At 34.4% G+C, this 144,179-nt stretch overlaps 8 protein-coding genes across 22 annotated transcripts; 2 read left to right on the top strand and 6 right to left on the bottom strand.

Annotated features, from left to right (window-relative positions):
* The first annotated feature begins 4,374 nt into the window (after window positions 1–4,374).
* On the top strand, window positions 4,375–9,697 carry LOC117343966. The gene is made up of 7 exons (XM_033906536.1): window positions 4,375–4,647; window positions 5,077–5,170; window positions 5,909–6,030; window positions 6,351–6,438; window positions 7,539–7,639; window positions 8,618–8,744; window positions 8,947–9,697. Exons 1-7 carry the CDS (start codon window positions 4,466–4,468, stop codon window positions 8,995–8,997), a joined length of 765 nt encoding a protein of 254 aa, XP_033762427.1. The 5' UTR covers window positions 4,375–4,465; the 3' UTR covers window positions 8,998–9,697.
* A 1,742-nt stretch (window positions 9,698–11,439) lies between these two features.
* On the bottom strand, window positions 11,440–16,269 carry LOC117343965. The gene is made up of 6 exons (XM_033906535.1): window positions 16,004–16,269; window positions 15,353–15,467; window positions 14,642–14,763; window positions 13,755–13,839; window positions 13,129–13,328; window positions 11,440–11,637 (listed from the first exon to the last, which is right to left on the bottom strand). Exons 1-6 carry the CDS (start codon window positions 16,156–16,158, stop codon window positions 11,487–11,489), a joined length of 828 nt encoding a protein of 275 aa, XP_033762426.1. The 5' UTR covers window positions 16,159–16,269; the 3' UTR covers window positions 11,440–11,486.
* Window positions 16,270–18,232: 1,963 nt separating this feature from the next.
* Window positions 18,233–23,586, bottom strand: LOC117343143. Its single transcript, XM_033905462.1, has 6 exons — window positions 23,314–23,586; window positions 21,825–21,930; window positions 20,699–20,826; window positions 20,227–20,311; window positions 19,629–19,828; window positions 18,233–18,854 (listed from the first exon to the last, which is right to left on the bottom strand). The coding sequence occupies exons 1-6, from the start codon at window positions 23,481–23,483 to the stop codon at window positions 18,650–18,652; spliced, it is 894 nt and encodes a 297-aa protein (XP_033761353.1). The 5' UTR covers window positions 23,484–23,586; the 3' UTR covers window positions 18,233–18,649.
* A 2,445-nt stretch (window positions 23,587–26,031) lies between these two features.
* On the bottom strand, window positions 26,032–75,629 carry LOC117343975. 12 transcript variants are annotated; one of them, XM_033906555.1, is made up of 14 exons: window positions 66,621–66,971; window positions 55,643–55,777; window positions 55,455–55,563; window positions 50,830–50,917; window positions 41,042–41,068; window positions 37,343–37,617; window positions 35,855–35,982; window positions 35,341–35,522; window positions 34,978–35,088; window positions 33,081–34,635; window positions 31,992–32,015; window positions 30,546–30,689; window positions 29,589–29,639; window positions 26,032–26,858 (listed from the first exon to the last, which is right to left on the bottom strand). In XM_033906555.1, the coding sequence occupies exons 2-14, from the start codon at window positions 55,661–55,663 to the stop codon at window positions 26,856–26,858; spliced, it is 2,718 nt and encodes a 905-aa protein (XP_033762446.1). In that variant the 5' UTR covers window positions 55,664–55,777; window positions 66,621–66,971; the 3' UTR covers window positions 26,032–26,855. The 12 variants fall into 12 exon arrangements, with proteins under 12 accessions (XP_033762446.1, XP_033762443.1, XP_033762444.1 ...); XM_033906552.1 differs by lacking the exon at window positions 66,621–66,971 and adding an exon at window positions 75,299–75,629 and having other exon boundaries at window positions 26,032–29,639; XM_033906553.1 differs by lacking the exon at window positions 66,621–66,971 and adding an exon at window positions 75,299–75,629 and having other exon boundaries at window positions 26,032–29,639; window positions 55,643–55,774.
* Window positions 75,630–82,967: 7,338 nt separating this feature from the next.
* On the bottom strand, window positions 82,968–87,942 carry LOC117343974. Its single transcript, XM_033906549.1, has 5 exons — window positions 87,648–87,942; window positions 87,250–87,355; window positions 86,365–86,484; window positions 85,318–85,396; window positions 82,968–84,499 (listed from the first exon to the last, which is right to left on the bottom strand). The coding sequence occupies exons 1-5, from the start codon at window positions 87,869–87,871 to the stop codon at window positions 84,408–84,410; spliced, it is 621 nt and encodes a 206-aa protein (XP_033762440.1). The 5' UTR covers window positions 87,872–87,942; the 3' UTR covers window positions 82,968–84,407.
* On the top strand, window positions 87,941–115,455 carry LOC117343973. Of its 2 annotated transcripts, none has more exons than XM_033906548.1 (24): window positions 87,941–88,063; window positions 88,786–88,892; window positions 95,487–95,553; window positions 96,716–96,973; window positions 97,534–97,722; window positions 98,153–98,275; window positions 102,633–102,759; window positions 102,919–103,266; window positions 104,067–104,186; window positions 104,561–104,701; window positions 105,176–105,440; window positions 106,180–106,245; window positions 106,687–106,763; window positions 107,032–107,106; window positions 107,398–107,547; window positions 108,489–108,529; window positions 109,408–109,582; window positions 110,154–110,225; window positions 111,219–111,300; window positions 111,574–111,635; window positions 112,200–112,271; window positions 112,506–112,545; window positions 112,800–112,891; window positions 113,716–115,455. In XM_033906548.1, exons 1-24 carry the CDS (start codon window positions 88,052–88,054, stop codon window positions 113,874–113,876), a joined length of 2,922 nt encoding a protein of 973 aa, XP_033762439.1. In that variant the 5' UTR covers window positions 87,941–88,051; the 3' UTR covers window positions 113,877–115,455. The 2 variants fall into 2 exon arrangements, with proteins under 2 accessions (XP_033762439.1, XP_033762438.1); XM_033906547.1 differs by having other exon boundaries at window positions 104,064–104,186.
* Window positions 115,456–116,293: 838 nt separating this feature from the next.
* On the bottom strand, window positions 116,294–125,320 carry LOC117343495 (transformer-2 protein homolog alpha-like). Of its 3 annotated transcripts, none has more exons than XM_033905865.1 (11): window positions 125,212–125,320; window positions 123,111–123,367; window positions 122,775–122,840; window positions 122,479–122,496; window positions 122,097–122,175; window positions 121,787–121,831; window positions 120,807–120,935; window positions 120,451–120,510; window positions 119,858–119,973; window positions 119,282–119,445; window positions 116,294–118,598 (listed from the first exon to the last, which is right to left on the bottom strand). In XM_033905865.1, the coding sequence occupies exons 1-11, from the start codon at window positions 125,227–125,229 to the stop codon at window positions 118,585–118,587; spliced, it is 966 nt and encodes a 321-aa protein (XP_033761756.1). In that variant the 5' UTR covers window positions 125,230–125,320; the 3' UTR covers window positions 116,294–118,584. The 3 variants fall into 3 exon arrangements, with proteins under 3 accessions (XP_033761756.1, XP_033761757.1, XP_033761758.1); XM_033905866.1 differs by having other exon boundaries at window positions 116,294–117,191; XM_033905867.1 differs by having other exon boundaries at window positions 123,111–123,355.
* Window positions 125,321–140,832: 15,512 nt separating this feature from the next.
* LOC117343265 (sodium-dependent glucose transporter 1-like) lies at window positions 140,833–144,152 on the bottom strand. The gene is made up of 3 exons (XM_033905609.1): window positions 143,034–144,152; window positions 142,382–142,667; window positions 140,833–141,848 (listed from the first exon to the last, which is right to left on the bottom strand). Exons 1-3 carry the CDS (start codon window positions 143,226–143,228, stop codon window positions 140,833–140,835), a joined length of 1,497 nt encoding a protein of 498 aa, XP_033761500.1. The 5' UTR covers window positions 143,229–144,152.
* Window positions 144,153–144,179: the final 27 nt, after the last annotated feature.

Below are 144,179 nucleotides of genomic sequence, written 5' to 3'. Positions count from 1 at the left end.
AGTATAGAATATACAATATTTACAATATATAAAAGAATAATACTATAACATTAATCAAGGCACATGAGATATAAAAAATACAAAAAGTACAACCACAGCAGGAGTAAAGATAACTCTATAAAAATTCTTTGCCGCACAAGTTATTTATTTTTGTTATTTTTTTTGTGGAAGTCTTTCAAATAAACTAGACATTCTTCGGTCAAAGGAATTATATGAAACAAAGGAAATATATCAAATATATTAAAACTTTTCCAAACTATTTTTACCTTTTTATTTCGATGAGTGGTGATGAAAATAAAGTTTAGATTAATTTCATACCTAAATTTGTGCATTAAGTAAAATAAAGACAAGTCTATCAACTAAGATGTTAACATTTTGTTTGATTGCGGCAGTCATGCTCTTTATGTTAACGTGTTTCATATCCATTCGCCATCAGTATGCAGACCCTTAAAGATATATATGTATATATTGTTATCTTCAGCGTATAACTCAGTCAGCAGATCTAAATATTCACTCATGTGCAACAGACCGATAAATGAAGTCTCTCAGATTGTATCGGTATTCCTTTCCAAAACGCTTTAATCATTTTTCATTTTTTTTTCATGAATTTTACAGTCGTCTCATCGTTAGATTCATCGTGGCTCACCTTAAAATATCTGTTCACACTTTATTCAACTTCCGTTCCTGACAGAATAGGTAAAACTTCTCCGAAAATAACATGACAAACATCATGTGTAGAAAAACACAAGCCTTTGACCACCTGTGTTCATATCGTCAAAATAGTTCAAGTGTTTTAAGGTAATCCCACACACGAAACAAGTCGCACAGTCCTCCATGTTAGTATATAAGAAATAGGTTACTTACAAGTTGATACGGGAAATGATAATGGTATCTAGGGCAATTTGTAAACTCATCAATCGGTTTGCAACATTTAAGTAATGATAGATGCCGAGGATTGATGGATAAACTGCTAACAATACAGCTGTCTGTTTCGTTGTCCATGCTGTTTTCTACAAATGCACAGATACACCACAAACTATCTTATCTTTTCTCTTCTTTCTTAACAACTTTGTTCTTCCTAATGTCTCCCTTGACAATGCCTCACTTTTGGCATTTTTTTGAGCGTTCGCCCATGTGAGGAAGGCTTTGGGTTCAGTCCCCTGGCCGAGACATACCAGAGTCTTTAAAAATGGTAGTCGTTCTCCTGCTTAGCGCTCAGCATATAAGGAGTGGGACGATTGAGATGATGTCATCTATGGCCAAAGGATGTTCGGCAGTCTTATTATCTCACTACTCAAGGCCATTTTAATGTTTTAACAAAGTTAAAATCCTTACTCATGAATATGGGACAAGGCCATATTAACCTTGCAGATTTTGTGTGTATTCATACCAGGATCCTACTAGCCTAATATCACAAGCTTATGTCTTTTGGTTAATTAGCAGAAAAAAACACTTGTTTCACGTTCAGAAAGTGTTTTATATATCTGACTTTAGATACATATAGCCCCAGTCATCATCTGGCGTCATCCCAGAAATAACATATCAAGATTTTAGAACTTCCTGAAGAAAACGGTTGAAGGAAGAAGTCATTTGAGTTTTTTTTTTAACAAATTTAATCCTTCTCTCCTTGAATATGTAATTTTCCGTCATCCGTTTAAGGAATTATTCCATTAGCATACCGCTTAAATATCGTAATTCCAGAGCTGTTTGTGTTCCAGAAGTAGTCGTTTGAGTTGGACAAATTTGAATCTTGTTACTGAATAGGGCTGAAGGTAATAAGTTTTTCGCAAGCCTTTTCGGGCATCATCACAAGAGCCTACCTGTCAGATATCATGATTCTAAACATTTGGTTAATAAGAAGAATGCCATTAATAAGACACAAGAGTCTAAAAAAAACTCCCCCTAGGTCCCATCACTGTGCTGTAAGGGAAACCAGACCAGGTCTAATCTGTCCTTACTACCAAAGTTAAAGCTCGATGTTTAGCAAGGGCTTAAGGTCCAGTTGTGTAAACTTTGATTAATCTTCATGGTCAGGGGTAAGGAGTTTTAAACACCTGAACTGAGACCAACAGCGAGATATTGCCATTTAACGATTAAATCTTCCAAGCTTGCTAATGGTTTTCATTTAGGCGTGCACATGTTATGCCCCAGTTCATATCGTACACTTCTGTTGATAATAGATATATATAGTGTATATTTCGTACACCACTATCTCAGCAGCTTAATTTCATGGGATCAAGAATTATGTGTAAATTTTACCCGATGCCTCGCATTCAAGCCTGTTAATTAGTTTCGCAATGCAATGCTTTATTTTCGCACTTTAACGCGTTAGTTTCGTACGAAATATTCTACAGGAGACAAGTTCGGTGTATATTTAGATGTATCCTTGACATATACACAGCTGCAAAGGCTGTTCACTATCAACAGGAGTGCAGTAACGCCTTACTATTGTCGGCAAATGTGCAGTGGAGCATAACGCCACACATCACGAGCTGTTGCGTAAATGTTAAACTGAAGAATACGGTATGCATTAAGTGACATACATTTATCCATTACCACTTGAAACATCTCTGTTGATGTATCAGCGCCCGCCCAGGAGATGTCGGTTTAAATGTCTTTGTTCTCGACCAAGTTCAATGTACAATTTGTTATAACCCATTGTCAGTATGTGATGTGGTTGGGTGCTATGCTATCATATCAATGACTGTCATTTCAGTGTGATGACACTATAATAGTGTCAGTCAGTGGTATCAGCATATGGAAACAGTCTTTATATGACCTTAGCAATGACAAGTACGTAAACCCCAAAACAAGCCGTCTGTATACTAGTAGTCAATAGTTAGCTTGAGGTGCGTTAAAAACTTCACTCTATAGTCGTGATAGAAGTTGACATTACGTGTATATTCCGTATTCAGTTTGTACATCGAGTTTACCTGATATTGGTTGAATCGCACACTGTTCCCTTGTAGCGTATACATACATGTAAAAAGTCTCACCTTAGTTGCTGCCTGTTTAACATTCAATAAGTGACGGATGTTAATAACATCGGATCTACAATACTTGATAGCTATATAATGTGTATTGAAAAACAGAACGAATCTTTCTTTACCTAGAATATTACAAGAGAAATGTGTATGGTAGAAATCCGTATTATCGGTATGAAACAATTTATGATGACAGTGAAAACAGACAATGTAAGGTATTTTTAAAAATATATCTTATCCCCATTGGGAGTCGTTTTCCATGAAAACTGGACACATATTTTTCACGTGAATATTGAAGATCCTGTGACTCTAATAGTAGTTGGTGGAGATTATGTGGACCAAACTTTAGAGATTATGTGGACCAAACTTTAGAGATAGTATGAACCAAACTTTCAAGATTATATGGACCAAATGATAGAGGATGTAACTTCCAAACTTTAGAGATTGTATGAATCAAACTTTAGAGATTGTGTGGATCAAACTTCAGAGATTGTATGAACCAAACTGTAGTGATTGTATGGGCCAAAAGAGCCAAACTTTGGGGATTGTATTGACCAAACGTAAGAATTGACCAAACTTTACAGTGTGTATGAACCAAACTGTGTTTGGAGAGATAAATAAAGATGACATCAAATTCAAAAATTGCACCTACGATCTTTTGTTAAAATAATCTGAACGCTAAATATATAAATTCCCTTTGCTGGCTATCAAAAATTGGCCACTTATCTTGTCTTAGACAGGGAAAACATTTAATGAAGCAACATTATTGAATATCATTAATGAAAATAAGACCAAAAACTCTACGCGGTCAGTGTATTAATAATGAATTACAATCACTGTAATACTGGAAAACTCTAAAATAAGATTACCGCTAAAATATGTGTTATCGCAGCATTACTCAACTTATACATTAATGAGCGATCTTGCTAATAAAAAAAGGATTTACAGCTAATAACGAAATCAGTACTGGTGTAGGTTTGGATTTTCTTTCTGATTAATTAAAGTCACAAATGTTCTCTTTATGTGTGATTTAGAATTACATGTAATTGATGACTATGAACGGATTGCCGGAGCTAGATTACATTGCAGACATACATAAGTATATAGATGTTAGCATACTTGTTTACTATAGCAAGGCATACTGTATGGTTATCAAATTCTACGGGGTTAATATCTCGATGATAAGATGTCGCAAAAATTATTTCATTCACAGTATAATTATGTATGTGTGATTTATAAAGTGCATTATCACCTTTTAACGTGACCTAAATTAAACAGTTAAATAGGGAGAATGCAATATACATATATATTATACCTATATGTACCTCGTTATCTTATCTACCCCGATGTAGACCGTCACATGAACGACACCTCGTCCGGGGTCAGAGTTCACCACTTCCGGTCTGTAGGTTGAAATGTCCTAGCGGTGTGACTCTCTAAAACGGTGTCTTTGGATTGTTAATAGTCTATCAAACGAAAGTATGTCTGTATTTAAAAACAGCGTGTTGACTGGGCATTGTTTTACAATGTTAATTGTTTTCTTTGCGATGTTCGTTTTCGTTGACGGAAAAGAATGCTTGAAACGTAGTTCTTGCTCATGTGTTCAGGATGATGGTGGTATAGTCGACCTTTCGCCCCTTGCTAAAACGGATGGATCGGCTTGGTAAGTTAATTGCAAGACTATATTAGAAAGTATTTCTTTCAGGATCTACAAATTATAAAAGATGACCATCAATCTATCGATCAGAGAATAAAATATAACGGCTGACAGGCTGTGTTATTGACACATTTTAACTTTCAACTATTACATATATTATATATATATATTGTATCATATGAATAATAACAGTATCATGGACCTTTCATAAATCTGAAAAAACATCAAATTAAATTGAAGAGGATACAGTTCACGTGAACATTAAATAAATAGTAAATACAATCTTCATCCTTGATTGTTGATTAAAAATAATTCTCCAAAATAAACAATCAGGTCCATATTGAAATGAAAATGAAAATGGATGTAAAAATTACCGTTGATGTTCATAATGATAAATCAAAAATATGTAAATTGTGTTTCTGTTCAATTAACCAGGTTTGCTTCAATTAAAGACAATTTCACCATTAGTAACCGGTTTTTCTGGAACCCTTGCAACAATTTCACTGAAGGCTCGTGTGTCGATGTGGCGGTAAGTAACTGTCTGACAGTCAGTTTGTATCAACTAATAAAACGCTCTTGAAGTGTTTCAGTAGGCTTGACAACTCTTTCGCTAATATCGATTGCCTTTTCAAGTTTAATGCATTTTGGTTCTACTGTATTCAACTCTTTATTTGTTTTGAAAGGTGCTAATCTCGTATATTTCCTATGTATAATCCTTTCAAGAGAGAAAAATTCTGAAACACATGTCAATATCATGAAATACATATTCGGCACCACGTTGAACTATGTAATGGCATCATAAATGGTAATACTTTGAATCACTCATTCAGATTATGTCACCTTACGATAGTTCTTTCAGTGCATAGAAAACAACGGAAAATGTTACATTTGGTAAAAATAAAATAGACCCAGTGTTATATAAAAAAATCTCCGAAACATTTAACAATTGTCTATATAATAATCGTGAGCGTAATCTGGATGACAGATAAATAACATTTGATTTGTTGCCCATTTTTATTTTTATCATGCTGATAAACAACATTGCAATGACTGAATAAATAATGATAAGTAATTTGCTGTCGTATTTGATATTTTTATCAAACAAATCATGATATCGATATGTGACTGTAACAGTGTAAATGCAGAGAAAGTACATATCCTCAAATATTTTACAGAATATCGTAGATACATGATTTATTGATGTTAATACAGGCCATCCATTCAATATACATATATATATATATATTCTATTGTGTTTATTTCTCAGGTATGCAGAGAAGCATCCAATATACCCAATTCAACGTATTACAACGTGGGAACACAGGATTCTGCCTTTTTTATATACAAAGAGGATACAGATTTAGTTCTAGGATACCAAGGTGACGACAGGTGAGTGGTAGTTTTTAATGTGATGTATGCAAATTACTAGGATGGTTGGTGGCACAGTGTTATCAGACATGCCTTTCATCTAGGGTGCTGGGGTTTCCTTCCGCAGTAAGACGAATGTCTACGTAATCATCCAAGCTCCTTTAAAGCATTTTTATTAAAATATTTTCTACGAATGTTGTAATTTTTTTAACAACAAAGATTCAATAAAGGTTCTACATATACAAGTTTTATGAAGTATAAGTATTCAGATGAATTTATTGCAGTAATAGGAACACTTACGTATTTTATATCATAATGAATAATTACTTATATTTTGGCAGTACAACTGTTATTACCCTGTACTGCACAGCCAACGCAATAGACGACATCACGGTCATTGGAGAGAGACTCAATGGCTCAAAGATTTATGTAAGTCCAATTCGAAAATATTAATGAATATAAGATACTTACTACAGTACTGCATTCTAAGTTATGTATGTACTATGTTTGCAGTAACATAACTATGAACTGTAGAGATGCGTACCTTAAATTACATCATGCTGTCAAAACTCTATTTTTTGTAATTTTGTAAACGGTTTTTTTCCGCGGGGGTTCACATTCGCGATTTCAACAGGTAGATTATTCGCATTGGGGGTTATTTCCACGATTTTTTCTTTTTTTTTTTTAAATCTTTCATGAATGCCAAATACATCACACAATAATATGCATGGGAGATTTTTTACAGCTGAATATCCTTCGTAAATTTCGCACTCGCAGTAAATTCCCATTTTGGCAGTATCTCAACCCTCCATTTCCCATCCCTAACACACCTTGAACCCTTTTACAATGCCTAAATACATTTTCAAGTGATATCAGAAATAGTTTTTATTACATTTTTACCAGTGAAATATCAAAAATTATTCATTCTATAAAAGTGATATATATTTTTCACTAGTGAAAAATATCACTTTTGCTGATTTGACCAATCAAATTAATGATTAGAAAATACCAAAATAATTGACCAATCAGAAAGCCCGATATATATGTCAGCACCTGGATAGGGGGAACTACTCTAAACGTATGCAAACATTCGCTGTAGACCTAGTTAGCATACGGGGTAGGTTTTTCGTTGATAAAAAATGTAATAAACAGAATATCTAACAGTGTCTTCAGTAATACCAAATATATTTCACTCGTGTGGCTAATATTTTGATATTTTTCACTCGTGCTGCGCACTCGTGAAAAATATCAAAATATTAGCCCCACTCGTGAAATATATTTGGTATTACTGAAGACACTGTTAGATATCCTCTATGTATCTTAATAACACTGTCATAATAAGAAATGTTTTGTTTTACATCTATAATAACAAAGACAATTTATTATCTCCTTGGTGTGGAACTCTTCAACAGATGGAATTGATATCCAATAAGGTGTCGTTTACAATTCCTCGAATGTTGCATTATATTTTCCTCGATATAGTGCGTACGTTTTTTCACATGCGGTAACTGCCTTTCTTGTTTCGGTAGGAAATGGAACTGCGAAGTGTCCACGCATGCGCGATGTATCCTATTTCCCCACCTAATGGTGACAGCGGTGGTTTGTCGGCCGGATGGGTGGTATTTATAGTGTGAGTAACATGTTAGTTATTTTAATCCAATTCTCACCAACAAAAATAAAATGTTAATGCTCAGTCAAACCTGCCTTAATCTGGATTGAGAAAACAACTGTGTAACTCTTTTCATAGCTCCCTTGGATGGTCAAATATGACAGGTTTGACTGTAATTCTTGTCAAAAACAGACATTTTTTTTCATTTTATATGTCAAATATATTTGATGAATTTAATCGAACAGACGCGGTTTACAATATGCACATGTATTGATGTTCGTGTGAAATTAGAAATTGAAAATATGCTGAACTGTTTTAAAAATTATGATATTTGTTGAAAGTTATGAAATTTTTTGAAAATTATGAAGTTTCTTTAATTATTGGGTTACTGTATTTGCCAATCCAGATTTTGACACTTCAATTGATCTATATTAGGGATAGCTCTTCAGGCCCTTAGCGTCACTGACAAATCCTAGGGACGAAACAGTTGTATGATGCATTTTAATTTATTTTGGCTCGGCTGTATATTATTTCAACATGTCGGGGTGTATAATTTTCATCTGGTGCATATAATGTTTGAGTTTGCTACAACTAAAAGCGCTACACACTAATGATTTAGATTATCAATATAGAGTATGAAAAATGGTAAAAGCTTTTCATAAAGCGCAAGACACACAGAACAATCATTTTAAAGATCTTGTGAAAATGGTCTGCAAAAATTAAAAAAAAAAAGAAAAACTATTTTTTACGCATTTTGAAAAATAGGAATGATTTACCAAACTTGGTTAAATATCAAAAAAAAAAAAAAAAAAAGAAGAAAGAAAAAAAAACCTACTCAGATCAACTTTTGATGGTAATAGCCATATAAAGATTTTTAGTACAAATTTAAACACGAAATGGCGGGACTGTATACAAATGCACTACTAAGTGGTAAGATGACTTTTATGTCTTATTTTTAATATACTGCACCTGATGTGTCCTTACATACTTTACCTACAGGTTGTTGGTGTTGGTGTGTGGCTATTTCCTGATAGGCACTGTCTACAACGTCGTACACAACAAAGCGGAGGGTGCTGACGCCATACCTCACATCGGTCTGATGATGGCCGGCTGTTCCTACGTTAAGGTGGGTTAAACATTTAAGTATATAAAAATTATATTTCTCACATTTACAAACTATTTCTCAATCTAAAATCATCACATGAATACAGTTGGTTCGTGATCTTTATTAGATTTTATCGATGTTCTTTGGCAAATTTTATTTGTCTAGAAAATACAAAATCTGTAAGGTAGTGTTTTTTTCTATCCAAGCGTTACTACTTTTTCAGGGTTGCTGTTCCAGCCAAGACAAGAGTCGTTCCCAGTATTCGAGTGTATGATGGACGGAAGAGAGTAGAGAGAAGTCACGAATGAACTTACTATTTTTATTGAACCATGAGGTCATTGACAAACGTATTGAACAACAATACAGCAGACATTTTGTATATGGCATTAGAGCGTACTTGTAAGATATATGTCATATACTGTAAACATGGAAATTTACGCGAGTGAGAAATTCATGCTAATTACGCGAAGGCCATTCAGTCGCGAAAATAAATTCCTCACGCATCATTTTATGATTGGAACAAATGAAAAAGACAAATATCTCGTAAATACCCCCTGCGTTTAGATTACCTATCGCAATCGCGAGAATTTTACAGTATGCCAGGCATATTTATGAATGCAATGTTCACCTCAAATGCTCAGACGAACCATTGCTTGTTCGAATTTTGTAATTATGTCATGACATCCGAAAGTATTTATGTCATCAAAAAATAATTATAAATCCAAAAGTAATCATGTTATCCAAAAATAATTTTGTAATCTTCCTAAAAAACAAACATGGCCCTTATTTTGAATATCAATTTAGAATGATTAAACAAAATGTAAGATTTAATGAATTAGTAATAATTATGTTTTTCTTTGGCAGATTATACAATTTCTGTATTTTCAGAATTTAATTTTATTTACAGTTATTTGTTAAGTTTGTCATTTCCTGTACAGGAAATAGTTTGAAATATTAAAGGATGTATCATGTTATATCATCACACCATATTTTAATTTATGTAAAATGTAACACAACCTCGCGGTCTTTCCTTATGTATTTACATAATTGTTGTAACATTGAACCTCGCTTTGTTTACCATATTTGTGAGTACATGTAAAAGGCACATACTTATTGCTACAAGTTTTTACTTCGTCTTTCATATGTTTTTGTGGGTTTCAGCTTATGTGTTAAGCTAGGGCAAATAAAGTAGAAACCACCGAAAATGTGGAGATTTATTAACAGGGAGATGGAAATACAGTTGATAGTCCGTAGTTATTTACATAATATAGTTTGTATAACATTGGTATCCAATCAGTTTTCGCTGTCCTCTGTCGAATGTAATACTGTATAAGACCATTTCGAGTAAAAACGGATATCTATTATGTTAGAACAGATAATCGTCGCCATGTTACCCAGCAATACAAGCGTTTCTCCGGTCCTGATTTGAATGCTTTGCATGCATAGCTAAGGAATCGATTAATTTTGGTCAGATAACATTGGTTTAGTCCTGGGATATTTTGACAGTGAATTGAAAATATATCGTTTTATTTTACAGGTATGTAATGAACTCATCCATGTCTTTTTACTTTATACTTTGAAGTCATCAGAGTAAGGGGAAATTACTCTTACTTGACTAAAATTCACTATCAAATCGTATGGTATACTTAGATTAGACATGGTCGAAAACAACTCGTAATAAAGTATGTTACATTGCCTTGTTGACTGTGTTTACAATATGACGTTTAAAATCATGTCTATAAATTGATATTCAATAAAATATTATATATTTTAATGCTGATGGGTCAATTTTTTTCACACTCTTGGCTGCTTGCACCACTGGCGAATCCAGGAAGAACGGAACAGTTGTGATATTCAGTTTTTTTTTATTCATTTTGCCTCATATCATGTATTTAACACTTAATTTATATTCAATTAACATTTAATTAATATTCAAAGTGCAATTCACTTTTTGTCTTCTGTATATTATATCTTTTTACCCTAAAGTGTCCTGTTCTTTCCATTTTGTTTCACACATTTTTTCGTATAACACGTAGTAAGTCTATTCTTATGTTTGCTAGATTTCAATGTCATTATCGGTTAAGTAGGTGAACATATTAGTTTTGTGAGAGGTTGGAGAAATTCAATTAGGAAAGGAAGTCAGGAAAATAGCATTATACCTGGTGTCCATAATACATAATCCATAAAGTAGCGACATTATTTTGAACATTTTGCTTTGCTCATTCCTAACCTCATAGTTACTAAAGCATCCCTTTACACTATCTTACATTTGATATTTAAGTTGGACATCCGCCATGAGGAATGCCATGAGGTTTACCCAAGGTCCTTGACTTTATGCATAACTCATTTAAATGTACTTCATGCTGTCTGTTTGACTATTAAAAAAGAAGAAATCTTAAATACCAATGCTAGTATAATGGAAATATTATTAGGTTTGCCTGCGACATGACATTGCAGTGGGATCGCACTACAAATCGGGCATGTGACTGTTGGTCCAATTGATCTAGGCACCGTCCTCTAAAAACATGTTCATACAACCATTTACCATCCTAAAAAGACTTTCATCTTTTGATAAATCGTGTAACAACCAAAAATGTCATTCTTTAAAAAACTGTATCCGTTACAAAATAGACCATGTAACAACCAGCTAATTTGGAGCAATTAATCTTCATTTTATAAAATTGGGTAATAAATATATATTACGAGTATGCATTGCTGTTGAGTTTATATCATTTTATTATTTAGGCTTAAAATTACAACTCTCTACAAAATAATGCCGAAGTTTTTGTCGTAATATGCCTGTGGTTCCGTTGGTACGGGTTGGTACATAACGGTATCTCTGAACAGTCTCTTCTTTGCACTACGAATAAGAGTTGATCCCACCAGGACGGCTAATATCAAGGTTACACACACTCTGATAACGAAAAATAACGTTACATAAGTTACTGAACTGTACACCATTAACATTTGACATAATTAATTAAGAAATATTTCAATTAGCAACCGTTATTGTTTACGGCAAAACGGAGTGGACTCTACATGTTAAGCGGTAAGATAAGTTGAGGTAAGAGTTTAAATTTAAAGTCAGTCGGTATAAAAATATCAAAATTGTTTTGATTATAAGAGTGCACGCCGGATTAAAATACATTCAACTTAAGTCGTATGATTTAATCTACTTCTGTACATAATCACTGTAAAAACCTACTTTTATTGATGGACTCTTTTTCAATTAGAAATCATTACACCGCTGTATCGGACAACCAAAACGATTTAACAATCAGCGACGTCATTTTTTAAAAACTCTGTTTTATGCCAATGAAAATGCTTGTTTCATGCAAGATTAATATGTTTCCATATATAGATTGAATAGATTTTTTTATCGGTAGCGCGCCTCGGAGGATATGTAGCTAGCTACTGGTATTCATAGCCGCAATGGAAATTAAAAAAAATCTATTCAATTCATATATTTACATAACCTTGATTTAAAAAATTTATATCGAGAAAACGAGAAATTTTCTTAAAAAGAAAAAATTGTCATGTATACGACGAAACGCAAAATTATTAGAACAGCCGGGAGATCCCGCCTATGCACCACGCCATTGTTTTAATGTCGTTCCGCATTTTCCGGTCTTTTTTGTTAATTTTGTATAAAACAAAAAGAAAGAAGTATTAAAGTAAAAATAATATTAAATACAATAATTCAATTTATTTTCGTACCAACGTTACCGATCCAAGGGAAGCTACTCTTCCTGTCTTACTGTCGATGGCGTATTAATATGACCCGATTAATCAGGTGATTTGCACGAGAGACAATGTTTTCATACGGTTTTCATATTGTGTATTCATGGTCATATGTTTGTTGTTTTCACTTGGTATGTTCATATCAGCAAACCACATTAGGAATGTAAATATATACTTGTAGCAATCCTGTCGTTAGCGAGAAAACACAGATGGATAGGGTTTTATCTTCAATTTGCATTTGTCATTATATTTTAAATGATCATTACACTTATAGTATTGATAAAATACCTTGACAGCTGAAAGCTATCAACGTAAAAGCTTTATTAGAGGGCGCTGTTTCTCAAAATTGTTTTAACAGAGTTTTACCATTTGAACGCTATAGAAATATGACAGAATCTACGTAATGCTAAAGCATTTGTGCAATGTAGAAAAAAAAATCGTGTGAAGCTTGCTAGGTCGTTTTAACATTACCGTATTTCATAGTAGATTGCTTATAGATATGTTTTGTGTTGAAATGCATTTTTTATTATTTAAGGGTCTGTCAGGTCCAGGAAGTAAAGAGATAGGAAGTGAAAATAATACCGATGATGGGGATTATTTGATAGATTCTGTTTTTAAACCATTAATGATAAAATCTCAAGACATTAAATGTAAATCAGCTTACAGGATGGCAAGGAGTAGGAGTACGATGAGGCTGACAGTCGCAGGAGAAGGTTCTGGACGGGTAGTCATGGTTACCACGTGGGGAATCGCAGGTGTAGAGAAAACTGGTTCTGTTGCTTCGATTATCGTATCATCAAACTCGAAATCTTCAATATCGCTCTCATTCCGCGGACATGCGTATTTTGTCCACAACTGCAACCACTGATGGGAGGAGAAAAATAATTATCGAAAACTTTGCGTTTTAAGGGTTTAAATATGCTTCAATTTTTGATAAAACTACGAAAATTCGAACCAACACCAGCGCAAAAAAAAAAAAGTTAAAAGATGCATCAGTCGAGTTAGAGGTAAAGTAATACGAAGAAGCAGCACCACTCAGAGAGACCAGGGTTGCGTTTTTTACTTTTGCTGTTGTCTGGACATTCAAATTTGTTTGTATTTCTAGATCCAATATGTATTTTGAAGTAATAGACGTTCCCTCAAGAATTCCACGGCGCTTGGAATCCATATGCATTCATCCAGACAATGTTCGAAATGAGAGTTTATATTCATCCAAAACATATTATATATATCATTTTATGCGTGAAAAATTTAAATGGCTGCAGTTTAGATTTCAGTTATCTCACTTACAGTAAAATTGTTTCCCATATCTCCTTGTACGTAAAACACTCGTTCTCCGACTTCTTCTGCACAGTACAAAGTGAGTATTGTGTGGCTACGGCAAACAATGGTAGAAAATGTACATGGTTAGACATTCATAATCAACCTACATTGTCTTATATCTAACCCATAACCATGGACAGGGGAGGTAATTGTCTATATGCTTGGCTCTAGGTACACCTTTGAAATGTTTGATGTAGATAAAGTCTACAATATACGAACAGAATTATTCAAAATCCATAAAGGTTGAAAAGTTGCATAAAATATAATTTTTCAAGTAAATATCTATTTTTTTTTTATATATATATAAAGATATTTATCAACAAAAATAGATGGTGCTTTTGGAGTAAATATCGTATATCTAAAGCCTCTTAAACAAGAATTAGCCTCTTTTAGTGAATAACATCTCCAGAAGCTTTGTGACTTTGAGCCTCTACGCAAACTTTCTTAGGTAAATATGTTACTAATTTTTATCTTTGGTAAATATCTTACTAATTTCTATCTTAAGTAAATATCTTACTAATTTCTATCTTAGGTAAATATCTTACTAATTTTTATCTTAGGTAAATATCTTACTAATTTTAATCTTAGGTAAATATCTTACTTATTTTAATCTTAGGTAAATATCTTACTAATTTCTATCTTAAGTAAATATCTTACTAATTTTTATCTTAGGTAAATATCTTACTAATTTCTATCTTAAGTAAATATCTTACTAATTTCTATCTTAGGTAAATATCTTACTAATTTATATCTTAGGTAAATCTCTTACTAATTTTTATCTTAAGTAAATATCTTACTGATATTTATCTTAAGTAAATATCTTACAATTTTTTTATCTTAGGTAAATATCTTACAAGTTTTTATCCTTTGAAGTATATAAAATGGATAAATTTCCGTTGTCAAAATGGGTGAATCTGGCTGACTTTTGATTTCCTAGGTCAAGGAAATTAGAGGTTCCGTTGGTGCTCTTGCACACCTGTAAGTATGATAAACAAAAATATAACGTAAAACTATTTGTTCATCACCCTTCCATATCTTATCAGGAATTCATTTAAGGCGACACACATTATACGCTAGAAATGACAAAGTTCTAATGAAATAATGGTGTTTAGCATAATGGATATATATTCACTACAGTTCAAATAAAAATTAATATGCATTTCTTTCATAGCATTTTCAATTAAAGAAATATTAAAAATGGACTGGTATAATTACATAAAGCATACATAGTTATAAATTGTTTGATAATTTGATAAAAAGGGGTACTTTTCATTTTGATTATATATCTGTAACATGATATTGATAACTGGAATATAATTTATCAGAAACTATTCTATAAACGGCTGATATTTTGTACAACTCTTAAAAGGTAAACCAACATTTGATTCGTTGTTTAGATTGAAAAATTCAAACCAACATTTGCTTTGTTGTTTAGATTGAAAAATTCAAACACAACGTATATTTTCACTTACGTTTAAATGACTAGATATATAATTACTGATGACCGTTGATTAATGAGTAGTGTTATTAGTAAGACAATTTAATCCTGTTCTCCCTATACTTACGGCCACATTTTTACAGGTACTGTTAGTAGGTCCCTCGTTAAACCCATAACAGGGATTGTATGAGTAGACAGTCTTTGATGCCTCAAGCCCGTCCGTGAGGGGTACGTCATGGTATCTTATCAGAGATTAAAATCAAACACGCTGAGATAAGACAAATACAGGAATATATTTACATATTTTAATAATTCGAAATGTACAGATCATCAAACGTTTCTTATTATGATAAATGATATTTCAATAACTATTTCGCTTCGTGACATTTTATCTTTCAAATTTCCAAAATTAAATTGTATATATATAAATTAATAAAAATAAAAATAAGAATAATATATTTTTTTTTTTTATAAAAATAACAAAATATGAATTATTTTATACTATATCATAGTTGTTAACGAATTAGAGTCCTCGCAAACATAAAACCGATATACATAAAATAAGTACATATGGAGTGAGCGCTGTTGCTAGTTTCGTGTAATAGTTGATATAAGAAGTACTTCGTTATTCGTGTTCTAGTTTCAGTAATAAAGAATCATAGTATGATGGAGTAAATGTTTTATTGCCTAAATTGCAGAAGACTTCTTCTGATACAAGTGCCAAAATGATGAGCTATTGTATTTCATTATCATCAAATTTATGTAAAACAGTTGCTACCTGGGAGTTCCATCGAGCCGTGCCAGTGGTCTCAGATCTACAAACCGTCCGTTTTCATCCTTACAGATGCATGGCGATATCTTTTTACATGTGGTTGGGATCTGTGCCAAGGAGATTCCAATGCATCCCAGCATCAGTACCAGTGTCGGTGTCATGGCTGATGATCTATTATACTCTAGGCGGTTAGGTTACGAACATGAAATACCACACATAAAACATTGGCGATATACGTGATACACATAAATACGTCAAATAATAATCTGATAAATACATTCAGGGTAACGTGATGTTTACATGTTGATAGATAAAAGTTTGCCGATGACATTGTATGCAAGGTCGTTTAAACTGGGATGTGATAATGTATAGAGGTATCATCAAAATACCTGTTAGTCTAACGTTTAGTCTTTGCCATGATGCAATTTTCTGATTTATTATAAAATATATTGAAATACGGGTCACATCCAGATTTTGGCATATTCTTCGGCCTGTTTCGCTTTTCTGGGAGCCTCCCTTAGCACCACTGAAGAGTCCTAGAAGGATATACAGTTGTATGGAGCAGTTAAATTCAGTTTGTAACTGTATGTTATTCTCTGCTTGTTTCTGCAAGGTGCTAATACCATTGTGTCTTATGTACAATCCCTTGAGATTGCAGGTGGTAGAAACTGCTGGTGAAATCGTTAAAATGCTTGAATTTTTTATCGATAATACCTCTGCTTAGTTTAACGGGTATATCTTCCAAACGAAGGAAGATATCATACCTACGTGAACAAACTATACCCTTCTGTTGGCCGACTTGTTTTTGTTTTCTTATGAGGCTGATAACATTAAAGAGCTTATCAGAACAGGTAACGGACCTTCCATTTCACCTATATTTTGACGATGTGCTATCATTCCACAACCAAATTTTGGACCATGTCGATTGTAGTTCTTGAAATCGATAAAGACTATTCAACATCAACCGAATACCTCGATATCTATTTACAACATAAACATCAGGGACAGCTTCACAAAAAGCTTAATGATTAGTGATGATTTCAATTTCCCGACTGTTAGTTTTCCATTTCTTCATAGTAACGTTCCTGCTTCTTCTACCTAGTGTTTGTATGCCCCAGTTGATTCGATAATCAAAAACTTGTTCCCTTCGTCATAATTTCCGCGATAGATGCCGACTGCCGGCGAAAAAATGAGCAATACAACGTTTCAAGAGATGCAGATTGATGAAAACTCGCATGGGAACATTTTATACTCGACATAAAGACCTCATTTGGAAATATTATATTTCATCATTCGATATGAAGTCAAACGTGTTATATGCTTGTTGATATACCTAGTGGATCCGTTGCCACTAGTATAGATCTCATTTAAAGCGTGTGACTGGATGCTACATTTAGATTTGTATGGCGGGTGTCATCGATGAAGCTGGAGACGCTTGCCTTTCTAGAACGCCTGGTCCTATTCCCAATGTCTGGGTACTGTTTTCCAGGTGCATATCTATATCTTTGTTCGTATTTGCCTTTGTTTTATAGACTTTGTATGTAATAAAGGTTTCGTTAATATTATAGTAATTCGGGTTCTCTGTTGCTATGCGATACTATTGGATGGCGTGCATTACGTATGATTGAAACAGATTATAGTGTTGATAATAAAACGTAACTTGAAATTCATTAACTGCTTCCGCAAGGGTCATAATGGTTAACATTACGGACTGAAAAACTCGTTTTTATTTACAAGTGTTGAACCTATTCGTTACAATTGACTCTAATGAAATTTCTAAAAGTGATTTAGAAACATTGAGTTGACACAATCCTGATTTTCCATTCAGACCTCATTTGGCATTCTCTTCTTGAGAGGTGCTATTATATTGTCTTGAACTCCGGCCATTACCGTAGTTGACAGGAAAATGTCGATATGTAATTTACAAAGCAGCGCATTTACGACTATAATTAAGCATTGAACTGTTTTTGTATGGTATTTATGATCTATTTGAATGCCAGAGCTTTGCAAGCAAACAACATAATGTGCCTTACAAAAACAGTTCAACGCTTATATTTACATTCCTTTTACTTTTTTATTTTCTAAATGCTATAATTCATATCTAAAATTCATAATTCCCGCCTTACCGACAGTAAGTAGATTTTTTGTCAGTCGTTGGAACAGCCGGAACATGGTCGCGTGCTTTTTGGCAAACAAAATAGTACATGGAAAATTAAAATAAAAACTCAATTTTGTTAATCATTTTATTATCAACGAAATGCGCAAATGGCATATTTTTTATAACAAATAATGTAGACAAAATAATTAGTCGTTAAACTTAATTATCCTGGATATTGTAGTTCCGGTTTGTGTTGTATTAATACGCTGATAAGTGTAGCGCGGGATGGATGGCATTTAAACGTACATCAATGCCAGAGCTCTCAAACAGACTATATAGTGACAATGCCAGGCAAATGTAAATTTTACCAGATGGGTTATAATATCTTGTTTATTGATATTGTGTGAACAACGATGGAACATAAATATGATATATGATGCACAATAAATTATTAAAGGTGCATAAATGTATATGAAAATATTTAAGATGAAAGTTCAGTGCAATCTTCACAAAATAGACGAATCATCGAATACACATATTTTGCCGATTGTCATCTATGGCGACATCAGTCTGTATACGTCATTCCCAAACACGTCTCCTTTCTCTTCTCCAGTACATTGTTTGTCGAAGTGGACAACATTGTCCTCGTCATCGTTAGTCACGGGTTGATAATATACGTTTCTACCGAACATTGGGTGTCTGGCCCGGTAGTACATTACAGCTGCAGCCAGGGCCGCCAGTATCAGGATAGCGACTATTCTGTAATGTATTAACATAACCTTAACTAGGTTAGAACGTATCCACTTAATTTCTTAACTAGGTTTAATTTATATCTTAACTAGGTTTAATTTTTTAGATATAAAATCATCTTATTTGTTTATGAAGGTGCATTATCTCTTAACTAGGTTTAAATATTTCTCTGTAATTTAATCTTACAAGGTTAGGAGGTATTCACATCATATCTTAACTAGGTTTACTTTTTTAGATATAGAATTACCTTATTTGGTTTAAGAAGGTGCATTATCTCTTAAATAGGTTTAAATATTTCTCTGTAAATTAACCTTACAAGGTTAGGAGGTATTCAAATCATATCTTAACTAGGTTTAATTGTACCGACTTAACTCTTCTTCTAACTTGGTTAAACAGTACCACGTAAAATGCTCTAAGTAAGATATCAGGGTAATATGTTGAGCTAGGTTAGAACAGTTATTATAATAATATCTAAATAACTAGATTACAACAGTGTATAGTTAACTTTGCTTTGAATTGAGGCGTCATTTTAACCTGTTTAACCTGTTAAAATGAGTAAAGTTCTGAAATGTATCTTCATCATGCACCAGGAATAAATTTAATCATTACTAGCGTACATCTTATATAATACTTAATCGATAATTGTTGATAGGTTTCATTCATATCGGGTATCAAAATATTGCTTTTAATCTGTAAATCATTCTTTTCTTCAGAAAAACCCATAGCCTGAATATATAATTTCCGTTATAAGAATAACAAATATTTTGATGTGAATGGCCTTACAATATGCAGAAAAGGATGACAACGATGACGTCGATGGAGTCTGGTGTGTCCGGTGCGGTGGTCATCGTAACAGCATGATTTGATGACGTCGGAGGCACAGTGATCTCCGTCCCTGAATGACTGACTCCTAAAAGCTCGTCTAAATCCTCAATTTCGTGTTCATCCTTAGGACAGCAATGCTTGCTCCTCAGTTGGAGCCACTGCACAAAGCAATAAAGAATAAACATTTTAGATTTCATAAAAATACTGTAAAAGTCCGTACTTTGACGCACCCAAATCCATTTGAAACAGATATGCGGAATGATGAATTAGTGATTGTCATAAAAACCTCTGTAGATATGCTACAATAAACTTAATCATAATTTCGCGAAATCCTTCTTGTGCGAAAAACTCTAAAATAAGATTACCGCAAAAATATGTACATATACGGTATAAGATAATGTGTTGATTTGTTTACACTGTTTTTTTTTAAACACTGACTTTGATTTTAAAATATTGTAGGCTGATGTTTTCTAAGCATTCCATAACTGATAAACTACTACCTGATATTTTTTTTAATATATTATTTAAAAAAGATACTTTATATTCGTGAACTTACGTAATTATGATTTCCAATGTCTCCTATTACCCTGAAATAACCGTCCTCTACATCTTCTGCACAGTAAAGAATTACAGATGTCGTACTGAAACAAACGGTGTGTCATATGATATTGTAGTACATGTGTTACTATTTATATATATATGATATATACTAACAATGTAAGTATAACAGACATTGGTTTTTCACACGTGTTATCAAATTGATATTTTACATTTACAACCACGTAAACATATTCATTGCACGTTTGTTACTAAGATATGAAAAAAACTTAAACACATAATTGTCTAAAATATATCATGTTCCATTTCAGTACCTTTTAATTCAGTTCATTCCGAATTGTGTACATGTTGTTGTTGATCTCTCATTAAAGTATATAAACAACATATGTTACCTCTTCACGTGTCTTTGTATTAAAGACAACACAAGACAATGGTGTACTGAATAGTAAAGAAACCATAATTTATATTACATTTTGTATTTGTTTAGAGATGATCCAAAAACCAATGAGAGATTTCCATTGTCTCCGTGGCTGAATTGGGCGGTGTCTTGAACACCTATTCCTATAAATTGTGTTCTGTCTTTGTCAGCTTGGCACACCTGTGATACACACACACAAAAAAAGCTTAATTTTGATGTAATAATTTCATCTTAAAATATTACATAGAAATATGTGTCAGTTCGAGAAAGATTGTGGAATACGCAATGTTTTATACCGCAAAACATAAGCTAAACATATTTGCAGCATTATGTTCTATACTATAGTACGGCGGAATAGTTTGAATAAAACAGATTATCAGGTTAATAAATAGTAAGATTGTATCACTCATAGCACAGTTAGATACAGACTCTCATTAGTTAACCCTGCCGTGGCGTCATTGTCTTAGTAACGTGACGTCATTATATTAATCATGTGACTTCATTGAATTAGTGACGTGACGTCACTTTATTCATAGCGTGACGCCATTATATTAATCATGTTGACTTCATTTAATTAGTGACGTAACGCCATTTTATTCATAGCGTGCCGTCATTGTATTAGTGACGTGACGTCACTTTATTCATGGCGTGACGTCATTGTATTTTGGTTACACGTGCTATATGTCATACTCATGGACTTAACAGAGAAATCACACCTTAGGGGATGACAGAAAAAATCTATAACAGGTAGAACGGGAGAATTTATGAATGATGTGAGAATGTAGTATCATCTTATACCACTACAGGACAGACTCTTACAAGCTAATCCTACATATGTGTAAGTAAAATTAATATGCGAGTAGTCGTACAACTTTGTATACATAATTAAATGATTATTCTTTATATATAAAATCTGGTTATCGTCATACATAATGTCGCTATATACAAGGTACACCAGCCTCTGTATTCCATGGCTTAGACCATTTCTTTCAAACTTTATTTCATTTCTCTTCATAAAATTAGATGTACAGAGAAAAACATATTTACAAACAAAGCAAATTTTATGGATCATGAGACATTTTGAAACATAATTTTTATAAATCTACATAAATTTCTTAACTTTTTGACATTTTTTGTGTTCATTATTTCTTAAAATTTAATAATAACATTTGGCGTACCGATACGTTCTGACACGAGCTGTTCTTCTTGCCTTCGTTGAAGCCATAACAAGGGTTGAATGAGTAGAGATTGCTATCGCCCCCAGCCGTCGGGTGATCCAGAAATCTATCAACCAAACGAATTCTACGTTAATAAGCGTTAAATAATGTTCATTTGACATTTATAATTGAATTCTCACTTCCTCGGCATCCTGGTGACCGTAATATCATTTAGTTATGTGACCACCAATGGGACATCTTATCATTGTGCCAACACTACCGTAGATGCGCTGGTCAGGAAAACTAAACTTATCTCAGGATAATAAAATAGTTATATATATATTAAATAGTATAACCCTTCCTCTGCGGTCTCCAATCCGGCCGTCGTTCCTGTGCCATCTGTCCGTATGCATACCGTCCTTGTTATTGCTATTTCTTGAGAGGCACTGGAATGACTTTTTTAAATTTGCATAGGTTCCTCTTGGTCCCTAGATACTCATTCAATTTTGAGTCTGATCAGGAATACAAAATGGCGGACAGGTGGCCATCTTGAATTTTGACATTTGAAGTTTGTTGTCCCTATTTCTCGGGAACTACTAAAAGGATATTTCTCAAAATTCTTATGTATGATGTAGGTCTCCCTCGGTTCTTACTGGTGCCAACTCAATTTTGCGTCTAACCGGGAAATCAAAATGGCCGACATACAGCCATCTTGGGTTTTATCAGTTTTTTTTTTTTTATATATATTTGTTACCGGTTTTTCTAAGAGGAGTTGATCTTAAATCCTTCTTAGGCGGGATGTGATTAACAGTCGAATAGTTGAAAGTTGTGTAAAGTGGATTAGTGCATCACTTGTGCTGTCTTGCCGGAAAAGATTTACCACTTGATCAGACATACAACGAATAATGATGATATATATGTGTGTGATTGAGTTTAGATATATGTGAATACAAGTGTATTATATATGCATGTGTATGGTAGTATTTGTACGACTAAATCATGTACGTCTTGTGATTAATATTGAATCCATTTAATACCATGATCCCTCCTGCCTTCACTCTCCTTCTTTCCGCTTTTCTCATCCAATAATATTGTACATACCATTAATTTATATAGCCATCTTATGATGTATACATACGTGTAATACTATTATAAGGGACGGGCGTTCATAATGATCTTGTAACTTATGCCCAATCTTTTTGCTGTTATTGGCAATAAAATATGTTTAAACCTTAAACCTTAAATCGTTCTTAGATTTCATACGTAATTTCCCCTCCTTCCTTATCAGATGATTAAGAGAAAAAGAAGAGAAAGAGGAAATAAAAAATCAGTCTTATAAATAATGAATAAAGATTATTCAATTGTGGGCGCCAAGATCCTTGTGGGATTTCCTGTTTAAATTTGGTAGCAAGGCCTATTTCTTTCAAACATCTTTACTTAAATATAACGATCGATGTCATTAGTTATTTACTATACATGTCATTTAAATAGATAAATAATCTAAACTCACTTTGGCGTTCCATCTTTCCTAGCGAGTGGCCGGAGGTCGACGTATTTACCAGTTTCATCTTTACAGACACATGGCGATATCTTCTGACACATTACGGGTATATGTGGCCTTTTACATGATGCTAGCAACACTACACAATGAATGATATATATCGAAACAATATATTTCATTATGGCGTCGAATTTAGAGCAAAATTTGAATCGTTAAAACTGTTTATAGAGAGAACGTTATCATTGTTATGCGGTGTTCGATATTTTACCTGTTGCGGTAGTCTGTTGTGTTATCTTGGTATTGTTTCACCTGATATTACAGGTGAGGAGATAAAATATAGATAAAATCTACTGATAATCATCTCTGAGTCGGGTAGAATCAGGCTCTGTCCTACATGCTGATAGCACACACCAATCAAAGGGAAGTAACTTTTGAGGCATAAAATACAGACACAGCTTTGCATGTTTAAACGAGTTACTTCCCTTGCATTGAAACCTAATTGCATGTCGGTGACTGTCTTCCCTGATAAGAGAATGAATGGCCAAAACATATTTCACAGAAGATATTGTCTTGAAATTAAGGTGGATAGTACTATGATGAGTGGATTAAATAAATACACAGATCTCAATAGCTTGAATTGCTAGTTTTTCAAAATCATGTTCTATGTTATAGAAATATAATATCTAACCATTTGCTATTAAGTAAATATTCCGCTACCACAAGAAACTTATATTTGCCAAAAATACACCTCAAGAAACTTTCCCTCTAAAATTACTCAGTATCTGTATTTGTCACCGAGTTGTTTCTACATAAAATACATATATATGGTGTTAACTTCTGCAATTGAACATCATTGTCCTGAAAGAGTCGCATCTGAAGTAGACAGTTATACCATATTTGGTAAATACAGGCTCAGTCCTTCAATTTGTCGATAGAACGTCATCATATTATTTACCGAAGAGGTAATTGGTAGATTTTGTAACGAATGAAGATTTACAGAAGAGGTAATTTGGTTAGATTTCGTGTTTACCAATGATACCATCGTAAATAAAACACAAATAAGGAAATGTCTTATTGAAATTGGTGATTCAAGTGTTCCTGTAGCTCGGACCTTATCTGCTGAGCAGAAATATATAAATCAAAGCTTATTTGCAGTCATACGGTGTGTGCGACTTAGTCAGTGTGAATCTCATTGTTACGGAAATGGAAATATTTTGCAAAACATACGTATTCCCTTACTTTTGCTTCGATTGAACTGAACTAGATATAGACAAGTTAATTAATTAATATACGTTAATGTTCCGGAAAGATAGGTCTTGTTATTTACACTTGTATCTTTCATATATTGATTCAGTACACAGGAAGGTAAGCTTTCGCATTTCCCCATGGGTTAAAGATACAACTTAGAGTCAGTAAAGCTAACCATTCTATATGGGGAAAATCATTTAAAGAGGAAATTCATAATGTTTGGATAAATTGATACTTAAATTTCTCCATTGAAGATTTCTTGTAGTTCAGTTTCGTAATGTGTAATTCATCTTTACACGCAGTGGCCTATTTACCTTCTGAATGTGACTAGCATGACGTCATTTATTCGATGTCGTTGGAGCGCTCAATTGTTTAGTTTATATCACAAGTATAAGAAACAAATTGCATTGAAATGCAAAGAGCTGATGACGGGAATAGTTCTTTTTAGTTTGTTGATGTCTAACATGGTCGCAGCTAAGTAAGTATAGATGTACTTCACGTTCAAATACGTTTTCTGAATCAATCATGATGCTAACATTATAATGATAGAATTATAAGTAGATTAATTTGACTGCCTGATTGAAGTAAACGTATCAATAAATTGTTCATATTATAAATCATGATATACATATTATAGATATATATATGACATTATCTAAACTTACTACATGTAGTGGTATCATACTTTCGTGCGTGAAATATTTTTTGTATATTGTGTCGTACATGTTTGCTTTCGTATCGTATTATGTTTTATTTACCGGTATCTGTATCGTGATGCGTACTTTAAATGAGTAGCTTGTCGACGTCTCGTTCGCTGTCATTACACTTTATATGGGCAGTATTCCCTGGGAATAACATATAAACAGAATAAATAAACAAATGACAGCAGGTACAATGTTGGCAACACTTTTTTCTATCTACACTGTCGACATCAGTATTTGATGAAAACATTTCCACATTCGTTAAATCACAACTAGGAACTGTTTTCAGTTTGTGTAATACTATTCTGAACTACAAGTAATAGATACTTATCATATTGACCATGAATGCCAACTGAAAGCATATGAGATATAAACAGTTTTAGCGGTAAAGAAACATAAAAAACATGACTTAATTGTCATTGAATATCCCGAAACTTGGCAATTACATGTACCCATTTCTTTTACATATTTAACAAACTCATAAACAAACGACATCATGAACTATTCCAAATGAATGTTTTCCAATTAGAATTCCAATAGCATCAAGATATATTCCACGTGAATGTTTTCCAATCTGAACTCAAACATTTTCCAATCGGAAATGGTTCGTGTCATTTCGTCACAGAATAATCAGGAGATCTTCACGTAATGTCAAAATCGTGTTCATTCCCGATTGTGATTTTTTGGTTGGAGGAATCTGGTAACTTTAGAATTAATCTTTGAACATTTGTTATAATATGAACATAAAAAAAAATCCCCAAAAAACAACAAGACAATGTAATTGATTAGTTTTTGTTTATTGTGTTAAACAATATATTAAAGACTAGTCACATAAATTGACACTTTAGTTTGTTTATCTTAACAAATGTATATAACATTCTTCATAAGTGTTCAACAATATCAAAAATTATACAAAATACTACATACATGCATTATACATTGATTATTTTCTAATATCACAGACTGTTTTTACATTTATCACAGAACTTGGAACAGTTTACTAGTAAATGTATTTTACACATTAAAGCATATTCGATGAAAACATAAAAATGAAAAATGCATATATCACAGAATAAACTGGAGAGAAGGTATTCTCCAATATTAATGGAAAGGTTATGTTTCTAAGGCATTTTGATAATTCTACTAATATATATAGTCCTACAAAACATCAAAACCTCACCGTCAGTTTCAAACATTCAATGAAGCAATGATTTCATTTATAAATTAGATATGGTAATTTTTATTAAATTCGGTATGAGGTGAGTAATGTTTTTTTTACATAAAGTTCATAAATTGCAAAGGTAGGGTTATCTCCCTTCGACGGAAGTCTGGATTAATCTTCATTAAGCTGTTGGGAATTATCCTGATAATACTTTAATGTTTTCTCGTAAATGATTCAATTTCGTAAAAAAAATTACTTGCAATGACAAAACACGTTTGGAAGATTTAATTGTTAAATGCGATGATAATCATTTTTACATTATAAAACGGAAACATATCTGTTGATATTGGCTGAGTTTTTTTGCTGCCTATTGAGGTGAAGAGATATTATGCATTTGATTTATGGCTGGGTTCAAAGTTTATCCAGATCTTAAGTCTGCATCACTGCAAAACAAAAAGTAGTTACAAAGTCTGAGTGAAATATATTTCATATAGAATATGAATACTTAGTTATCAATCATGCACTGTTCATGTTTTCCATTAAAGTATGATTATAATGTATAGAAATCTTTTATAGTAGTTATTCAGAAATGTATGTAAGTACTACGCAAGTTATATATACTTGTGTAACTGTTAATATACCAGTAGGGAATTGTTTGCTGAATTGAAATTGAATTGAATTGATTACAATGAACTTTATCTAAACAAAATATTAAGATTTTTCATGTAGAATAAATTATGTATTAACAAGTAAATTAGTAACAAGGAGGGTTTTATCAACAGATTGTAGAACAAATCAGATGTGCAAAAATTAGAGTATGATTTTTAAATTAATGGAGTTTCATTTTATTTATTTATTATTATATTGAGGGATGGGGTAGATACAACAAATACTTGAATCATTTTAAGTAATGGTGACGATGTACAGCTGAGATATCAATATCAATAATATACAATTGACGAGATATCAATAATATACAATTGACGAGATATCAATGATATACAATTGACGAGATATCAATGATATACAATTGACGGGTTATCAATGATATACAATTGACGAGATATCAATGATATACAATTGACGAGATATCAATGATATACAATTGACGGGTTATCAATGATATACAATTGACGAGATATCAATGATATACAATTGACGAGATATCAATAATATACAATTGACGAGATATCAATAATATACAATTGACAAGATATCAATGATATACAATTGACGAGATATCAATAATATACAATTGACGAGATATCAATAATATACAATTGACGGGATATCAATAATATACAATTGACGAGATATCAATAATATACAATTGACGAGATATCAATAATATACAATTGACGAGATATCAATGATATACAATTGACGGGTTATCAATGATATACAATTGACGAGATATCAATGATATACAATTGACGGGTTATCAATGATATACAATTGACAAGATATCAATGTTATACAATTGACGGGATATCAATAATATACAATTGACGAGATATCAATGATATACAATTGACGGGATATCAATAATATACAATTGACGAGATATCAATGCTGTACAATTGACGGGTTATCAATGCTATACAATTGACAAGATATCAATGTTATACAATTGACGAGATATCAATGTTATACAATTGACGAGATATCAATGTTATACAATTGACGAGATATCAATGATGTGCATTTGACATTGACGAGACATCAACGATATACAATTGACGAGACATCAACGATATACAATGACGAGATATCAATGTCATACAATTGACAAGTTATCAATGATGTTTAATTAACGAGATATAATTTGCCATGGACATTTTCAAGATAAGTGGCTTTCAAAGTCATTTTCCAATATATCTTTCGTCACTTTGAAACTGGTAACAATTTTAAGATTTGAAATACTTGCGAATAAAATGCATTTATCTGACTTACGATACAGAATGCATATTCGGTATAATATTCACGTATGCAAAGCACTGCATATAACCTATATCAATTATTTTACGTATACATTGTATTGAAAATCGAAATCAAGTTAGTGAATTAAAACCAATTATACAAATACCCTGTAAATTGTCTTTCCACCACCTTTTCTTGGAAAATACAGTTTCAATGAAGATATGAATGATAAATTCCGAAAGAATTTTCTTCAGCAGATGTTTTTTGAAAACTATTTAATATTCAAGGAAAATCAATTCATGCGTTCTTTATGTCACAACTTTGATGATGAATATTTAATTTGGTACGATAATTTTGTACAAGAATGACAAACAATGTCATATGTTTCATGTAAAATATATTAACTTTTTATATATCTTTTTAATATTAACTGGCCTTTTGATTTTTCTTTAGTAATGATGTATTGAAATATGTACCTGTCAACTATTGAACCAATCGTTACAAACTACTTATTACGTCTTCATTATAGTACAATACGAAATAATTGTATTTCGTAACAAAAGCACAGGAGTATCAAACCAAATGAACTAACATTATATCAACATTATATATTATTAAATGGTTAATTTTTCGTTAATAAATTTAATTCATAAAAACGGGTAAAACAAAAATATTTACTGTATACATAATATTTTTGTTTTAGTATTCTATTTTCTATGGCTTAAACTACAGTAATAGCCACCTACATGTCTACGATTTCTATCTAGCTCTAGTTCACAACAGTTCGTCATATGGAATTCAAATATATTCTCTATCATGTAAAGTCTCTTAAAATCTCTTTGATATCTGTGGTCAATCGACCGTGATTCAATAATTTCAATATATCGAGTTTGATTTAAAATCCATTACACATGTTAATGATTCGATTTAAATTTCAAATCTCATTTCGAACATGAAATTGATGATGATATCACACAATACTTACAAATTAGTTCAAAATGAAAATCAGATTCGTATGGAAAATTTGTTATGCATTTAATGAATAGAAGTAAAGTAGTTTTAGTAATAGTTTCACATGCTCAAGAAATAGATATATAGCCGAGTACTGAATATATAACGTGTGTGAACATGAGAGTGTTCTCAATGACTCACACGACACATGACCTTTGGATCCACGTGAAAAGTGTTGTGACATTCGAAGTATCAGAGGGAGAGGGTGGAGGTACCAAAACCAAGCAAAATCACGTTTTTACCTGCGAGAATAGACTATAACTATCATACTCATCCTCAGATTTTTGAGTCACCTGAAATATTGCATAATTATTAGAATTGTATACATCACACACTTTCATTCTCATGATTTACAATACCATATTACATTAGAATAACAATTAATATATACAAATGTCGATACGTTTGATGTGTCTCTTTGATAGCGAAAATGGTAGTAGTGGTGTGCCCAGACTGATGAATTTACACATACCATTGAATTTACATATCTATTAAACTCAAGCATGCCGCAACTGTTATGCATATCTGAACTCTAAAACTTTGAAAAAAGTTACGACAGAGTTAATACCATGTAGATAACATTGTAAGCTAGTATCATTTGACTGTTACATGATTTTTAATGCTGAATGCCATAATTGTATACCAGATAGAAGTAAACGCAAGATAAAAAAAATGTCAAACTAAAGTATTTTCCTGGCTGTGTTACAGGAACATGACCATCACAAGGGCTTATCACTGGTTTATATCTTAAAAGACAAGGAAACTTAGGATATATATATAAAGAGCTGGCATGTAGGCTTCATAGACACACTTTAAATCTACGGAACGTGCGGGAAACGCGATCATGCAATTACTTGTGTTATCGATTTATTCGTGTCAATTATATTACTTTTTATCTCTATAAATGATTATGTTTTGTTTTTCGTTTTTGATTATGATGTAACCAAACCTGAATAGAAGCCACTGTTGATATCAACTTTGTATATGAACATTAATTAAATTAGCATATCCGTCATGAATTTGTGTTATTGTGTGTGTAATGGTAATTTTCATATAATGATCTGACTGTACACGGATTTGAGATGGGGACTTAATGGATCATTAAACTAACTGTATTCGTTGCCATGGATATCACTAACTTAGTGCTAATGTTTAGACGCGGGCATAAGTAGCCGCACCACATCTTTTGCTTTGCCAACCTGATCAAACTGAGGAAGGTCGTTAACAATGTAGTGCCGCACGTGCTGATGATCCTTGACCTGCACTTTGTTGTCAGCAAACCTGCACATCCGCTTCCGGATCCAAACCTTCCCACCTGGCTTTGGCGTATTTAACTCATCTTCCTACAAATAGCAATAGACATACTATCATTTCAACGAATTTTATTGACAATATTGATTTAAGTTAACCGGATCGTAAAAAGGGACAAAACCAATATGAACTATTTCAAAATGTAGCTGAAGTATTGGAATATGTAATGTTATATATCAGATTAGAATTATAGATATAGTTAAAGGGAATAATTCATTCTTAATTAAGAAATCTGAAATAAAATACTCTTACAACTAGCAATAGCTGTGAAAGCGCTAGAAAGTTTGTCGTAAAGTTTTGTTTGTTTGTTTGTTTGATATATCCAACACTGCATGGACAAGAACTTTTTTCTCGATATATTATGAATATATGAAACACATGCTACAGGATGTATTTATTTATATATATTTTATATACGTATATACATACATGCTAAATTGTGCACATGCAATACCATAAACTTATATCAAAATGTGTATCTAAACCGTCCCCTGTGCAACCTTGTACAAAGTTATCAATTACTCTAGTTAATGATATGCAGATTATAAATAAATGCTCTAGTTAAATCACGTGTGACTAGCCTACCTTTATAATTCACACCACCCAAATCATGTTAAAACTAAGGCTTTTATTGACGGATCTATACATAAAATGCTTGCACAAATAGTCCTTATAATTCTCAAAGTGAAGTTCGTGCTACGTCATAGTGAAAATTCACAAGCACTGATATCTATCTTACATGAAAATTGGCCAGGATATGCGTATTCCAATCTAAAAAAAAACCGCTCATTGAGAATACTTTGTAAATGTACCACCTTCAAAGCAAACACGAGACGTTAGCATAAGTCCTTCTTGTTCGACGATAAAATATATTTGCGATATTGAACAGGAAATTGCCTGCAGGTAATGTGGCTTGAATATTCTATGCTACATAAAACCAGATCGGAAAACCACTCCGGCCTTATGGTAATATCTCTGTTTGATTGTACTCTCGAGGCATTTTCCGAAGATTTGACGGAAAGGCTCGAGTGGTTTTCCGATTGCAGAAAACCCTGTAAGACAGAAGGAAAAGAAGGGGGATAACTCTTAGGAATGTGTATGTATAATAACTGTCGCGGAAAGAATATATTTTGAATACTACGCAACTTAAAACTAGCATATACACTGCATATGAAATGCATAAAATAGCTACATAAGATTCAAATGGACATTGGGCGAAAGACACAGATGAAAAAAATCATGTATAATATGCATGAAGAAGAAATACTAAATATTTGAAAATGATATAGGATAACAGTACTACTAGGGAAAGCATGGGAAATAATGATTGATACCTGTCGTCGTCGATACTGCCGCGTCTACAGAAAAATCATATTGCAAGTATGGCCATTTATATAGAAACATCTATTTCATTTTATGTATTCATGGAAATAAATTAAAACAAGAAAATTGAATAATTGATATCAATTAGGTATAATAAGTTATTTGATGAATGCTATGAGTTATTTCGCGTATTTTAATCAGTAATAATGAATACTTTATTAATCGAAGCAGATGGAATTGTCAGTAGATTGAAGTAATGGTTGGTAAGCTACATGAAATATGAAAACTATTATCAGGTAGCGCAATTATTCCTATATTAAAACATTTTGGTTCGAGGATCTCTAAACTTAATCACAATGCACAAAACAGGAAACATAGTAATACTTCATGATATTTGACAGACTTGCAATTAATCATTCACTACAAAGCAACGGTTTCTGTACCATTCACATGTACTTGCAACACAATACACAATGTGTTGAGTTTAATTTGCGGAAAGAAAGAACATCTTTCATCATGATATATATTTTGGCGGATTTGAAACAATTCAGCATGGTATTTCATATTGTCTCACGAAAAATGTTAATGTCAGCGACATATCTTTCAATTAAGCTCCTCTGTTCTGAATAAGTGTAGGATCTGATCTTTTTTAGTACTAGTTTATAATTACGGTCCTGTATTTCCTCATTTTAAAACCGATACTTTCTACAGAACATTTGAGAACATTTGGCTCAATAACATATTCTCATTTGGAAATATTTTCTCTGCTATATGAAGCAAGACAAGTTGGATGTTTGTTGATAGAACAAGTGGTTCCGTTGTAACCACCCTAAATGACGCGAATATGACCTAGATCTTCATCTACGCCGACGAGACAGAAGACGCTTACTTTTCCGGAGCACATGGGCGTATTCTACTTGTACCTTTGCAGAAGTCTCCATGCAAGTCTGTTTTTATTTTTTTATTTTCTCTCGTTTAATCAATTTTGAGTCTCAATTATGGTTTTGTTATTATTCCGATACTCTTTATTTTTTTATGAACGTACAAAAACTTGTGTTCTTAATATCTAGGCTAATGAAAATATGATGAAGGATACTTACATCGACATTGTATCGTGCTAGTTTCGGTAGACCCTTTGACGGTCCACCATGTTGAACGTTGAAAGATTCGATCTTGCTTTCAAGCATGACCATAGCTTTGTTGTGGAAATCACTGTCAACTTCCTGTTGATAAATACCATTTTCCACTTTATTAGCTATACGTTCCTGTATTTCTTCGTTTATAAATTTCATTGCGCTTCCCCATTTCCCCTTTTGAACAGGAGGACCTGAATCCTCTGTTCCATCAATGGGAGGTAGAACAACGCGCTCGCCTGTCACATTGTTTGGGAAAACTATTGCATCAGAATTCGCACTTTGTTGTTGTTTCTGTTGTTTCACGCGTGACTGATTTCGGTCAGTCGATGATACTTTTATGGCTGGTAAAGCCAATCTACCATCTAAAGTATCTCCGTCTTTAGTATAGATTCCTGAAATTCTCTTCTGAAGGACGATTTCCTCTTGTGTTCGTTCCTCAGTTATCATCGGTAAATCTGCGTCACGTTTAGGGTTGGTAGTTTCCGTTATAAGCACTGGTTTTTGTTTCCTTGGGGACACTTTCTTCTGTTCTTGTGAACTACCGTTTCCTTGCACTGACCCATGGTCACGTGGAGTAATATCCACTTCTCTGACAGGATTTTCTTTTTCCTGGGATTTAGAACTCAGCATTGTCATAAAGCTCTTAGAATTGTCAATTTTCGGTTTAGAATCCGTCATGGGTACTATTGGAGGAAACATTTGCTGCGAATGGTTAGAAGGAGCTAAAGAAACAGTTGACCCATACTTTGACCCAAGTTTTTTCCGGGCCGACTTATTGTCCACTTGGATGACATCGGCTTCCATCATTTGTCGTAGCGATTCCCGAATTGCCATCAAACTTCGCGGTTGCCGTTTTGGTTTGTTGCGTTTGTTCGCCCGTAGTGTAGACGTAACCGAAGCAGCCGTCTTACCTTCCGCCTTGCGTTGCAGTTCTCTAGACTTTGCTTTTTCTTTCATTAGATCCTTGTAGTATAAAGTTCCTGGAACTATAGGCTCAACAAGTGGGGCTTTCCCAGATTTGAATGCCTGTAGTAAGAACAGTTTTTGTACTTCTTTATCGGGTAGCACTTTTGTAGTTTTCAGTTTCGGTAGTTCTCGCGGTGGTGGCAAACTCTGCTCGTTCATTTTGAAATGTAAGAATTTCAAAAGAGGCACTAAATGTCCATGCTTTGAATCCACACGTGTCTGGAGTTTTTCTACCACTTTCGCACGCATAACATCTATCGTTGTTAAGTTTCGTTTGCCTACAAGTCTTTCAAAGTTCTTTGCATCAAGAATGTACACTTCCGTGTTGGCAGTGCACTTCACCGTTTGCATATAGGTGGTGAAGTTCATGAGTGTTTCTATGTCACCTAGTACCTCTCCCGACTGTACACTACACAGTTCTATGTGTTTTTCCTTCATCCACTTCTCCACCGCTGCATACCCCTGTTCTCGTCTGATAATCGTATCCTCCGTCTTGGTCTCCCAAACTGATGGATCGTCATACTTGCGGAGGATAGCAGCTCGCCTTGCTTCCCTGTACATATGAATAATCAAATGCTTAACCACTCAAAATGAAAATTGTTGTATCATTGATACTGCAAAAATATATTTTGCAGAACGAAATATTAAAACAATGTTGATAGAAAAATAGTAAATACAGAGACTGTAGTTAAAAGGAAATAAAGATAATATATTAAATATATATAAGATATTGAAATTTCAATATTGATATTCACTTAGAAGAGAAAATATTAGTAGGTTATCAACTATGTAGACTATTGAAAAATAGTTATTATAATTATACATCGTAACATATACTGCGACTTGTTGCAAACAAACGAAATTGACGAAATAGTGTAACTCTTATAATATTTACCTCAGGTGGGCGAATTCCACAGAGATGATGTCGATACCAGCCTCGAAAGGCCATAGATGAGGATACTGCTTCGGATGTCTATGTGGTTCTGCAATGATTTTTGCTTGTCCCCTAAAGGTAAGAGACGCCATATATTCTTTAATTAAGTACACTCGATATTGTTTATTCGTAATCAGTCTCTCGCAGTTATATAAAATCACCATATTGCGAACATGTTACGCATTAAACAACTTTCGTTCTGAGAAGACGTTTAATATCACCAAACTAATAGAAAGAGAAATGATTTTTCAAATCAATATTATAAAACATTTGCATTTATAAAAACATATTTGATGGGCTATCTATAACGTCATTATGACTTACTTGATTAGGAAATGGAGTCCTATCACCGGTTCGCCCTGCTTTATAATGACAGTATCGAATGTGTACGTTTCCTTCCGCAAACTCATTTCCAGTAACTTTTTGAATTTGCTGGACATGCTCGAAAAGAATGGATGGGAATCGATGAAAGCCGTAATTTGGGCAAACTCTTTTTCTTGGTCAGCCTAAAAAGAAGATTCGTTCTAATGAAACGAAGTAGAGTATGCTGTGATAATCATATATTAATTCTTCGATGAAACTAAAAATATAGAGAATAGAGAAAGATGTTTTACGTTCTTACCAGTATAGAGAAAGGTGTTTGATGTTACATGTATAGAGAAAGGTGATTAACGTTTACCATTATGGCGAAAGATGTTTTATATTTACATGTATAGAGAAGGATGTTTGATGTTACATGTATAGAGAAAGGTGTTTATGTTTACCTGTATAGAGAAGTGTGTTTTATATTTTCATGTAATGCCTCATGAATATCATATAACACAAAACACGAACTCACTTTCAGAGACCGTTCGTAGAGATCCTGACCGATCACCATAAGGTCACAGGGCTCGTCAGCAATAATGGAAGCATTTCGCAGGGCATCGCGTTTAACGAGAGCGACTTCACCAAATGCCTTCCCAGGTTCTGAAGTAACAATAATGAATTATTAAATAATCATCAAACACTTATATTTATTATGAGCACCAATTTAGTAAGACATAGCATAGCGGTTGCGACTGTGTTTGTGTTGCCTTGTTTCAATGACATTCACAGCATCACGGACTTCCAGTATGTGGAATCATGACAGGGTCATAACGCTGGATATTCAGTTTACATGTCAACATTACGAAACGGCATCTCTGAGGTATTCATAAAATCAATAATATAGATCTAAACGATGTCAATATCCATGACTCAACATTTTATTATACACACTCATAATTATAGTTATAAACGCTTAATGGACAAATTAATATTTAATGTGATTTCCGTTCTATGGTAGCGGCTTTAGTTCATTCGAAATATACCGTATACATATGAATTTTGGTAACTCATATTTTCGCGCATTTCCAAACTATAACAAATTAACACAATAAAATATAAGCGCATTCTCACATTCTTTTTAGAAAAAGCACAAAGAAAATGTTATTTGCGCAAATATAATCAAGCACAATGCTTAAATAGCAATAAGCACTAAAATACGATTTCCACTAAAATATGTACGTTTACAGTGATATGTATATATCCGGGGTACCACATATACAGATATCTAGGTCATGTTGCCAGAACAAACAATATTCTCACGAAATTAGCTTAGTTATAAAAAATTCAGTTACATCATGGTCAGTATGAACAAGGTATGTACGAAATAAAAAAACCCAATAATTGTCCTTACAAGCATTCAAGGGAATAAGATGTAAAAAAAAAAAGGTAGTTCGGAAGCTCTTTAGATTTTAGTATGTCTTGAAAGGTACATGTACGTCTTATTCATACGATGATTAACTTATGCTTAGATTTGCCTTAAAGGTTTGGGTTAGGAATTGGCTTTCATTGACCAACTTTGGTGGGGTTTTTTTTAATGCAGATCTTCTGTTTAATGTCCCCTATTTCAGAGGTTTTTAAGAATCCTGACTTAATCAGCTGGGTTCGCACTACTCAGGATCCCTGCCATTCTCAACCTGTACCGAGTGGCGTTTGTTTTTGGAAATGGATTCGTAGTAAAAAAGAATAAGCTGTTTCGCACTCACTAAAATTTAAAAAAAAAAGAAAACTAAAAAAATGTATCAGCGACAAACTCAACAAATTAACCAGTTTACCACACGCCATGGTGAGCTTATGCGACAGACCGAACAAATTAGCCATCTTACCATACATCTGATAGTTTCTGTGACATACCCAATTAGCCAACTTACCATACATCTGATGAGTTTCTGTGACATACCCAATTAGCCAACTTACCATACATCTGATGAGTTTCTGTGACATACCCAATTAGCCAACTTACCATACGTCATGATGAACTTTCCAAACTTGTTTCTGTCAAGTTTCGTAAGCTTCTTTTCTTGCTCCTGTTGTTCCTGCAATTTTCTTTCCTTTTCCTCCTCATCCTCGTCGTTGTTTTCTTCCTCCTGTTCACCTTCCTCTTCTCCGTTCTCTGATTTGGGTTTTTCAACAACCTTCGGAGGTGGAGTCTTCTCCCTAACCATCACTCCTTCGTCTTCCCCCGTCATCCTCGGGTCAATGTAGACGGAAGCACTTCCGCTCAGGATCACATAGAAACTGTAATGTTATCAATAAATAATGTAACACACCTACGAAAAATCTCCATTATCATTGATAGTGGAATTGCCGTTGTATATACAGCTATATTCTATTGAACTCACCAGCATTTGTCTGGGTAGTGTAGGTATATAGGTAATATGCACATAAACTTGGAAATGGAGAACATTGATAATTGCTCTCTCAATACCACATATTGGATACAAAGAATGTAGATAACAACTGTTGCGACAATTCACGGTCAAAATCATTTATTTTTGTACACTGTTATAATACAAAATATACCGAAAAATTAAAAATAACATTTCAAAAAAAAAAAAAAAAACAATACCCAACACTATGTTATAAGTATATAAACTATTCAGTAGGCCGTCTTAATACCGATCTATTTACACAGAAACAATTTTATCAAATAAAAATATTTTAGAACATTAATGCATACTTTCTTGAAACTCAGGTAACTAAATGAACCACTATTCGAGTAGTTTGTGTTCCAAAGACTGATAATTTTTATTATCATTTCCATTTGGTATTTGGGAAATAAATTTGCGATCAAATCTTTCTTGACATAGAATTAAAGACCAGCACGTATATAAACCGTAAGATATTCCTAAATATCCATACATATAAAACTGGAAGAAACAAAGACATATATAAATGTGTATATGCCGTATATTGACAGCGTAACATTAAAACTTCACAAAGAACTACCGTATACGAAAAAAAAAAAAAAAAAAAAAACGTTTGCCGCAGTGTTCCGTTTCGCCCTTGTCTGAAAATATGGGCTTAAGTTTGAAATACATGAGCATATACGAAGGTTGTGGACAGCAGAAATTAAAAGCAGACGAGAAAAACAAAAAAATAAAAGTTTTATACAAAAGGAAAAAAAAAAATACAGGGCGAACGTTCTGCATATAATTCCTAACTAACATATCAGCTTAAACTGGTAACAAAATACAAAATATATAAAAAATAATCTCGATGCTCGCAAGAGAAGGGCGACAAATTTTGGTCAAAAAGATAATGATATGTTAAAATCAAAATTGCTTCGTCTATAATTCATGAGATATAATGGGTATGGTAATCAAATGATCAATTTAGACAATGGAATATATATCTATTACAGTTCACAAATGTAAATATTCTAATTTATGTAATATAAACTAAAATCAGTATTGTAATCAATTGAGATCTCCAATGAGGCCATTTAAACTAAACTGCTTTACCTTAACAAATATACACACTATCAAGATGAATAACATAAACGTCTTGGTAAAGGTAAGAATGACCTCGTTAAATAACAATCATTTCAAAACACAATTAACTCATTTCCCACAACAAAACTCGATATAAATGGGTTAGTCCTTCAATAACAACACATCGTGGTCTAAGTTAAAAGTTTCGGTGTAACGACTGCATGAAACAAGCTCGTTACTTAGATTAAGTCGGACAGATAATGATCACATGGTGTATCCTAGTTCAGAATCGAAGGTCTCTGACGTTGTTTGCGTGTTTTTTTTAATCCTGATCATTTCATACTTATGGTTTACTTTTCCGACAGGGAATTTTGTCCTCTTATGAAAAAATAATTAACTTTTCAAGCAGTGATAAACAATAGGTTGATAAGAGCGCTGAAAGCTACAGCAACATTTTAAAACACATTTATACAATGTATGTAATAATGTCTAAGACATATGTTGTACTTGTTGTAAGAATCATGTTGTAAAGATTTACAATTATGTTTTTTTCACGTTGACATAACCTTAGACTTTCATAACATACATTATAGTTTTCAAAACACTATATTGCCAATTACCATATCATAAATCTATCGTCATTTAAAGCAATCTTTGATTTTTAGTGTGGCACTAAATATGTGCCATTAAAAACATAACTGATTATCAACAAAGTGGCACTGGACGTTCAAAGATTCGCCCTAGTGCCAGGTTGTCTGGTTTAGCGCCTCCCTGGATGGAAATGTTGATACATTTGTACTTTAAAAGTTGTATATGGATGGTTTTAGTTTTTTTTGGAAATTAAATTTCAAAACTGGCTATCGTAGCATAAAATATTCAACAAAACGTTATAGTTATCGACGGAAAATCCGTGTATCACTAATGAGCGTGTTAACACGAAAAATAGGTAACTATAAATTCAGTTTTGACATTAACGTTTTACTTTATATAAAACTTTACCGTAAACGCTGTACTATCATCATTTCCCTTTCCGAAATACCATGTAAAGAATAAAGTATTACTTTCGTCAAGTTTTCTTGGGTTATGTGAAATTACAAATAACACCAATATAACCCCTATATATACATTTCGCGCAGGTTTTATGATAAGCGTTACGCAATCTCCATATGAGGTGCAGACAAGAGGAAGCATATCGCCGTTTCCATCTCAAGGTTCGTGGAGGGTCATGTTGGATTTAGGATTGTGTGAAGACGATAAGATGTGAAGTATCCAGCTATTGATTACCACCTACTACTCCGTATTAGCATAGGGATCACGTGGACGTTAGTATGATCGGAAGTGACCTTTCCTGTCACCGTACTACAGCCAAGACTTTATCAATACTACGATAACACCGTCATGGTATTAAGTGTTGCTCTGTGTGTTACCCGACCTCCCACAAAACCCATACCAACTATTTGTGTATATCATTGATTAAGTTCACGAGATCAAACGTGAACTATCATATCGCCTATATAAACGTCTACCAACATTATTTGGTTTGTAGGTACGGTTTTTGTTCCAATATTGCCAAAGATTAGATGTGTTATGGTAAACATAGCATTTATGTATAATATTGTAATAAAATTCTATATAAAATAAGGAAGTGATTGGTCACTCACAGAGCATTTTCCATTCGTATGACCACATAGTCATAATCATATCAATTGCGGGTCGCGGGGATATGCCCAAATGAAATGTCTTTATTTCATTAGAGCATATTAAAATATAAAAACTGAAAGTCATACTAGTATCCTACTGCTGTATCATATTTACGCAAATCAATTTAGTGTTTCATATACAACGCGTCATAGGCAAAGTGAAAAATGTTGATCATATATACACCATGCAATTCAGAACAAAACAAAACATAATAATGACATACAGTTAAAACGCGAAAACGAACAAGCTTATGCTGGTGTTCATGGCAACACGTGAAGACATCCATAGCGTATTGGTGTGTGAGAGGAACAAAAATACAGGCACAAACAAATTTAGCCTTAAACCTGCTCTCAAATTCAGTTGAATAACTAAACCGGCCCAAAAGCTTCAAAACAAATAAAAAAAGTGACACACCATTAGTTTCAGAACAACACAAAAATGTAACATTGACATACCATTGAATTAAATACAAACAAAAGTGCAATGCTTGAAAACCATTGAAACCATTCAACTCATCCCATACATACCTTGGTTCCACATCGGCTGTTGACTCCCTATACGACGAATTCAGACATTGATAGTTCACGTGTATTGTTTAACATTATACATATATAAATACATAATCCAAGCCTTCACAGTTGTTGTGTGTTGCATACGTTTTGGCAGATCAGGTGAAATTCACTCTCTCTCTCTATACTGAGAATGACATACAGCAGGAATGATGCATGTAGTTTAATGTCTTCAGAATACGTTCTTACTCTTATACAGCCCTACCACATGGAGTGCTAAACATATACTTAATCTACAGGTAAATATTTGCTGCACGAGGTTTAACTCCGGTTCAACAGCCAAATACCTAACCCTATCGTTCCGTGTAGTGCATTCCGATATCCCTATCGTTTGATTCTATTTATCAATAGGCTACCCAAGAGCAGCGTTCGTGATGTTTTTGATACCCCTTCAAAAAACACTTTCAAAATCACTAATTCACTTAAAAACGCATACATATAAAAAAAACTCACTGATATTGTAATAACATTTAATAACGGCTAATTGTCAAAAGATTTTTCTACGTTTTTTCGATAGCACAAACTTTAAAAAATCACATAGGCCTGTCCTAGATATCAAATAAAATTCGTGTCGCCGCTTGTGAAAAAACATATCGTGAACTGATTAGCATATTTATCTTTTTTTTAAGTCCCTATCCCATTCACAAAATAGAAATCAGAACAAGCGATGTTATTGAAAACTAACGTAGACGTTTTACTTGTAATAATAAAAAAAAATCTATCAGCTAGGTACATACCCGATTCCAGTAGCTCATCTGGTGAATAACCTATCGCCCATGACGGCAACAAGACGCCTTACACACTTACCTACACTTGGGTATACACCACTCGCTATAATTAACCTGCCACATGAGACCCTTCAACGGAATCAGTGATACTAACTCTACCCATACCGGACAAATCTCAACTGTACAAATGATTGAAAAAGTAACGGTTGTTTTCTGCTAAGAGCAATCAACTGTGTCAATAACAGTCGTTGATGTATGCACGGGTAAAGAAGTAATAGGATATCTCTATAATGACACTGGTGTGTCTTTTCATAGGTTTAAGGTCTTTAAAGGGGAAACTGTTTTTCATACGAGGCTCGACCATGTTAATACCGACAGCTAGTGTTCACCTTGCTTTGGTTCCTTTAATTATAAGAAACCTCAAGCATTTTTTAAAAATAAAATAATTATTTGTTTTGACATATTATTATACAGAGCCAACAGATTGTAGAGCTAATAATATTGTTAGTAACATCACTACCACGTGGTCAAAATTTTATTCCTCATAACTGATTTAATGAAATGACTGTTTTGTAAATGGCAGAAAATAAGGAATGTGTGAAGTAAATTTTACTTCATTACCACTCAATATTTTGCGTTAGTTTATGTGTAATTGTTGGCAGACTTAGATCCGTAGTATCTGGATTATTGAATTGATAATCTCTATAACCTTTGTTTTTAATTTACTTTCATGTTTTCCAGAGCATAAGATTCTTTAAAAGTGCACCGTATATTATATAACAGGCTTTAAGAAACGTCTTTGATGATCTACATGAACATTTCTCGTAGATTACTCAGAAAAAATGGAAATGCTTGTGATTGAGAGTACTTTTATTTATCACAAGATAAAATCCACCTTTATGTGTTGCACGACCAGGTAAATACAGGCCTACATCAAAGGATTAAGGTACATTACAACCATTCATACACAGATAAGCATGTTGATATTCTTTAAAGTTATGGAGATAATTGCAGTTTGGTGTAGGTCATGATATTATATAAAGAAAATCTAAAGTTTGAATTTGTTTACTTTTCCATGCTTTGATACTCTATGACAAAGTCATGGTGAGACTGGTAGGCCACTTAGATTACCGGATGATCTCGATAAATCACTTTGGAATATTGATGTGTGAAATAGAAAAGAATCACGCTCTGAAACGAAATTTAAATGTCAAGTATGAAATATATTAACCCTGAAAGCAATTTTTAAGTAAGTACATCATAAATCTAAATTTCATAATTGCCAGACTGTGTTCAAAAAAGGATATACGTGAACCGAATATGTGAGTATAAGATTCCTACTTAATAATGTCGTAACGCTGTCGACTGGCAAACAAAAACACGACGTGTCACCCCAGGGTTATGTCTTTGAATAGGAGAGATCGTATGTTTTCTTTTTGAAAGAACATACACAAGTGCATAATGAGTTTCGTCGTTTGTACTTGTATTGGGAATATCTGTTCATGTAGACTATTACAAACTAGGTTAGATTTATATACTTTGTCTGCCATGAAACGTGAGTTTCCCTACATTTAAAGTCCAATACGAAACTTTGAATACATAATACAGTATTTCCAGTCTTTTCGGTATCATATTTATTCCGAAAGTAGGACATTAGTAATATGTAATAATGAAGTATAACTTCTGTGTTTTTCATATAACTTACAGCTTACTTCATACGCAAGATACATAAACGTCCAACTTATATATTTAGAATTGTGTTGTTTGTGTGGGTATGGCTTCAAGGCAATGAATTTAACAAGAAACAGCATGGAAAATGTAAACATATATTTGTTTTCGTTGGTGACGTGTAAGAGTTCCTTAGAGTTATTCATAAGACGCGTATAAATTGAGTATATAAAATGCAATGAAATAATCACATCTGTCCGCCTATCAAATATATTTGTACGAAAATACATTTTAGTATAATACTAAGACATATATCTCATTATGTAAGTATGCATATTTAAACGATTACATCAAACGCACACAAATATGAAACAAAATTTTACAATTCCACACAATCATAAACATGAGTATAGATGATAAAATATTCAAGCATTACAGGTGCTTCATATGGGATAAGAGTTCATATGACGTAAAAAAAAGGAAAAGAATGTTATATATTTTTGTACAATGGCAAATGTCATTTTAGATATTCTTGTACAATACCAAATGTTAAATACTTTACAATATTAAATGTCATTTATTTTGGTACAATATAAAATGTTATATATTTTTGTACAATACCAAATGTTATATATGTTTGTATAATATCAAATGTTATGTATTTCTGTACAATACCAAATGTTATATGTTTGTACAATATTAAATGTTATATATTTCTGTACAATAAAATGTTATATATGTTTGTATAATATCAAATGTTATATGTTTGTACAATATTAAATGTTATATATTTTTGTACAATACCAAATGTTAAATACTTCACGCAATAACCACTCACCAACAATTTGACCTTATTTTATTTCCATTTTAAATTTAAAGTGATTAAGTTGTTAATTGCATCAAAAAGAAATCCTTTCATATTCCCGGCTCTAATTAGCGACCATTTTTCTTCTTCATTGGTTGGTGTTGATTAGTAATATTTATATACTGTGGGTGTCATGTAAGGCATTTCTTGACAAAAAAAAACAACAAAAAACCCCAAAAAACCCCATAAAAACGAAAAACTATAGGAATAAGATTAATTTGTAAAACATTGAAATTAATGATAGTAGAAATAGCAAATATGATTTGATTTAACGTAGCGGAGAAAATTCATCAAATATAGCGAACGAGTATGAATATAATTGAAATAAAAAAGAGCAAATATTGTTTCATTACTTCAAAAAAAACTTTCAAATAACTCCAAATTTGAGTACATATCTACAAAAGAAAACATTTCGACCGTTATTGAATATAAAAACATGAAAAACTATTAAGGATGACTGTAGCTATTTCGAGTCAGATTCAGTAGAGCATTTGATTGGAAGCTTAAAACAGGTTAGCAGTCTAGAAAACCTTCGTTATATTATTGAATTTGATAAAGAAGCCAACTTTCATCTATTCGCCCAACTGAAAGAAAATTCGTATTAGCTTTTAATGTCCCATACCCATCTATTCAAAGTGTTAGAGCATGTTCATGTTCAGAGCGACATCAATCTAATAAAGCGTAAAAAAATTCAAAGCATTATTTTCGCTTCACACATACATAGTTATAGATACATACCAATCTTCCTCGACATCGCAACTAGGTAACAAAGCAGAAATCAACATACATACATATCTGTCTTAAGTATTGTTTGAAACATGGCAAAAGTCCCTTTCAATGACTATCTTCATGCTTAATTCAACTTTGATTACTTTAGGAATGTCGGCAACAAAATAGAATTTGAGTTACTAGGTACGTTTCTTCACAAAGGCAGTCAACACGAACAAAGCTACAAATGAAGTCAATCCATAATACTTTCAAATAAGGCAACGAAAAATACAACCAGTTCCGTCGACGTTACTTGCATTTTATCACGACAAGCTATGCTGAGATCGAAGAATATTATCTTAAATTAGTAAAAAATGCCTCAGAGTTTTTTTTAATTTTGATTTAAACATATTTGATTACAATGCAATGGGATTAGGCACAATTTCCCCGACTTATATGAAGCTCTTTCCCAAATCTAAGAGATGGTTTTAGATATGCGTAACATTCGGACGCCTTTATTAGACAAAAATTATTTATTCTAAAATCAAAAGTCACTGTTTTGTTTGATATAACGAATGCTTACTTGTTTATATTATTGTTGATATTTCAATTTATGATCAATTTTTCGTTGCAGTTAACATTACGTGCAAAGTATGTAATAAACAATATATAATAAAAAGCATGAAAATCGGAGTCGTGGAATTTACCTGCCCTTTATGTAAGAGGTGGATCTCATCTTGATACCAAATCTTCCCTTCTTATTATTTCCCCTTCTCTATCTTTTAGTATTTCTATTTGAGTTGTTTAAATTTCAGTCAATGTTAGTCAACTAAGGTGTCCTAATTCTCTTTTTTAATCCTGATTTGACCAGGTCAACAGCTGCGGCCAACTTCTGTATATGTATGCAGTACAATCTTAATCTGTATGCACACAGAGTTTATATACCTATATCTTGAAATCTTCTTTGGCTTAAACGTGCAGTTATTATGATACATATACCTAGGTTTTTCAATTAGGTTATGAAAAGGTTGTCTGATACACAAATCCTGGTGAACTAACCGTTATACTCCATTCATATATACTTTTTTATATAAATATTTGCCCTATATTAATAAATGTTACATAAACAGGAATAACTGGGCATTTGTTTATTGATTGACGTTACATTAGATTTGAAGCTCGTTTAATGTAAAGGACCTATACGAATTACGTGATGACTTGCTGACAGCTGTCAATGCAGTTCATAGTAAAATACATTTCAGTCCTTTCGGATAATAGCATAGATTCTATGTCGGACAGTATAATTGAAATTTGTTTGATAATGCATTCGTATCACATTGACATTCTGCAATGGATTACGGTTTAAAAGCATGAATTAGTTAGAAACTATCTTATATATATAGATATCTTCTAGATATATCTAGTAATACATTTTCCCTTACCTTTATGCCATTATTATAAACCAAGTCCTTCTACAAATGTCCTATAGGTGTTGTGTACACCGTAGTTCGGAACAAAATGAATGTCACTTACACACGACAGAGGACTACCCATAAACGTTTTTCAAATCAAGTTCTTACAATATAACTCATATATGTTACCTATAGACCGATCGTGTCCCCACTTTCAATACATCGCCACTGGAGCGCGTGGCTTATAATAAAATCTGAGAATAAATTTACTGACTAATGTTTCTACAGTGTAAGTTGGAGCTGTATTCATCGAGAACGCATTTACGATATTGGGTTTAAATGTTTTCGGAATTGATAAAAGTATTCTCAGAAAAGCTTACCATTGTCATTTTTTTTCAAATTATTGTCAGCTTATGTTTTCAATTGAAGCAAACTAGAATAAAGTACGCGAAGATATTCTGACGTATATGCGTTTTCCAAGATGAATGCATTTTACAATTGTGAATGATGTTGGTACAATTATTTTATTAAGATATGATATTGACGTTCCTGATAAGTTTACTCGCTGTATACAATAAACCTACGTCATTCGATTATTCAGTTCAGATGTATGCTAAATAGGTCAACTCAGGTTATCAATCTATATAGGCGCGCACCCAACATTAAACACTTCATATATGCAGCGAGTTAAAATATTAATTAGGCGAGAGAGAAACTGCGTAAGATCAATTACAGAATTTATCTAATTATTCGAATTATTTCTTTTATTGTTCTGGAGTCTGGTCTCCGATTTAAAATAAATGTATCATTTGCAATGGTTTGGTTTACGTCGTAGGTACCGATAATGACATGAAACGACAGGAAAATGATTTTATTGGGGTTTTGAATAAGCGACAACTTTTCACAATTTTAATTTATCGCCCTCAAGGTGTGTATGTATGATGACAATGCTGGCGACAATAACACCAAACTTGGATATATTTTACACTGTCAGGTTAATTATCCAGGTCAACGTCTTCGATGACATTTTTCGTGTCAGCAGTCACTCAATAGTTAAAATACATAGGTGTTTAACTGTAATTGCTCTATATATTTAATAGCAGTGAGAAATACACAACCATTGGTGTCAAAATATATAACATTTTTCCCTCGGAGAATTAGAAGTTGATTTTAAGACTCTGGTCAAATTTGTTACAACAAATTTAATCTCGACTATATTTATTTTCCTACACAGTATTTTAATTATAAGTGTTTACTCATTTTGTTGTTTGGATTTCCGAATACAAAGCGTTGTCTCCTGGGTAAAGAGCGTGACCTTTATCCGTACAGACCTGCTAATGGCGGGCACGCTGATGTAGGCCGATGCTTTATAAATCATTAAATCCTGAGGTGTTTGTATAGGAATGTAATCAAAAGGAAATTAACCAGGAGTGTTGTCGACAATAAATACGATATGTAGTCGTTATTTAGCATGTCAGCCGTTAAAAGTCTTAAAGGGAGAAATCTGAATGAATTCCATCTTGCTAATATAATTCGATTTATACAGAATTAATTCCTTTTTCTGGTCGGCATATACGAATTTGTCTACCCCGATCGACAACAAATCTAAAGAAAATGAGGCAAAGAATGATTAATGAAGGAATGTTGACTTTTCAAACAGAATACATTAAGTTTGGTTAAGAGAATCCTTACAAATACCTGAACATTTAAATACGTCTTCAAATTAATGTCGTGTAGTGGCAATAGGTCACATACCAATCGTCTATACTGAAAGAGCTGTCTTAGATGATCGTTTGAATTTTAACAGCTTCACTAGAAGAAGAAGAAGAAGAAGAAGAAGAAGAAGAAATTCGGGGAAGTGTTGTCATTTCTGTTCTCTGTCAATTAATTTTCGTGGTGTCATTTTTCTCGCGATTCTCTTCTAACCTCAAACGTAGAGAATAAAAGCACTCACTAAAAATAAGAACCTAGCAGTATAAAAAACTATGTGTAAACTTCAATACAAAAGTTTACTCGTTTAGACAATATCCACTCTTACAAACGATTTTTTTTCGAGACATAAACCAGATTCCAGATTCCCATATATCTCTCACCTAGTGAACTTCTTTAACTAATATCGCCCGCGTTATTTTTCTTACCATTGTATAACAGTAATTATTCTTTTGTTGTAACACACAATTCCGATAATTAAACAAATGTCATCTCATTTCACTTTACATTGAGTCGTATAATCCGAGCCTCCTTTCAGGAACTGCTTGTATAGCTTTTGTGATCTGAAAGGCAATCAGCTGTATAAATTTGTTTTGATATCTGAATAGTTTGTCTACATTAGGTGAACTTTTGTAAGTGTGTTTTTCTTAACTTTATGATGTTTAATTTAACACTGACGTGTGTATTACGGCAAGGTCATATACAGGTATATGTTTCTTCATGGTTTCGGACATATCCTGATGTATGCGAGATCAATTTCTGCCTATGCAGACTCACACCCACTTGATATTCAAACTTGATTATCAAATTCATAACACATACACTTCATTCACTAAGATTTAATGTTGTGTTAACTTTAAATGTCATTGATAATCATTATTCCTCCATGCGCTTGCACACGTTTACTTCACCGCTGATAATACATTTAAAATAAGTTCAGTAAGATTAATTCTCTATCCGACCGTATCACATTTTTTTTACGTCACATAATTACATGTATATTAACTTCATAGAACATAATGCTGCATATTCTTGATTCGGTGGATTCGGTAATAATTTGAGAATAACTGAGATGTAAGCTAACGATGATTATGTAATATATATTAAGTATACATATTTAAAGTCGAAACAGCAGTAGAGGTAGGCTCCGGGATACATAGATAACAATGAAAACGATAACGTAGAAATGTGATAGATACAATAAAATGTGGTGCAAGGGGTAATACTGCATTTTCTCATCTACGGTCTATATAAAAAAACTGACTTTACCGACCCCGTGTGTGTCACTGTGTCGGATACAACAGGTGTCGGTTAAGTAACCGTATGAGTCAATGTGTTGGTAAAATCAGTGTATGACTCAACGTGTCGGTAAAGTCAATGTATGACTCAATGTGTCGGTAAAGTCAATGTATGACTCAATGTGTCGGTAAAGTCAATGTATGACTCAATGTGTCGGTAAAGTCAATGTATGACTCAATGTGTCGGTAAAGTCAGTGTATGACTCAATGTGTCGGATACGACAGGTGTCGGTAATGTCAATGCGTGACTCAACGTGTCGGATACGATAGTGTGTCGGTAAAGTCAGTGTATGAGTCAATGCGTCGGATACGACAGGTGTCGGTAATGGCAATGCGTGACTCAACGTGTCGGATACGACAGGTGTCGGTAAAGTAACTGTATGAGTCAACGTGTCGGATACGACAGGTGTCGGTAATGTCAATGCGTGACTTAACGTGTCGGATACGATAGTGTGTCGGTAAAGTCAGTGTATGAGTCAATGTGTCGGATACGACAGGTGTCGGTAAAATCAATGTATGAGTCAGTGTGTCGGTAAAGTCAGTGTATGAGTCAGTGTGTCGGATACACAGTGTGTCGGTAAAGTACGTGTACACGTCACCGTTCTGGTAGATATGGTCGGATGTTACAAGATGCCGTTTAAGTCAAGGGTCGGTGAAGTCAGGTTTCACTGTATATGCAAAGTAACTCGAAAGAAAGTGCTGTTTATACTGATATCCTGCGTAAATATAAATTTCAAAGAAAGTACATTGCAACTTGTCCAAACTGAACCCCTTGTAAAACAGTCACATTACGAAAAATGTTAGGTATGTGATTTCGTTCCTTCTTGGTGTATATTTCTTTGTAAACAAATTTTATATTGATACATCGAATTCAGTTAAGACAAATTTCACTCCGCATGATTACATAGAACATAAACACACCTCACGACTTATTTCTAAATTAACACATATTACTGTTACGAGTATACAAACAAAGGTTTCTGGATATATGTATATATACATATATTATAAAAGTCTAAATATGTTGTCTATGTGTTGGAATATATAAAGTATCACAGGGACTTGAGAATTTGTTACAGTCTACATGTATTTGAAACTTCCCTAGTGTGCATAGCACATTTGAGACGCTTTGGGGGCTAGATTAAATTTCGTATGAACACCGGAGTGTCATTTTTACGGAAACTTTAATCTAGCCCCTCAAAACGTCTGAAAATGTGTTATACACACTTGGGAATTTCCAAATACATGTAGACTGTAACAAATTCTCAAGTCCCTGTGTAAGGTGTTGCATACACCAGAAAAAATCTACATAAGAAATATCCTTGTTAATGCTACTAGCAAGCTTTCACTAACTCACCTGTCACCTTTCTCTCCCTGTTTGATAATGATTTCGTCTCTGTCGCATGCCTGATAGGTACAGTTTTTCATAATGTCTTGTAATACACCTACAAAAAGCACATGAAAATATTTAAACTAACGATTAGGAACATGGTTTATTGACTGACATACCTCTAGCTACTATCCGAATAATAGATGTATCACGACATTTAACTTTATTGACTTTCTCAGGTATTTAAATCCTGTCGACGTAATCCCTAAAGTGATATGCTGTTATTGTTTACAACCACAGCGCTTAGCGTTCAACTCACAGTTGATACGACACGAGTTATCTCCCTTTAGTAATCATAACCAAACAATCGAATTTAAAACTGATAGCTCCTGTATTTACCGTTATGCTGTAGTGACGATTTGACGTGCGACTTTCAATAAAACAACGTCAAGTAGCGTGGTTCGAACAAAAGAGGGAGGATGAAATCCACCATTAATTGTCGAGCTATTTACTTGTTCAAACAGTAGCTACCATCGTAAATAGTATGTATTTTATTAGAACAATGCGACCTCGCCAGGACCAACCAGTACAACAATTAATAATGAGTGGAATAATAAAAAAAATCTCATATATTCAATAATTTGGAGTACTCGCTTGATACAAAAATTGATTCATTTTAGATTAAAACGGTACAATACTGTATTTCTATAAAAAGCCATTAATAATATTGTTTGCTGAGGGAAATTAAACGTTTTTTGTTCATTCATAAAACTGAAGTTGAGATCTGAATTCAAATCAATTCATTTTGTTGTGAATAGGCCTAATATAAACGTGTTAAAACGAACCATTTGTCTAATTGAGATGCGTTCAATACGTGGGCGCAAGTAATGACGCTGGTTGTCAGAAATTACAATAGAAATCAAATAGGGAAAAACTTTCATTAAAATCATGAGCCTGATGCTTAAAACACACCCTGGAAAATGTTAACCATTTGTGATGTAGGAAAAGTTTAACAACATCCAAAATAATGTGTTCTTGCATTAAAAAAATGTTTGCTTATTATTTAGTTTTGGTATACATGTAACCCTTTGGTGAATTGTTTTTTCTAGAAACAGGAGTGCTGAATGTATGAAAAGAAAACCCACAAAAAACAACAACAACAACAACAAAACAAAACACACACACACACACATAGCCAGTATGTAACAAAAACACCTTAATTGCTCTAGTTGAATACACAAAATTACATAACAATAGCAATACAGTTTTGAATTATTTAAAAAACAATTTTTTTACATTAAGTATCATTGTCAGGCGATTTTTAGATTATTTTTTTTTTCAAAAGCACGCCCGCCCATCCAATACAGTGATGTTAACTCTGCAGTGCCAATCTAGAGAATTAATCTCAAGTGTAGATAATAAAATTACGGACATTGTGTGTGACTGGATTTGCTCGTAAAATAACATTGATTCAATCTTAATGATTTTGTCTCAGTTTTAAGACAGAAATGAAATAAGAATGCAGAAACCACTAGATACCGATTCAAATAAAATATGAGTTCAAGCATAACATATTTGCCATAAGCGTTCCAATCGAATTTATTATGACATTTGAATGAAAGCTATAGTTTAAATGTAAAAAAAAGATATTCGATCTATGAGATGAATAAAACATTTATTGTCTTGAATTAAAATTTATTTTGGCAAAAAATCTATGGGACAGGCGATAATCCACGATCCAATGACATTTTCGTTCAATAACATTTTGTTAGATCAAGTTAGGAGCCTACGAAGGGAGACAACCAAGATATGCGTAGACTGAATATCGCGCACCAATCAAGATTTATTTCCCTTTACGTTTCGTCTTGGTGAAAGTTCAATATCGACATTACCTTTAAGCATTCTCAATATTAGACAACCACTTGATTATTTTTCTCTTTTTCAGTTGATCAAATAAAAAAACAAATGGATAACGTGTGTATGCAAGTCTATCAATTGTGAATAAACAGCCCATGATCTCTAAATTATTACATTGGCATATATATAGCCTTCTATGACCAGAGGAATACTACCGACAGGTCAATAACTTTAATTGAATTTAAAGTTTATAAGCTGTTCCAGATCGTAGCACCCACTTATGCAACCCACACAACACTATATGAAGTTGACATGTGCCACAATTTCCTACACGTGTTATAACATTATAATATAAATGATTTTCGAATATATTTCACACAATAATATCGTTTCCATTCGTGATAAGTTTTAACATATCAAGTCGATATTGTATACATTTCCCGTTTCAATCACCGTCTTACTTTCAATCCATATCAAACAACTTTCGATTGAATTACTAGGACATGGACCGTGGACTTTACCCGAATTCCCTGCGATATTAAAAAAAAAAGAAAAAAAGAAGAAAAAATCAATATTGCTCCCTTTGTTAAAAAAGTGTATTCAATACATGGATATCATCTCATTTCACTTGTTTAATGAAAATACGAACCATTTTTTGGTGATAATGATCGAATGCTTGTCTGTAATCTTACACTATTAGATTGACTTCTTTTTGACTTACGTACATGCTGACGTCTATCAATTGTGTTTTACATTGCTAATTTTGTATCTATACATAAAAGGGTAGAAAATAACTACCAGTATATAATCTATTAGTCTTTAACGATGCCCATAAATACATTGCACTATCATGTAACATTTAAATTGATTGAAATAGACTTTTTATTCACTCCTAGGGGTAGCTCATACATCACGTGCTCAAGGTATCGTGCTATTGTACTGTATAATTACGCAACAGGTAAAATCTTGCAGACTAGAATAGGCTCGTGTTACTTTAAGACGATATATTAGCTTAATGAAATATGTACATCGTCCGTCTTATTTTTCAACAATCAGATTTCGGGAGCCAGTTTAAATTAAGTCGGGCATTTTTTATATAATATCTATTATCAAATATGAACGGATGTCGAAATATTTGGCTCTTATCCTTTGGAAAGATATATATTTCAAACATTGATTCTTAAGGTCACCCCCTTGGTAAGTTTTCAACATGTCACTGAATTTTAAATGATTGTCTTCTTTTTCAGCAATAGCATTTGAAGAATACATTTTGAAAAGAAGGTATTTTTGTAAAGAACAATAGGTTCCTATTGTTAACTGAGGACGAGAACCGTTGCATTTGGCTGCTATCTGTGGGAAAATGTGTATTCGCAATAACAATTCTTTAAAGGTCGGATGTCACGTCAGTTTTAGACACGTCGTTGAAAATTTTAATTTAATGAAATTCAATAAATCCAATTGAACTGTATCAAGTCCGGGTGAATGCATTCTGCGACACCTCGAATACATACATAGCGAGATCTCATAACGCTGACACATAAACCACGTATTTACAACACGCGAGTATTATATTCACCACACAATGAAGTCATAGGCGTGGCTAATTTATTTAAACACCGTACTTATTCTAATAACTGATTATCTTATTTTTAACAATTAATTTAGGGTCATTAGTCAAATTAAAGAAATAATTTATTCTATGAACAATGGGTATTGACTTCAGACATTTGTGAAATATATGTGTTTATCATATTAATAACGTAAAGTACATCAGCGTGCTTCAATAATGTCGGAAATTCTAATCGATCGGGTGGGCGATTTGGGTGTATACGGTAACTGTTGCATATCGGTGAATCTCTTACTTATGGTAATCATCCGAACTTCTATTTAACAGACTATAACTACCCTGCTTATCGCGAATGGAAGGACTTTATCTTCCGAAGTACAGTGTAAAAACACAATGTAGCTATCTCCTGACATCTTCGGTTGTCTTAGACGGTGATTAATGGACTACGGCCCGAAGGCTGTATAACTTATGTCCAATAGTAAAGTGTTACGTTGGACTATATTTTGAACAACATGTCTTCTATGACGTTTGCACACAACGATCGAAAGAAACATTAAAGTTACTGGAATCACTGGTTAACATCAAATTAAGTCGTAATGACTTCCGTGATGTATTTAGCGTTTTGCGATTAACTTGTTTCGCTTTTTAAACCTGATTATTCCTGATGTACGCCATTAATGGCCTTTTTTAACTTATTTATTTTTCTAATTCCAACAAAAATAAAATGATATGCATGCATTTGCTGTAGCTTCCCCCAAAATTAAAAAAAAAAAAAAAAAAAAAGAGTGGGCAATCCTAGCCCGAATTTCCTCTGGCCCTGACACCATATCTGGTGTCTAATCTAATGACCCATATCTGGTGTCAGGGCCAGAGGAAACTCGGGCTAGGGCAATCCATGCTTATAACATTCTGCATGAAAATAAACAACTGCCCCTACCTCAGTGTATAATGTGGTATCAGTCGCGATGTTTACACGTGATTTTCCTGACACCTTTAAATGTATTTGTAAACAATATCTTACGACTATAGTTGATACATGCTGTTTCACGAACAAGGCTTCGACCAGCGAACAAAGGGCAGGGCACGAGGAACGATTTTAATATCCAACACCCAATCATTTAAAGAAGCACGTCAAATATGTTTTATGAGAAAGGTTATATATGATAGCCTGTGTACGAATTGACTGACAGACACAGACGGGCAGAGAATCAGAAACTTAAATACAAACCTCTGTCGAGATTTTGAAGCAGCAGACTGCGTTTCCGCAGCCATGGCAGGATGGCTTCAATTTCGACCTCATTCCTTTTATACATCGGCTTTGTGATGATTCCGATCACCTGATCTACGATGGCCGCCATCTTGAATCCTGTTGTCTTGGACTCACTTAAGGAATATATTACTTATGATTCCGATCACCTGATCTACGATGGCCGCCATCTTGAATCCTGTTGTCTTGGACTCACTTAAGGAATATATTACTTCCTTATAGTGTCGTTCTCATATCTACAGCGGGACACGATGGTCTATCCATGTCAGCGGTCACCAATACTGCTGAAACATAAGTAAAAAATTCACTTTAAGCTAGGATATCGCAATATTATGACTACAATGAAAATCATATCTTGAACGTTGACACCTGCGACTGAAACCTTGACGCATACGACAAAATTATTTACACATATGATGATGAAACGTTGACAACAACGAATGAAAACTTGACACCAACGAAAGAAAACGTTAACACCTAAGGCTGAAATATTGACCAACGACTGAAATATTGTCACCAACGACTGAAATATTGTCACCAACAATGAAATATTGTCACCAACGACTGAAATATTGGCACCAACGACTGAAAACTTAACACGAATGAGGCATTGACACTTACGACTGAAACGTTGACACATACGACGGACACATTGACACTTACGACTGAAATATTGTCACCAACGACTGAAAACTTAACACGAATGAGGCATTGACACTTACGACTGAAACGTTGACACTTACGACTGAAACGTTGACACATGCGACTGAAACGGAATTTTATGAACTATTCCATGAACTACACTACAGATCAGCAGGTTAAAATCCGACCAACGATTTGTGTTTCCCCAGTTAGATGTACATCTGACAGATTACCAATAAAATTTTATTATTTTCGAATTACATAAAAAATATCTTTTTCTTGTTTTTTGTCATTTGAAAACTTCAAATGGCACATGTCGGTTATAATCGCATAACCTATAACTTTATTACTATACTCATTGTCGACTTGATTCGTAATATAAAAAATCTATAATCTGCTAAAACATATCTTTGGGATATGAACATCAGCATTGATCGAGCATGCATGGTATATGGCGTCATTATCGTCGATGTATGTATATCCAACAGATAAAACAGCATCGTCGGGGATACAGTAGTATACAATAAGGTATATCACAGGATAATTTCACAAAGCTTCAAGTATCAAAAGGACGAGATACCGCAGACATCCTAGACTAAGAGCAAGACAATAGAACCGAGAAATTTACATAACAATAGACGGATGACAGTATCTTTACATGACAATACAGATTCTAGATCGGGTCGATATAGAGTATATGGAAATGCGTGTATAAATCGATGTTCGGTTTCATATCACAAATATATCTAATAGTTTAAGACAGAATAATAAATGTACATGAGCTGCGATTGCTCCACACAAAAATATCGTCTGTTTTAATTGATATGACTATATAATGTGTGAAGAAAAGTCGTGTGAGAGTACTATGTTTTACGTCTAACATAACGTGAGAAATGTCTTCTTTTTTATGTTGAAAATCGTTAGGTCAGTATTGAGTTTGGAAACTATTGAGATATTGAGGTATAATAAGTTTGCGGAAAACGACCCTAAATATCGACTTAATAACGATTATGACAGTGAAAACAATACAATGTAAGGTATTTTTCAAATTCATGAATTTACTCTAAGAGTCGGTCCCGTGAAATCTAGACATACCTGTATATGTTTCACGTGAGGGGCGTAGATCCTGTTTTAAAAACCTGATATATCGGTTACATTGTATTTAGGAACTATATGTATAACATTATTTTCTATGTTTTTACATGGAACTTGACCAACATATAAATTGTACTAATAATCAAAATCATAAAACTGTAATACGTAATCTGTATAATATTTCCCAACTTCAACCTTACACCGTTATAAATCTATCCTATATTCCCGATAGTGGCACGAGGCGCCCTGAATTAGTAACCAGAAACCATTTCAATAGCTCCCCACCCTTCTTATTGTGTATTGATAAAACCTTTATGATATAGATACATTTGTATACATTTATATAACATACATTACCAATCAGAGAGATAAAGTCCATAATCTGAGCCTGTTTGTTAATCTTGAATCGAACTATGCGATGTCGTCTTCACATATTTGGAGTCAATGCCTTAACTTAATTTCCATATAATTATAATATTAACTTAAACAACCACATATGTAGTAGTCTATAAAGGTTCCTGGACTGTTGACTGGAACTCTTATAGTTTAATGTACATAGTATACTACACTCCTGGTACTTGAAGTCAATACAAGGTTCAGGGCGTTGATTTGTATGGAAGCACATCATCTCAAGTGTTCTTGTGGTGTCGTCGAGGTGTGTCAATATTAGATTGAACTAGTGTTAAGGAAAGGCAACACTTAAAGGGATATGTTCGTTTCTGTGCTATACAGGAACAAAAATGTACCCATGGACAAAAAATAAATATATTCCAATTTCCTTTCTGTACCCTTGCATAATATGTAGACGACAAAAATAAATAAATGGAAAAAATTAAAATGAATGACATGCAACAAAATGCTTCTAATACGTTCTACGACGGGAATAAATCACAGCATACACAAAAGCTACCAGCAACCTGTCATATTACATGTTTACTGTCTATTAAATTGTATTTTCAGTATGATGCAGTATTTATATAAGCTTTGGCAAACCGGAAGTTTACATGCCTCGATTTTCGTTTCCATGCGTACCTCCACACAGTAGTTTTTTTTATAACCCGGAACAGAGCTATCTATTAAACTGTCATAGTTTTCCCCTAACTTAAGGAATTCTTTATCTCAAAATTTTCCACAGGGAAAGCATTGTTGGATTAAAGGAAAATAATCGTAGATGTGTATATTGTCTAATTAGTGAAATATTCCCTTTATGATGTCAAACTTTCCATATATACTTTTTATTATAAAACCAGCCCAAAGGATTACGTTTTGTTTGTTCTAATTATAGTAATTACATATTTGGCATTTATACCAAATTATACAGCGTTAGTAATCCATAATACATTCACCTGGTGTTAACTTATAACCAACAAGTTGTACCCAGCTGAAGGAACGTGTTCCTTTAATATGAAGACGTATATATGCTAATGTGTTCGTAAAAGGTATACACTTCTATTTACATTTTGTTTTTAGATATTCGATTACGTTAGAAATCGACATCTTATCTTCATTTTTAGAATATTTAAGGAGCCCCTTCAAAACAACCTTGGGTCATGATATAGCGTTATGGCCACAAGTCCTACATAAACGTGTTTGGTTTATTGCTTAACGTCCTATTGACAGCCAGGGCCAATTAAGGACGTGCCAGGTTTTGGTGGTGGAGGAAAAGCTCGAGTACCCGGAGAAAAACCACCGGCCTACGGTCAGTACCTGGCAACTGCCCCACGTAGGTTTCGAACTCGCAACCCAGAGGTGTCGGGACACATTAACCACTCGGCCACCGCGGCCCCTAAACATGTATTACAAATGAATCATGCATATGTTTAGTTATATAGCTTGACATTGTAAATCTAACAGAAATCACTTACATACTTTGGTTGATTATTAAGTAAACAAAAGATCCAAAATTACAAAATGAAGTTCACATTACAAGATATAAAAGGTAATCTTTAACAAGCTTCTTATCATTTATATTTAACGAGAAGTTTGATTTATTTTGTTTACTTTTTTTGCATCAAATATGCTATTACACTTGTACATTATATCATATTTCGTTTTGCTAACAGTGTCTTCTTTTTATTTATCGCAGTCACGATCTCTCTTCAGGTTTAGAAAGATGACCTGAATCTCGTGGTATCTCGTAAGAAGTGATTATAATGTTTTCAACTCAGACATTTAATAGGGGATATTGAAGAACTCAGATAAAAATAAGTATTATCAAGATATGTTATCTGCAGTTTAAATAAGGGATGTAAATGTTCTATAAACAAAACAGTAAAGGTATATAAACTGTACCAATAGTATCACTATACAAACCGTATTGATAGACGGACTACCCATAACATCACGAACTACCCATAACATCACGGACTACCCATAACATCACGGACTACTCGTAACATCACGGACTACCCATAACATCATGGACTACCCAAAACATCACGGACTACCCATAACATCATGGACTACCTATTGTGTCACGGACTACCCATAACATCATGGACTACCCATAACATCACGGACTACCCATAACATCACGGACTACCCATAACATCACGGACTACCCATAACATCACGGACTACTAATAACATCATGGACTACCCATAACATCATGGACTACCCATAACATCACGGACTACCCATAACATCACGGACTACCCATAACATCACGGACTACCCATAACATCACGGACTACCCATAACATCACGGACTACTCGTAACATCACGGACTACCCATAACGTCACGGACTACCCATAACGTCATGGACTACCAATAACATCACCGACTACTCGTAACATCACGGACTACCCATAACATCACCGACTACTCGTAACATCACGGACTACCCATAACATCATGGACTACCCATAGCGTCACGACTACCCATAACGACATGGACTATCACTTGCGTCACGAACTACCCATAACGACATGGACTACCCATAGCATCACGAACTACCCATAACGTCATGGACTACCCATAACGTCACGACTACCCATAACGACATGGACTACACATAGCGTCACGAACTACCCATAACGTCATGGACTACCCATAACGTCACGAACTACCCATAACGACATGGACTACACATAGCGTCACGAACTACCCATAACGTCATGGACTACCCATAACGTCACGACTACCCATAACGACATGGACTACCCATAGCATCACGAACTACCCATAACGTCATGGACTACCCATAACGACATGGACTACACATAGCGTCACGAACTACCCATAACGCCATGGACTACCCATAGCATCACGAACTACCCATAACGTCACGAACTACCCATAACGACATGGACTACACATAGCGTCACGAACTACCCATAACGACATGGACTACACATAGCATCACGACTACCCATAGCGCCATAGACTACCCATAGCGTCATGGACTACCTATAACGACATGGACTACATAGCATCAAGACTACCCATAACGTCACGAACTACCCATAACGTCATGGACTACCCATAGCATCACGACTACCCATAACGACATGGACTACCCATAGCGTCATGGACTACCCATAACGTCATGGACTACCCATAACGTCATGGACTACATAGCATCACGACTACCCATAACGTCACGAACTACCCATAACGACATGGACTACCCATAGCATCACGACTACCCATAGCGCCATAGACTACCCATAGCGTCATGGACTACCCATAGCGTCATGGACTACCCATAACGTCATGGACTACACATAGCGTCACGACTACCCATAACGACATGGACTACACATAGCATCACGACTACCCATAGCGTCATAGACTACCCATAGCGTCATGGACTACCCATAACGTCATGGACTACACATAGCGTCATGGACTACCCATAGCGTCATGGACTACCCATAGCATCACGACTACACATAGCATCACGACTACCCATAGCGTCATGGACTACACATAGCGTCATGGACTACCTATTGCGTCACGGACTACCCAGAACGTCACAGACTACCCATAACGTCATGGACTACCTATTGCGTCACGGACTACCAACAGCGTCAGGACTACCCATAGTGTCATGGACTACCTATTGCACTATGGAGTCGCAAAAATAGTCTAAGACTCAGATGTTGTGAGAAACATGTATAGAAACCTTAGTATGTGGTAAAGAGGACCTTATACTTTCTATGAGGCACTATGAGACTTTTGAGACTCCTCGCTTTTATCGCAGATTGCCAGATTCCGACTTGATGAAGATGTCTTATAGTGGACTTCTCTTAACACATATAATCGTACTAACGTTAATCCAAAATTATGACAGTTTTAAGGATGATCGTTTTACCAACACTCTGGTAATGACGAAAATGCATATGTAATTACATATGTATAGCGATATGAACAGCACGAAGAAAATTGATTAAGCAGTTTTAATACCTACAGGAAAGACGATACGTATAATCACTTACTAGATAGCTTTCATTGGTGACAGTTTTACGTCAGAGCTGGTGTACCTACCCTGTGTTATCCGACACAATACCTTCAAACATAACGTAAGTCACCGTTACAGGAATATACTCAATTGTGGTCTTTTATGTATACATTTTAATTATCTATGAATTATTCCATTACAATGTATAGAGAATACAAAATGTGCTGTGAATGGATTGAGAGTTAGCTACATCAGAGCCAAAATGAACTAAACTGCATCAAACAGCTGTTTGGCCTTCTAGGACCTTTCAGTGATGTTAAGGACATCATACAGCTGTTTCAGCCTTCTTGAACTCGTCAGCAATGGTAGGGACTTCAAACAGCTGTTTTGTCCTTCTAGGACTTGTCAGTGTATGAAGGACATCATACAGCTATTTCGCCCTTCTATGACTCGCCAGTGATGTTTAGGACACCATACAGCTGTTTCGTCCTTCTATGACTCGCCAGTGATGTTAGGGACATCATACAGCTGTCTCATCCCTCTAGGACTCTTCAGTGATGTTAAATGACTAAAGTGTTGAAACCTTGGGGGCGGCGTAAATGGGGCGAAAGAAATGTCAAATGTTGACGGGACGATACAATAGCCCCATAATTCGATATTTTTTACATGAAAATGAACAGTCATTAAGTACATATAAACTATAGCACCGTTTGCCCATCAATAAAACGAGGAGTGAAAATGTTACAACCGAGACAATGAAAGTCCACGATGTTGATAGTAAAGGCCGCCATGTCTGCCAAACAATTTAGCAGTACACTAATACTTTTTGTCGTGCCGTATATACAATGTCATGATTGGAACCTGTAAAGGGAAGGGTTTGTCGTATATAATGATGGTTGTCGGATAAATGAATGCCAAATAGGTTTTTTTCATCACTTTTTTTAGGTTAAAATATCATTCAATTATCTGAAAATGAAACTAAAAATTGAAAAAGATGTAAAACGTTTTTTCTTTAAACATTTATAGTAGACATTTAAAATGTTGATACTGATTAGGCAGTACATGTACAACAACAACAACAGAAAAACAAACAAACAAAAAACAAAAACAAAAGAAATGCATCATCCCATATAACAAAATGATTATGAATCAATTTCTAAGTAAAACATTGAAATTATTAACAATATCATAGATAAGAGACGAGCAATACAAGGTTATAAAGACAATATAAAATATGTAACAGTTTACGGACAAATCATCTTACCTAATTTTTTTTTTTTTATCAAAATCCGTTCTATAAAACTGTAATATAGAAGGATTCGCGGTCGGGATCTGTAGTGGTTTTTTATATTGAACGTTGATCACCAGTTTAATGGAAATAGAGACATGCTCCTCAATATTTGTCCTTGTTTGTTATGTTTACTTCCTCATTTCTGTCCCATCTCACGAGGACGGACATTATTTACCTGTGTTATGATTAGGTTACTGGACAGCGTACGACCACAGATTCACATTATCTTCTGAGAAACTATCTATATAGCTTCTCACTCAAGGTTATCTTGGACATATTTCATCCAGGTAGCTTTATAGTCACAAATCAACGACAGTCTTAATCCAAGATCAATATCCTTGCTTACTCTTTCCAGAAAGATCACGTTTATCCCTGGACCAATATTAAACCCACCTTAACCTTAAGGATGATTCAGAAAGAGTTATCACAATACGAGCGTTTTCCTATCCGTCCTCAAGTTACGATACTCTTGCCCGCTGAAATTAACATATATCCATTTATGAAGAGATAATTTGAGCATATGTCGCACCCAGGAATAAATCCTCAACTCCAATCACTGGATATTATGATATTAGTTTACTTCACAGAATTCCTCACGATCATTGCATTGTTTATATCGATCATTGTTTTGTACTGCATGTAGTCTGGATGATTTACGCTGCTGTTTCCATGGCGTAGTGGTATAGGTTCGGACGCGAGTTAAGTGTGCTGTAGCTACCCAGGGTGTAGAGTATAGTCTAATAACTATTAAGTGTACAATTTACGGCTACATAAAACAAGATAGACGGGTTTAATATCCAGAGGCTATAAACGTCCAATTGGTCTTTTTAAAAGTTATTGAGTACAATTTAATGTTAAACTGACAAACATTTGATACCATTTTAAACATCACCCCTAACCCGGGCCATTGAGTAATCATTCTAACCGAGTTAAGTATTTAATTCCCTCGAACTCTGGTCAAACATATCTCTATACGTAACACGCTAATCATAAGATGTGTATCAAGTTTCTCGTTATTCTCGGCTCGCATTTCTTATAATAAAAAAATATAACTCCTTATTATTCATTACAAGTCTTTGGTCTGCTAATCACAAGGTAAGTCGATATATTGGTAGTAGATGTAATATCGTAACCTATTTTTTTCCGTCATGCCATTATGAACGTCAAATTCTACTAAGGCTTTAAATAAGCGACTTAAGAAAACGTATAGAAGTCAGTCTACCGTGAAATACTAAATATACTATAATCTACCCAGCACCATCATCTCATTATTTGTAGATATTATTTCTTTGCATATGATTATTTTTCCATTAATATTCTTACATATCAATATTTGTATAATTTATTGTATTGTATACATGTAGATGTTATATGTACTGATGAGCTGTAAAGCTTAGAGTCAATAAAATGAATTGAATTGAATAATGTAAAAGTGTTGTCAAGACATCAAAGGTTTTATGAAGGAAACACAATGAACAGAACTTTTTAAAATGTTGATTTAAGTTATAAAAACAATAAGATGCTACATATTACAGCTAGGTCGTCCTTCTAACACTCGTCTGTTCCGTCCTTCTAGAACTCGTAATGTTAGGGACACCATTCTGAGGTTTCGTCCTTCTAGCAATCGTCATCAATGTTAGTACTACATGTTGTATCGAATCACAAATAAAATAGAATTTAAACTAATGTTAGAGACATCATACAGCTGTTTTGTCATTCTAGGACTCGTCAGGGATGCTAGGAACATCAGACAACTTCCCTGTCTTCTAGGACTCGTAAGTAATACTAGGGACATCATACAGCTGTTTCGTCTCGTCCTTATAGGACTCGTCAGTCATAGTAGGGACATCATACAGCTGTTTCGTCTCGTCCTTATAGGACTCGTCAGTCATAGTAGGGACATCATACAGCTGTTTCGTCCTTCTAGGACTCGTCAGTCATAGTAGGGACATCATACAGCTGTTTCGTCCTTCTAGGACTCGACAGAGAACAGCTGTTCCGTCCTTTTAACAATCGCCCCTGATATTAGGGACATACTACAGCTGTGTCGTTCTTCTAGCACTCATCTTTGACGCTAGGGACATAATACAGCTGTTTTGTACTTCTAGGACTTATCAGTGAAGTTAGGTACATCATTCAGTTTTTTCGTCCTTCTAGCACTCGTCAATAGTTAGGTACATGATAAATGTTTTTCGTTCTTCTAGCACTCGTCAATGATGCTAGAGAATCACACAGCTAGTGTCTACTTCTATCGATCGTCAGTGATGCTAGGGAATGGGTGAAACTTATCAACGTATGTTTATTTCTCTTGGCGGTCCTGATTGAAACGCACAAGCGGTTTTTCTGAGACATATAAGTAAATGATATTGATGTATATGTACTTGATTTCAAGTTTCTATCGACATGGTCAATAAAGGTTTTGTTATATTAAAAGATACACATCGTCAGTATACTTATTGGTGAAATTGAAGGACTGTTCAATGTCTGTGTTACCTGTTCTGATAAACTCTTCAATAAAATCAGCTCCGTGTGAAAATAAAACGAACCGGCCAAGAGAGGAGTACATATTGTTCCCAGGGAAATGTTGGAAGATCTGGTCACAAAACTCAATAAACATGTTACCGACCAAACATTCATTTCATCTTTGGGCCCTATAGTCGTATGTTCACATCACGTGTAACGACGCTTGCCTCTCTTGGAAAAGAAAAGCACTCGTTGGCAGGCGTTCCTTAAGTTTGTAATGGGGAATGGAAGTGTAACAAATAAAAAAATTAAACATTTTGATAGAAAAAATGTCTTTATGAGCGAATGTTCAAGATTAATCAAAAGCTTTTTGGAGTTTTTCAAAAACCACATGCCATTTATTTTACTTCTAGGGTAAAATTATCCCAATGGGATTGCAGCTTTAATTTAATTGTACACTGTACGAGGAATGGAAATGAGAAGAGGAGTTATACATCAGAAAATGTATTTTTAGACTATTTCAATATACATGTACATTGTCAAGCGGATTTAAGAATGCATTTTTTATACGTAATCTCACATTTAGTAGTTTTAAAGTCCATAAGTTCCAGTTGATTAACTTTATATTTTGAGCAGCTAAAGTACAGTTTACCCGTAATCTGCTAATCCGCGGGATTATTGCATCAAAATATTTAAAGCTACAAGTTTGTTAATTTGATTTTTTTTTTTAAATGCAACTCAATTTCAATCAAATTGTTTAATTAATTTATCAACTACATGTACTTCAAAATAAAAAAAAAGTGTTTTTTGGACATATCTTTGGGATTAAAAGTGAAATCGTTAGGTATGATTCAATGTCAATTTGTGAATTTTAGTATTTCAATTTAAATACAGTATGACATAAAAACGTAACTCAATTTTAATCAAATTGTTTGATTTATTTATTAAATACATGTACTTCAAAATAAAAAAAAAGTGTTTCTTGGACATATCTTTGGGATTTAAAGTGAAATCGCTAGGTATGATTGAATGTCAGTTTGTGAATTTTTAGTATTTCAATTTAAATACAGTATGATTTTTTTCATTATTTTAAAGTAAACAATGACATTTGCGTCATGATAAGTGTTATACCTACATACATAAACGTATGATTATGTACCTAATGATATCACACCTGAGCTAATTAACGACCTACACCTTTCGGATTAGATACAAGTTATATACACTTACCACTGAACAAACATCCGCAGTACAATCCATGACGTCATCGTACATCCAATAAAAAAAAACCCACTTTAAAACCTTCGTTTTACAGAATCAACACCATAGGCTAAACTGTCCCCAACAGGCTCTCTAACGATAGAGTCCACGAAACCTGAGTAGAAGGCTGAACTCTGCCAACACTCAGATCTGATTTTACCAGCGTGTCAAGAAAATATTGAAAAAATAAATCAACACTTCGATCAGACTAATGATGTCCAATAAGCGTATAATACACCCGTGTGTTTGTATTGTAAAACCTTTTCACCGAACGCTATTGTGGTCAACTCCGGCCGCTCGGACAATGCACTTATGAGTTATGATTGTGTAGTGTGCGGTCAGTGTATGGTCAGTGTGTGGCCGGTGTGTATTCTGTACATGTCCCAATGTTTATCATCCATTTACTTATATACACAAAACGTTCAAACATTTCTTTCGTGTGCTTTTGAAAATCAAATTTCCGACTGACAACTCAGCATACTTCATATCATTTGTATAACTATCACATCTGCCCGTATTAGAATTAAATATCCGCTTATGATTTTTTTTAAACCCTGTATTTCAAATATAGTCCATTAGATTGTAATGATGTTTGATCAGTATAAAAATCGTAGATATTTCAGTTATATATTAGTAAATAGACACGTAATCTATGATACTGTATCTTATTGTTTTAACAATAATAGCATTGAGATAAAAAAAAAAAAATCCTTACACTAGCATAAAACATAATTACAGGTCAATGTCATAAATACAATGTTAAACGATATAGATATATAATATATATAAAACATCAAAAACAATTAAATAACAAACATGAATGAATGAATGAATGAATGAATGAATGAATGAATGAATGAATGAATAAATAAATACCCTAGCTAATAGAACATTTAAACACCAATATATCTTCTATAGATGTTGTAAAACGTGTCATACCTGTACATATGACTCATCTATATTGGTATAATTTGAAAAACAATTAACTTGACAAGATCTAATGTATTCCAAGGCAAAAATGTACAAAAGAAAAGAATGGAAAAGAAATGAATATCAAAATATGGTTGTTTAGATTTGTTTTAATATATCGTGTCCTTTTTAGCTTCATACAATAAATGCTGTATAACATGGGGAAAGCTTACATCTGAAGCGTATGGAACTAGGGCCACCGCTATTACATGTGTATACTAAATAATTACGACATATGCGTGTTATGTTCATTGTTTTGTTGTTATACATGTATTTATACTGATGGACTGTAAGGCCTAAAGTTAAATAAAAATTGAAATTGAAAACTATACAAATATTGACACCTACATGTATACACACGTTCAATATAGATCGGTAAGTGTCGTCAATGAAGCAGAGGACTCTTACTATTCCGAAACACCTGGTCTTTCCATTTGTATTGGTATCCACACAAATCTGGATTTTGTTTATATTTGCCCTCATTATGGACAATCGTTGAGGGATTACTTTCTAGTGAACTTTACATTGAGATTCTTTACATTTTTAAAACAAAAACCTCTGTGTTTTTTTTATCTCGGCAATAGGTTGTTCATTTGATCTCGATTGCTGACATTTAACTTTTCTCAATGTGTTTAAATGGCAGAAAATCTTCTGTGTGGGGTTTCCTTGACAAGAACATGCAAAAACAATACAGAATGCCGGCGTTATATAACAAAATCGTAACTCTATTTCAAAATAGAAAGCAAGGATGCAATATAAACAAAATTAAGATTTGCCTGGATACTTTTGAAAAAAGAAAAGACCAGGTTTGTGATAAACATATTTTACTTTAATTTCCACTTCATTCCAAATTCCTCAAACTCTTAAAGATTTTGTTTTATCTCATGCGAAGCAGAAACGCTGACAAAGGTTTATTAGAAACATACATATTGTTTTCAATGGAAATGTTTGGAAGCAATGTACATATTCTAATATTTTTTAAAGTATATATTTAAACCTAGGCTTGTTTGTATAAACTTAGCCGGAAATGAAACCTTGCGGTCAGACTGGACGTTTGAATAATGTCCACCATATGAGCAAATGACCCCGTCAAAAGGGTAAATTAGATCGCTTAGTCAGCTATCAGTGTTCAAATAAAGTCCCCTTAAAACAGCAGGAAATTGGCTCCAGGGGCAGTATGTTTTGACAAGTATTAAAGTAAAGAGTGATATATTTATTCTCGAGTGTCGAAGGTGTTGACATAAATACGCAATTGTGGAACTAATGTTCGATCACTTGTGATAAGAGGAAAGCATTCACCCATTTCCAGTGGTATCAGCTGCTAGAATTTACAAGAAAATCCAATAAAATAGCTTTCTAGTTCGAACACTGCTTTAATTCCTGAGACAGAAGGATTTTAGTCGAGACTGTAGAACTTCGAGATGTCGGGGGTTCGAGATAACACAGTAAAATAGTATAATACATCCGATAATCAGTTGTACGGGTCAAATCGGTGGGAAGATATGATTTTCTAGACGGCCTTTAACTTAGAAACCAATTCAACATGCCTCATTTTTTTAATGAAATATCCTACATTTGCGATATATTGAGTATGAGAAAATGAAAAAATACAAATATCTAATTACACATTAGACTATATTGTCATTATGATATGATGTTGTGTTTTATCATGTCTATGCTGTTATGTAACGTCAACCTATATTATATAGGTGTCAGATTTATATAAGTGTCTTGACACTTGTTTCTGATTCCTTTTTGTATCATTTATGTGTTGTATATATATTGCAAATGGAAATTGACAAATAAAATACAGTTTAAGCTTAAACTACCTTTGTACAATTTAGAAAAGTGAGCCCGTTGTCGGTATACTATGGCTGTTTGTTTAGGTATTGACATTTCAGTATGACAGCACTATAAATTATCTGTCGACGTCGTTTTCATAAGATAAGGCCTTACCTGATAAGAAGACGTAAAACTCCCAAAAATATATAGAAAACATTTCCTTGGAAAATATAGATAAGGATAAAAATGTCGGCTACAATGTTATATTATTCATTTTCTTATTTACCATTGTAAAACAATCTTCTGATTAGGTCATTAAAATGATGCCTTAAAACATGTATGAAAGTTTGTTCTCAAATTCAAATTCATTTAATTTCGCTTTTCACGTGATATTGAACAGAGAAAATATATTTACAATATAATACATGCAATTATTTTAGTGTTAGCAGTCGATAAACAGCATTACATTTACATTTGTATCAAGGGGAACACATGCTGCAATTATTCTTATAGTACACATTTGCATAAGTGTTTTGATATTAGTTGTATTGATCAGTTCATTAAACTTGACAATATTTGGTCTTGACTAATAGTATTTGTCTATATATAAAATTCTATGAGCAGAGAATGTTGTACATTTAAGTAAATAATGAAATTCATCACGAATTTGTTGACTATTACAATTCGGACATTTTCTTTCTATATACACTCAGTCTGGTGCCAACTGCTAGTTTCAACAATGAATTTATCCAGCATACAATTAGTACATATCTATGGCGTGAAACAGTATACGGAATTGAAAGGGAATCGGATTTCAGTGGACAGTGGTCATTTTCAATGTACCATAACGTGATTTATTATCCATCTACCACTTCACACGGGTTTTTGACATCTGTGAATTAAAGCTATAAACACGTTTCGCCCTTTCAACACTTCGCCCCTTTAAAATGTTGTGACGGCCAATGTAGACTTTAAAATATCTTGATCGATAACGTTTTTATCTCGGTTTATATAGGGTTGGTACGAACTGAGTATCGTCCGTCAGAAAACAAGTGGCATCTCTACCGACTACACGATCTAAATTTTAACTGATAATCCCACTTTCAAATATATCAACGTTTATTTTGACGGGAAGTTTAAATTTTGGATTAAATTTAATGCTGGTTGTATAAAATGTATGAAGTATTGATTTTTTCTGTGTATTTTTTCCCTGTCAATAAGTAGGGTATAGTTTTCAGCGATAGCATATCCAGGTAATTAGTAAGATGATAAAGGGTTTGATTATACTTAATCCCAACAATGTTATAAAAAGACATAGGAGGTTCCCTAGTTGCTAAGATAAAATGATTATTGAACCTTTAAATCTGTATTTAAGCCATTGCCTGCACCGACCTCCTTTGCCTTACAGTGTGTGTGACCAGGTGAACACTGTAAATCTTATACCTCGTGTAGATGTCCTCATTAAATCTAAAAAGAACACCCGCATTAAAATAAAACCGTAACTATAACAAAAAATCGATCAAACAGGGAGAATACGGACACAATATAGATTTGCATGGGGACTCTTAAAACAATACAAGGAGAATGTGATTAATGGAATTTTAGAGATATCTTTTACATAGTATACTGTGCTTGTTCTATGTCTCATCGTGGTATCACTAATATATGTACAGCACTTCTATAGAAGTAGACGTTTTCCTGTGCATATGTACCATATTTCTATAGAAGTAGATGTTTTCATGTGTGTTATCAAAAATATATGTACAGCACTTCTATAAAAGTAGACGTTTTCATGTGTGGTATCAATAATATATGTACAGCACTTCTATGGAAGTAGATGTTTTTCTGTGTGGTATCACTGATATATGTATACTGCACTTCTATAGAAGTAGATGTTTTCCGTGTGATATCACTAATTTATGTGCAGCACTTCTATAGAAATAGATGTTTTCATGTCTGGTATCACTGATATATGTACAGCACTTCTATAGCAGTAGACTTTTCCTCTTTGGTACCAGTAACTGATGTACAGTTCTTCTATAGAAGTAGATGTTTTCCGTGTGGTATCACTAATTTATGTGCAGCACTTCTATAGATGTAGATGTTTTCCTGTGTAGTATCACTAATTGATGCTCAGCACTTCTATAGAAGTAGACGTTTTCTGTTGGGTATCACTAACATATATACGTCACTTCAATAGAAGTAGACGTTTTTCCTGTGTGGTGGCACTAATTTATGTACAGCACTTCTATAGAAGTATTTTTTTCCTGTTTAGTATAATTGATTTATGTACAGCGATTCTATAGAAGTGGATGTTTCCTACGTGTATTTGAGCAATCAAAGAATATATGCTCTGGTTTATGGTTAGTTAATAGATCAATTGTATCACTTTAATATAGTCCTTCAATACTGGTACATTTACAGTATAATCGATATCAATTAGCGACATGGAGTTTCACTTTTACGTAACTACAATGTGTATCAAGTTCCTGGCGAATAGAATGGAGTAATTTAATGCATCAGCTGATTGTCGAACCACCTATTGTGTCATAAGTAGAGAGAGAGACATTCATGAATTAACAATATGATTGATATTACGTAATCAGTAGAGTCTCTTCGAGTGGTTTTAATATCTAAACCAGCCAGTACATTAACAGTTACATTATATAAAGATTGAAGCATATCTGACTGAACAGCATTAATTACATATAGTGAAGAGGTTTCACCATATGTGAATCAAAGGCATAATATCGAAATATAAATGAAATGGATATCGATATTTTGCCATACATAAATGTGAGGCATTATACCGAGATATCGCATATACAAATGAGAGGCGTTATATCGAGGTTTCAATACACATTATTATAGACAAGGAACGGCATGTCGCGTTTTCACCATATATGGAGTAGGGACATTATAGAATTGTCACCATATATAGAGTTGGGACATTATAAAGTTGTCACCATATATAGAGTGGGGACATTATAGAATTTTCACCATATATAGAATAGGGACATTATAGAATTGTCACCATATATAGAGTGGGGACAATATAGAATTTTCACCATTTATAGAGTAGGGACATTATAGAATTTTCACCATATATAGAGTTGGGACATTATAGAATTTTCACCATATAAAGAGTAGGGACATTATAGAATTGTCACCATATATAGAATAGGGACATTATAGAATTTTCACCATTTATAGAGTAGGGACATTATAGAATTGTCACCATTTATAGAGTAGGGACATTATAGAATGTTCACCATATATAGAGTAGAGACATTATCACCATATATAGAGTAGGGACATTATAGAATTTTCACCATATAAAAATGACAAGATTCACTGTTTATGGCGGTTATTTTCCGCCAACTAATTTACATTGTGCCGCTAATAATTAACTACCAATTTTCAAAATACAATTTTGGTTTATTTTGTTTAACGTCCTATTAACAGCCAGGGTCGTTTAAGGACGTGCCAGGTTTGGAGGTGGAGGAAAGCCGGAGTACCCGGAGAAAAACCACCGGCCTACGGTCAGTACCTGGCAACTGCCCCACGTAGGTTTCGAACTCGCAACCCAGAGGTGGAGGGCTAGTGATAAAGTGTCAGGACACTGCAGCACCAATTTCAAACTACAAAAGTCGCATTCTTGAAAACATTTTTAGAACACATTATTAACTTATATCAATTAAAACAGACGATTTTTTTGTGGTGCAGTATACACAAATAGCCAGGAACCATCACAGACCCTTTGGTATATTATCAGTCACAGGGACTTGAGAATTTGTTACAGTCTACATGTATTTTGACCTTCCCTAGTGTGTATAGCACATTTTCAGACGTTTTGGGGGGCTAGATTAAAATTCGGTAAAAATGACACCCCGGTGTTCATATATACATGTATATCCGTCTCAAAATGTGCTATACACACTTGTGAAAATCCAAATAAATGTAGACTGTAACAAATTCTCAAGTCCCTGTGTTCTCAGTACCCGGATGTAACCAAACCAACAGTGTAAACCTACCACCATCCACAAACTAGTCTAGCAAACCATACATTTCATCACAATGGTGAAATGTGAGTCTACCGCTGACGAAATAAAAAGACCACTGACCCTCATACTTAAGTACAGATCATCGTTAATATTGCTTTAGAGTTAAACAAGGATCTACGATTACGTGCTTATTTTAAACTGTCCATTTAATGTTTAATTAACAAGCATTCAGTCGTTAAATGGATGAATTCATGATTGATCGTATCCTTTTCATGATATAACAATTTAAACATCTGAACAAACATTGGTTAATTCCCATACATAAATCCAAGGTATACAGTCACGAAGCACCTGCAATTCTACTTTGAAATATTAATTACAAATTTACGTTCTACGTCGAGACAAAGAATATATAAATATAGTGTCTTTGTATTGAAACCAATGTAATTAAGTGTACCGTTTCCATCGATAGGAGTCTTTTATTATCTTCATTTAGGGTTTAAATTTAATTGTAAAGCTAGCTGAAGACTTATACAGCTGTATCTTACAATTTCATATACGTTAACAAAACACATATATAGATAGCATCTCCAATCATTTATCATAGATATGTACTAAATTTTATACATCGTAATATAACATTGCATATGACTTGATATTTATATCTATATTAAAATGCAGATAAGCTTGGCACAGAACTTATTTACACCATGATCCGGAACATTTAATGAAGATAGATTTTGTGTACATATAACATATCTTAGTTTTAGATATCTTAAAATCTTAAGCTAATTACAACATACATCTTGAAATTAATATATAGATGACCATCATTTCATGTATTTGTTTATAAAACGACAACCAACTGTAAATGGTACAGTGCATGTATCATGTGATTTTACTAACAATCAAACCAATTGTAGATTATCGTACGGATTTCGCTTAAACTAAATGTAGATTCAGTGGTAACACACTTTCCTTTCACCTAGGCGGCTGGGGTTCGATTCCCCGAACGGACATGGAAAGTATGGGGTCACCTGCCCGACCACGTGGGTTTTCCCCCGGGTACCACAGTAAGACCCCTCGCGCGCTTCCACCCGCGTGATGATAAATATAAGTTGATATAACATGTTTCGCAATTGTTGTAAAATAAAAATAGTTAACGTTTTTTTTTTAATGTAGATAAGAATGTCATGTAATTCTTATATTGTAGGGGCCTAGACCAAAAATGGTATGTGCATACCAAGAACTTGCCGTGGTCTTAGTAACCAACATCTTACAGCAATGTTGGCCAATCACGGCATTGTTCAATGCTAAGGTATATGTATATAAAGGCTCAAATGGAACCCGCAGTAATTCGGGACTTACTACAAAAAGTGAAATGTATTCGGTAGATTTATTTCGAATCTAAAAGCACGCGGAATATCTTATTAAAGGCGCACGCGTCATCCCAATCACTCGTAATGGTAACAATATTAATTAAGATATAAGCGCTTTAGGACATTCCTTGATATTAATAACTTTAAAATAAATAAATAATTCTCTCAAGCACGTGAAATGTCAATAAACTCATCGTGCTATCCGGGCAACGAGTAAAGAAAAGGCACGCTCTAGATCGTATGCCGTTGTAAATAAGAGGGAATTCCTTTCATCGCGTGACAGATTTGTCATAGAACTTATAGATTTGTTTTCCTAATTGGCAATTTTCTAAGACTTATCTACATATAGTGATGTGATTAGATTGGCATACTTTCTAAATTAATTAGTACATTTCATCAAAAGTATAGGCAATTCTTTTAACTAATCTGAGATAAATAAGAAGAAAAATCGCTATGTCATGCAAAAACACTTAAGTTAAAATACTTTGAATTGTGATGTGAAGATTGTACATACCTTTAAAACAACACACCTCTGTCTCAAACATAGATAGCCATACTATCGAAGATGTCACAGTTGATTGCTAAGTTAAAAAAAATGTCAAACATCCATTCACAAGGGAAATTTAAACTCACAAAAAGTAATCCAGCATGTTACACAGACAGATAATTATTCCCTGAATGAATTTCACGGGTTGCCATGTAAATTTCCAACTCGGACATAAATCCGTTTCCGCCCGGTATGTGTAGCGTACATTTCATTTCTCACAGGAATATATATCGGCCCATGTAATGCATGTTAAACAGATAGCCTTCCTGACAGCCGGTGGACAGTGTGTATAGCCAGATAGCATGGGTGATTGGGTGTTTAAATCTACCCCACATGAACCTTTTGTTGGGTGATGTAGTATTGTATAAGTATCCACGGGCATTTATTAAAGACGTATACATATGTAAAATAACATGCATTAAGGGTGCTTACCCCGAAGAAAACCAGGCTATGATTTACCAATGCATGGCGCTATTTTTCCTTCTGTCGGACTGTGTGAACTCAGAGAAGAGGAGAAAAGTTTATGACAGTTAATTTCGGCCATTTTACATTGTGGACAGCACTTAAGTTCTCGGTATTGACTTTTGCGAACTAAATTCCATTTTCTCTTGGGTGCTGGACGTTTATGACATCACCGATTTCTGGTTTGTGCATAATTAGTTTGTTTGTTTGGTGTATCGCCTGGTAAACAGCCAGTGTCATTTTGAGGCGGGATCTCCTTGTAGTAGTTGGTGACTACCTCACTGAACAACATACGGGAGGTCCAACGAAACAACAACGACAGAACAGACCGGCCCGTTTCTCAGCTTCCAAAGATACACAAACCGACGGGCTGTGCGTAAGACAAGCGCAAATGACTGTACATGCTGTCTGCCTGGAAGCGAATGCTAGACTTGTACCTGGAATCATCTCTCCCAGGTGACAGTCCCAGACATTCGTGAAACATAGAGTTACTTCATCGAGAATAACAGCTGTTTAAATGTTGATAGTAAGAGGCAAATCCGGGGTTTCGTCTGTATGTTCGTGTACGCTATTTTCGTTTCTGTTCGTGAACTTGTCTGCGCATGCTGGTATTGATAGTCGTTGGCGGCGATTAATTTTCCCACTTCGGGTCGAAATGACATTTTCAAAAACTTTCATTTTTAAGAAATTTGGTTATCTTCGGGCTTTGAGTGTTGTATTACGGTAAAGTTTATAACTTTTACTAGCTGAGAAAAAATACAAGTTTCCCGTTTACTTTAGTTTTTATAGCATCAACTGATTTCAACGACGGAATGTCCCTTTAATTTAAGTTTTCTGTCCCCATCACAATACCCTTACCTCAATCCCCTTTTTTCCCGTCTTGATCATTCTGTACGAGCGAATTATTGGTGTATAATAATATAGACAGCCGTCCTCATCTCAAACTGGCTCTTGCGAGGACGTTTAGCAACGTACAACAACAACTTCAATTGTACAGTTGAGTGACTATGTGTTTTTACAACAGCAACCATCATCAATCTTTATTTACTCCTTATGGAGATTAATATTACATGAAAATTGAGAAAAAAAACAACAAACAAACATTTACTTCAGCAAAATAAAGTTATGGATATGATAGATAAAATTGAGATTTTTTTTATACGGTTCATATAAAAACTCCAAAGTCGGACAGAAGGTGCATGTAAACTTACAATATTACTCAAAGGGACATGGTTGCCCTGTCGATTCAGGTACAAACCAAAAATAATTTTACTGTAGAAATGACCGACCAAGATTCCTTAAAATATATCCGTATAGTAATTAACTAGAAACGTTGTACATATTTAAGTAACTGCAGGCGACCGCCCGGCTTATCCTACTCTACACGCCTGGGTGCATTCAATCAATATCTATTAGCTATTTGACCTCATCGATATAATATCGATTTAATTGATCTGTTGATCAAGTTTTGCTAATCTTCAGATTATATGTAAGATCGAGACGGTTTTTAAATAGAATTAAACAACAATATTCAAATAAAAGTTTCTCTGTAATATTATTTATATTTCTATGTTGATTGTAACCAGGTCCAGGGTGGTGTGTACCCATTTAAACCTATTTTACAGAGAAGCATGATATATCTGTGAGTGTGATTGTAGTATATGGATGTTTGATTAAGTAACGGGTTCATTACTTTATTAAAGGACTTTCCTTAACCTGGCAATTTCCGTGAGAAAACATTTTTTTATGGAAGTCACCGTTTTACTAACGAAAGGCATATTTTGATGCAAAACCTAAATAATCTTAATGTTACTATAAGTTTAGAAGTTATGTTAAATGGAAACTCACAACTTTCATTGACCTTAATAGAAATACCTTTAGATATGTGCAATGTTTTATCAAATCCAGTAATATGTTTTGAATTTGTCAGTTTGGTAAACCGTATATTATATCATTTTTTCATTATCCATGTAAATGTAACTATACCTTGTAATACACTGTATATATGTTGGGAGAAGGCGTTGATAAGTTGTTGTAACTTGTGCCTAATCCCGTGTCTATGTTTTGACAATAAATATGTTTAAACTAAACTAACCCTTTAAAACTATGGTATTTTTCTTAGTTCAGGATACTAATGAAACTGACACCTGGCATATTCTGACGTCAATGCCATGTTCAGGAGATCAAATGAAACTAGAGTTTTTAAACGGATACATCATATATGATATGAATTTCATAATTCCACAACAGAAATATATGACATTTAAACTCAGCCATAACAAAATAGTAAACAATACCCTCTACCAGCTCATGAAGAAGTTCACGTGACGACGGATACTGTATATAAATCACAAATTCGTGCCAGCAAACGCGTGTCACCCTGATAAAATTTCTAAAGACTTGAAATAACATCTAAGATTTTACAAATAAAACAATAGACAAATTTGATTTAATTATACAAGTGCAATGAACTAACTTTGACATGCGTCTGCGATATTTGTATATATTTCAAATGAAGATAAACATATTGGTTGCGATATATTTGTTAAATATATCGTATATTGTGTTTTCATAAAGGACGCCAGATGATGTGACTATCGGATAAAAAGTCGCCCGGATCAACAAAAGTCACTTGAACCTCAACATATACATAAATATATCTAGATCACGTGGTATATACATTTAGGTGTATATGACTTTTAATTAAGATACGAATTATTCGTTTTCTCAAGGTCAAACAGTTCATGTTTAGAACTGTGACTGTATAAATCAAATACGGATTACGAAATAGATTTCATTATGCCTGTGAAATGAGATATTTATTCAAAAGAACAGCATGTCTGATCATTAGTAACTGAATCCTATTTCTGAAAATGAAATCGACACGACACAGAAATGTATTCGGGGTATAGGCGTCCTAGTAACGGCCAAGGTCATATCTTACACACAGTAACAACTTTTGAAGCACCTTGATGCATGATCTATCGTTTATTTAAACTACATATGTACATGTAAATCAGTATCCTATAACATGCTATTGCTGACAAACTTAACAGTATTGTTATATAGATCTAGGACAATAACATCACGAGCTTTTACATGTGTAACAGAGCGATTGATTACTTAAGTTTAAATCACTGTCTCCGTTAGGGATCGAACCCGGGACCTCTGGCTTACCAGTCTTATGCTCAACCGATCGAGCTAAAGAGAAGATCTCTCTAGCCGAGCGGTATATTGCGGCTAGACAGATGCCAGGGTAACACATGCAATTTGTATCCTCGTTACATTTGTCCGTACCGTCCTCTACTGGTTCCTTCGTCATGACCTTACCGTACCGTATACTACGGATTTCCTTATTTAAGCATTTTGATGTCGCCTTTTTTAGTTTCATTGAAGTATGAAAAAAAATGTTTGCAAAGTGTATGAATCCTTGTATGAATCCGCGTAATCTTTGTAAATTGTATTTGGTTAGTGGTATGATGACGTAATGATAGAGAATATGACATAACCAATGGGTAACGACTTAAGTTTTACTGTGTTGAAAATAAAAACCCACAAAAATAATGATTTTGCAGTAAGAATCCTGTCTTATTACACAACACATGTAACATCACCCAGCAGAGATCTGGATTATTGAAGTCCCACTGCTTGAATTGTGATGTCATAACTGCTCACCACGGAAAGAATGGGGGAATGAGAATATCATTTAAAACAAAATTATTTCTAGTCTTCTGTTTGTTTTCATGAATATTTGCTGAGTAATCTTAGATATGTGATAAATAGAATCTTACACTCGTTTGAATTCCTTTTTCCCTAAATCTCAAGAAATGGAAATGAATGTAAAATCCTGTTTCTGTTTCGGGGAAGTTTTTTTTTCAAAGATTTGTTATTTCTTTATTTTTCTTCATGAGAACTTTAAAGATTTTGATAATGAAAACATAAAAACTTGTTAATGTAACACGTATTTGTTAAGGAATAAAGTAAAACTTCCTAGATATTTATTCTTGAAACATATATGTGAAATATTGTCTTATACAAGGAGTTAATTTTTACCAATATATTTCTACAAATGAAAATGGTAAAATTAGCTTATGAAATGTAAATAAAATCGTACATTTAATTTGTTTTACTTTTTAAACAAAATACACAAGAGATTGACAATCAAGAAATGCTACCACAAATTCTAGTTAATGAAACAGTGCAGAGAGTTACCTCCCTTCATATGCAATAATTTTAAAAATTGAATCTACCATTTAGCCAGTATCCGGAATCTTTTAATTTTAATTTTGCATGTTAGTCCATCACCGGAAGTCGTTTTTTGTTTAGTTGAGAAAAAAAATATGCAATAATTTTAATTTAGTTAATTTATCAATGATGAAAAAACCTTCATTTTCTTTTTTAATTACATACACTTTTGTTTTCGTTACAGATCCAAGCCATTGGGGTGGTCGGGTGGCACAGTGGTAACACACTTGCCTTTCACCAAGGCGACTGGGGTTCGATTCCCCGATCGGATGTGAAAAGGTATGGGGTCACCAGCCCTGACTACGTGGGTTTTCCCCTGGTATTCCGGTTTCCTCCCACAGTAAGACCCCCTCGCGCAATTCTAGCCGGGACAAGGCATCTCTTGACCTGCGATTTTTTTAATTGTGGATTTAAAAAAATTGTTTATGTTTGTTGTACAGGTCACTTCTACCTTGTTGTAGTCAGACCATCATTGCTGCATTGATCAATAAAAATACATAGCTATAAGCTGCTTGAGTTGTGTTGATAAAATTATGGTACAGGAATTATGACGACGTCATAATGGTCAATTCGATAATTGATATCGGAGGTGAATAATACAGCCGACGTTGGTTTAAGTATAGGATAGCTCGACCTTTTTACGAAATTGACCCCATGTGGACGTTCAATAAATACTCAGATGTGTTTGTACAATGACAGAATTAACATTGTTCATTTTCGTAACCCTTCTTCGACTTAAACACAATTTAAGTTTAGATGTTGTGACTGATATTGAAATTTGTTCCAAGTATAAATACATCGGACTGTGGTTCCATGGACATCTCGATAGATCTCGCTGTACGAGAGTTGTACAAGTCTGCGAGTGGAGCTCTTTACTCAAAGTTGTCCCACGCGGGAGGTATGACTTACTCGATTTATGCCAAATTGTACATTTTGTGTGTGGAGCCTATTATATAACTTCGCGAGTGGACAGTACTACAAACCAAGGATTGTCGATATTTTCTTGGAGAATATCAGTTTTCCAGTAACTTGGAAACAAGAGATGACTTGGGATGGACGTCAACTACCACGAAACAGACTATTGCTGTTTTAAGACTTTATTTCAGAATAACTTATATGTAAAGTGATAGGACATTCGTAAAATTAAAAAAAAAAAAAATCCAAGTCCCTCCGTATTAAACATCTTCGGACTCACGGGTACATAATCTAATAGTAAAGGCTAATTTAATGTACAGTTCCAGCAAAAAAAAGTTCTTTAACTGGCAAATGAGAAATATTAAAGAACAATTACAAAATATTTATGCTGACACCTGGCAAATGGTAATAAATTACGTTTATATAGAACCTAAAAGAATGAGCCTACAACAAGCAATTATGTGAAATTTGTTAAATTTAGAGAGAATAGGTCTGTTGTGCAACTTCAGAAGTGGGTCACTTTCCCTGGAAATTGAAAAGAGGACGGCATGCCAAGCTGATTTTACCAACAAAGATAGAATCTGTAAATATTGTTTATTAAATGAGGTTGAAAACGAAGTTCACTTTTAATATAATGGGACTTTTACGATGATTTACGCTGGCCTCTTACTTTGATAGTAGGGTCAGTTTAAATCAGTTCCAGTATCTAGCAGATAAATCTCTACTAATTTTTTTTTTCGCCAACCAACTTTATGCCATGTGTAAGAGAAGAAGCAACTTTTCGTATTTTGTGTAATTCATTTAACATAACGTGGATACTTCTTGTACCATTTTCAGTAGCTTGGGGTACCCGTACCTTATTAGTAACTAATTTACAATGCAAGTATACGGAGTGTGAATGAGTCATAAATGGCTGGACATAACTTACTTTTGAGAAGAATATTTTATGATATATTCTATATGTTGTAAGATGTTAGACACTTTAATAACCAATTGAACTTGAACTTGTAATTTGACAAAGTGTGCCCAATATATTTGTCCGTTAACCTGGAAAAATACCTACTCCATTTTATCGGGCCTTAGTGTAACGGACTGTATGCATCAAAGAGGTCAAACGATAGTAGCTATTTTGATTGTCTCATCGACAGGTGTTGGAGTAGCCCGAGTTTCCTCTGGCCCTCACACCAGAGGAAACTCGGGCTACTGTTAGAGGTAAAACAGTCATCCACTGCGGTAGGGTGTCTCATTGACGGGGGGGGGGGGGGGGGGGGGGGGGGGGGGGGGTAAAACAGTCATCCACTGGGGTTAGGTGTCTCATTGACGGGTGTTGGGGCAAAACAGTCATGCACTTCCATCATTTGTTTGATTTCAATTGAAATTTATTCTAACTTTGTTAACATTATCAACATTGAATGACAGTTTGATGGTATACCTAATATTAACCATGTAAGGCATACCATATGATATGTTGGCCCTGATTGACCCACTGGGCTCATGGGCGAAATAAAAGAAGTTCAGATTGACTGAAATATTTCAAAACTCTGGTGACTGTTAAGGCCCACGGGTTTCTTGTTTAATATGTATCTGAAGGCAAATTATCAGGCTTCTGAGTCTTTATTAGATTCACTAAGGATTTTGATATATTTGACCCATATGACCTTTATAGAAAATTGATGACATGAGGACATTTTGTAATTTAAAAGTACTTCTTCCTTGTAAAACAGACAGACTGACTGACAGAGCACTGACGACAAATCCTTCACCATGCCATAAGCTCACTGGTACACTGTCTATATATATACAAATGTACCTATATATATACAATTGTTCTGCTTTCTACCATTGCAATGTACAGAGGATGCGATTTGCTGTTAGACAATCACACAATTTAAATAATTACCTGACCAATATTGCAACATCATCAATGTTATTGTTGAAATATTAGAATATTGATTGAAACATTATTTCCCCTGGTCAATTTACGCTTTAATGACATAGATTACACAACAGACAATTAAGAGTAATATTTTATTCAAACGTCAAAGATAAATCCTTTATATTTCATTGTGCTGATGCATTAACCCCAAAAGTCAAATACAAATGAAATTATGAATGTAATTTTTGATACCTAACATTCTGAAGAAAACACATATCTTTATAACTTGATATTCAAAATATAATTTTTAGCTTTAACCTTCACTTTTAACTAGCGATTGTGCAAGAATACATAATTACTTACTCGATTGATTGCTTCGTCAATGTTGAGGTTCAATGCAGCAAAAAACTTTTGAAAGGTGCCTTCATAGTCATCTTTGTTGTACAGACCTACTATTGCCTGTAAATTTATTTTCTATTTTTGTTTTTTTTTGTATTGCACTCAAATTAAATCAAATAATATACAGTATATTCAGATCTGATGTTTGATCATGGGGTTTCACTGTACAGTGTTCAGTTTTAAGTGGTAGATACAAATCCGACTACAATTTCTGTCCAATGCTTAAGAAAACAAATATATAACATGGTAAATTTTATATATTTGAAATAAAAGTAAAACAAATGTCAATATCTACACAATGAAATCACATGGCATATTTTTTCTCATTGTTAATGTGAGTACACATATTGTCAAATTACACAAATATTATATCAGTAACAAGGAAGATCAAAAACTTTTTTTTTTCCATTTCATGAAATCGTACAAAACAATACAAAGAAACATATTTTATATAATTACATTCAAAATTTCAAACATCAGAAAATACTTAAAAGTGAATTTTATAATATTGAATATTTTAGCAAGCTTGGTTTGATCCACTGAAAAAACATCTCGGGCAACATATTGAAAAACAAAAAGCACAGTGTATGCATCAACGCATAACAAATGGAAATAATGATATTTGGTGAGATTAATAATAACTGATGTCAGAATATGAAGGAAATAATTTAGTGCAGAATATTTATCAATAGAAATTGAAAGAAACAGCAACTCAGATCAATAAACTTCCACGAAAAAAAAAGAAAAAAAAAAAAGAAAAAAAAAAGAAAAGAAAATTCAGCAATGAAAGAATGATTTTTGCGTAAAACACATCAAATAAACATGAAAGCATACTTCTAGCCGACCTGTGTGACTGTCTGCTTAGTGTCAAACCCTACTCTGCATTGCCAATTAATGGACATAAAGTAGTGGAATACTTAAAGCCTGGAAAATAATTATTTCAAACTCAATCTGTTCAAAGAATTCATGGGCTATCAATTCCAATTTCATAACGATAGAGTGGATTTTTTCTTCTACTCTTGAATACATATATACAAAAAAACTACCAAATTTGAATAATATAATCAAAGATCGTTGTCTGTATCACAGTCATTTGAGCATACTATGATGTTCACAAATCACTCGAGAACTTCCGTGGAGAAGACCAGTAACCCGACCATGTCCAGCGATGTTCACTTCTCAGTAGACTTCACAGTTCCTTTCAGAGTACTGAGTGCACACAGAGTTGCTGGTTGTCTCACTGTAGCCGGCCATTTTGTCTACGCCAGAACCTGATAATAAATTACAAAGAAGTCAGAACTAATTACCAACTTGTTAATTAAGATAATATATCTTTGGTGTGTTGTGTTTATACTTTTGAACATTTTTTTGTCTTAAAGGGTCCAGAGAGTTGTATGTGCCAAAACTAACAGTTTTATTTAGATAAGAGCTTACTACCAGTAAACATTGCTTGGACTACCAGTAATCAAAGCTTACAGATTTTTGTCTATTCTAAAGCTTACAGGAGTTTGTCTGGAACATTTGAAGTTTGGTATTTCATCAAATTTGAATGTATAAATTAAAATCTAAAATAGAATACCCTTCAAATGTTTTTTTTTCTTTTTTTTTTTTTTTAAATTACATTTTTTGAAATATTCTGACAAAGACAAACCATTTTGAATTTCTTTAATAAAGTATGAATTTTCCCTGTCCTGACTTTATAGTGATGTCAGTGAGCCAGGAAATAACAGCCTGGTGTTATCAATTTATCATGACTGAAACTTTTACCTCATCAACAGTTGGTCACAACAGCCTCAAGGTCATGAAAACCAAAACAGTTATCTAATTAACAGTTAAAATATCTTTACCTTCAATTAAGTTCTAAACAGTCGTCTAATTAACAGTTAAAACATCATTCTTTACCTTCAATCAAGTTCAATGTCATTGTAACGGAAACAGTTATCTAATTAACAGTTAAAATATCTTTACCTTCAATTAAGTTCTAAACAGTTGTCTGATTAACAGTTATACAACGTCTTTACCTTCAATCAAGTTCAATGTCATAGTAATGGAAACAGTTATCTAATTAACAGTTATAAAACATTTTTACCTTCTATCAAGTTGTGTAAGTTGCAGTAGTTGGTGCCATAGTCGAGTACTGCATACCAGGTCTCAGATGTGGAAAATCCCTGGGGAAAAATTATTCAAATTCATGATAATGGTTAAAGAAATGATCAAATGAGACTTATAAACATTGAATATTATGATCAATATCAAATTATTATCAAGTGCTGCTAGAACGCTTGATCAATGCCACCTTGTACTGAAACACAAATTCAGATCATACTCAGATGACGGCCTCATTACTGGTATTTTGGATGGTAACTCCCTGTTTCTTTATACAAATGTACTACTGGGTATAAATCATCAGTTTTATCCATACTTCAAAATGCTAATCAAACTTGAAAGAGCAGTTCAAACTGGATAACAGGAGGTTATTGAGAGCTGAAATGGTCACGATTTCCCCATAGGAATTAAGACATGTAGAGTAAATTCAACAGCAGGATAATGTGTTAGATACGAAAAAGTACATATCTACTGGTAGTCTGAATTATTCTGACAATTTATACGGCTTTTTATATTGTTCTGGGGGATTAATGTCAATAATTCAGGCTGTTCTACAGGCAGAGAAAACTTCTAGCTACAGGTCTGGAACTTCTATTTTCCCTACCCTGGACAGGGATATCCACAACTTTACTGGTTTGAGATTTTATCTCACCCTAGAGTAGAGACAAGCTAGACATGCTCTTTGCACATTTTCAACAATTGTGTGATGTCGCAGCAATAATACACAGACATCACATCGACAATTGGATCATGTCATGAAACTTTGTCTAGCATTGATGTAATGTCAATTTTCGATACATACCAGGGTAAAATGGGTAAGAGAAATAATAATCATTCACCCCTTTGGATCTCAACCCTTGTGCTTTGCAACTAAATTAGAATCTTCATCCTCGGGTTGAGATCCCCTTGTCTCACTCCCAAAGGGAGTGAAAGATTCTTTTAATCTGCAGGTGGGGAACTTTTATACCTACAAGAAGCTATATAGGGGAAGACTTGAAATTACAAGTACAAGATATGCTCACACCCCTACCTTGATTTGGCATGACCCATCTGTAGCACTTTTGAAGTCAAATGTAAGGTCATCTATGTAGCCCTTCTTAGGGGTCTCATGGGTCGCTGTTATCTTCACCCCTGGACTGTCTCCTTTGAGCTGGAACATGAATATGTTGTCTGTTCATCAAAAAGGAAATTACATTGTTTACTAATGCTTGGTTGTAATATCATTATTTCTTGCACTGGGTTCTAAATTGACCTTCTGATGGTATCCCCTCTCTCTCTCACTCTGTCACAACACAGACAACCTTCTCCTGATTGTATCGCTCTCTGTCTCCCTCTCTCTCTCACAGCACATACAACGTTCTCCTTATGGTATCCCCTCTCTATCTCCTCTCTATCACAGCAGACAACCTTCTCCTGGTGGTACTCCCTATCTGTCTCCCTCTCTCACAGCACATACAACGTTCTCCTTATGGTATCCCCTCTCTATCTCCTCTCTCTCACAGCAGACAACCTTCTCCTGGTGGTACTCCCTCTCTGTCTCACTCTCTCACAGCACAAACAACCTTCTCCTGGTGGTATCCCTCTCTATCTCACTCTGTCACAGCACAAACAGCCTTCTGATGGTATCCCTCTCTGTCTCACTGTCACAGCACAAACAGCCTTCTCCTGATGGTATCCCTCTCTGTCTCACTCTCTCACAGCACAAACAACCTTCTCCTGATGGTACTCCCTATCTGTCTCACTCTCTCACAGCACAGACAACCTTCTCCTGATGGTATCCCCTCTCTATCTCCCCTCTCCAGCTTGGTGTCCCGTCTGTCTCCCCCTAGCAAAGGAACAAATAAATTAAAGAAGCACAACCCACTCTCTATATATATACTGTGCCGTGACATTGTTAAAAGTTTGTGTTACAAACCAGATAGAGACATTTCTGTGATTCGTTACACATTGATCGTCCATTCCAATCATTTATCTGTTGAACAATTTTGGTCTGGACGTCATCACAGGATGCATTGACAGACCTGTAAATGTTAAATAAACACGATCTTCAATCAGTCAGTGATAAAACCAGATATGGTGCATTATTTGTTGTAATATTATCATAAAAGCATTACTTTTTCACATATCAAAACTATAGATCGAGAGGACCCCTTAGTCATCCATGGTCAACCATTGTATTGTTTCATAATTTAGTCATATGTACGATTTTCTTTGCCAATTCTTTATGCTTTAATAGTTTAAATAATTTATAATTTTAAACATGATCCATTCCCACAGAAACAAATATACATTTTCTTTTAACCAGCGCCTTACCAATCTATCTTACAGGAAGCGTGTAGTGGGTAGAAAACAGAATATACAGCTACAACTGAAGCGACCACAACGAGCAACACGGCGAAGATACTAGCAATTACAATGCACGCCTTTCCATAGCAAGGACACGTCTTCCAAGTTTTGGTGCAGCAACACGTATTTGTAGAGTCCGACTTTGACTTTCTTCCGTCATTTAGACTTTTATATCCTGGACTTGACGACATTTCTGCAGGAGTAATTCGATTGTGTCCTCGACAGTCACGAGTTTTGTGATTCTGACGTAAACAATCACACGTGACTGTCTTCGACGATATTTATTTTTGAGACGGCCCCGCAATTGTATAACTGGATAATAGAATCCTGGATAATATCCGAGGTGCTCCGAAAGGAATGTTTTGGATAAAATGGCTGAACAGGTAATGCGGAGTCAGGGTTGTTGGAGTATTCACAATTTTTTGTATGATTGAAGTTTCTGAACTTGTTACTTTTTAGTCATACAAGTTCCTTATACATCTATGTTTTAATTAATTTATACAAATTGTAATTATTTGGTAAACTGATAATCCATAATGTATTCATAATGCAGCGTCTGCTGCAACTGATTTTGAGTTATTCCGGATGTCTGACATTAGTAAGAGACCACATGAAAGTGCTTGCTGTTTAAGACTTCACGTATATGTGAACGTATAAGACATTGCAGACCATGCATGACATTTGCAATGTAAATCACGTTTCCTGGTTTTCATTTTTTTTGCTGACCCAAGGGTGATATAGGCCTGATATATTGCACAACCCAAACACACTTTACATCGTGTAATATGACAAGTCTTGATAGATTTACTGTTAAACAATTTGAAATGATAAGAGTTAGTTAAAGATCGGTATTTACCTACAAAAAAAACAAGACTCGAGCATGATGCATGATATACATGCTTTCAATCAAATTAATTAAAATCCACTGGTTAAACTCAAATATTACTCGACAAAATACCTGTAATTCTATTGCACATATTCGTTATATACATGTATATTATTGGTGATCTAATTGCAATCTCAAACCACAGTGCAGTGTTGTTTCCTAATCATTGAGCATTTTCATTTAAAGTGATTTATATCTGAAACTTTCGTTACATTTCAGAGTGTTGACGATGTGATAGTGTGTCTGATGTCAATGGGGTTTGACTGGCAGGATGCTCAAGATGCCATCCAATCAGGGAAGATTAGTGTGGAGAATGCTGTCGAATGGTATACAGCTGATACACAGTGACATCTGACATTTTGAACATCACAGCAACCTTGATATTTTAGCTTTAATAATATTTTAAAAGATTTGATCATAAATGCAATGCCAGTATCAATATTTTTACCTGTTTTGCAGTATTGCTGATAAAAGCAAGAAATTTCATGTTTTTTTTGACACAAACATAAGTTTGAGTCTATGTCAGCGCTTTTGAGGTGTAGCTGACAAAATCTACGATGCCCTCTGGCGGATACTGCCTTGGCCAATCTAACCGTTGCTTTACAGTAACTCCGTAATGCTATGCAGTAAATATTTGTAAATATCGTAAATATTCACGATAAAAAATGACATATTGTAAAGTTCAGCTATAAAAAAATCACCTTTTGTTTTGTTGACACAAACGTAGACACAAACGTAAGTTTGAGTCTATGTCAGCGCTTTTGAGGGTAGCTGACAAAATCTACGATGCCCTCTGGCGGATACTGCTGTTGGCCAATCTAAACGTTGCTTTACAGTAACTCCGTAATGTTATGCAGTAAATATTTGTTTAACTTCACGATAAAAAATGACATACAGTGAAGTTCAGCTATTAAAAAAAGACCTTTTGTTTTGTTGTATTTTAGAAGCTGACAGGACAATGTGGTTTTTTTTTTGGCATTTTCGTTCGCTCTGACACAACTTCCACTGCCACTTCACAATCATATTCTATCGCAAAAAAAATAGTCCCGTGACTTACGGAGTCAAATGCACAGAACCTCACAAATAGATAGTTTTCAAAGTATTTAATTTAAGTATGTTCTGTCGATGATACGTAAGAATATTTTTCCGCGTTGAACGCATTAGATTTCACGCGGAATGATACAATCGATTTTTCGCTGGCGCCATATTGCTGCTTACCTGTGACCCGGAAGAAAAATCTACTAACATCACGCTGAATTTTCATCATCGACATCTATGTGGTTTTTTTTCTTTGGTGGCATGTTACTGAATGGGTTATAATATTGATAAAGTTTCGTCGGAATATCGTTGTTATTTTGTACATTGAAAATCACTCATCCAGCATCCGATTTTGTCCGCCATCTTTCAGTAATATAATGTAAACAATAATAAAAGCAAGAGTAGGTGATCAAACCCAACTTTGACTCAAAGTTGGGTTTGATCACCTACTCTTGCTTTTATTATTGTTTACATTACTGAAAGATGGCGTTTGACTGTCATTTTCTCACTGAAATATTAACTTGCATGTGATTGATGTAGTCTGCAGATGGTTAGATTATATAGACTACTCTAGATGTTTTTTTACGAAAGAAAAAAGTTGTCTATTCATCATGACAATATCACAACAACGGCAGTCGAGTACCATACGCATGTTTGCAAATAAAAAGTTAAATAAATTCTCACTGAATAGGGTTTCGAAAAGGCAAATGGACTTGTGAATATTAATATTGACTTCGGATCTATTGATTATATCCTACGTAATGCACATGAAGTTTTTCGTTTACAGAACGCGTACCGCATTAACGTGGCTGTCTGCATGCAGATGTAGACGTCACTGAAAATTTCATCTCTAATTATAGCGACTGATTCTTTTTTCTAATATTCGTGATGGTTTAAAAAAAAATGATCTATCATTATCATTTGAAATATTACATAACAGTCGAAGCATATTATAAAAAAGAAAGGGGTCTACGATGTACATCTACATAGACCTTTATTATGTTTGGTGGAGTTTTGAATGCTTCAGGGACGGTTAAAGGGCAGTAACTCTTTAGAAAACACCATTTTTCATGGAAATGTACTGATTGCTAAATTTAACCAGAGATATTTAAAGGCAGTGGAAATGTTATATTCCTACATCTGCGGTTTTTAGCCCACCATCATCAGATGGTGGGCTATTCAAATCGCCCTGCGTCCGTGGTCCGTGGTCCGTCCGTCCGTCCGTCCGTCCGTCCGTCCGTCCGTCCCTCCGTAAACAATTCTTGTTATCGCTAATCCTCAGAAAGTACTGAAGGGATCTTTCTCAAATTTCATATGTGGGTTCCCCTTGGTGCCTAGTTATGCATATTGCATTTTGAGACCAATCGGAAAACAACATGGCCGACAGGCAGCCATCTTGGATTTTGACAATTGAAGTTTGTTATCGCTATTTCTGAGAAAGTACTGAAGGGATCTTTCTCAAATTTCATATGTAGGCTCCCCTTGGTGCCAAGTTATGCATATTGCATTTTGAGACCAATCAGAAAACAACATGGCCGACAGGCAGCCATCTTGGATTTTGATAATTGAAGTTTGTTATCGCTATTTCTGAGAAAGTGCTGAAGGGATCTTTCTCAAATTTCATATGTAGGTTTCCCTTGGTGCCTAGTTATGCATATTGCATTTTGAGACCAATTGGAAAACAACATGGCCGACAGGCAGCCATCTTGGATTTTGATAATTGAAGTTTGTTATCGCTATTTCTGAGAAAGTACTGAAGGGATCTTTCTCAAATTTCATATGTAGGGTTCCCCTTGGTGCCTAGTTATGCATATTGCATTTTGAGACCAATTGGAAAACAACATGGCCGACAGGCAGCCATCTTGGATTTTGACAATTGAAGTTTGTTATCGCTATTTCTGAGAAAGTGCTGAAGGGATCTTTCTCAAATTTCATATGTAGATTCCCCTTGGTGCCTAGTTATGCATATTGCATTTTGAGACCAATCGGAAAACAACATGGCCGACAGGCAGCCATCTTGGATTTTGACAATTGAAGTTTGTTATTGCTATTTCTGAGAAAGTACTGAAGGGATCTTTCTCAAATTTCATATGTATGTTTCCCTTGGTGCCTAGTTATGCATATTGCATTTTGAGACCTATCGGAAAACAACATGGCCGACAGGTAGCCATCTTGGATTTGGACCATTGAAGTTTGTTATCGCTATTTCTGAGAATGTACTGAAGGAATCTTTCTCAAATTTCATATTTAGATTCCCCTTGGTGCCTAGTTATGCATATTGCATTTTGAGACCAATCAGAAAACAACATGGCCGACAGGCAGCCATCTTGGATTTTGACAATTGAAGTTTGTTATCGCTATTTCTGAGAAGGTACTGAAGGGATCTTTCTCAAATTTCATATGTAGGATTCCCTTGGTGCCTAATTATGCATATTGCATTTTGAGACCTATCGGAAAACAACATGGCCGACAGGCAGCCATCTTGGATTTTGACAATTGAAGTTTGTTATCGCTATTTCTGAGAAAGTACTGAAGGAATCTTTCTCAAATTTCATATGTAGGTTCCCCTTGGTGCCTAGTTATGCATATTACATTTTGAGACCTATCAGAAAACAAGATGGCCGACAGGCAGCCATCTTGGATTTTGACAATCAAAGTTTGTTATCGCTATTTCTGAGAAAGTGCTGAATGGATCTTTCTCAAATTTCATATGTAGGTTCCCCTCGGTGCCTAGTTATGCACATTACATTTTGAGACCAATAGGAAAACAACATGGCCGACAGGCAGCCATCTTTGATTTTGACAATTGAAGTTTGTTATCACTATTTGTCAGAAATTGCTGAAAGGATCTTTCTGAAATTTCATTTGTAGGTTTCCCTCTGTGCCTAGTTATGCATATTGGATTTTGAGACAAGTCAGAAAACAACCTGGCTGACAGACAGCCATCTTGTATTTTAACAATTGAAGTTTGTTATCGCTATTTTACAGAAGGTACTGAAGGGATCTTTCTCAAATTTCATATGTACGTTCCCCTTGGTCCCTGGTGTTGCATTTTGGGACCAATCCGAAAACAACATGGCTGACAGACAGCCATTATCGCTAAATCTTAAATTTTATATATAGGTTCCCCTTGTTTGAAAAGTACTAGAGGGCTGTTTCTGAATTTACACAGATTAGTAAGACTTAGAGGAAGGGAAAAGTAGAGAAAAGATCGATCTGACATGGAACCTATAAAGATCATTCAATGGTGGGCGCCAAGATCCCTCTGGGATCTCTTGTTTCTGTCTTAAATCATTTCAGCTTCTGAATTAAATTAACCTTTAAACTAATGCACAGTAAAGTATTGATAAATCAATGCAAATAATTTATTATAACTTAGATTTATTATTATTATTTAATCTTTTTTTCTTTACAACACTAGTACATATTATTTGAGAAGAACAGCAAAAATTACTAAGTTCATTATTCTTCTAAACAACAAAAATGTGTAAAACTTGTTTGTGTTATTGTGCATATATCCTATTGTGAAATAACTTGGCATGATTAAGATAATAGTATTGTCTTGATGGCTGTTACATACTATATCATAGGTTGAGTTAAATAATTATTTTCTTCTTATCAATTATGGTCAATGGTGAAAACACATTTTTTTCATTTTAATTGTTAAGTCGGTTTAATGTTCAAATTCAGATTAATTTAATTAAAGCAACTATTAATAATGTATATATGTGTTAACTTTTCTGACAAAGTCTTCAAGTAACCTGATTATATTTGACAGAGAATCAAAATGAGTAATTTTGTTGTTAAGAATAGTGGGCTTAGCCATTTACAACTGTTTAGATTCTACTTAATAAGGTTTGATTTTTAACATTTTGGCAAATTTATCTTATCAATATCCAATTTAGTTTTAAAGATAAGCAGTACTTCCATATTTATGAAAATAAAAATTACTTCAGTGTTCTAATAATTTAAACACATGAACAATTGAAAGAAATACATTTGTATGAAAAGCATTCATAATGGACTTTGAAGAATGCTACTACATGTACAGTTCATCCAGTTTGGGCATTCGAACTACATTTTCATCTGACAGATGCTGCAGATTAAAAAAAAACCTCTGATTTTGAAATCGATGATATCAATACATATAGCTACATTCACATCTCACTAACATTAATTAACATGATATATATACCATACATATATATATGTATCGTGCAGTTACAGTTATGTATATGGTACATATACTATTGCGGAGAAAAACAAAATTCCACTTCAAATTGATTTGAACTGTACATGTGAATGAATGTGTTTTTGTTGTATAGATTATTTGTAGCTACACAGTATGGAGTGTAAACATATAACGTAGAGTGCTATATGAAAATCATGTTCACTTTAATGAGCGATTAAGAAACTGTCTCAAGTCTGAGCTGATATGAGCATCTAATTCTAAGTTTTGAATATAGTGCTTAGTTTAATGTGGCCGTTGTGATGGTATACCCTGCCCTGTCTACATCCGCATTCTACGCCTCCAGAGTCTGTTTATCAGACCCAGGTGTTTTTAACCCACCATCTGATGATGCTATTCAAATCGCCCTGCGTCCGTGGTCCGTCCGTCCCTCCATCCGTAAACAATTCTTGTTATCGCTATTTCTCAAAGTACTGAAGGAATCTTCTAAAATTTCATATATAGGTTTCTCTTGGTTTCTAGTTATGCATATTGCATTTTGAGACTTATCGGAAAACAATATGGCCGACAGGCAGCCATCTTAGGTTTTGACAATTGAAGTTTGTTATTGCTATTTCTCAGAAAGCACTGAATTGATCTTTCTCAAATTTCATATGTAGGTTCCTCTTGGTGCTTACATTAGTTATGTATATTGCATTTTGAGACCAATCGGAAAACAATATGGCCGACAGGCAGCCATCTTGGATTTAGACAATTGAAGTTTGTTATCGCTATTTCTCAGAAAGTGCTGAAGGGATCTTTCTCAAATTTTATATGTAGGTTCCCCTCGGTGCCTAGTTATGGATATTGCATTTTGAGACTAATCGGAAAACAACATGGTCAACAGGCAGCCATATTGTATTTTGACAATTGAAGTTTGTTATCGCTATTTTACAGAAGGTACTGAAGGGATAGAACAATCTGCCACAAAATATCATTCAAAACCTTGACATAACATCATTCAAACCAGGGCTCACACACACGATAAAATCCTAAAACAATCACACAAGTGTTTTTAACCTGAGCTCTGATCTAAAAGCTGGTAGCTAGATGGGGCGCTACATCAAATGTATAAATATCTTTTCAATGGCTAATGATAATGATAATTTGTGAAGCGCTCAAAAGTTTGAAAAGAAAGGCCTCATTAATTTTACAGGTAATCTAGGACCTTCATATTACATCTACAACTACGTATACATTAACCCATTGAAGATGTCAAATAAGATTACCCGAGTACCTATTCTGACAATTAGCTGCCAAGACGCACTTGCAATCAAAAGTAGATATGAATTTCTTTTCTTGCCAATATTTTGTCCTAGTCCTAATCAGGTATTGGTGATGTTCCATACAAAGTTGACCATGTCCCCACTAAACAAAAGCAGTTAAAATAATTTGTTTTCGTTTGTGTCTTCAGTACTTTCAGTACTTTGATTTGTTTTTGTTTTTTTTTTTAATTTGAAGCTTTTGTTAAATTTCTCACTTTTGAAAGTTAAAGATTGCAAATTTAATAAAGTTTTACTGTAAGAAAAACATAACCAATTATTTGATATCCATGTTCATGAATTACATGTATGTCTCAATTTGAAAACAAATAGCAACAGTATCCAGTTTGTATTTAAAATACTCTTTCTTACGTTTCACTTTGGTCATGCAGGCTGATTGCAGGCAAACCAGGATTTCAAAAGGTGTCTGAGGGAGTGCCAAGTCTCAAACTACGACAGGTATAGTATACGTCAAGTTCTCAGCTTTTACAAACATGTAGCTGTTTATCTCTGGACCAACTCTTACTACATTATCATAATTCTATATATGTTGTATTATGATAAGTTACAGAGAAATAATATGAGCGTAAGGAAATGAAGACTGGTAGGGATTGCCTGACTAGAATGGGTAGTCTTGTAAATATCAATCCCCATACATAGTTGCTAACTTTTTAAATTTTTACATGGGTGATTAATTGTGCTGGTTCAGAATTTGAAGTCTCAGTCTACAGATATAGACCCTGGTGACCTATTGAAGATGACTTTTGTCTATTGTCATTGTCAGTTAAATGTCATACATGCTTGTGAACAGTCACTGAACACAATAACTTGAATAAATATGAATGGATTTCATGCTTGTGAACAGTCACTGAACACAATAACTTGAATAAATATGAATGGATTTCATGAAATTTGGTTTGCAACTTCTATCAATAAGAATTAAGATCTTCAAAACTTTGACAATAGGACTGGTTTGATTGTAACTTACAGAGTTGTGGCCCTTTGTATTTTTATTGCTGTTGGACCTTTTGAGTAAATATAAACAGATTTTCATGAAAGTTGTTATGCAGGCTTATGTCAATATGATCTCAGACGTGTTCAACAATTGGACTGATTCATTTGTAACTTAGAGAGTAATGGTCCTTTGTAAATTTCAAATTAATGACCTTAGCCTAATTTCAAGGTCACAAGGGTCTTAGAGTATTAGTTATGGCCCTTTGTACTCTTTGCGTTACTTTGTCTGTGGCATACATCTTGCACATTCAGTCTTGTCTAATTTTTCACTTTTATATACTGTGTAGCCCTGGACGGTTGCATTTATTCTTCACTGAAGATGTGTAACATAATCCATATGGACAGAGTTATAGCTCTTTTGTATGTTTCAACTACCTTGTATTACTTTTTAAGTTTTAAATCAAACAATACCCTTGAAATATATTTCTTTGTCAAAGCAATATATGTAAACATGCATGAAAACGATGAGTTTAGATAGATATATGACCTTAGTATTATTATTACTGCAGAATCATACCAAGTATAGTTACCTTGGTAACTCTTCTTAAATGACAATTAGACTTTGCTAGATGTAGCCATTTACTATAATATTCTTTTTTAATTTTAGGATGGATCAGAGTTTGAAGAAGGTAGCAACCCATTTGTTAGCTCTGCTTCAAGGCCATTGGATCCTGCCTCCATTGAAGAACAGGAAGTCAGCCCATCAGATGCTCAAGGTCAAAGTTCAGTTCATGACGAAACCCAGTCAGTGCTTAGTCGACTACATTTGAGTGAGGAGCAAAGAAAAGCCAAGCAAAGATTTGAAATGAAACAGATGGATGAGGCTAGACAAGCTGCTTTGAAAGATAAACAGAGAAGGAAAAGGGTACGTATATAATATTGAATAATTTATAATACAGATAGTCATATTATGTATTATTGTATCAGATAGTAAAAATTGAATAAAGATCTCAATAATAACATGATGAAATTGTCCAGCAAATGTAAGTGCTTGGCAGATCCTGAAGTAACTGACTGCTATGTTAGTAAAATAAATTGATTTCTTGTAGACGAATATGAAAACAACACCAAAATAAATTCAACCCACACATAAAACACCTTAATCATCCTTTAAGAAATATTCAGACACTGAAGTGGGCCGTTTTGAGAACAAGATCTACTATATCTTTTTTGTTCTTACAAAAGTTAACTATAAAGGAGATTCTGAAGACAATGGTCCAATCAGCCAGAGGCCTAGTTACTTATTATAGACAGATATATGTACATGTATTTCTGCTTTTATTACCCATCAATTAATATAGACTTTATTTTTATCCATGAACAAATCTGAACTATTGTCCAGAAGTTCTGTGAAGATGTGTAACTTATTTAACAGTCTTGTCTCGCCTTTTTCTAAACAAAAATCAAAATGTTTTATGTTTTCAGGATCATGCAAGGGTCTTAAAAGAGATTGCTGATGACAGAGAGAAGCAGAAAATGTTTCATCAAGGAGGAGGTACATCAGAGACTGCAGCCACAGAGAAAAGTCCCAGTCCTGGTCAGGACAGTGTACCTGTGGAAAAGACTCCAGCCCCTACAACTTCCACATCATCTGGGGGCAAATGTCTACTGCAGGTAAGACTGACTAGAACTACTACCCATACAACTTCCACATCATCTGGGGGTAAATGCCTACTGCAAGTAGACTGACTAAACTACAGAGTTGAAAGGATTGTAATGTTACCCTGAATGTTTAATCTTAGAGATGATCAAGTTTTAGCTATGTGCCATCTTGCAATGCTTAAACACTACACATAATGTATTTTGTAAAAGTGATTATTATGGAAAAAATGATTATGTTTTAAACTTCTTGGAACTTCGCCTTAGTTTAGTGCAAATTAATTATATACGTACTTCATTGTAGTTCACACAAAAATGGAAACATTCTGCACCAGCAGTGAATTAATATCTAAATTTTTACCTTTATTTCAGATTCTTGGAAATTTAAGTAACAAATACTAATACTTAAACAAGTTTTTAACAATATTTTGTCTGTTGATTTAAGATCAGGATGACGGATGGTGGATCTGTACGTCAGTCCTTTCCTGCCTCGGCTGGACTGAAGGAAGTGTGGCAGTTTGTACAAACACACCAGAAGAAATCTCTCACTGGAATGTGTTTGATTCAGGTACCCAACACCGAACCTGATTTTTATATGAAATTCCCTGTAAACCTATATACCAGCTAGGTTAGATATGTGACCTAGTTACTCAGTGTATTAGATATATTTTTTCCTCGAGCAATATAAACTGTGCCCCTTATATTTAGTTACTTCTCCACTGCAGCAGAGACACAAGGTGTAGCGAGACTAGACTGGGTCAGTCAACTGTGACCAGGTAGCTCAATTGGTAGAGCATCCGGCTAGTGTTCGGAGGTCCTGGGTTCGAACCCCGGTCTGGCCGCTACATTTTCTCCTCTCCTGTTACGCAAGGATCCCGTTTCTATTTAATAATATCACATTTTGAGCTTCAAGATATTCCTTTAACAAAATAGCCTGCCTCATTTGATGTGTTGGTCAGATACTGGCACGGGGCAGTTTTGTTATCGTTCAAAAACACAAAAATAGTTGTCACCAATAAAAGGTATTAAAAATAGAAATCATTGAACAATATTAAAACATACAGAAATCATTGAACAGTATTAAAACATATAGAAATCATTGAACAGTATTAAAACATATAGAAATCATTGAACCGTATTAAAACATATAGAAATCATTGAACAGTATTAAAACATATAGAAATCATTGAACCGTATTAAAACATATAGAAATCATTGAACAGTATTAAAACATATAGAAATCATTGAACAGTATTAAAACATATAGAAAACATTGAACAGTATTAAAACATAAAGAAAACATTGAACAGTATTAAAACAAAGAAAACATTGAACAGTATTAAAACATAAAGAAAACATTGAACCATATTAAAGCATATAGAAATGATTGAACAGTATTAAAACATATAGAAATCATTGAACCGTATTAAAACATATAGAAATCATTGAACCGAATTAAAACATATAGAAATCATTGAACAGTATTAAAACATATAGAAATCATTGAACAGTATTTAAACATATAGAAATGATTGAACAGTATTAAGACATATAGAAATCATTGAACCGTATTAAAACCTATCGAAATGATTGAACAGTATTAAAACATATAGAAATCATTGAACAGTATTAAAACATATAGAAATCATTGAACAGTATTTAAACATATAGAAATCATTGAACAGTATTAAAACATATAATCATTGAACCGTATTAAACATATAGAAATCATTGAACAGTATTTAAACATATAGAAATCATTGAACAGTATTAAAACATATAGAAATCATTGAACAGTATTTAAACATATAGAAATGATTGAACAGTATTAAAACATATAGAAATCATTGAACAGTATTAAAACATATAGAAATCATTGAACAGTATTAAAACATATAGAAATCATTGAACCATATTAAAACATATAGAAATCATTGAACAGTATTAAAACATAAAGAAATCATTGAACAGTATTAAAACATATAGAAACCATTGAACAGTATTAAAACATATAGAAATCATTGAACCGTATTAAAACATATAGAAATCATTGAACAGTATTAAAACATATAGAAATCATTGAAACAGTATTAAAACATATAGAAATCATTGAACAGTATTAAAACATATAGAAATCATTGAACAGTATTAAAACATATAGAAATCATTGAACAGTATTAAAACATATAGAAATCATTGAACAGTATTAAAACATATAGAAATCATTGAACAGTATTAAAACATATAGAAATCATTGAACAGTATTAAAACATATAGAAATCATTGAACAGTATTAAAACATATAGAAATCATTGAACAGTATTAAAACATATAGAAATCATTGAACAGTATTAAAACATATAGGAATCATTGAACAGTATTAAAACATATAGGAATCATTGAACAGTATTAAAACATATAGAAATCATTGAACAGTATTAAAACATATAGAAATCATTGAACAGTATTAAAACATATAGAAAACATTGAACAGTATTAAAACATATAGAAAACATTGAACAGTATTAAAACATAAAGAAAACATTGAACAGTATTAAAACAAAGAAAACATTGAACAGTATTAAAACATAAAGAAAACATTGAACCATATTAAAGCATATAGAAATCATTGAACAGTATTAAAACATATAGAAATCATTGAACAGTATTAAAACATATAGAAATCATTGAACAGTATTAAAACATATAGAAATCATTGAACAGTATTAAAACATATAGAAATCATTGAACCGTATTAAAACATATAGAAATCATTGAACAGTATTAAAACATATAGAAATCATTGAACCGTATTAAAACATATAGAAATCATTGAACAGTATTAAACATATAGAAATCATTGAACAGTATTAAAACATATAGAAATCATTGAACAGTATTAAAACATATAGAAATCATTGAACAGTATTAAAACATATAGAAATCATTGAACAGTATTAAAACATATAGAAATCATTGAACAGTATTAAAACATATAGAAATCATTGAACAGTATTAAAACATATAGAAATCATTGAACAGTATTAAAACATATAGAAATCATTGAACAGTATTAAAACATATAGAAATCATTGAACAGTATTAAAACATATAGAAATCATTGAACAGTATTAAAACATATAGAAATCATTGAACAGTATTAAAACATATAGAAATCATTGAACAGTATTAAAACATATAGAAATCATTGAACAGTATTAAAACATATAGAAATCATTGAACAGTATTAAAACATATAGAAATCATTGAACAGTATTAAAACATATAGAAATCATTGAACAGTATTAAAACATATAGAAATCATTGAACAGTATTAAAACATATAGAAATCATTGAACAGTATTAAAACATATAGAAATCATTGAACAGTATTAAAACATATAGAAATCATTGAACAGTATTAAAACATATAGAATCATTGAACAGTATTAAAACATATAGAAATCATTGAACAGTATTAAAACATATAGAAATCATTGAACAGTATTAAAACATATAGAAATCATTGAACAGTATTAAAACATATAGAAATCATTGAACAGTATTAAAACATATAGAAATCATTGAACAGTATTAAAACATATAGAAATCATTGAACAGTATTAAAACATATAGAAATCATTGAACAGTATTAAAACATATAGAAATCATTGAACAGTATTAAACATATAGAAATCATTGAACAGTATTAAAACATATAGAAATCATTGAACAGTATTAAAACATATAGAAATCATTGAACAGTATTAAAACATATAGAAATCATTGAACAGTATTAAAACATATAGAAATCATTGAACAGTATTAAAACATATAGAAATCATTGAACAGTATTTAAACATATAGAAATCATTGAACAGTATTAAAACATATAGAAATCATTGAACCGTATTAAAACATATAGAAATCATTGAACAGTATTAAAACATATAGAAATCATTGAACAGTATTAAAACATATAGAAATCATTGAACCATATTAAAACATATAGAAATCATTGAACAGTATTAAAACATATAGAAATCATTGAACAGTATTAAAACATATAGAAATCATTGAACAGTATTTAAACATATAGAAATCATTGAACAGTATTAAACATATAGAAATCATTGAACAGTATTAAAACATATAGAAATCATTGAACAGTATTAAAACATATAGAAATCATTGAACAGTATTAAAACATATAGAAATCATTGAACAGTATTAAACATATAGAAATCATTGAACAGTATTAAAACATATAGAAATCACTTGAACAGTATTAAAACATATAGAAATCATTGAACAGTATTAAAACATATAGAATCATTGAACAGTATTAAAACATATAGAAATCATTGAACCGTATTAAAACATATAGAAATCATTGAACCGTATTAAAACATATAGAAATCATTGAACAGTATTAAAACATATAGAAAACATTGAACAGTATTAAAACATAAAGAAAACATTGAACAGTATTAAAACAAAGAAAACATTGAACAGTATTAAAACATATAGAAATCATTGAACAGTATTAAAACATATAGGAATCATTGAACCGTATTAAAACATATAGAAATCATTGAACAGTATTAAAACATATAGGAATCACTGAACAGTATTAAAACATATAGGAATCATTGAACAGTATTAAAACATATAGAAATCATTGAACAGTATTAAAACATATAGAAATCATTGAACAGTATTAAAACATATAGAAATCATTGAACAGTATTAAAACATATAGAAACTATTGAACAGCAGTCAACTTTGAGACAATTATTGACTCCTAACTCAGTGTAATTTTAATTGGCAATCGGCTAGCCAACCTGTTGTATTAAATCAGTATTCAATAATTGGTTGCAATGGTTTTGGTGTACAGAATGTCTAAGTATGATACCTATTTTCAGCCCTTTCCTCACCGAGAATTTGGGGAAGCAGACATGGATATGTCTCTACAGGATCTGGGCTTGACTCCCTCGGGGTCACTGGTTTTGAGGAAAACAGAGAAGAAAGATACAACAACCAAAGTAACAGGTCAGTTGTAAAATAAACTTAGGGTGGGGGTTTGATGGGTTGATGGGTGGGTAAGGGGGAGGTCTTAATGAGGAAGAAAGCTATAGAACTCTGAAAACCTTGTAGTCTGCCAGGAACCTGTTAACATATTTTTTTTTTGTTTTTATTTTAATTTTTCAGACTCATCAGAAATGGACACAGAGGAATCTGAAAGTGCAACTGGATCTAACAAATTCAGCAATTTGACCTATGGCACACCAGGGGCAAAGGGAGGTTCAACAGGACTAAGATCCCATGGGAGCCAGGCTCCACCTCCAATGTTACCCCCGACATTTGGTGTTGATGTTGGGGGAAGTGGAGGTGGCTTTGGAGGGCCACAAAACCTGCCTGCTGGAATGCCACAGATGCCACCTATTGTGGGCATGAACCCACTCGGCATGCCCGACATTGTGCCAGGGCCGTCACAATCCTGGGGTCAAGGTCATGTTCTGGGACAGGACGATGATCAGCCAGTTGTGCCAAATTTAGGTACAATACAAACTAATTAGTGTATTAAATGAAATCAGTCTGAAACATTTTATTATAAAGAAGTATTGAGTTAACATGCGAAGAATTTAAGTAAAATGTATATAAGTGATTTTATCCTTCAGATGTGGTGGCTGAGAGCTATTCAGTAAAATACTTGACCAAGGGGGGGGGGGGGGGGGGGGGGGGGGGGGGGGACTCCAAATGTGTCTAACAGAGGCCACCATTAATGTGCTTTAAATCAAAGAGTTTACAAGCCTTCACTCCAACACACTCCATGCATAAAATTGCTTTATTTCTGCAGTCCTCCCATGGGGTATACATTTTACTGAAATAGTCCTTTTACAGTAAAACATCTACCCCGTCCCAGGACTCCAGGTTTGGTTAAGCATAGGATTCATTTAATAAATTACATAGAAGTAATAGGAAGGTAATTCAACCATGTATAGAAGTGAGTTATTGTGGAGTCCTGGGGTCAGGTAGATATTTTACTGGAATAGCCCTCACTGTATGACATTGTCACTAGTGTTGATTGACCTCTAGTCTGTACACTGAAAGTTTTCCTCTCATGAGACCATGTCACTGATATATCCTGGATAACATTTGGCATTTCAGTTTTGCATATTTACCACCAAAATGATGGGAGCATGCAGCAACAGTATGTGTTGAACCAAATAAGTTTTGGTTAATTCTTTCCAGATTAATTTTAAACTTTATCAAGATTAAAATCTTAATAAAGTTATCTCCCCTATTTATATTATTTGTTTGATGTCATTATTTACTGTGTATTATTGGTTTAGAAGATGGTGCTGAACCAGAGGAAGATGCTGACAGTGATGAGGGACCAGATGTCGTCCAGGGACTTGGCCAGTTTGGTCATGGCTTTGGAGGAGGTGGAGGAGGTGCTGGTGGCCTGCCCTGGGGTACGTCATACTTGTCGCCTATTCATTGGCATTTGAACCTGAACAGTTGATAGAGCTCAGTTACTCATTGAATCTTAAGGGTTATAATATCTGACCCAATTAGGGACTCTAAGAATAAAGAAAATCTAAACATTCATGATATAACACTATTTGAATTAACCCCTTCTCATTTTGGTTCCTATTATCTATGGAAGAACCACAAAAGTAGAAAATAGTTGCATGATTATGAAAGGCAGGTATATAAGTTAGGCCTATTTAACCTTACCATCAAGTGCTCTGTACTGTGGAACAATAATTGACAGAAGAGACTACAAGTAGATGCAGCTGTATTCAAGCTTATACATAAATTACATACATATGATTGTGTTATGAAGGTAACGACCTGGGGATGGGCTTTGGAGGAGGTGCCCATATGCATGCTGATGAGGCTTTTCAGGGAGTAGGGCAGCGTCTAGTCCCCGAGGGACATCCTCATCAGGAAGAGAACCAGAACAAGTCGGCACGCGAAATGGCATGTAAGGATCACAGCCTCCTTTAATTAACAGTATGATAGGCATGTAAGGATCACAGCCTCCTTTAATTAACAGTATGAAATGGCATGTAAGGATCACAGCCTCCTTTAATTAACAGTATGAAATGGCATGTAAGGCTCACAGCCTCCTTTAATTAACAGTATGAAATGGCATGTAAGGATCACAGTCTCCTTTAATTAACAGTATGATAGGCATGTAAGGATCACAGCCTCCTTTAATTAACAGTATGATAGGCATGTAAGGATCACAGCCTCCTTTAATTAACAGTATAATCAGCATTTTATGATTACAATATTGTAGAACCAAGACTGACAATCTGAACTTATGTCAGATTTTAGATCCATAAACTTGGTTAAGCAAATTGCTCCGCAAAAGTGAAAATAATTTTTCTTGATGGTAATTGGTATTTCCTTGATCAAGGGTATAAGTTGTACAGCCTGTTTTGTTTAATTACAGCTCAGAAAGCAAGAGAGCGATATGCCCAACCAGTGGCAGCCCCTTCACCACCAGAAAACCAGGGGGAGGCAGCGTCTCCTGCCCTGTTCACTGTACAGCCACTTTTCTCTAACTGCTTGTGTCATGTGTCCAGACGGCTCAAGGATCCACGAAGCCATCTCCATTCCCTTGGGGGTCTGTCTGAGGATCTGGCTCAGAGACTTTTAGAGTACCTCATCAAAAACAAACTACTGTCGTCGAAGATACTCAACGCTTTCATCCCCTGGTAAAGTGTAGTTATTTAGTAGCTGTTTTGATAAGTCAGAGTTGTCGCCCCTTAATGATTCAGAAGGTCTGTTAAACTGTTGCCAGTAGTGATTAAATGTTCTAAAATGCAAAGTAATAACAGTTTGGACAGCTTTTCAAAATGTTACGAGTAAGCAGTTTTATCACAAAACTACAAACTTTAATGTAGATTAGCAGATATAGTGACTACAGTTTAAAGGATCTCCATTAGCTCTTTAATATGTTTATACAGTCAAACCTGTCTATAATGACTACTCAAGAGAGACATCAGAAATGGTCTTAATAAACAGGTCGAGACTTTCACACCAACAAGCTGATTTCGACCCACCAAAAGTCCCTTGATGTATAAAATAAAAAGATGATGTAGCTTATATGTATTACATATTCATGTAAAAAGTCTTATGTGTAATATGTGCAATACAGTGAAACTTGGCTTTACTGACAATGTGGGACCAAGTCAGTGTGTCGGGTACAGTGAAACCTGATTTTAACGACAATTATTTTTTCTGACAACCTGAATAATCTGACTTATATTGAAAACGACCGAATAAAAATGTCCTATTCTGACAACCTAGCAAGTTTGTTGTCACACAGGTCATCAGATTGTACAGCCATTATTCACACAAATTAGGTTTCATTTTATTGTTGCATTTTCGAATTTTCACCTGGAAATTTTGAGGCATTTCAAATTTTGATAATATTTTTCATTTACTTTTCAGTTACCTCCGAAAGGTAATCCTAGATTGTTACCCATACACCTCAAACGAACTACTGATGTCTGTCAGGTAATATAAAGGTTTTACTGGTGTTGAATCAGACTGATTTAGGTCTACCAATAGTATTCTTTGTATGGTTGTATGATCTGGTATCCTATTTGAGAGCTCATGAAAGGTTTTTAAGTTCATCATAAATGTATTTTATCAGCAAAAATACTTTAAAATAAAATTTTAATTTAAACATTTAAAAAACATTTGTTTTCTCTTTCAATATGATAGCAAACCTTTTGTCCGAGGACAGAGAGTTAATTAAATTCTTGTAGTATACGGAACGGTTTTTTGACCAGTTCCAATGTTTAATAAATAAGAGTTTAATACTGGTTTTAGATGAACAAAAAATTTCCTGTTTCAAATAAATTTTACTATTAATATTATGCACACTGTTTAAAGCTATTTCTAGTATTTTATTGTGCTATTTCTGCTAATTGTTTACCACTCTGACTTCTTTAGGTTTCATACCCATCTAGCACACCTCAGTCTGCGATCATGTACCCTTATCACAGATGCTGGTCTCAAACCCCTCATAGGTAAGCCAGTTAACTTGCTAATTATAATCTCATTTAAAGATAGTGTAATGAAATAAAAATGATGCTGAAAATTCTGTAGAGGTATCATAAAATTCCATCAGTCTATCATATTTGTTGTGTTTCATTCAAGGACTTGTCCATGCAAACTTTTGAAGAGACTTCAATCTACATGAAACTTGGGTAGAAAATTACAATTAAAATCTATAATTTGATTTAAAAGTATTTAAAAATGAATAAGTATTATTATTGGTCTTTTTTATCCCAACAGTCTTAAAAAAATTGAAACACCTAGACTTGAGCAGTTGTAAGCAGATATCCAACAAATGTCTGGCTGTTGTTTCTGGTAAGTGGACTTAGGACAATATAACTTGTGCTTGAAGACAGTTTCCTGTTCTTTTTGGGCAAAGAACTTTTGAAAACATTTTCTCAACAAATTTTCTTTTCAATGTCTTCTTTTGTCGTAGAACTAAACTTTTCAGTGTGTTTAAATGGTATGCTAAATATGCTGTATTGTTACAGGTTGGTGTCAAGGATATGTAACACAACAGAGTTAGACTATAAGTGTTTGTAATATGTCACATTATGTTTTTATTTTAAGTTGGTGTTAAGGATATGTAACATATTTTTGTTCCAGAGTTTAAATGCCTGACAGCACTGTCACTAGAGGAGACGGGTGTCACAGACTCGGGTATGATCGAGTACCTTACATCCTGTCCGTCATGCCTTCAACATCTTAATCTCAACAAAACACAGGTCACAGAGAAACTACTTCCATATCTGAAAGGTAATTCTCTTCATCCTTACATCGATCATAGCCAACATTTAAAATACAGAAAAATCATTCAACACTACATTGTACATAATTATGTATTTAATAATTTTGTATTTCATATTTGCTAACCCTCCCACAAGATCAAATTATATACCCAGTTAGATTTCTTTAATCTTTGATCAAGGTCAAAGTTCACATGACCTCTTAATAACTTCTGTACAAATTTACTCATAAACCCCTGGAGATTTACTTTCAAAATTATTGATGAAGTGTATATGTGTGGAAAGTAGTATAGGGTACAACTATATCTTTGTGACCCAGCTCACTTTTTTTGTCAACATGACAATAAAATTAAGTTCATCATTTTTAAAATATACTTAAAATATATGCGAAATCAACTCATTGGAAATTGTGAAAATTTGGCAAGTATGAAATTTGTGTTGTCATATTTAGAACTGTAGAATATATACAGCAGATGTAGTTGTTATCAATTACCTTTTTTGCAGATTTGTAACTATTTCATCCAAATGACTTCCCCCTTAAATGTTTTTGACTTGCCATGACAGAGTCCAGGGGAGCTATTGCTATACCCCTGGTGTCGTCGTTTGAAGACAGCTAGGCTAAAGTTTTTATAAAGCATTATCATTAATAATGAGGTATTTCACATGAGTGTTCTTTATGACAAGACCTTTCCATTGGTACTACATTTGCAGACCTGATCACCTCGACAGTGACCTTTGACCTACTTTAAAAAAAAACTTCAACCTTGGCCAGAGTTTGTTCACCATACAAGATAAAGCTGGCAACAAGACCTTTTTTCTATTGGTATTACATTTGAGGACCTGCTTACCTTATGTGACCTTTAACCTACTTTTCAAGAACTAATTTTGAATTTCAACCCACTTGGAGAGCTATGTTGTCTGATGACAACTCTTGATATTGATATTTTGCAGATTTACCCGCCCTCAAGAGTTTGTATTTGGAACATACACAGGTAAAATTGTTACATGATTAAAAAGGTTTTAAGTGAAAGTAACAAATCAAACTTCATTTTCATGTTAGTAAGACTTGTGTTGAAAATAAGATTGATAATAAAATAGTCTTTAGAATTGTATATCATATAGCTATTCCATTTTTCTCCATATAGAATTGTTTTGAATTTTATTGAATCTAATTCAACATTGAACATTATGAGTCCACTACCGGTGAAACTGGGGGCTTACAGTTTTCTTCTCCATCAGTCTGGTACATATGCACATAAACACCAAAGATTGTCAGCACTCTAGCGGTTTCATTCCTTCAGGGATTTTGATCGAAATTCACGCAATGATAAAGGACCATAATATCTCGGACAAATTCAAGTTTCACGGTTTTTGGGTCAAGGTCAAGGTCAATAGCTGTTACTATATTTAGTGGGGGCAGGTTGGGGACATGTATTGGTTTAGCAATAGCCCAGTATGGTTGTTAGATCAACTTTATCATTTAAAGGTACTAACAACAGAGTATGATCATTAATTTAGTACAGTATCAATAAAAACTTGGTTAACACCATTAAAATGAACCTTTGGACTTGCACAACCTGAAAGTATGCGGTATACAATATTGTTGCAATAAGTATTTTGATTACATAGCCAAAAAGAACTGTAGGATTAACTGACAAAAAATGTCCATGTACTTCTGAAGTAAAATAGGTAATTCTGTTTTAATGCCCTAGACAGTGTAACTTTAACTGAACAGGTGTGAAAGGTATCTCCTAAAAACCTAGCTCTCTTTCCCACCTTTTCCATTAACCTGTCATATACATCACAGTTTACTTTATTTGAATTTTACTTCAGGTGTGAAAAACATTTAATGAATGTTGTGTTTCTGCAGGTAAGTGGGTTGTCAGGGGTACAGGATCTAAAGCAGTTAGAAACATTGGACGTGGCCCACACTTCCATAGTTACAGACTCCATGTTGTGTGTTTGTCACAGCAAGACACTCCAGTGTCTGGGTATCTCCCACACAGAAAACATTAACGGGGATCAGGCCCTACGCTATATCAAAGGTAACAAATTTATTGAAATTCTTACTCAAGTCTCAAAATAGACATATCGGATAAAAAATGGTGCTAGTCCAAAGTGGTTATTATTATTTTCCAGACAAACATAAAAGTATGCATGTAGTGAACAATTTACAAAATCTTTCTAACAATATGGCTCTGTTTGAATTAAATATTTAAACTTCTTTTAGTTGTCCCTGTTTGACAAATCTGGAATCCTCTCATTGGTAAAAAGTTTAATGGAATCGCCCTTTATCATCCAAATTTCCTGGTTTTTTTATGGCTGGAAAACTACTCTGGCAGAAAAGTACCAATATTAATATGGTCTTTTTATGCACAAAACAGTTTGGAATAGAAAATTCAGCAGTAAAGAAAATACCTCCACTACTGTTATGTTAAAATTATTCAAAGTACTGACATTGTTTGAATGAGTCATATTGAAGCAATTAAATTAAATGTACAAAATTTCTCATGATGAACACCAAGTTTTAACATATAATTTGGAAGAATGAATAATTAAACAGAAAGGCATAAGTTTCTGAATACAAATAAATTATTTTTGTATTTTTGTTTGCAGATTTAAGACTACATGCTCTAAACTTACCTAGCCGTGTAACTACAACAGATACAGGAATGTCGTTTATTACAAGTAAGATGTCTATTGCCTTAAACCTTATTATAGGTGAAAGTTTTCAGTATCAAAACTAAATTCTGTACAAACCGCTATTTCAGTGTTTTAAGAAACTGGTCACTTTCACACATGAACATGTGTTAAGATATCTTTTTAGCTCACCATCATCAAAGATGGTGAACTATTCAAATCGGCCTACTTCTGTGGTCCGTGTTCCATCTGTCATCTAGCTGTCTGTAAACAATCTATGTTTCACCATTACTTGAGAAGAACTGGAATGATATTTTCATATGTAGATAGTAGATTCCCTTGGTCCCAAGTTGTGTCCATTCAATTTTGAGTCTTATTGGGTAAACAAATTGGCCAATAGTCGGCCATCTTGAATTTTTATACCATTGAAGTTTTTATTGCTATTTCTTAAAAAAGTACTGGAGGGATATTTCATATGTAGGTTTCCCTTTGTTCCAAGTTGTGCCCATTAAATTTTGAGTCTGATTAGGAAAACAAATGGCCGACAGGTGGCCATCTTGGATTTTGGCAGTTGAAGTTTGTTATCACTATTTCTTGAGAAATACAAGAAGGATATTTCTCAATATCCACATGTACTATCATGTAGATTCCATTTGGTCCCTAGCTATCTTTAATGGTTTATTTCAATTTCTCAGAAACTTTCTTAGACTTCATATGAATTAAGGTTTTCCTTGTTATCAGATTATTAAGAGGAAGAGAGGGAAAAGTAGAGATTAGATAAGTCTTGAATAATAGAACCAATAGTGGTTGGTGCCAAGATCCTACTCAATCTGTTGTTTCTTCAATATTTTTCTAATTTGTAATATGGAATGTAATAGGAAATGAATAAAATGTCAGTACTGCAGTATCACTCTGAAAAGCAATAAATATCCCATTAAAAGATAATATATATGGCATGCAGTAATCTATTTCAAATGAAATTCAATACATTTGGAAATTTAAATGGACCATTCATTTGTATCCATTTCCTTTTCATTATAGATTTTCAGTTAACAACGTTAGACCTGACAAATTACATCAATATTGGTGATGATGGTATGTCACATGTGGGAAGGATTTCTAGGTAAGTAAACAAACTCGCTCCACAGACTGTTAGTAGTAACATTCCAGATTTATATACATGTACATTTTGTATTTATAACTATAATGTAGTTGGACCTTCGACAAAATAACCATTTTGTAAATTACATCACTTTGCTGAACAAATTAGTCAAAATGATACTTTTAATTTTAAGTATTTATTTCTACAATGATTATTTTAGAGTTTTCGATGCTGAAATTACTTAACTCATAAACTTATCGATACACTGATCAAGACAATCTAACCTGATTTCAGTCTGCGGAGGTTACTGCTTGCAAATACGAAAGTAACAGACCAAGGCATGATGTTTTTAGAAGGTAGGTTACCATGTTTTTGAGGTATTTTAGCTTTTACGAAATATACTGGGTAAAATATTTTTTGAAGTTTGGATTGATATTTCACATGGCTATTCCAGAAAAGAAAATATAAAGATACAAGATGTGAAATGGTAATAAGTTATAAATGAATTGATAAGAATTGCAGTTAATATAAACCTACATCAGAATTCTTTAAAATGTTATTATATAAGTTGAAATCTTCTATTGTCTCTTTGCACACTGAAAGCACTCTCAATGATTGTGCCAATTGCAGTTTTAAAAATGATGTCCTAAGTATATTTTGATGCATGTAAGTTTTAGGGCATTCGCAAAGTTTAACAGATCATCATAATAAACAGTGTGTCAAGGATATTTGTCATAATAGAAAATACATCATCTAAAATGAGCAGTCATAATTTCAGGAAATATTTTCAGCACATCAAGTACTGAAATAAGAAATCATGAAAATAGTTTGGCTTGCAGTGTACAATCTATTGGTAACATGTACATACAATGTATAACATATACGCCATATCTTATTTTTTGTATTTATTCATTTGACAGGACTTACAAACCTTGAAGTTTTATACCTTGACAAAACCAATGTATCGGACCAAGGAGCTGTTGTGATAAAAAGTAGGTATATCTGTATTCTTTAAATTTCATAATCATAATATGTAGTTGTATGTTACCGAGCAGCATTTTCATTTTGATTCAGAATTTTTGTCTCACCTACAACAAAAATGCATGGAAAGCGACTATGGTTTTAAATTTCCATGGGCCATGACATCAACATTTCACATTTAAAAACTTTTCATTTAGGTCTGTTGCTAAAAAGTATATAAAATAAATATTCATCGCCTCTTGTAGGTTTTGGAGGTCTGCGGGAGCTAAGTCTTTCATCCACATGGTGAGTATCTATGTAGGCTTTGGATAAGACAGATAAACTGTATGAAGTATAGAACACTTAAATCCCACATCTATTTTAATATGGAATTTATATAATAATAAAAAATTGAAGTACCAGTAGATGATTGTTAAATGAAACAGACTTTTTAGAATCATGAGTTTATAAAGAAACTTTTTGTTATTTTGACAGGCTATTTTTGTACTGTTGATTCTGCCTGAGTGATAGGTGTACTGTAGTTTTATTATTGCTTACAGTGTAACAAGCGAATTTCTTAAAGAAGGAACTCTGAACCGGTGTATCAACTTAACAAAAGTCAACCTCAGCCGTACAGGTGTGACAGAGAGAGGTAGGTTTAAATTCAGCTGACCAGGTAGGTCAAGGTCAGTCATACTGGTGTGACAGAGTTTAAACTGAGCTAACTTGGGGTGACAAAGGCAAAGTAAGCGGATCAGGTGTGACAAAGGTCAAAAAGTCAAAGCTAGCTTACCAGTTGTGACAGAGGTCAAAGGCAAGTAGGTCAAAGTAAGCCGATCAGGTATGACAGAGGTCAAAGGCAAGTAAGGTCAAAGTAAGCTGACCAGGTGTGACAGAGGTCAAAGGCAAGTAGGTCAATGCAAGTTCGGAGCAATTCCAGTTTGAGATAGTCTTGTGTACTGTGTATATCCAGCTGTTGGCTTAAGCATTTGTGAACAATCAGTACTCCAACCTAACTCCCAATATGTCACTTACCAAGTAACCTACAAGAATTTCCTCTTGTTGACTTGATCAATCAGTAGCTCAAAATGTTTTTGTGCGGAAATGATATGAATGCCTCGCATGAGCACCAATCAGTCCAAAAAGGGGAACATCTCTTCTAAAAATGGCCGGATCAAAGCACTAAGCACAGGTACACAGATCTCTGGTTTTGTTTAATTTGTGGATGTTTAACTTCAGTTGCATATCCAGGATTGTCTTGAAATCCAGTTTGAGCAGTGGTATGTTTCAAGCAATTATTTTTTTGTGCATTTTGATCAACCAATGATGAAATTATACGATCAATTACCGTTCAATATTTTACCATATAAGCAGTCTGCTGCAATTTATTTTTATGCATGCGAAGTGGCAATTAGATTCAAAAGAGAATTTGAACTTACTTGCCCAGTATACATTTCCAAACTTTGTTTATTGCAGGCGTACAATGTATCCAGATGCCCAGTCTGGTTCTCCTTAATCTTGATGGAACTCGTGTTCGGCCATCCATTGATGAAACTCTTCATGTTTCCTGTCCCACACTGAAGAAGGTCACTCTCTCCAACTTGCTGCCATACAACCCAAATGAAGACGAGGACTGAAATTCATATACCTTTTGGACATATATTGACACTGCCTACATGTGATAGTAATATTAACTCTCTGGAACATAAATTCCAATTTGGCGTATGTTTTTAGACTGGGATTAATAATGTTAATCTCCTTTCATAACTGGGGCTTGGTCCGTCCATAATAATTCTTGCTAATTGTTAGGTACTTTTCAAAAAGTATGTATCAGTTAAATTTTTGGAAATGCATGAATGCCCATTTTGGACGTAGTTGTGCAACAAATTTATTGTGGAAGGTCACACTTGCATAGAACCAGATTGAATAAAAGATGTTGTTCCAAGTATGAAGTTTGGTGGTCATTATCGATTTCCGATTTTAACTCTTGATATGATCGAGCAAGGGCCATTCCACTAAATAGGTATATATCCCGAGGGAGGAATCCAGAAAACATAAAAATCATAATTTATGCTTAGTGGGCGTTTGAAAATATAGCTAAATCGCTTCCAGGGCGGTCCCTGTTTGACAAACCTGATCTCCCGTTGGGTAGGTATTTTGCTGCAATGTAGTCCTTAATAATATTTTACTGCGATATTATGAAGCAATATAAAAGTTAAAGAGTGCAGACCAAACTTTTTTTTCTGTTACTGGCAAAACTATTTGTCATCATGAAGGAACGTACGTATAAAGAAAGAAGTGATTGCTCTAAAAGATCAACTTGTCTCGTGTAGTGTCATATATACATTTAATGTAATCGCACTCGGCTTCATCATGATCAAATCTTTTATCTTAACTTTTAAAACTGCAGTAAGATTTAATGATGGAAGTTTATCACAATCAGGCAGACCTGCATAAGCATGCATAACGTTAACAGACACAGAAGCTATATATTTATGAAACATGTAGAATACATTGTAGTTTATTCGTATTTATTTAATTTTTTTCTTAAACCACATCGGCCATTATGTTGAAAAAAAGTTGATTCAGCAACATTTTGATATATTTTCTTTGAAACCCAGTTTCTCGTGTAATAAGTTAATAACACCAATGTACCGGTAGGTTTCTCTTCACGAGTTATGTCCCTTACGGCGTGACATCATTTGACACACGAGTGTGTTCCATGCCAAAGATCTAGATCAATCCCCTATGTTAAAGAATTTTAGATTGATCTAGCTCAAGTCAAACTGCTTTAATGAAGTAGTCTGCAGAAATGTTAATGGTTCTGTGTGTGCGTCAATTAACTTTCTTTCCTAAAGACATTAGAATGTCGAGTGAACTACAAAGATGAAAAGACTGCTCTCACCATAAAATAGACTGTGGAGTCGTTCATAAGAGACCCTCGCAACATAGATTCAATTGAACTTCGGACTAAATCGTTGAGGCTGAAGATAGATGCTATTTCAACTTTCCCATTTTGTTTTCAAACTAGTCAAGGAATTAATTAAAATGCTTTTTCCGGATTTTGGGGGAAGTCACAAATCAATGGCGAGATATTATCAAGATAAATGTAGATCTTACATTGTAATTGTTATGGTGTGACTACGATATACAAATTATTCAGATTGTAGAGTTATAATTTATGAGAATTTCTTTTTCAAATAAATATTGAAGGAACTTGTGTTACAATTGTGTTTCAGAATGCAGCATGTTCTCAAACTCAAGCATATATTGGTACTGTTTAATGCACAATGAACTCCGATGTTGAAGAGGGCTTCCCTATTGAACCTCTTGGTCATGTTATCTGGACACTCAACTCCATAGGACTCCTGTCCCTTAAATTTCTCTGGTTCTTTAATGTGGATGGACATGTACTTTTATATCCATAGCTGACCTATATGTAAATTAAAGCTTCTCTCAATACCTAGAAGATAATTTACATGTCCAGATTTGATTAAAGCATTGACAGCATGGTCTTCACTTTAGTCTTGAAAGTAGGTTTTATTATCATCCATAGTTGCTTGCCTTAATGGCATTTAGATGCCTCTATTTTACAAAACTTCTTTACCTTCATTTCAACTGAACCCTTCAAATCTTTATACAAGCTTTATAATCTTAGGTAGGCGTTTCCTCAACAGCAATTTGATTAGACCCTCAGATTTCTTTGGCTCAATTTTAAAATCCTGGTAGTTAGTTTGGGGGTAATGAGAACTTAGTAGGCTCAGTAACCATAGAAAAATGGTACTCTCTAGTTCCAATCCGAGTTGGTCGCTAAATACAAATTTAAAAGAAAAACATGCAAGGTCTATTCCAGTAAAAATATTTCCAACGGAAGCACGCCAGCAATAAAGAAATTCTAACCATGGTGGCTGCAGGAGAAATGCTTTTTCTCATTATATGGTAGTACATATTAATTAAATAAGGTGTTTTCAATGGTAATCATTTGATAAACCAGGAGTCCTTCTGTTGGGTCAATATTTTTCTTGAATAGCCTAAATATCACACAACAATTAAATAAAGTTTCTAATTTTTAATGAATCTGAAATCTCAACAAGGAAATTCAAGAAAGTGTTGATTTTTATCCTGATGATTTAGATCCCAGACAGCCTTCGAGTTGTATTCCATCCTGTTCGTATCCTGTCTTTTCCTTCTCTGTACACTTCCACAGCAGTTGGTAACATACATAACAATGACATAATACTTACCAATACAAGACTGGAACCACTTAAGAATCTTTCTCAAAGTTTACAACTTGTCATTTCAATACACCGTATTGCTTTAAAAACATGCATCTTCAACAAAAGTTATTTCTAAACGAACATCTTTATGTAGTTCTTTAAAAAAAATGTATAAATATTAAAAGACTTCTCCAGTCAGCTCAGTTACAGAACCTTTTAAGATAGATTGAATTAAATAATATTTTTTGATTATTTATTTTCTTGCAGGAGATGAAATAATTTTTAGAGAACAAAAAAAATATCAATCTTACCCAGACCAAGAAACCATGCACTAATTTTCGGTCTTCCCTACACTTCACACTGTACTTCATTCTTCTTTCCCATTTTAAGATTATAGATGTCTTCAGACATGCTTCAAATTTCATCAACCCATCTTGTATTCGTTTTCCCAATCTTCAATTCTTTTCTATGCATAACGTAGGCCTATTCTCAATTTTGCACTCTAAATCCAGAACCTTTCTTCTATTTTCATTCTTTAAAAACTTCTGACTAAATTTATCCTTTAGACAGAACCTCTTCAATCTTCCAAAATGATTGCAAATAATATGACCACATTTCTTCGTTCTTCTCTCGGAATATTGGTACTACTTCAACCCATAACACCATGTGAAGAACATTGCTCATTCTAGATCTTCAATTTCTTACTTCAATCTTCAATTTTCTTTCTTCATCATCCTTTATAATGCAAAATAGAAGAAGTCAGTGCAACAAAACAAAATAACATTTAAATTGTTCTCCCTTTGCAAGATGATTTCATGAATAAAAAAAAAACTTATCTAGTTTTGCTCGGATTAAATCAAATGACCTTGTACACATTTTGGCCGATATCTTCTATGAATCTATATGAATTCTACTGATCTTAATAGAAAATTTTATAGTATAAACTGTTTTTTTTTTTTTTTTTACAAATATCTATGCATTTAAGCACTTTGTGTATGTATCTATATATTTATACTGAACCCTTACATGTTTAAAAGACCATCTCTTTAATGAAGCTGATCTCGACATGATAGTACAAGTCTGGTAATGTTTCAAACAAGCATAAATGCTGTAATATTTTCTTGATATTTTGAACCTACTTGCATGATTTCAAATATGCACCCTTAGTTTAAATTGTGACGTGTAACATTTTCGTATACAAAAATGTGATTAAAAAAACAGTAAAAATGTAATATTCAACATAAAAGAGCCAAGTGGAAACATACATCCTTAAATGACTTGGTGTCAAGTTTTCAACAGCTGAATGATCAATACAAACAATTTGTGTCAAATGCCCATAAAAAGGATTATATACATCTATCCAAGCATGGACACTTCCATCTTCACAGGGAATTGTAATTTTATACAAAATCTGATATTATTCACAACTCTGCCAAAGCACAACATCAGAAAATCTCGTTATAAATTTGACAAGTATAAATTTTCATATATTGCTCAAAACCCTACACATTTCCTTCATTCATTTCATACACGCAAGATCAATGTTGCAATTTAATTTTAAAATGGTGTTGTTTTAGAGTACAATTTTTTTTTATAACTAGTGACTGTTGTATACTAAACTATTGACAGATTCTAACAAAATTCCCCCAGCCAGCCTATATTTCATATAATGGACATTTTTACTGGCCATGGCAAAAAAAAATCTACCATATTCACATGCATGTGCTGTTAATGTAAATGTCTATCCATGACCAGCTTTGTTTCTCCCTATAGCACATGTCCAGAGAAACAATTTTCATAAAAATGGTACAATGATGCAGGAAATTGTGAACAACATGAAATGATTTGAGAAACTATTATGATGAGACCCAAATAAAGCAATGTCATGAGTTGTGTATCACACAATACCAAGCATGACCCTCTCTATATACACTATAGTGGAACTAACACACGGCTGTAAGTTTCTCTAGGGTGTTAACAACATAATATGTACACAGAATATTCCATTGTCTGCCCATGTTAACATTTCCACATGTAGGAGCCTGCATGGCCCTATGCTCAGTCTTGGTAATGAACAATTTTACATTGTCAGAATCTGCTACCTCCTGTTGAGAGTTTTATATAGCTCTCAATAATGACCACCTGTTAGAAAAATATAGAAAATAGCATGTTTCTAGTTTGGTTTCAAACAAATGATTTATGGATATTAAGAAACAAGTCGTAAGTGAAGGCTAGGGAAATTGTCATTTCCATTTACCTTTGATTCAACATCATTCAAATGTTATTATTCTAGAATTTTTCCGCATATGTATATCACTAAAGTGGGAATTAATTTCATTATGACAAGAATTCAAAGACACCACTAACTTTACTTTGCTACAAAAGAAATGTGTTTGCCTTTTTACTATTCATTCACGGGATGATAAGAACTTAGTGCCTGTTTGACATGTCTTGAAGAACCAAGAATCATCATTTTAAATCATTCTATGCTAGTTAATGAAAATAGTTACCCCTTTGTGAAGCAGAAAACCATCAATTTGAAATACAAGGAATCTGAGACTTCATATAACATGTCTACCTCTGATGTACTTATTACTGCTTCAATCGACTGAATTGTCAAACTTTTAGCAATTCTTCTGAGGTATAATCAGCAACAGTATGCAACACATAGTTCAATTTCTGTAGGTGATCTATATACCCATCAATTTCGTGGTGTTTTCATTTGAAGGAAGAATTAAGTCAAGACAACATTTCATTATAGCAAATGGAAAAAGCATTTTTTCCCACTAAAAATATTTTGTTGCTTGTGAATTTGTTATACTTACGTGGGGAAAACGATCGTGATCTTGATCTGGAATTGTATCGTCCTCGTCTGCCATGGTATGGTGATGAAGATCTCCGACTGCGTCCGCTGCTGCCACCTCCACCACCACCACCACCACCACCACCGCCGCCGCCGCCGCTGCTACCCCCACCACTGTAGCCACTACTGAAGACAGAAATACCAATTAAAAAATTTAAAATCTTTAGATCTATTCAGGCAGATTTTGGATTTTGCAACCCCCCTCCTGAAATGCAGGGTATGACCAACAGGTGGTTCTTGCTCTTGAATTTGAGGAATGAAATAAAATGTTTTTGGTTTTATATTCAACTTTATGAATCAAGTCAATCATCCCCAACTGTTAGGTCAGTAGTTAATTCTATATCAAAATGCATATAACTATTTATTATTGCAAATTTCTTCAAACAGCTTAAACAGACATTTACTAAAGAGCTTCGAAATAACAAACTTCGACTGCAAAATCAACAAATGGCTGCATGTTAGAATGGATTTTACAGTCAAAGTTTGTCATCACCTTTCTTGAAACAAACAATAAAGATGATATGAATGTAATACTAACGCTGTAGGTTTGCCTAGGTATATTCCCGGTGTGGGCGTGTGTGCTCTTTCAGTGATAGAGTAGTCTACTCGGATTCTTCGTCCATCAATTTCACTTCCTGTGCATCTGTCCTTTGCCTACAAAGTAAACATCAATTTATTTTCTTGGCGCTTTCAACAATATTTTTGAAAATTAAGATCAGGCTATAATGATGTGTAATCTCAACGATTGGAAAGTCCAAGTCTAGGCATGGACCTAATTACAAATGTTTTAAAAATTCTTATGATCCCTTTTCTCTTTGTCAATGTAAGACTTTCAAACTTCTTTGGGCTATCTAAGAATGTATTTGTGCCTATGGCCCATGCAATCTTAAAGTCAGAATTCAAATATTACCATCATATTTTAAAATGATAAAATCCATTCCAAGATTCAGCAAATGGAACAAAAGCACTGCTGTGATTAATATTGTTTACAACAACAAGAATAGTATTACAGAGTAAGATAATCTGAATATTGCTGCAACACAAGGATTGTAACAAAATGCATTCATTAAAATCCTATTTATATTCGTATTGGTGAAATATTTAAACCGAAGTATTAACTTTGTTACTGACCTCAATAGAATCTTCGATATTTCTGAAGTAAATAAAAGCAAACCCTCTTGATCGTCCACTCTGTAAAAAAAGTTATGTATAGTTTTAGTCAGATGAAAATTACTTGTTTTTATATACATGTACACATGCTGAACTGGTTTCTAAAGACAAGGTTGTTTACCAAAAAAGGTTCAATATTTGACAAGAATCAAGGTGTTGTCAAAAAACGTAGGATTTAGGTGTATGTCACTAGCATCGATCATATACAAACAGTGAGAGTTCTCCTGTAGGATTGAGAATGTTACATCTATTCATATATATATTACAAGTCCATTCAATAAGTATTTATGAAAACAAATTAGAAATGCCAAACATACCTGTCTATCATACACGACTTGCACTTCTTCAAGTGAGCCATAGCGGGAGAATACATCTCGAAGGTCTCGCTCCTGTGTGTACAGACTCAATCCAAAAATACCTAAGCACCGGGTAGGTTCTGGGTTATCCTGAAACCACAAATAATTGAAACTTGACTCTCCTAAAAATAGCTAATGATGCAGAAACTGGATCCGTCCCAAGGATGGCTGAATTCTCAATCCAAAACATAAGTCCACATAAGTTTTGTAAAGTTAAGACGAAAACTATAAAGTTGTCTGGACAAGATTCAGAACATCATCATAACTATAAGGGGTATAACTCGCATAAGAATTAGCAGATTACAAAAAAAATCAAGCCAATGTGTACAAATTAGTGAGGGATGACTACTTGCATTTCAAACTTGGGTGGAACTTTAAAAGTTGTCTGGACAAGATTCTTACAGACATGGAAAAACCTGTGTCAAGAATACATCCACCCCTATCTGTATTGTGTTGGTATAAACAAAGATATCATTTATATGGAGACCAAGATATTAAAACTAGAAGTGTAAAGCAACAACACAAACCCACACTGTAATTTCGTTAATCCAGACCGACACACACTGGTTATGCAAGACAATTAAGAGAACAATCCCTGCAGCATATGTTTACAACTTGAAGTTAAAAACAAACTTTTGCCAACACCTAAGTATTAATATCTGATAGACCTGCTTTGGTTCACTTTTTATCTATATGGTCTCCATCAATCTGTTCTTGTGCTGGAAGGCAGCACACAACTTCTCTTGAAATAATTCACGGTTTATACTTTTTTCACAAGCAAGCACTGATAAACTAAAAGCATCTTTATCAGGAAACCAGTGGTCTACTAGAACCCAGAACCTGATAGTTATCTTGGTATGGCCGAATATATAAGATTACCTATCCTATTATAACTTATTTCATAAGAAAAGTATTAATTTTCAATATATTACATATCATACCCGGTTTCCTTGGTGTCGTCGTCTATTTGACATTGGAGATGTGTCCTGAAATTATAATAGTTTATTAATAAAAGTCAACAGAAAACACAGCAAAATGTTTTGCACAACTTTTATCAATTTAATGGTCCGTTTGAACAAAATAAAAATTTACATGTTCACATAAAGAAAATATGCCCTGCTCTTTCTGACAACAAATGTTTATCATTTAATACAAACGTACTGAATCAACTATATATAATTCATTTTATTTTTATATCTTTTCTAATACATATTATTAATGTTTCAAACAAATTAGAAGTGATTATCTTACCCTTTTCCCTCTGTATCCTCTCCTAGGTGGCGTTCTGGATCGACTTCTGTATGAATTTCTGCGACCCCTATCATGGTCTCTGCAATTTACATAAATTAAAGTCCAACTTTGCTACACTGGTAACAATATGTTTAAATTAACCCCATCCAAAGTGTATATTATGAATTCTTGAAGAAATGTTTTGCTGATATGGAAAAGTATTCCAATATTACTATGGATAAAATTTTGATTTAAACATGGACATACTGTACTTTCCATCATTTTCATGCTTTTTATTACAACTGCTATCAACAATATATGTTCAGTCCAGTAGGACAACAAAACAACCCAGGGACAAACTCAAGGAAAGGAGAAAAAACTTCTTTTAAAGAATTCTTTTTACCTTCTGCTCCTACCAGGCCTGAAAACAAAACAAAAGAACGAGTTGTGAGAAACAATAAGATAAATTATATTGTTGTAAAGTGATTTTTTTTCTGAACTTCTTAAAAATTTTGTTTCCTGAAAAAATATAACAAAAAACACCAAAAATTGAGTTCTAAAAATTTGCTATCTGTTGTGCGATTTTTTTTATTGTTAGTTTTCTTGAGAACTCATATCTTATATTATACAGAATGAGTCTGCAATAATTTGTGCATAACAGACTGGATGGTGAACTTCACAAGCTCTTTTAGTCCTTACCGTCGTCTCCTGTCACCTCCATATGGACTTCTGGATCTGGAACGGGATCGGCTTCGACTGCGAGATCTATTTATCAAACAGACAAATATTCTAATGTTCATTGTGATGAATTTTTATCGTATCAAATGTTAAAAGTACTTGTGAAATTTATTTTAGTTAAACCTTAAAATTTTCAATTCAATATAACACATGCAAGCATGCACCTTTTCAACAATCATAATTATCCATATTCTACACATTTTCTTATTGGTAGACTTTTCATCACTCATTATGCAATAAAGTCAGACATTAAGTTTGTTACACCCACATCAGCAATTGAATCCAGTGTTTGTTTACCTGCTGTATGAACGTCTCCTTCGATGACGTGGTGATCTCGATCTGGATCGTGGTGACCGTGACCTGGAGTAGCCTGATCGCCTCTGGTTGTTGTAGTTGTATGGAGAGCCAGACTTGGACCTTGACAGTCGAGATGAGTGTACAGATAGTGAATGTGAGGGTTCAGAATTGTTATCATCTTCTCCTATTGATGTTCCTGAATGTTCACCAGTGTCCCTGGATTCTCTGGAAGCTGATCTTGATCTCTGAAACACATACTACATCTCTTGTTACGCAATCATCACTAGGCCTAATGACTATATTATATTGTCAGATTCCATATAAGCAAAGTCATTCTTCTGAAATATTCACATATACAAAAATTGAAGAATATTCCCACAGGGGTCGACATTAACTTTATAAGATAAATTCACTTGTCCGAATGAAATAATCACTTGTCCTACATGTGTTTCTACTTTCCATCTGTTATGTGTAAACAGCGAGATGATTTATTATAGTGTAGAGGTAAGCACTGCAAGCCATAATTTTGACTCATAATAATTACTAACAACAATAAAACAGCTAGAAAGCATTATTACAAGTTATTAAGTTTTACTAAACCATCCTTTTTTTACCTAAAAGCAGATGAATGAAGTACTTTAAAATAATTAACTTTCATGAAGAACTGTTCGACTAAACTATAAACAAACTTACTGCTGTAAAAACATTAAAACATGTCACCGTTTTCTAGGGCACGGTAGTCTGCTTCATCTGTAGCCTCCTTAATTATATCAAAACTGATTCATTTTTATTACGATTCCAGCAGACGGTATCTGTCATAGTATCAATGCTCTCACATGTACAGCATTCGCATGCGTTTCAAACATACTAGTGATACCGATTACATGTTTTCGAGAGCCCTCGGCCATCATTTCTATGTAGTTCCGAATGAAGCTTTAATAAGCATGCAACTCACTTCCGTTCGATGGTTAACACAATTTAAAGGAGTTTTTACTCATTTTACAGTGAGTATTGAATCAGTTTTGACTTCAGAATATAACATAAATAAAACACAATGACAGATTTGTTACTTGTCCCGTCGGACAAGTACTTTAATGATTTCACTTGTCCGACATCAATTTCGTCTGGTACCGGACAATCGGACAAGCGTTAATGTCGACCCCTGTCCCAGGATAAAAAAAATGACAAGTGGAGATACCTTGGGCTGTTACACAGTTCTGGCACTTCCAGTGTCTATCATGGTAAAATGGCAATTATTATTTATCACATTCCAGAACGTCAGATTCATGTGGTTAATTCCGATCAAAACTTCTTACAAGATGTTCGAATATTGTTTAAAAACATTCCCAGCAAGTTTCAGGTGTCACTTTTGTGCGAATGCATGTTTATAAAAAAATTAATCAATATATAAACGTTGTTTTTCATCAGTTTGATACATTACTGTCATTAGTCTATGATTAGACCTTGCTATATAGAGAATACATGGTCAGTGTCTTAAAATATAAGCTGTATTTTGGCGAGGGTATAAAGACAAAAGTGGCGTCTTTCTGTCCCGAGCCAAAAATACAGCTTATATTTTAAGACACTGACCATGCATTTTGAAGTGAAACGGTGTCAAAAATGACAGAAATATGTTCGCCTTTTAAACGTAGTTTCACTTTGAAGTAGGTCAGTCGAACTGAGGCACGTGCTAAGATTCCAAAATACAGCTGTTTTCCGTCACTGCCGTATACAGCAAAAATATATACGGTGGGTGTATTCCGACAATGCGGTGGCAGTTGCAGGATAAAAATTAACATGTGCCCAATCTGTCCGACACAACATCTACAACTCATGATCAACTGTCCAATGATATTGTTAAGGTAGGATATAGCTTGCTGTGAAACACTTAAACTAGAAACATATTGTTGTTAATGTTGAGCTGCCTGCCAATAGCTGTAAATCTTTCAGCAGAATGACATTACCGGCTACAGTAATTTCAACAAAAACGTTTGTGATTCGACTTTGTTACTTCGGAAAAGAAAATGACCTCAACAATTTTCAACAAAATATTTAGTTAAATACCACATTTTTTGTTTGGAGTTGGTTGCGTTATACTTACTTCTCCGTTTTCACTCATAGTCGATGTTTTGTATGGCTAAAATCAGTACAATTACCACAACAACGTGCAACTAACAAGCAGGAATGGCGGCAATGTACGCTGGAAGTGCATGCTGGGTAACCTGTAGTTCCAGGGGGCATAATCCACCTGTTCACAAAATGAGTGTAGGGAACACTACACCAATAATACAAGTGTAAAATATATCAGAAGGGATATTTTCCTCATAAATAGGAGAGAAAAACACATGGGCAAACGAAAAATAAGATATGGTTCTCACAATTAAGGTCAAATTGCACGTAAATATTTTTTTGGCGATTCTGGAAATATAATAGGATAATAGAGCATATTTTTGCAATAGTTATTTACTTTTCAAAGTGAAATACACTTTTTAAGAGTCCTGATTGTAAATGAAATCCTTAAGAATAGTATTCACTTTTTTTTAGTTTGATTATGCACAGGCGTTTGCTGTTCACTTAATAAGATCACATACATATAATCCAAAACACTCCGGATCCATATAAGATTTTAAAAACTGATTTTTATAGCATATGGAGTAATTTATATTGTTGAGGGCAAGATTACTGTAAGTAGAAACCTTTTATAATACTTTATAACTCTCTTTATTCACACAATGGTCTGCTACACAATGTAAATATATGAACAACATCTTGACATATATCATTATTATTCATGAGTGCTGCGAAGCTTCAAAAATATTTGGATAAAGCTCGGCCCTCCCCGGCCCATAGTGGTGAATCCCGCAGACAAGTGCTGTTTCTTTCTGACAGTAAAGGTCTTCGTCTACGGAATGTTGCTGAAGGACCAGTAGAGAAAGGGTTTGTGTGGAACTGTAGACCCGGTAGGAATACCAGGACCACCATCAACTACCTAACAGAAAACGCCGAGTCGCTGATACGCTTATACACCACCCTCACAATCTTAGTGTGGACGGGGACATGCGACCTTACCAAAAAATCTGACAAATTCATCAGTCTTAATGACGGTGCTGTGGGAGATGTCATAGAGCAATTCGGAAGGCTTGTATCCCTCGCTCGTCGCTACAAGGACTCTAAATTTTACTATAACAGTACTTGAGTGCCCGTATTACAGTATCCGAATTTGGAACGCTAACAAAGGACATCCAAATCCTGGTATTTTTGCTGAAGCTGACAAGATATTAAGAGAGAATGTCGAAGTCCTTAACCGAGGTATACATACAATAAACAAGGAAATGAACTCCTTCTCACCAAAGCTATCACTCGATATGGTGAAATCTAGGAAGAGCAACAAAGCATACACTACAGAAAAATATCATTTTCGCTTCTAACTGATGGTGTTCACCCAACAAACCTTCTGGCAAAATACTGGATGAGGAGAATAACAGAATATCTCTCAGCGGACTCATAACAGAGGAAATACTGTCCAAATCGATTAGTGTACATTATAAAACATTAACTATTTATGTCAGCACTGATAGTTGTGTGGGGATTGCTCCGCCACTATCAAGGCTACACAAGTACTACATTGTAAAATCAATACCCTGCGTCTAGAGTTAAAAGATGGACAAAGAAGGACAGTGATTAGTAGTCGATAGATGTTTGGGGATTGCCCTGCCACTGTCTAGACTTATACGTCGTTTAATATATATATAAATACGTTTATATACCAACTGAATCCATAACATGGAAGATCACCGTAAACGTTATAAACCGGAAGACTCTCTCCATATGTGTGGTAGATGCCAAAATTAGTTAGGAGCTGACACGCGTCATATTATGTGTGACAATTGTGGGCTATACTTCTGTCAAAAGTGCACTAAGATATCTGATGCAGCCTACCAATGTATAACCAAGGGAGAGCTAGAGAATATGACTTGGACGTGCCATGTCTGCATAAGGACCAAACCTACGCTGGACCATATAAATAACTCCCTCAAGAGCTTGTGCGAAAAAAATGAGGAAAGGCTGGACGATATTGAACGGAGACTACAACAAGTAGAAACATCTGCTAAGGACACTATCAAGAACAAAATGAAGCATACAAAGGAGGAGATTGTCCAAGACCTTAAAAGCAACATCTTTGACCTTGTAGATGAACGAACCAAGGAGCTACAAGACCGGAAATTGAAAGAACTAAATATCATACTATTCCACGTTCCGGAGAGCAGTACACCAGGCAGTAAAGAAATAAAGGCGAATGATACGAGTGCATTCTCTGACCTCTGTAAGGCCTTATGTGACAGCATCCCTGAAACTGCGGCAAGTTATAGGATTGGGAGATATAACAAAGTCTCCATTAGACCCCTAGTGTTCGTACTGAAGAACAAACAAGATCGTAAGCAGCTCTTGGAGAATGCTCGATACATTAAGGAGAAGGTGCCTGACCGACTCTAGAAAGTAATTTTGACAAAAGATCTTACAAAACTACAGAGAGAGGAGAGGAAGACTAAATATGTAGCCAAAACAAAGGAGAGACAGACTATCACTCGCCAAGAAAAACCAGAAGAACCTCCAATGCGACTAATAACCAAAGCCAGGAGAGCACCCCAACCTGTAGCCCGTAGGAGCGACCTGCTGTTTGGGGATCGCCCCGCCACAGGTCCCCCTGTCAAGCCATCAAATGCTACACCCGCAGGACAAGGCACTAAGGATAAATACCACAGCAAACAAATGACAACATATCCGACAAATTTTATAAGTCCTATTAAGAGCCAATCGCCCCGAATAATGACGGTCAAAGCAGACGTGTATAACAACACTACGCTTCACTCTTCCCATACACTGCTAGACCAGAGCAATGAAGATACCATGGCCTACGCCATCGACTCCGACGATGACCAATGTAACGGGACGCTCGTTGAAAATAATTCACCTTGATAGGACTCTAGTTTTACCATTTTTAATTCAACAGCCAAAAGTGATGAAGTTGGGAGTAATAACAAAATATCAGTTGCCTATACAAACTGTGATGTATTAACACCTACAAAGAAAGTTGAACTAGAAGAATTCATAGACAGAAACAACCCTGATGTCATATGTCTAACAGAAGTCCTACCAAAGATACCTTCCTACCAGTACGACGACCGAATATATCAACTGGACAATTACCATCTAATTAGGGCAAAAAATATGAGGAGAGGGACAATTATATTTACAAAAACTGAAATCAATGCTGAGTATGTCGAAATTGATCCTCTTGCGGACCAAGTAGCCTGCAAAATAAGTCTCAAAAACCGTGACCAACTACTAACATGTAATATCTATAGGAGCCCACACAATTCCGAGCCTGATAACAATAGGATAGTAGAGATGTTGGAGAAGATAGAACAATCCAACTTTTCACATGTTCTCATTGTCGGAGACTTAAATTACAAAGAAATTGACTGGAAAACAGGAACGACTAATGTTGGACATATACACCCTGCACATAAATTCCTATCGAAGATCAAAGACTGCTACTTCTCCCAACATGTACTACAACCAACACGCCACAGAGAAGGACAGAATAGCAATGTACTGGACCTCATCATAACCAATGAGGAGAGAATGATTGAAAATTTAATCTTTAACCCTAGTCTTGGACTCAGCGACCATGTTGTATTATCTTTCGACTTTATCGCCTACACAGAAACAATCCAAAATGATACAAACTCTCCTAGACGTAATTTCTTCAAAGGTGATTATATAGCTATCTCCAACAACCTAAAGAACATTGATATTGCCGAAATTGAGAACTCGCCCAATATTGCAGAAGCATGGGAGATCTTCGATAATTACCTTGCCCAAGAAATACGAGAAAATGTTCCGACATACAAAGACCATCAGAGAAAGTATAAAAAGCCATACATAAACAGGGGATCGAAAGAAAAGATAAGGAGGAAAAATCAGATGTGGACAAAATATCTCCACTGTAAGACAGCACATAATTATAATAACTTCAAGATAGCAAGAAAGCGGGCCACAGAATCTATCAGAAGATCAAAATACAACTATGAAAAGGACTTGGCTGAAAAGATCAAAACAAACCCGAAGTTATTCTGGAAGTATGTCCGTTCAAAAACAAAAACGGCCTCCACTATCGCCAACATCGAAAAGCCTACTGGAGACCTAACAACAACACCAGAGGAAATAGCTAATACAATGAACAATTATTTTGCCAGTGTATTTGTCACCAATGCCCCTATGAATGCCACTCCAACCCTTACTGAGAGGACATACAACAGACCATTAGAAGACATAACAATAACAGAAGAAAATGTTCTCAAGGCCATCTCAAAAGTAAATCCCAACAAATCACCGGGACCTGACAATATACATCCGATGCTGATGGTGAAGACTGCCCAAGAAACTAAACACTTCCTTACCCCCATCTTCAATAAGTCAATCCAAGAAGGGAAACTCCCGAATGATTGGAAAAAAGCAAATGTTTGCCCAATATTTAAAAAAGGCTCAAGGAAGGATCCTTCCAACTACAGACCTATAAGTCTAACTTCCGTTCCTTGTAAGATCCTCCAGCGAATAGTCAGGGACGAGATAGTCAAACACATGGATGAAAATAACCTCTTCTCCAAAGAACAGCACGGTTTTCGTATGGGCCGCTCATGTGCTACCCAACTCCTTGAATCCATTGAAGATTGGATCCCGGCTATGGATGAGGGATGTAATACCGACGTAATATATTTAGACTTCAGCAAAGCTTTTGACAAGGTATCCCACAGCCTCCTGTTATACAAGATTGAGAGATATGGTATCAAAGGAAATACCCTCAATTGGATTAGGGACTTCCTAACAGGAATGGAACAGAGAGTCATAATACACGGACACTGCTCAAATAGTCTACCAGTAACAAGTGGGGTCCCCCAGGGAAGTGTCCTTGGACCCATTCTCTTCCTCATTTATGTAAATGACATACCAGAAATTTTAACCTGCCTAGTAAAACTATTTGCAGATGATACCAAGCTCTACCTGAAAAACAACACCCAAGAAAAAAGACAGGAACTCCAAAACAACATAGACAAAATTGTGCATTGGACAGACAACTGGATGATGAAACTTAATTTTGATAAGTGTAAACATATGGAAATAGGCAACAATCCAAAAACATCAATATATAGAATTAAAAACACCAATGAGGAAGTCCATATCCAAAAAGTCCAATACGAAACAGACCTTGGAGTAAAAATAGACGATAAACTAAGCTTTTCAGGACATTCCAACTCATCAGCAGCAAAGGCTAACCAGATAATGGGAGTAATTTTCAGGACCTTTACTCACATGGACCCAGCAATATTTACCACACTATATAAAACATTGGTGAGACCCCACCTGGAGTATGCGACATCTGTTTGGTCTCCATTCCTCCAAAAGGATAAAAATACGCTAGAAAATGTTCAAAGAAGGGCTACAAAACGGGTACCGACCCTTAAGGATCTACCTTATGAGCGTCGTCTGAGGACATTAGGACTACCTACGCTGGAGTACAGGCGCAAACGTTCTGACCTGATTCAACTCTATACAATTATAAATAATATTGATCACATAGATTCAAGCAGAATGTTTTGTCAACGCAATTACACAGCTACCAGAGGTAATGTCAACAAACTGTTCAAAAAGCAGTTCCGCCTTAATACAAGCAAAAACACATTTTCAAACCGTGTTGTCAACCTTTGGAACGGACTACCAGATGATGTGGTGACCGCAAGATCTGTCAATAGCTTCAAGACCAAGCTAAATAGTCATTGGAAGAATAGCAATGATAAGTTCTCCTAAATGGAAACAGTAGTGTAATCCCAGTATCCCATTTATGGCTGTCTGTACTGGGCATCTTGGTTACCCTAAGAACATTCTATAGATCTAGTAGCCAAGTGCCGCCTATAGTACAAGCACAAGTACAGTGTTTTTAAACAAAATTGTTGTGTAAATAAACTAATTATTGATTCCTTGTCCAAGTTGTGTGGGGATTGCTCCGCCACTAGACAAATAATCAGAAATCGACTATCAAAATGACATTCACAAGTCAACAAACGCTAATGTGTAGGTATATCACTTACACTATGATACACCCTCTATGTATATATACATAATGTACCTATTAATAATGTCAAATTATTGATCTTTTAAATGTAAATAACATTTAGTAAACCGTGCGCGCGCAACCGGGACTCAAAGTCGGTGTAGGGGGGAAAAAGTTCCCAATCAACACCAACATGATATTTAGAAAAAACAATTGATGCCTCTATACAAGATGGAAAACTTACTTTCGAGGCCCTTCTACCAGCGAATTACCAGCGAATATTGGTTATTATCAATTCCTATTGGTAGAACGTCAGCCTTCTATAGTTTTTGATTTGTTAATTGCCATTTAGATATACACGTTTAACAAAATAACCCCAATGTGCGAAAATGATCAGCCAATCCCATTGGAATTAATTAACATATGAGGATTTATAGTTGGCAACTTGTGGACTGCAACAAAGAATTCTTTGAACCGGACGTCAGGATGTTGAAGTGTGAACGATGTCGCACTCACCGTTGCACGTCAAACTTTATGTGGTTCTACGTTGCATGCAAAGAAATCGCCCCAAAAAATGTCGTTACCAATATCAAAATTGAAGAAGGATGTCAAGATATTACGAAAGAATATGTGAACGGGATTCTAAAATTAGAAGAGACAATGGGAACTGAATGTAAGGAGGATAAAGTTAGTAAAATAATACAAGAGACGAGAGGCTCGAGACAAGAAACTTAAACACAAAATAATAACACGAGTCGAGAGGCTCGGGACGGGGAAACTTCAACACAAAATAATACATGAGACGAGAGGTTCGGGACAGGTTCGAAAACTTCAACATAAAATATAATTCAAGAGACGAGAGGCTCGGCACAAGAAAACTTCAACACAAAATAATACAAGAGACGAAAGGCTCGGGACGGGGAAACTTATACACAAAAGGATACAAGAGACGAGAGGCTCGGGACGGGGAAACTTATACACAATAATTTTAGAGACGAGAGGCTCGGGACGGGGAAACTTATACACAAAATGATACAAGAGACGATAGGCTCGGGACGGGGAAACCTTAATTATACACAAAACAATACAAGAGACGAGAGGCTCGGGACGGGGAAACTTATACACAAAATGATACAAGAGACGAGATGCTCGGGACGGGAAAACTTATACACAAAATAATACAAGAGACGAGAGGCTGGGGACGGAGAAATTTATATACAAAATAATACAAGAGACGAGAGTCTCGGGACGGGGAAACTTATATACAAAACAGTACAAGAGACGAGAGGCTCGGGACGGGGAAACTTAAACACAAAAGGATGCAAGAGACGAGAGGCTCGGGACGGGGAAACATATACACATAATAATTTTAGAGACGAGAGGCTCGGGACGGGGAAACTTATACACAAAATGATACAAGAGACGATAGGCTCGGGACGGGGAAACCTTAATTATACACAAAACAATACAAGAGACGAGAGGCTCGAAACGGGGAAACTTATACACAAAATGATACAAGAGACGAGATGCTCGGGACGGGAAAACTTATATACAAAACAGTACAAGAGACGAGAGACTCGGGACGGGGAAACTTAAACACAAAACGATACAAGAGACGAGAGGCTCGGGACAGGAAAACTTTAACACAAAATAATACATGAGACAAAAGGCTCGGGACAGGTTCGAAAACTTCAACATCAAATATAATTCAAGAGACGAGAGGCTCGGCACAGGAAAACTTATACACAGACGAGAGTCTCGGAACAGGGAAACTTATACACAAAATGATACAAGAGACGAGAGTCTCGGGACGGGGTAACTTATACACAAAATGATACAAGAGACGAGAGGCTCGGGACTGGGAAACCTTAATTATACACAAAACAATACAAGAGACGAGAGGCGCGGGACGGGGAAACTTATACACAAAACAATATAAGAGACGGGAGGCTGGGGACGGGGAAACTTATACACAAAAGGATACAAGAGTCGAGAGGCTCGGGACGGGGAAACTTATACACAAAATAATACAAGAGACGAGAGTCTCGGGACGGGGAAACTTATATACAAAACAGTACAAGAGACGAGAGGCTCGGGACGGGGAAACTTAAACACAAAACAATACAAGAGACGAGAGGCTCGAGGCGGGGAAACTTATATACAAAATAATACAAGAGACGAAAGTCTCTGGACGGGAAACTTATATACAAAATAATACAAGAGACGAGAGTCTCGGGACGGGGAAACTTATACACAAAATGATACAAGAGACAAGAGGCTCGGGACGGGGAAACCTTAATTATACACAAAACCATACAAGAGACGAGAGGCGCGGGACGGAGAAACTAATACACAAAAGGATACAAGAGACGAGAGGCTCGGGACGGGGAAACTGATACACAAAAGGATACAAGAGACGAGAGGCTCGGGACGGGGAAACTTAAACACAAAAAAATACAAGAGACGAGAGGCTCGGGACGGGGAAACTTATATACAAAATAATACAAGAGATGAGAGTCTCGGGACGGGGAAACTTATACACAAAATAATACAAGAGATGAGAGTCTCGGGGCGGGGAAACTTATATACAAAACAGTACAAGAGACGAGAGGCTCGGGACGGGGAAACTTATATACTAAATAATACAAGAGACGAAAGTCTCTGGACGGGAAACTTATATACAAAATAATACAAGAGACGAGAGTCTCTGGACGAGAATCTTATATACAAAATAATACAAGAGACGCGAGAGTCTCGGGGCAGGAAAACTTAAACACAAAATAATACAAGAGACGAAAGTTTCGGCACAGGAAGACTTAAACACAATGGAATGGTCAAGGATGTCAACAAGAAAACCCATGCCACATCAACCCCAATTACATTTAAGAAGACTTCATTCAAAAATGTAATGTCGGAAATAAATGACAGAAATTCAAGAGACCGTATAATCTCTTAATATACAGTATCCAAGAACATAGATGGTTGAGTGTCGGGATAGGTCACGCATGTATTTTCTTGTGGGACCTTGGACTTCCCGCGATTCCTATTGAAACATAGTTCATAATTAATTATTGGAAAATAGAAACTTTGTAAATGCAGTAAACAGACATTTTATTAATTAGTTAAATGAGGGAAATGAAGCAAACAAATATGCGCTATTACATCATTTTACAAACATGCATATCACTCATATACATGTATAAATTCATCAAAACTTCAACACAAAACACTTAAATCGTTTTAATTATAATAAAAAGGATGGATATAACCACCATTCTCTGCTGTATTTACTGCTATATTGTATATTCGGAGAAAGCTTTTATAAAATATAAAGGTTCTAATGAATATTGGCTGACATTATAACAGGACTGACTTCTGATTAGCAAAAAAAAAAAAAAAAAAAAAAAGATCGAGTCGGCAAAATTAGAGATCGTAATATTGCCTTGATACAAGGACAGCAACAAACTGGTTTTGACCCAAGAACATAAAGACATTTTTGAATTGTTCCTAATGTCTTAATTCTTAATGTATGACGTGTGCTGCATAATCAATTGAAGACGGTTATCCTTCAGAAACTCGTTCTCATTTTGAATATTGTACACCGAATTTGCGTAACAAAGTACGACATGGCTAATATGGCAACTTAGAAAAACTAACATATCTGAAACTAGAAGGATGTCATTGACTGTCGAACCCATCTATGATGAAAATTACGTAATTAACGCAAATGAAGTAGGAGTGGGAAAATGCACGGCCAGACCGCGGTTCGAACCTGGGACCTCCTAACACTAGCCTGATGCTCTACCAATTGAGCTGCCTGGTCGTCGATGATCGACCCAGTCCAGTTCCGCTACACTCTTCGAATTCCCTCCCTCTTGAAATCGACCCCAAAGACCTAACAACTATAACAACCCAGGGTCGGGTATCCCCTTGTCAAGTATTCACCTCACTATTTTCCACGGTTACAATATTATTATTTCGTGTCGATGGGCGCTGTGTATAACCAAATTAGGATAGCATTGATAACAATTACCACAGACTTACAACAACACAAGTAACAAAACCAAAGAAGAGATACTTCTTCCATCAGGTATCCAAGTAGAACTGGAGCCAGAAGGGCACCTAGATAGGCACTACTACTTAGAAAGCTTGCTATTTGATTACGGAAAGGAATGAGGTTCACATTTATCCAATTTATCAAATTTGGCCACATCAGACCGAACGGAAAACCGATTGCGCCTACTGATATCCATATACCAACATCGTCATACACATGGGCGCTGATAGTTAGTCCGATAAACCCCACAGTGGATGCAATCGTTGATATCACCAACAGCTGGTGAGAGGGAAAATACCTTACAAGAAATATTCCGCTAAAAGTCCCAGTAAGTCTAGCGAAAAAGGCAACAGAGGTAACAGTAGCTCCCAATGTCTTTGTCCAACCAAGATAATTGATACAAAATGTTGCGAGATATCCGGGGAATGTGAAATCGATCGCACTTTGTGTCAGACCGAAAACTCCAATGTTGAACAATTGTAAGCGTTTAACCAATATCGAGCGTTTCCCAATGAATTCTAATTTACCACTGTTTTGTTTCTGTTCGTTAACTGGTCCTGGTTGACAAAACAACACGAAGAAGAGCACAGCTGTCAACACACCTAATACTGCTGATATTGTATATGCTATATATAGCTTTGAATCGCTTTCGGTTTTCAATGTAGAGTTTTCAGTTGGTAGCACCATTTCATTCAGGCGGGACTGGATAGTGCTGTTGATATATGTATATATAGTAGGAGGAGAAAACGTTGAATTCCATGAAGTGTCGTGTGTGTTGACTCTGCCATGGTTGGTCTGTTTTAGTAGAAATGGAGCCGTCACCAAAGGGGCTACTACACTGGCGATAGCAGATGCAGTACTATTGACCATTATATATGAACGACCCCGAGGTGTTGGACCCCATATATCCACAACCTCAGAACCTACAGCTGCAAGAAAAAAGATACTGCATGTTATATGTCTTATAACAACCGTTTTGGCCTCTCGGGTGTAATAGTGCAATAATGTTATGGATTGGCTGACTCAATAACACCTTCATTATCAAACAAAATAGATCTTAACGACTTTGACTGTCTTCCTTAATGAACTACCAGGAAACCGCAACTGGACTAGAGCGAGATATAGTCAATCTTGAGTGGCCGTCGGTAGTTTTGACAATTGCCTTATGCATTCTGACACCTTTAATCAGACAAAATAAATATTACATAGCTTGACGTTTCATTGATCAGGAAGAAAAGTAATGTTTCATGGATTAATTGACAACATTAAAAAAATATTTTCCCTGGATATTGAATCTTTTATGAAGGTATAAACCGATTTATACAAATGGACTACTGATTTATCGGTTTGCATAACTTATATTTCACAGTATATTTTATTGTGGGTTCATCATTTTATAAAAATGAACTGAGATTGAAATATGATAATATTCAATTGTATTTGATGAAAGATAATGATAATACTAATTTACAGAAATAAATATGCTGCAATACCAGCAGCAAACACATCTTACCAACAGAAATAATCCCACCACAAACACCAAGAAACGCAAATGCTGCTACCATCAGTTCGTACTGGAAACACCAGGGAATGACTGCTACTGTAAGACTGTACAGTGACAAGGCAGATGCAAATAAAAGGTACTTGTTCATTTTTGGGTAAATGAAACCCGCCATAATGGAGCCGATTAATTGGCCTGTGTAGAGTGACGTCATAAAAGCAGATCCTTTTTCAAGATCAGCTCCGGAAATCATCATGATATCAGGGAAGGCTGGTCCGATCTGGCCTTTCGTCCAGCCCTACAGGAACGACAGAATATTATTAAAAGTGCAGGAAGCCCATTGCTAATCATAGTTATGAAGCTGACGGGTAGGACCTTTTACACTAAATTACGAATCTAAAGCTTACACATAACTTTGTTTTGAATGCTTTGGGAATCGACGTTTGTAGTCTGATATTTTCCCGGAACATTTTCTGGCCCCTATCAAAGTTAGATAGATAAGATGCAATAACAGAATTGATACAGGTCGCGAAATGAACTCCTGGTCTGAATAAAATATCGAAGACAGTGTAGTTAGTGAGAGTGATAAATTAAAAATTCGAGAATTTGGATGAAATTTGCAACGCAAACGTGCTATTGCATTACTCGATTGCAATATCCCCCTTCGGTTAGTTTTTCAAAGAGCTAGGGTGAACACAATTTTTTCCCATACTTCACAGGGTTATCCGGCGGTTGCTAGGGAAAAGATAAATCGATCTTACACAGGGTGGGTATAGACAGCCGGCACGCGCTATATGACGCTGCTCACAATAACACAACGTCATCATTTTACGTTGAGTAGCCAAGTCGTAAATGATGACGTCATAAAGTTTGACGCACATTCCAAGGAGCATTGAATATGGCGCGATGAAAAAAAATTCATAAAAACTTATGTTTGGTTGCAAGTATGTGAGAAAAATAATCAATCATGGGTCTGTTCCGCGAATAAGGATATCTCAAACCTCGTGTAAGAGGTTGGCTGGCCAGCACTCGGCAAGCCTCGTGCTGACTGGCCAAACTCTTACACTCGGGTTGAGATATCCCTGTCTACGGAACAGACCCATGATATATTCTATTAGTCATACACACCAAAACCATATAGGAACAAGAAGTGCACACGCTCCGTACGATCTGGCACTTTGTGGTTTGACTGTTTATTAATTCATCGGATATGTCTTTCAATTTGTGTTGACTGGAATTGTCATTGTCTTTGATATCGACATCCTGTATAGGGACAGCATCGTGATCAAAAGATTTGATACCACATTTAACTCCCACCTCCATTGTTCTTTCCTGTGATTAAATACAAAACATTTTGTGTTAACATATTAAGTATTCATCAATATTGTAAAATTTCAAAATAGTATACATAAAAGCGAATTATGACTCCCGGCGAGGGCTTGCTTACTTATACTTAGAATAAGCACAAAAAGGTCGAAGTTTAAAACAGTTAAATTGATTTTCAATTTCTTAATTTCCGTTTCTTGTTGACTTTGAAAATGTGGGTCATGTAAAGCGTATTGATGTTTCTGCCTTAGTACATAGTTTTTGAGTTGAACGAGACCAGTTATTGACTAGACTTACCTCTTTATATAAGGTGATGTTTACATGCTGCCGGTGTCATGACCAAGAGATTACACACACTAGTATTGCATGCTTGCAATGATTGCTTTATCTATACGATGATACGTAAAGCGACCTACTTAAGTGACATTATCTTTTTAAGTCCTATATACACAAGGTCATTTGGGGCCAAAATGGGAAAATCAAACATATGCCTTCTATCTGTACTGGGCCATAAGATATTTAATGTTAAGGTCTTCACATGGAGGTGTAATGGCTGCTTGGAGGGAGTGAAACATCTTGTGTGGTATTGCAAATTACAAAGCACACCTTCAACCTGGTTAGTGCACTGATCACCTATGTTACTAAACTGGTGACGGTTTTGATTGAACAGCAGTGCATTATATTTGAATTTATTTCATTTGATTTCGTTTGATTTCATTATTTTATCCAAAGTCACAGGATCTACGATATTCACGTGAAAAGTATTTGTCCAGTTTTCAGTGCAGCGATTCTCACGTTGACTACATTAATTAAAAAAATATATCTGTACATGAATTATATTTTCACTGTCATAATCGAAATATTTATGATTGTTATCCGCCAACTCATTATTGCACCGATGATAACAGACTATTTATTTTCAACAACGCATTTCACGTGTAATATTCAATGTAAAATAGATTTGCATATGTATTTTCCTTAAATATTATATAGTTAAAGCAATCAAAAGAGACGATGATTTTGTATGGAATTACATGTATCGTAGATCCTATAAGTTTTCATTCGAAGAGATTGTATTGACAAGCTGTTTTGGTCAAATGGATAGTATATCCGGCATATATATACCTTTATTCTGAATTGAAGACTTTAACACAAAGACAATATACTGTAAACATACATATTTTAGCGGTAATCTTATTTTAGTGGCGATGAAATTTTAGCACTTTTCGCGGTGGAAACCTTCCGCTAAATCATAATTGCACTATCTATACACTATTTCTATATGAAATAGTTTTGGCGCGCCAATTCATCAATGCGCTGATTGTTATGATTCGGAAATGCGCCAAAATTTGAGTACGCCAAATAAGGTATGTTTACAATATTGAATAGAAACTATGGGAAAAGGTAGTGTTCCAATGTTAAAATGTAAACATATACATTGTATTGGTACACTCACGATAAGTTTAAATTAAAAAAGTGGCTATTGATACTCAAATCTTATGATACAAACCAACAACTTTCAGACCGTTTAAAATTTTGTATATACTAACAGAGTTTAACGGTAAAAGGTCTATTGCCTGCGATGCTATGAGTCACTCCTCACGCTTCAATAAGTAGGATTGCGTTATATATGTATGGCCCATCCTAAGGCGGGCAACAATAATCTCGTCTCTGCGATTGTCTCTGTAGCAAAGCGACCATTCACCGATATTTCCTTTGATTGAGTGCAGTTTATTGTCTACATATTGATTCCATTTACTTTGCCACTGTGATAATAAAAGTTTAGTTAAAATGAATTTTAAAATCATGTGGTAGTATTGATAATGCCACTTTTGCGGCGCGATCTACCTTTTCATTGCCAGATATTCCAGGTTGTCCAGGAACCCAGCAAAATATGATATGGTAATTTAAGGCGAAAATATGCAGTACTTCATCTTTTTTCGAATAGATATATCTGTTACTAATTGCCCTCGTTACATTATTATTTTTAATATGTTCGTTGGAATTTTATACTGGCGGAATGTTTGAATGCAGTATACGCCGGTAAAACACAATTTCATATGTGGGTATGAAGGGTATGGACGTTGTACCCTCGCCTTGAAAAACTGTGGTAAAACCCTTGTTCAGTTTCATGGTTTATGGTTTTGTGACTTCTCGGGGAAACTATCCATATCATTCATTCCAACATATCAAAAAGTCTTATATAATAACAATGGGTAAAAAATGTAGGTTTGACCAAATAACTAGTTCACAACTGTTCACCTAAAGATTTCTGTCCTGTTCCGTATTTGTTGGATTGATTTGAACCTGTATTTAGAAACCCCACGATACCCAAGCAATGTCATCCAAATCACTTGCAAACGTCTGGAAGTATGAAATTTTATTCCATTAAGAGCGATGTGCAGTTATATTATATGTTAAGATTGGCAATGACAGTAAGTGTAACACACATTGCTTTGAACTCCAAGAGAATACAGATTTTGATACAAAATATGAATATAAAGATTTATAGATATGTTCTCAATGTCTCATTTCTTAGTGTGTGGCAGGTGACGGCGATGACGCAGAAGACGTTTATCCTTCAGAGACATTTGTTCTCATTTCCTTTACAGCATGTGTAACATGTGTAACAACTTAAGGCTGTAATATCTCTGAATTGAGGTAAAGGGATCGCATTGAATCTTACGTAATTTAAAACAAAAGAGCCACTTTTCTCGACAGTATTTTATTGCTTCTTAACGGAGGGCCCTGTGTAAAGTAACATGAGGAGAGCATTAATAACTAGTACCACAGACATTGAACAACACAGGTAACAGAACCAAAGTAGAGATACTTCTGCCATCATATATCCAATTAGTAAAGGAACCAGAAGGGCACCTAGATAGGCGCAGGAACTCAGAGAGCCTGATATTTGATTACGAAAAGGAATGAGGTTTATATTTATCCAATTTATCAAACTTGGCCACATAAGACCGAACGGAAAACCGATTGCGCCTACTGATATCCATATACCAACATCAGCATACGCATGCGCGCTGATAGTTAGTCCGATAAATCCCACAGTGGATGCAATCGTTGATATCACCAACAGCTGGTGAGAGGGGAAATACCTTACAAGGAATATTCCGCTAAAAGTCCCAGTAAGTCTAGCGAAAAAGGCAACAGAGGTAACAGTAGCTCCTAATGTCTTTGTCCAACCAAGATAATTGATACAGAATACTGCAAGATATCCGGCGAATGTGAAATCGATCGCACTTTGTGTCAGACCGAAAACTCCAATGTTGAACAATTGTAAGCGTTTAACCAATATCGAGCGTTTCCCAATGAATTCCAATTTACCACTGTTTTGTTTCTGTTCGTTAACTGGTCCTGGTTGACAAAACAACACGAAGAAGAGCACAGCTGTCAACAAACCTAATACTGCTGATATTGTATATGCTATATATAGCTTTGAATCGCTTTCGGTTTTCAATGTAGAGTTTCCAATTGATAGCTCCATATCATTCAGGCGTGATTGGATAGTTCTGTTAATGTATGAATATAAAGTAGGCGTAGACGAAGTTGAATTCCATGAAATGTTGTATGTGCAGGCACTGTTATAGTTGGGTTGCTTCTGTAGAAATGGAGCTGTCACCAAAGGCGCTACTACACTTGCGATGCCGGCTGCAACACTGTTGACCATGAGATATGAACGACCTCGAGGTGTTGGACCCCAAATATCCACAACCTCAGAACCTACAGCTGTAGGAAAGAGAAACTGCATGTTATATGTCATGTAGCAAACGTTATGAATAATCTTCAGTCTGGTATAATAATCCAATAGTAATATGAGCACAAAAAGGTGACAAAAGTGCTTAATCGGCTGGTTAAATAACATCCCGTCTAAATAAAGATACAAAATCTATCTTAACCACTTTGACTATTTCACTTCATGGATACCAGGAGAGCACTGTATTCATCACTTTTGACAGTTGCTTTGTGAATTCTGAATGGCTAATAGTGGCTTGATGTAGCCAAAATTTGACTGCTGCAATATTTACATATTAGATAACTTTAGCTGTTGACATAATCATTACATAGCTTGGGAATTTGAAACGAACATAATCATATTCTTCCATCGATCAGATAAATAAGGCATGATTCATATGCCATCAGTTGACAATCAATATTTTTTCCCTGTTTCATACGTTATCTGTCTATATTCAGAGGTATGCCCCTCAGATTTCTTTTATGAATTCACAAGCTAATCAGGTATAAACCAAACATTTACTTACCTACTACAATAATCCCACCGCAGACACCAAGAAATGCAAATGCTGCTACCATTAGTTCGTAGAGGAAACACCAGGGAATGGCTGCTACTGTAAGGCTGTACAATGCTAAAGTAAAAGCAAATAAAAGGAATTTGTTCATTTTAGCAAAAGCAAAACCAGAGAGGAGAGAGCCAATTAATTGACCTGCGTAGAGTGACGTCATGAAAACGGACCCTTTTTCAAGATTAGCTCCGGAAATCATCAGGATGTCAAGGAAGGCTGGTCCGATCTGTCCTTTTGTCCAGCCCTGCAAGGATGACAAATATTAACAGTAGTGCAGAGAGTCCATTACAAAGCATAGCCATGAAACTGATAGGAAAGGTAATTTAAGCTAAATCATGAATGGTCAAGAAATCAACGATTTTAGTCTAATATTTTCCAAAACTTCTTCTGGCCCATATCTTAGTACAATAGATATGATACGAGAACAAATTTAAACATGTCGCGAAACGAACTCATGGACTGAATTAACATATCAAAAAGTAGTTAGTAAGAGCGTTTAATTAAAGATTTATGAATTTTGATGAGAGGTTGAAAGTAAACGCGCTAATGAAATTGCAATATCCACTGGATTATTATTTTCAAAGAGTGTAAACACAATTTTCATACACACCAAAACCATATAGGCACAAGAAACACACACGCTTCGAATGATCTGCAAATGTGTGTTTTTACAGTTCGATGATTCATCGGATATGTCTTTCAATTTGTGTTCGCTGGAACTGTCATTGTCTTTGATATCGACATCCTGCTTAGGAACAGCGTCGTGATCATAAGATTGTATACCACATTTAACTCCCACCTCCATTGTTCTTTCCTGTTATTAAATACAAAACTGACATTTTGTGTTCAACATATTACGTATTCATCATTATTGTGAAATGTAAAATTCCCAGCTATGAAAATTGAAAAATATTACTATATTACTTATATTTTGCGAAACAAACAAATCATAATTTAGAATAAAGCTACCACGATTTTTAGTTTTTATCTTTTCACGGATACACTGACTCTATACAAATACAAGTCTCAAGAATATCTTAATGCAGGTCGTTTAATCTAACCTATTGAATAATCGGCAATGATATAAAGTAAGTGGCTATTGAGCTGAACGGGACTATTTATTGAATAGACTTACCTCTTTGTATCAGGTTCTACATCATAAAAGTTAGGCTGGCTGTGTCCTGTCCAAGAGGTTACAAATACCAGTGTGTTATCGATATGATCATGCATAACACGACCTACTTCTGTAGGTTAGTGTAATGTCCTGTTGACACAAAGGTCATTTCAGGACAAAACGGGAGAATTTAACCCTTGCCTTCTAGGTGCATTTTTCATGAGTACAGTTGATGTTTAGATTTCCTCAAGGAGATGCCATGGCTGTTTGGGAGGAGTCAAACATATAATTTGGTTTTGAATTACAAAGTACACCTTCAAACTGGATAGTTCACTTATCACATATGCTACTAAAACTATGACGTCACGGCTGGTTGGTTTGTGGGATTAAAAAGCAGTACGTAATATTTGAATTTGATTAAAGTAATTAGATCTCACTATTTCATCTTAAGTCATAGGATCTACGCTTTTCACGGGAAAAATATATGTCCGGTTTTCAGGGCAGCGATTCTCACGGTGACTACATTAGTTAAAAGAAAAACCCTAAGTTGTTTTGTTTTCACTGTCATAATCGTAATAAAGAAAATATCTACAACTGTTTCCCGCCAATTCATTATTGTACCAATATTAACTACCTACTGAT

Source organism: Pecten maximus, chromosome 15 (genome assembly GCF_902652985.1).
Source record: "Pecten maximus chromosome 15, xPecMax1.1, whole genome shotgun sequence".
Taxonomy (NCBI): domain Eukaryota; kingdom Metazoa; phylum Mollusca; class Bivalvia; order Pectinida; family Pectinidae; genus Pecten; species Pecten maximus.
The sequence above is the reverse complement of the archived record's forward strand: the minus strand, read 5'-3'. Positions and strand labels throughout refer to the sequence as shown.

Coding starts and splice junctions, on each gene's coding strand:
- LOC117343966 (XM_033906536.1), top strand. CDS start 4,466: ATGTCTGTATTTAAAAACAGCGTGTTGACTGGGCATTGTTTTACAATG. Junction 4,648..5,076: donor AAAACGGATGGATCGGCTTG/GTAAGTTAATTG, acceptor TCAATTAACCAG/GTTTGCTTCAATTAAAGACA. Junction 6,031..6,350: donor GGATACCAAGGTGACGACAG/GTGAGTGGTAGT, acceptor ATATTTTGGCAG/TACAACTGTTATTACCCTGT.
- LOC117343965 (XM_033906535.1), bottom strand. CDS start 16,158: ATGACACCGACACTGGTACTGATGCTGGGATGCATTGGAATCTCCTTG. Junction 13,840..14,641: donor ACTTCAAAGGATAAAAACTT/GTAAGATATTTA, acceptor TGTTTGCCGTAG/CCACACAATACTCACTTTGT. Junction 13,329..13,754: donor ATATGGGAAACAATTTTACT/GTAAGTGAGATA, acceptor TCCTCCCATCAG/TGGTTGCAGTTGTGGACAAA.
- LOC117343143 (XM_033905462.1), bottom strand. CDS start 23,483: ATGAAATATATTGTTTCGATATATATCATTCATTGTGTAGTGTTGCTA. Junction 20,312..20,698: donor TCTCTAAACAAATACAAAAT/GTAATATAAATT, acceptor CGTTTGTTTCAG/TACGACATCTGTAATTCTTT. Junction 19,829..20,226: donor ACATTGGAAATCATAATTAC/GTAAGTTCACGA, acceptor TGCTTTGTGCAG/TGGCTCCAACTGAGGAGCAA.
- LOC117343975 (XM_033906552.1), bottom strand. CDS start 55,663: ATGGCGGCCATCGTAGATCAG. Junction 55,564..55,642: donor TGGCGGCCATCGTAGATCAG/GTGATCGGAATC, acceptor ATCGTAGATCAG/GTGATCGGAATCATCACAAA. Junction 35,089..35,340: donor GGACTCCATTTCCTAATCAA/GTAAGTCATAAT, acceptor TCTTACCTTTAG/GGGACAAGCAAAAATCATTG.
- LOC117343974 (XM_033906549.1), bottom strand. CDS start 87,871: ATGTCGTCAAGTCCAGGATATAAAAGTCTAAATGACGGAAGAAAGTCA. Junction 86,485..87,249: donor CACAGAAATGTCTCTATCTG/GTTTGTAACACA, acceptor TTCATGTTCCAG/CTCAAAGGAGACAGTCCAGG. Junction 85,397..86,364: donor ATGGGTCATGCCAAATCAAG/GTAGGGGTGTGA, acceptor ATTTTTCCCCAG/GGATTTTCCACATCTGAGAC.
- LOC117343973 (XM_033906547.1), top strand. Junction 107,107..107,397: donor ATGTCTGGCTGTTGTTTCTG/GTAAGTGGACTT, acceptor TTTTTGTTCCAG/AGTTTAAATGCCTGACAGCA. Junction 107,548..108,488: donor ACTACTTCCATATCTGAAAG/GTAATTCTCTTC, acceptor GATATTTTGCAG/ATTTACCCGCCCTCAAGAGT.
- LOC117343495 (XM_033905865.1), bottom strand. Junction 119,974..120,450: donor ATATCGAAGATTCTATTGAG/GTCAGTAACAAA, acceptor TTTACTTTGTAG/GCAAAGGACAGATGCACAGG. Junction 119,446..119,857: donor TACCTAGGCAAACCTACAGC/GTTAGTATTACA, acceptor TTCTGTCTTCAG/TAGTGGCTACAGTGGTGGGG.
- LOC117343265 (XM_033905609.1), bottom strand. CDS start 143,228: ATGGAGGTGGGAGTTAAATGTGGTATACAATCTTATGATCACGACGCT. Junction 142,668..143,033: donor CTTGTGCCTATATGGTTTTG/GTGTGTATGAAA, acceptor TCATCCTTGCAG/GGCTGGACAAAAGGACAGAT. Junction 141,849..142,381: donor CGGTGGGATTATTGTAGTAG/GTAAGTAAATGT, acceptor TCTTTCCTACAG/CTGTAGGTTCTGAGGTTGTG.